The sequence below is a fragment of the Euleptes europaea genome, chromosome 3 (assembly GCF_029931775.1).
Source record: "Euleptes europaea isolate rEulEur1 chromosome 3, rEulEur1.hap1, whole genome shotgun sequence".
Taxonomy (NCBI): Eukaryota; Metazoa; Chordata; class Lepidosauria; order Squamata; family Sphaerodactylidae; genus Euleptes; species Euleptes europaea.
Window position 1 is genome coordinate 26,859,546 of NC_079314.1, and position 118,032 is coordinate 26,977,577.

Here is a 118,032-nt window from a genome sequence, read left to right on the forward strand (position 1 = left end):
ATATAACAATGAACCCACCAACGATTGGTATTGATTTTTATCATGGAATACCTTATCATCCACCTCTTTCACATACCCTGTTGTCATGGGAGTCTCAGTGCTTTTGGCCTCTGTCATTTTAAATTTTTCTAGGAGCTGTTCAATCTTTTTCTCCTGGCACAATTCAAAATATCCTTCTGGGTTCCTGGTAATTTCTACCCCCAGATAATTTTGAATGTCACCAAGATGCTTCATTTTAAACAGTTTTCCAGTTGCCTCCTTAAACCAGTTTAGTTGTTCTTTTGTATGACACAACAAACAAAGATCATCAACATATAAAAATACAACACAGTCAGAGCCCTTTACACATTTGGTAAACATACAAGGATCAGCAACACCTTGCTTAAACCCAAGATTTGCCAATGCTTCACTAATGCATTGGGACCATGCACGTGCACTCTGCTTTAATCCATACAGAGCTTTATGCAATTTTAATACTCCTTGTTTACCCTTGCATTCAAACCCAGGGATCTGCTCCATATATATTTCTTCACTTATTGTTGCATTCAGATATGCAGTGGTGAAATCAAAATGGTGCACTAACATGTTATCTCTGACAGCTTTACACAATGCAGCTCTTATAGTATCAGCCTTCACAGTGGGAGCAAATAATTCATCAAAGTCTTGCCCTTCAACTTGGGAATAACCCTTAGCCACAAGCCTGGCCTTACGGAGTATCTTCCCTTCTGGACACTGTTTGACTTTGTAAAGCCATCTGCACCCTATGGCTTTTCTTTGAGCTGGCAGTTTTTGTTACAGAGAATACCTTATTCTCTTTCAGGGAATCAAACTCAGTTTGCATGGCTTCTAGCCAGGCCTCCTTTTCCCTGCTTTCCAAAGCCATTACCTCCTGAAAGCTCTTTGGTTCTTTGACTTGTACATGATTTACATCAGTGGTCTCAAAACCATACCTCTCCGGGGGAATTCCTTTAGTGCTCCTGCTTGACACCCTAGGAATCTGTCTCCCCTCTTCAGCCCTTGGCGATGAAGCCCTTTGAGGAGACCCCTCCTGCTTCACCCCATCTGCATCCTGTGAGAGATCTGTCAATGGTAGCCCAATTTCTTTTGGCTCCTCCTGTCCATGAATTCTGGCCCAGTTATTACCCTCACAAAAATTCGCAGCTCTGCTGTAGCTGAGAGAATTATGCTCATCAGCAAACCTGTATGATTTCATGCCAGACTGATACCCAAGGAAGGTTAGTTTTTTAGCTCTCGCTCCTCCTTTCCTTCTCTTGGATATTGGCACATCAACCCAGGCTTTTGTACCAAACACTCTGAGGTAACCTAAGCTAGGATCCCTCTGGTACAAAACCCTATAAGGTATGTCTTGTATGGACCTGGTCCAGATCCTGTTGGAAACATAGGAGGCGGCCTTTATTGCTTCTGCCCAGTATGTCATTGGCAACCCTGCATCCTGCAACATGGAATACATTTTTGTTTGTAGCATTCCCCCATGACGTTCAGCAACACCATTTTCTGCTGGCACCGCCACGTTGGCAACTCTGTGCCTCACACCTTGCACCTGTAACCACTTCTTAAACTCATTTGACATGAATTCTCCCCCAAAATCTGTTTGGAGAGAATCCAAGGTACATTTAAGTTGTTTCTGCACTCTTTTGGCCCAATACTTAAATGTTTCAAACACCTGTGACTTCTTTTTCAAAGGATACACCCAGGAGAATCTGGTGCAATCATCCACCAGAATCAACGCGTAATGGTTACCTGAGTGACTCTCCCTGTAGGGGCCTATGACATCTGCATGCACTACCTTTAATGCAGTGTCTGAGAGTCTCTCACTATGCTTAGCCACTGGGTAAGCCTTAGATTTGGAACTTTTGCATACCTCATAATCCAGGTAGTTCCCACACTCTTTAACTTTTTCCTTCCCCAGTAAGGCTAGCGTTTTCTTTATGGTCTCATAATTTGCATGAGCCAACCTTCTATGTAGCAGATGTATGCAATTGTCATGGGGGCTCTTATTAGTTATCATCTTTGCCTCCACATGCCTATTTTCTACCACATACACATTATTACACATTTTCCCTGTAAGAAGCACTTTCCCACCTTTGGATATCTTACAAGCCTTGTCTGTAAATGTTACAGTATATCCAGCCCTGTCAAGGGCACTTACACTTAGCAAATTATTCTCTAGTTCAGGGACACATAGCACCTTTTTAAATGTATAGTTCAAAGCTGGGAACCACACACTCCCCTCACGTGTCACCTCAGAATTCCTTCCATCAGCGAGGCTTACGTGCGGCAAACTTGAGTCCCGTGTGTCTTTTAAAAGTTCCTGATGCCGGCAAATGGTCTGTGACGCACCAGAGTCTAAAATCCAGACACCGGCTGTGTCACTGTGCTCAGTCAGCACCAATGATGCCTTCTGACCGCTCACAAACTCACGTGACGACTGGTCCCTTCGGCTTTTCTTCCTTGCTTCTGGGCAGTCACGCTTTAAGTGATTTGTAGCCTTGCAGATGTAGCAACGTCTGACCCTCAGAGCCACGTGCTGCTGTAAATCACCCGGCTTTCTCTGCTCCGCATTCCTTTCTCCGCCGGCAAACCTCCGCGTCTCCTGGCTTGGCAGGTTTCCCTCCGGCTTGGCAGGCTTCTCAGGATTTCTTGCAAGCAATCTCTTTTCATGTTCCAAAATTCTTCCAATAACATACTGTAAAGTTAGTTTATCAATTTCAACCGACTCCAGAGCTGTAATTAGCATGTTATACTGCTCAGACAGAGAGCTCAGGAGTATATAAACTTTATCATCCTCCGGTAGAGTCTTCCCCCTCTGCTCCAGCATTTGGAAACATTCAGTCAGTTCATTTATATGGTTTCTCACAGGAACTGACGGCAAAAGAAAAGTTCTGTACAAACGTCTCGTTATGGCTATCAAAGAGCCAGCTGTTTTTTGGACGTAGACCTGTGATAATGAGTTCCAGGCTGCTTTCGCTTTCAAAGCTCCCGTCACATGGACAAGCTGGTCGTCAGCCACGCTCAGCACTATGCTTGCCAGTGCCTTCTCATCTTTCACCACGTCCTGCGGCGTCTCAGGATCCGGTGGGTTGGAGACATAAATCCACAGTGCCTCTCTTTTAAGGTAGTGTTGCATTCGTAACGCCCACACATTGTAGTTGGTAGAAGTGAGCTTCTCCACAAGCAAGGACATTGCAGCTTGAGCCATAATTTCTCCCGCTCCCTGCTGCTCCTGCTCCGTGTCGCTCTCCTCCTCCGCCTCAGACGCACTGCTGCTGACAGACCTGCTGGGCACCTCCTCTGCTCCGTCTGACTCAACCTCAGACATCCACTCGCCTTCTGCTCACTACAGCCCTTGTTCCACAGATAGTACCTCTGCTCAGAACCTCCAGGATGTAGCGCAGTTGAGCTGAACTGGGCCCATAACCCTGTTGGCGTATGTTAGAAAGCGTTGCAGCTCTACAGGCGAGTAAGCACAGAAGACTCAGCACGTAGTACAAAAGTGCTCTTTTATTCACAGTGACAGAATGCTCCGCTTGGTCATCAACTCTCCTCAACCCACAACCCAATACATATATAACACACCTATATACATATCTGGCATAGTCTCTCAGCCAATCACCTGTTGGCTGCCTTGTCTCCAGGACTATCTAGCTCAGTCCAGTACAAGCCAGTTTTTCTGCTCAGTCATTGAGCTGTCATGTGACACCACCAATCACCTGGCTGTCACATAGATCTTTTACATCTGCTTGCCATCTGCTTGCCATGTGCAGTCTCATATTCCAACAACATGTTCATGGAGGAGAGGGCTATCCATGTCTACTAGTCAAAATGGCTACTAGTCATGATGCAGACCTATTCTTTCCAGGATCAGAGGAGCATGCCTATTATCTTAGGTGCTGTGGAGCACAGGCAGGATGGTGCTGCTGCAGTTGTCTTGTTTGGGGGCTTCCTAGAGGCACCTGGTTGGCCACTGTGTGAACAGGCTGCTGGACTTGATGGAACTTGGTCTGATCCAGCAGGGCCTTTCTTATGTTCTTATGCCTAGCTCAGCATCCTTCTCCACTGGAGGCCGCTGTTTCTGAAGGGATGTTCCCTTGCAGATACCTTCCAGCCTCTTCTGAAGAACCTCTTGCTGCAATGAGGCAGAAGAAAGGCTGCTTTGGGGGAGAAGGAAGAGGCCATTGATAGGCGCTATGGTTCTCACAGGCACCATGTTGGGGATCGCTGGCTATATATCTGACTAGTCACTTTGAGGCAGATACCCAGAGCTTGTCTCTCCCACAGATATCCAATAATTTGATACAGCAAGGAAGTTCCTCTTGCTTTGTTCCCCCCCCACAAAAAAACAAGTTAATGTTAATGTTCAAGCATTCAAGAACATAAGAATTGCTGGGTTGCATCGACTCATGCTCTGCCTAATCCACCCTTCTGTAGGTATCAGAAGCCTCTTGGTGCTCATCAGCAGGAGATGACAGCACTGGCTTTCCCCACCAAGCTGGGATTCAGATATACTACCTCTGTAAATGGAGGTTCCACTCCAACTTGGTGACAACTCTCCTGATATACCTGGGGCATGGTATATCAGCTTGTGGTACCACTGCAGTCCAGACACCTTCCCCTTTTATAGGGAAATTACCGCAGCTCCCGCCCCCATGCTCTGTTGTCAGCCTGTGTGTCCCCCCCCCCCAAGTAGTTTTCCGTACTGTTTTGGCTCTTTCTTAATTAATAGATAATTGGTTTTTTTTTTCAAACTAGATGGGTGATGTCCTCTAAGAATGAAGCCGAAGATCATTGCAAAATAAGGCATGTCCGAGCCATTAAAAAAATGCAAATTAAACCAATGTGATAGGGAATAAATACAGGTCCATAGAACTTCCAGGTTTTGTATCCATGAAATACATGTCGGGCTGCCTTTGTTTGAAAATTGGTGGGTATGTGTGTGAAATAAAGGCCCGATATAATAGTTCTCCCCCTTTTGTGCATCTGTCTTTTCCCCTCCCTCCCACTTATTGCTCCTTTTAATGCCCATATTTAATAGAAATAAATTAGAATAAACAGTCAGCCCTCGACGTCTAAAGACAGGTGGCAGAGCAATATTAAAAGAAAGGAATAAAAATGCATTTAATGAGCATTGTTAATTAAACCTGGAAATCAAAGGGGCCTGAGTTGTGGGAATTCAGAGGAAAAAAATGAAAATGAAGGGGAACAATCGCTTGGGGCAGGAAGAATGGAATGAAATTAAATTTAATGTGGGATTGTGTTTGTTAATGTCTATCACACATCACAGTGCATTACAGTTTAAGCTAAAGTGTTTTATCCATTTGCACACAAACGGACCCCCCCTTCCCCTTGAAGAGGCAGAATCCACCATTTCAATGGTTAGCCGAAGACCACCTTCCACACTGCAGACCCTATACCAACAACAAGCAGCACCCACTGTATCTCGGCCCTAGCCCACAAATTTTTATGTGCCCCGTGGCAGAGTAGCAATTTATTCTGGTTTGCATGGGGAAACACCATCTTAAGGAGGGCTGGGGGAAACTTCGCTTCTCCCCCACCCTCTGTTTGCTACGTGTCCTTATTGGTGTCCCTATATTTCTGGCCAATTTCCTGGTCCGACCACTCAGTGGTTATAATAATAATTAATAATTCAGTGATGCCAGGTTGCAACCAACTTATAGCGATCCCTCATGGGTCAGGTTGCTAACCTCCAGGTGGCACCTGGCAATCTCCTGCTGTTACAATTGATCTCCAGACAACCAAGATCAGTTCCCCTGGAGAAAGTGGCTGCTTTGGATGGTCGACTCTGTGGCGTTATAGCCTGCTGAGGTCCCTCCCTTCCCCAAAGCCAACCCTCTCCGAGCTCCACCCCCCAAATCTCCAGGTATTTCCCAAGGTAGAGCTGGCAGCCCTACTCATGGGTTTTTTCAAGGCAACAGATGAGCGGAGATGGTTTGCCAGTGCCTTGCTGTGCATAGCAAACCCAGTGTTCCTTGGTCGTCTCCTGTCCAAAAACTGACCATGGACGACCCTACTTAGCTTCTGAGCTCAACAGCTATAGTGACAAACCAGTCAGTGTGCCTGTGTATCATGTGTGCCTCCCAAGGTCCCACACCCCTTGGCTTTTAAACAAAATTAAAGGGCGACAGGCAAACCAGGGTTGATAACATTGCAACACTTATTCCCAACGATGAAAAGAATCACCAAGCAAATTTTTTTAAAATATAGGGTTGGGTTTTGTTTTTTTAATTGAATCTCAAATATATCCTCAAATTGGACTGAGAATCCCTAGCCTCTCCTGACTGAAATCTGAAATACACATGGACACGTGAAACTGCCTTATACTGAATACCTGGTTCATCAAAGTCACTTATTGTATGCTCAGACAGGCAGCAGCTCTCCAATGTCTCAGGCTGAGATCTTTCCCATCACCTGGCCCTTTTCACTGGAGATGCCGGGGATTGAACCTGGGACCTTTTGCATGCCAAGCAGATGCTCTGCCACTGAGCCATGGCCCCTTCCCAAATAGCACCCTAGTTGTGAAGGTGGACTTATGAGTGAGGCTGCATTGGGGAGGCATTACCTGGCCCAGCATTTCTTGGTTTCTGTAAACTGCCTAACTCCTTTTTCATCCACCTCCCTTGTTTTGGCCTGGTAGGATGGATGTCCCAGGCTAGCCTGATCTCGTCAGATCTCAGAAGCTAAGCAGGGTCAGCCCTGGTTAGTATTTGGATGGGAGACCACCAAGGAAGTCCAGGGTTGCTGTGCAGAGGAAGGCACTGGCAAACCACCTCTGTTAGTCTCTTGCCATTAAAACCCCAAAAGGGGTCGCCATAAGTCGGCTGCGACTTGACGGCACTTTACACACACACACAGGAGGAAACTTACACCCCGGATGAATCCTTCAAGCAGTTTCTGAACTAGACATTCTGAAACTATCTGCCAGGGCCACCTCCAAGATGTTGGGAGCATCAGTGGGTCTTTTCAAATAGACTATGAAGGGTATGCAAACCAAAAGCATGCCCTAGACTCCCCTGATGGGACTTTTCTGACTTTATTGGGGCCCTCGGTATTCACTTACTCTTTGTGGGTCCACTCTCTGCTTCTAGTGTTCTCAGATGTGAGGAATGAAGAAGGGTTGTTGTTTTTTTAAATATGCCAGCTTTCTCTCCCACTTAAGGAAAAATCAAACCAGCTTACAATCACCCTCCCTTCCCCACCCCCACAACAGACACCCTGTAAGGTAGGTGGGGCTGAGAGAGCTCAAAGAGAGCTGTGACTAGCCCAAGGTCACCCAGCTGGCTTCCTGTGTAGGTGTGGGGAAACCAACCCAGTTCACCAGATTAGCCTCCTCCGCTCATGTGGAGGGGAGTGGGGAATCAAGCCCGGTTCTCCAGATCAGAGTCCACGGCTCCAAACCACCACTCTTAACCACTACACCATGCTGCCTGCATCCCACCCACCAGGGTGCTCTGCACCACTGGTCTTCAAGCCATGGCTCAGGATCCTCAAGTGCGTCTTTTTCTGATTGCCTTTTGGAAGGGCATGCTGCACAGAAAAGCAGGGTTGGCCTGCCTCCTGTGTCTCTTTGCATGCATAATGAGAACTGCAAGGAGAGGTCGCTCTGTGGCGCAGGAGATTCCTTCATGGATCTGACCTTCACTGCAACATCCCTCCTGATGCTCGGTGTCTATTTTCTGCCCCCTGCCCCACGCAGTCCGCTGCCCTCAGTCCTGGCCTTGACATAAGTGTGGTCTTAGGTCTGGCTCTCCCTCTCTGATGTCATGTGACTTCCTATCAAGTGCTTGTAACAGTAATGCTTCCTGTCAACATACTTGTAACAGTAGAAGAAACCAAGGAAACAGTAAATGATAACTCAGTTAGAAAGCACCAGAAAATCATGATATCTAACATTTCTGGTGGAAGTGTTTAAGAGCCTATTACAGTAATTTAATAAATAATATATTAATATTATTATTACATAATATGTCAGGTGAGATGTAGCACTGATATAATCTTGCTGTGATCCATCTGAAGAACATTTACGACCCCGGAAGAATAGAGCACATGCTAAGAACATAAGAAAGGCCCTGCTGGATCAGACCAAGGCCCATCAAGTCCAGCAGTCTGTACACACAATGGCCAACCAGGTGCCTCTAGGAAGCCCCCAAACAAGACGACTGCAGCAGCACCATCCTACCTGTGTTCCACAGCACCTGATATAATAGGCATGCTCCTCTGATCCTGGAAAGAATAGGTATGTGTCATGACTAGTATCCATTTTGACTAATAGCCATGGATAGCCCTCTCCTCCATGAGCATGTCCACTCTCCTCTTAAAGCCTTCCAAGTTGGCAGCCATCACTAGCTGTTGGAGGGGAATGGATTCCTCCAATCAGCCCTAGGGACCATAATCTGACCAGAGCGATATGTGCAGATAGTTAAATCAGATAGATAGATTAGATAAATAGATTGATTAGATAGATGGATAGGAAAGATAGATAGGATAGAGGGATAGGAAAGATAGATAGGATAGATGGATAGGAAAGATGGATAGGATAGATGGACAGAAAAGATGGATAGAAAAGATAGGATAGATGGATAGAAAAGATAGATAGGATAGATGGATAGAAAAGATAGCTAGACAGACAGATAAGGGTAAATAAGGGTAGATAAGGGTAGATAAGGGTAGATAAGGGTGGGTAGATAGATAGATAGATAGATAGATAGATAGATAGATAGATAGATAGATAGATAGATCAGACAGACAGACAGACAAGACGCCACCATAAAAATGATGGTCTCTAAGGTACACAAGACTTGTTCTGGATGCCACACCTACCCTTCCAGAAGAGACAGTACCTCTGGGCATATTAAAAGAGCACAGCTCCCTTCCCCGTCCCCACAACCAACCGGCACAGCTCTAGAGCTAGAGGGTGGTGCTAACCAATCGTTGGGTGTCGCTTCTAGAGCCCCCCCCCCCGCAAAAAAAAAAATTCAGCCCAACTTTCCTGGCCGCGGAGTTTCCTTAGAGAGCAGCGCCCCCCCCCCCACCAAATACCCCCAAGGTGCTCCAGCTTAATCGTGCCCTGCCAGCCCTTTCAACACTGGGTTTTGTTTCCAAGTTTCCAAGCAGCATCGGGGAAAGAGGGAGGGAGGGAGGGAGGATAGGTAGCGGAATCCGACTCGAAGGATCCCAAAGAGAGATCGACTCTCCCCTTCCTCTGCAGCCGGCGTGGGGAATCTCCACCAGACCTTGCCTGGATTTGGGTGAAGGGAAGGGGGGGCTGGCTGGGAGGACCCAAAAGCCCCGCAGCAGAAAGGAGGGCGGGCTTCGGCGGGACGGGACCGCGGGACGCCAGAGCAGCTGCGGCTCCCTCCGGGCTCCCCGCAGCAGCTCGGGGTCTCCTCGGAGTCGGTCCGGCGCGGCGGGCAGGAGGGCGAAGGGGAGCCGCGTCCGTGCTTCGGACCCCGGAGGGATGCATTGGAAGGCGGGCCGCCCCAAGGAGGAGCGGCGCGGGCTGCAGGTAAGGCAGCTTCCTCGCGAGTAAAGGGCTCCTGCCCCGAAAGCGGCGCCGGGGTTTTACTTCCGAATAAAGAGGAGGCGCTCCCGTCCCCCTCCAAGTCCCCCCCCCACTCGAGCTCCAGGGGACCTTGCTTCCCAGGCACGTGGGCTTACTCGCGAGTAAGGAGCGCCCCAGGCCTCGGCCCGATCCCAGGCGCGGGCGGGCGGCGGCGCGGAATCCCAGCCCTGTGCGGTTGCATCTTTGGGAGGAAGTCCCGGCGGAGGAGGAGGGGGGGCTTACTCCCGAGTAAACGTGCCTCGGATCGGGGCCGCGAGACCCTCCGGGGGCCTCTTTGAAAGGCCGCCCGATCCTTCCCACGCTGCGGCTTGGGGAAAACCGAGAGCCGTTGAGGTGGGGTTTACTCGCGAGTAAATCTTAATGTGGGATTTCCTTCCGACTCAGCATGTATTGCCGCTCTCCAAATGCACATTTCCCCCCTCCAAATTCTCAAAACTCTGCATGGGGGCTTATTGTTGAGTGTTGAGAATTTGGAGGGGGGAAATGTGCATCTAGAGAGCGGCAGAGCCAAAGCAAAACCTCCCGTGCATAAATGGCCAAAACGTTTAGGATCGGGCTGCAAGCGGGCATGGGATCGCAGTTTGCTGACCTGTTCACCCTGGAGAAAGTCTGCGAGTCTCCAGCGACCCAGCATAGAATTTCTGCCCCTAAAAGGTCGCCTCAGTCGCCCCGATCCTCATGGGAGTTTCTCGGAAATAAATGGCTCTTAAATCCAAGTAAGGCCAAATCGACTTCGGCTGGAGCCCTGGACCCCCGAGTTAGTGAATTATTATTATTATTAATGATATTATTAATGATCTCGATTAACAATAGTCAATAGCGGGATAACCGGTGTACTAGCCGAGAAGCTTTCTGGTCAGATCTCACCTCGGCCACGAACCTCCCTAGGTGTCTTCTTTCAGCGGCCTCCGCCTTCCGTCGACAAGGCCGGCCTACCCTACAGGGCTGTTTAAGAATGACCGAGATGGCGAATGCGAACGCTCAAAATGAGCTATGCGCATCTCCCGCCTCCCCTACAAGCAATCGCAATTCACGATCCAGCCCAAAGTGAAACCCTTTTTCCAGCGCCACGCAGTTCGACGGGAGGCCCTTTTCACCTTAGGCAGAGCGGGAGAGGGACACGGAGTAGGGGTCATTGGGGGTTTGGGGGGGAGGTAGTTGTGAATTTCCTGCATTGTTCAGGGGGTTGGACTAGATGACCTTGGTGGTCCCTTCCAACTCTATGATTCTATGATTCTAAGCTCCCCACCCCACCGCCATCAGCGAGCCTTAATTTGGGTCGGATCGTTTCCTTTACTCCAGAGGAATCCCATGAAAGTCAACAAGGGACAAATCAGGGCGAAGGCTGATCCTCTGAAGGTCTCTTTCCGCACATCATCTCCTTCCTACAAAAGCAACCCGCTTCGGATCTGTTTTCTGTTCTTGCAGCTGTCTCTCCACCGCCCGTGATTTTCCAAACCGGATTCGTTTTTCCGCCGCCTTTTTGCCCCTCGGTTTCTCCGCAGCTCTCCGGACTTTGGGCCAGGCTGTTTGACGGCCAACGGCTCAGACCCTAAGAACCCCCAAAGCCTTATTTTGGGAGGGGGGGTCCTCGCTGGCAGTATCTTTTCCTCCGATAAAGCATCGGTCCGAAAAGCGTATTATAATCTAGCTAATAAAATAGAATAAAATGGACAATCCCTTCCTAAGCCAAAATAGGCCACCAGCATGAGAAAATAATATATTCTAACGCTTTAAATATATCGTGGGAGGCGATGCCAGCCCGGAGACCAGCTGCTGATTGTTCAGGTTCAGGTTTACAACGACAGCGCCCATAAAATATAACAAACACAAGAATAATACACTTTTACTTCACGTCTTTTTAAAATGTTGTAAGCCGCTTTGAGGAGTTCTTCGTCGAAAAGCCGGATATAAGGGTAGCAAAATAATCATAATAGCAACAACAACGGTAACAGTAACGTGACTTGGCACGACCTAAATCCAGGTTTTTTACCCAGATGAAGTCCCACTAAGTTGACTGACTCCCAGAGCAGTTCTAAGCAGATCTACTCGGAACCCTACTCAGGAAGATTCAATGGGGCTTCCTCCCAGGAAAGTGTTCTTGGGACGGGGCTGGAAGCCTGTGCCAAAATTGCAGTGAAGGGGCTGCTGATCTTTCCCTTCCCTCTTCTCTTCTCTTCCCTTCCCTCTTCCCTTCCCCTTTCCCTTCCTTTCCCTCTTCTCTTCTCTGCTCTTCTCTGCTCTTCCCTTCCCTCTTCCCTTCCCTTCTCTCTCCACCCCCCTCTCTCTCTCGGATGGGCCTGTAGAGAAAGATGCCATTTATGCATGGGAGAGATGCCATTTATGCCTTGGATCTGCCGTTCTCTGGATGCACATTTCCCCCATTCAAATTCTCCAAACTCAACAATACGCCCTCATGCACAGTTTTGAGAATTTGGATGGGGGAAATGTGCATCCAGAGAGCGACAGAACCGAGGCGAAACCTCCCGTGCATAATTTCTCTCTGGGGGATTGACAGGCCCATCCGAGCCACTTTTAGGGAGGCGGAACTCCCTCGTCCTAGGAGCTAACGCGCTTGGGATCGCGACCTTGGTAACCTTTGGTCTGGATCGCAGAAGAAAAGGCCGGAGCCGGGCGCGGGCCAACCCGTTGACACGAAGCTCCCTTGTGGCCCGATGAGCCGCCTGGGCAGGGGCGAACACAGGACCAGAATGAACTCAGCCAAGGGGAGAGGAAGGCGCTTTGCCTGTTCTCACCAATACACCGTTATTTATAACAATCATGATGCAACCAGACGTGCAAAATACACCCTTGAGCCCAGCATTCAGCGATCTCCCCAACTCGGATGTGATGCATAAAAATATAAGAATCTGGAAGGATGGAGGGCAACCCTCTCCTGCTGCTAGTATCTGGCGGATCAGATTCTCTCTGTCCCCCACCCACCCACTCGCCAGGCACCTGCCCTTCCCTCCCCCCGCCCCATCAAAGGCCCCAGCTGCCAGCCCTGCCACGCGCCCCTCTTGCCCCGGGGCCCGGCCGTGATTGATGGAGACGCTGGAGGAGATTCAAAAGCCCCCTCCAGCCACCCACGGCCATGTTCAGGGGCGGCCGGGGAGAGAGCCAGGAAGAGGTTTCCTCCCTGCAAGACGGGAAGGGGGGAGCTGGGGGTGGGGGTAGGAAAGCGTGAGCGCCGCCCCAATCCGAAGTGAAGCCCGATCCTGCGCCCTGTGCCCAGACTGGTTGTGACCCGGTGGGCGGGGACCCCTACTGCCATAATAATAATAATAATAATAATAATAATAATAATAATAATAATAATAATGGCAGTAGGGGTCCCCGCCCACCGGGTCGCATCCAGATTTTAGGTGCCTTTTATAAAGGAGGAGGAAGAAAGGAAATCCCACTGATTTCAGTAGGGCTTACTTCCCAGAAAGGGTGTAAAGGACCGCATCCGTGGCGTCACGGAATTCAAAGGGAGGATTTCGTGTCTCCTTCAGACTGAGGCCCTAAGGCAGTGGGGGCCTTACGCCTAGGAAACGGTTCTTAGGATCGCGGCCTAACTCTCTCCCGGATGGGCTTCGTGAACTTTTAGCTGGATCGGGCCCGACGTTTTCCGAAGGTCAAGGCCGGAAGAGAAAGGCACGGGGTGGGGGCCAGAAGGGGAGAGAGCCCCCCCTTCGCCTGTCTTGCCTTTCCCAGGCTGGCCGGTCGCTCCAGCCGCCTCCCTTTCTGGCCCACGCAAGAGTTTTGAGAAGTCAGATGGGGGAAATGTGCATCTAGAGAGAGGCAAATCCCAGGCAGAACCTCCCGTGCGTAAATGGCCCATATCAGGGGCTCCTAAAACGCGAGAAATCTCCCCAGCTTGTCTTCCCCTGAGCTTTTATGTTCTGTTTCCGCTTCAGACGTTTTCCACGTAACTGTTTGCTTTGCAAATCCATTAAAAGGCCAAAACGCCCTTGGTAAACCCCCCCCCCCACTTTGAACTTTCCAAGAAACTATTGCAATTTGCTTGCCGTCGCTCGACTGTTAATGGAATGATACGTTTAGTCATGGAATGATCGTGGTGAACGCCTCGCTCCTTTTCTGCTTGTTCCAGTGGTGGTGGTGGTGGTGGGGATCGGGTTCCAGATTTTTCCCCCCAGGGGATTCCGGGTGTTTACCCCCACCCCAGATAGGGGGCTTTCCTGGCTCAGCCCCAAGGCACCGGAGCGCTCAGCCCAAAGCGATCCCAGCAGAGGCTAAGGCGTTGGGAGGCTTTTGAGTTGGAGAGAATCTGCGACGTATAATATTTAGACAGGAATGGAGAGAGAGAGGGAGACAGAGTCGTTCATGGGAGGTTTTGCCTTGGATTTGCCGCTCTCTAGATGCACGTTTTCCCCATCTGAATTCTCAAAACTCAAAAATAAGCCCCCCATGCAGAGTTCTAAGAATTTGGATGGGGGAAACGTGCATAGAGCAGCAAATCCAAGGCAAAACTTCCCATGCATAAGTGGCCTCTTAAGATCGAAACAAATCGCCAGTAAATTCAGGACAGACAAAATAACATTTTCTTCTTGCTACAATGGGGAAATCGCTTGGGGGATTCTCTGCGACAAGATGCCCCGGGGCGCTAGCCCCCGCCTTGAAAAGATACTTTCGACAAACTCGACGCGTCGTTAGGCTGCTGTTTGCCGTGAGAACTAAGTGGATCCTTCAGGGACAGGAGTAACAGGCTGGCAGCCAAACTCCCGGGGGAAGATGCTCAGAAACACGAGAAAGTAACCTCTTGGTCCAGCAAGCGACGAGGAGACCGAATGGATCCCCCCTTTTTCTGAGTTGCGGGGCTGGCAGCTGGAGATCTGGCGCTGAGGACGAGCTATGTGTCTCCAGATAGGTGGAGAGAGAACGGGGATCGTTTCCTAGGAAGGGACCACCCGATCGATCGATCGCTGGAGGAGTTTGCATGGGGTACATTGTGGGTGCCTGTATAGGTGAACACATGAACACATGAAGCTGCCTTATACTGAACCAGACCCTTCTTGGTCCATCAAAGTCAGTATTGTCTACTCAGACCGGCAGCGGCTCTCCAGGGACTCAGGCAGAGGTCTTTCACATCACCTACTTGCCTAGTCCCTTTAACTGGAGATGCTGGGGATTGAACCTGGGACCTTCTGCATGCCAAGCAGAGGCTCTACACACTGAGCAACATCAGTGATGACTGGGAGCCACAAATGGAACCCAGAAAAAAAAATTGAACAGGTCAGAGAGAGGGTTTGGCGAATGGTGCGCCTAATAGACAGGATCCTGAGCACATCCTTGGAGACATTCGCCAACTACACCTCCTCCTGCCTCTCTTTGGATACCTGCCTGGCTCTCAGCCGTTCAGACATTGATATACGCACACGTGTTTCTCCGTATTGACAAATCACCCTTTTATAGATGCGCAAAGAGATTCTGTGCAGGCTTGCTCAGTATCCACACCCGCCATCCTCAACGGGGCGTGTTCTCTAGCCACGCATTACAGGCTGTACATTAACTATCCGTCTGCCTGTCTCTGGGCACATTTCTTGCATCTGATGAAGTGAGCCCTGACTCGCCAAAGCATCTGCTGGGGGGGCGGTCATAGTTAAGTCGTAAAGGTGCCACTGAACTCTGGTGATACCTTTCTGTTCGTGTGAAAAAGGGCCGTTTATGCATGGGGAGGTTTTGCCTTGGATTTGCAGCTCTCTGGATGCACATTTTCCCCATCCGATTTCTCAGAACTCTGCACGGGGGCTTGTTTAGTTTTAAGAATTTCGATGGGGAAAATGTGCATCTAGAGCGGCAGATCCAAGGCAAAACCTCCCGTGCATAAACGGCATATATCAGCGGGGGGGATATTAAAGGCCTATGTCCGTAGTTAACACATTATAAACGGGGAGGCGCGTTCACGCGTTGCGTGCGCCCAACTGGCGCCTACGTATTTGCCAGCCTCAATTACTTTTCAGGGTCTCCGGTGGGATTAGGGTCACTCTGAGTGATGTGTAACCGTGACTCCCTCTCCCTTCTCGCGCGCTTGATCAGGCTCGGTTCCGGTTTTTAAAACCGAATCGACCGATTACTGCACCTGCGAAGCAAGGGGGGGCGCATCAGGGCTCCCCATCCCCCTATCCCCTCCTCTTCGAGGACCCTGCTCCAATTCTAGGCTCCGACACCAGGAGGCGACCTGCAGATGTGGCCCCACCGGATCTGGCTCTACCAGCCCCGCTGGCTTCGGGGGTTTGGGGTGGGGGGAGGCAATAAAGCGCCGGCTGGTGAAGACATGTTTTGTTCATCCGATCGTTCCACATTTCCACGGGGCAGCAGCTCTCCTGCACTTTGAAGGCCAGCCTTTTTCTTAGTGTAGCAGAAACTGTCATGAAATGAAGTCTTTGCTTGCTTTTCCCATTGTGAAAAGTAATTGCACATAACATCGGACTGGCTGCACATAACATTGGACCGGAGCCACTCGTCCCATCGATTTCAACGCAAGAGTTTTATACAGTGCTCCCATCCCAAACAGAATCACGCTGTGTTTAGGATCGCGGTGTTCCGCTCAGGACGCCAAAGACTGGATCGTGCTTGCTTAACTCCGCCCTAACAAGAGATTTTCCCAGATCTGCCGTTGGAGTGAATCGCTGTTCTTCCCCGCCCTTCTCTCCCCCAACTGGGTGGAAGTGTGTGAGTGTGTGTGGAATTACATTAACATTATTTTCCTAAAGGGAGAGGGGGAAACGAGCAAGCAGGTTCCCAGGATTGCAAGAATAAAGGAAGACAATAAAGCGAGGATTAAATTAAAAAATTGGGCCGTGGAATGTTTATCCTTTGAAGTAAGACCCCCTGAAATTGTCTTGTCCGCTGGTCTTTGGAATAAAAGCCGGCCTGTGCATCGCAGTAGCTTCCTCCTAACGACTGTTTAACTCACAAAAAAAGTAATGTCCCTTGAATTCAAGGAATCTTTCTTCCAAACCAATTGTGCCTAGGATGGAAAATAAGCCCTATGAAAACCAATGGCGCTTACTCCCAAACAAAAAGGGTGTACAATTTTTTCCAACACATAGGGAATATAATATATACAGGGAATATAATTTCAATTAAAAAACCCCGCCAAGAATGGAGGTGGGATCCGACCTGGCAGCTTATTTTCTTGTTTTTTTTGTGGGTGGGGGGGAGAGACAGGGTCTAGAAAGCCTTTTCTAAAGTGGCGAGTTTTCCAAAGGGAAACTGAAGACTTTTAGTCAATTTCACCAGCCGCACATTTGCTCTTGGTTGTCAGTTTCCCATGGTTCCTGAGTGGCGGACCTTCGCTTTTCCGTCGATGCCTGGCGGCGGGAGTGGGGAGGGGGGAGCTTTCATATTTGTTTATACGGAAGAAGGAAGGGAGGAGGGGGAATCAGCACCTCGGTCGGCGTAATAAAATTAAACCCGAGAGCGAGGCGAGAAGCTGCACCTTGGCTGCCCGCCCCTCCAACCACTCGGGGGGGTGGTGGTGCTGGGATGCTCATTCAGCCAAAACAGAGCAGATAAGTGGGGCTCCCATTCCCACCCCTTTTAAACCCTTCTCTCTCCGCCCCCCACCCCGTGAAGATTCAAAAGCTTATGACTTGCCCATTGCAAACTTCCACGTGGACTGAAAGAGTTTTTTTCTTTAAACGTTTGTCCAATTAAAGCCGGGTAAGAAATTAGATTGCCTCCCGCCCCGTACCAAGGGGAGGAAAAGGCGATTTATGAAAACACTTTTCAGCATCCGGATCTTTAGGCGGTTACCATAACCAAGGGAGAAGGAGATTCACGTGATAATCCTCAGCAAATTTACTCCGAAGTAAATCTCATTTAATTAAGCGAAACTTGCTCCCAGGAAAGCGCTACTAGGATTGCACAGGGGGTCTTGCACATTACACGTTTACCAACAAAGAGTCAGGAAGTTTTTCTACGTATAGTTTCAAAATATAATTTCTTTATTTTACTCCATTTATACCCCGCCTTTCTTCCCAACGGGGACCTAAAGCAGCCTACATCCATTTGATCCTTACAACAACCCTGTAAAGTAGGTTAGGCTAACAGTACGTGTGACTGGCCCCAGAGCAGCCAGCGAGCTTCCATGGCAGAGCAGGAATTCGAACCTGGGCCTCCCCCGATCCTAGCCCAACACTCCGGCTAACACACCATTGTAGTTCTTATACACACGAGATTGACACGCGCGTGCACACGATCAAACGCTAGAAACGAGCAGATTATTTTGAACCGTGGGTAACCAATTCCACTCCGGTTGTTGGACGGGCAGCCATTTATGCACGGGAGGATTTGCCTTGGATTTGCTGCTCTCTAGATGCACATTTTCCCCATCCAAATTCTTAAAACACAAAAATAAGCTACTAAGTAGAGTTTTGAGAATTCGGGTGGAAAAAATGTGCATCTAGAGAGCGGCAAATCCAAGGCAAAACCTTCCAGGCATAAATGGCACACATGGGTTAAACCCAGCGCCCATGAATGTATACAAACTGAGGCTATGGCCATTTATGCCATTTATGCCCGGGAGGTTTTGCACACTTTCCCCATCTGAATTCTCAAAACTCAACAATAAGGCTCCGTGCAGAGTTTTGAGAACTCGGATGGGGAAAATGTGCATCTAGAGAGCGGCAAATCCAAGGCAAAACCTCCCGGGCACAAATGGCCTATCACTCTACCTGGGCGAGGAAGCTACAGCTAGATCTAAAGAATGTTTCCTCGGGGGTAAATTCCAGGTAGTTCGAAAGGGATCAACTTCCAGGTAGCTCGAAAAGCAGCTTTGCGGCTCAACCTTACGAAAACGGACCTCCGACCCCAGCCCCCCCCCCTCTGCGCTCAGTGGCTTTTGCGCCTCAGCCAGCGCGCCCAGGATCGCAGCCGCCCAACCCAACCCCACGCCGGTTTTCTCTGAACGAAACCCCCCTCCTCTGTCAAATCGGCTCCCAGCCCAGGTCCTTCGCCGTGGCCTCCTTTCCAAATAGCGCTGGGGGGGGGGTGGTCAGGCCGCGAAGGACCGACGTCGCCACCTCCCCCGGCGAACCTCCTCCGCCCAGCAGAGTCAACCCACGCTCGGGTGAAAACCGGCCAGGCGGCTGTCTCTTTAAGGCGCGCGCCCGCTTCCCCGGGCGCGCTCCCGCCTCTATAACTGGCGTCCATGGAGTTGCATCGGGCTCAGAGGGAGCCAGGAGGAGCGGGAGCCAGGCGCAGTTTTTAAAGGGGAAGGCTTCGCATTTTCCGGCTGCCGCCCCCCCCCCTCCCGGAGATCTCTCCGTTAGGGACCGGGAGGAGACGTCCATGGAAGCCCAGATCGCCGGTAGATTTTAACGGATCCCTTTTCGGGGGGTGGGGGCTTCTTTCGTTGTTCATCTCATTATCCTCACCCCCCCACCCCCGGTTTCGGGGACTTTCTTCGAAGATTGTTTCTTCCTGCCGCCGCCGCCGCCCAGATGTTAGTTCACACGTATTCCGCCATGGTAAGTTGGATTTCTCGTGCTTGTGTGTCTGGGGACGGGGGGGGGGGCGAGATGCTTTCCCCTCCCTCTCGGGGGCTTCTTCTGGGCGCGAGTTAATTGAAGCAACCCGATCCCTCCAAACGAAGGGAGATTTCACCCTTTAATTTTGGCCAGATGTCAGGGCTCCGCCACGTCCCTGGCGGACGGTTTAATTTTTCCTTTGGAGGATTGAAACAAGCCGGGAAGGTGCGGGGGGGGGGGGGTTGGAAGCCAAGACTCGGCTGAGTCGATGGGGGGGGGGGGAGAGAGAGAGAAGAAAGAAGCGCACGAAGCGACGGCGGCGATTTCCGAGGTGGTTCCCCGGGCTGTTCGGGCCAGCTGCCGCGTGTTGTGTCTGCCGTCTGCGGGGAGGTCTCCTTGTTTGGGTTTCTTTGCCGAAGGAGACCAAACAAGGCGAGGGAGGGGAGGGAAGGGTCCCGGTTCAGTTTTGGGTGGGTGGGGGGTTCCGCATCCAGAAAACAAAGAAGAGTTCGACGCCCCACCGGCTTCCTCGGAGGCGGCGCGTTCGCCCTTTGCCCAAGCTGGGTCACGGCGCCTCCGTCGGCCTGGGGTGTTCTCCCCCACCCCACCCTACCCTACCCTAGCCCAAAGTCGTGTTGGGCCATTAATGCCTGGGAGGCTTGGCCTTGGAGTAGCTACTCTCTAGATGCACATTTCCCCCCTCCACATTCTCAAAACTCAACGGCCACTGATGCCCGGGAGGTTCGGCCTTGGATTTGCAGGGGCGACCCGGCGCTTGCACAGGGGACTACCTTGACCTTGACCTAGATGCCTATTTCCCCCCCACCCGAATTCTCCAAACTCTGCCTAGGGGCGTATTGTTGAGTTTCGAGGATTTGGACGGGGAAAGCGCGCATCTAGAGAGCGGCAGGTCCAAGGCAAAACCTCCCGGGCATCAGTGGCCAACAATGAACCCCCGGGCAGAGTCTGGAGAATTCGGGCGGGGAAAACGGGCATCTACAGAGCGGCCAAGGCCCCCCAAAAAAAAGTCCAAGGCAAAAAGCCCTCCCGTGCGTAATGGTTTCCCAGCGGGGCAAGGAGCGGCCGAGCGCAAGCGGCGCGGCCGGCGTCTCCTCTCCCGCCGGCCCCGTCGGGTTGTCCCGAAGACCGTGCGGCTGGAGGCGCGCCGAGCGCTTCTGGCGGCCGCCCTCCGGCAGCCGATGCGCGGAGCCGGCTTGGGGATCGGGGGTGGCGAGCGCAGCGCCCTGGGGGGACGGAGGCTGGAGGGCGTCCCCCGCGGCGGGGGACCGGGGGGGGGCGCGCCCTGCGCTGGCCCGGGGGGCTTCTCCGCCTGACCGTCCCCCTCCGCCCTTCTCCCTCCGCAGGACCGCTCGGAGGGACTGAACGGCGGCTCGGCGGGCGGCCGCCTCTCGCAGCTCTCCTCGCTGAACCAAGCGGCGGCTTACTCGTCGGCGCCGCCGCTGTGCCACACGCCCGCCTCGGACTTCCAGCCGCCTTACTTCCCGCCGCCCTACCCGCAGCCGCCGCTGCCCTACGCGCAGGGCCAGGAGGCCGCCTACCCGCACCTGGCCGACCCCTACGGCGCCATCAACCCCATCCACCAGCACCAGCAGCCCGCCTGGCACTCGCAGCGCGCCCGCCACGACGAAGCCGCCGCCGCCGCCGGCCTCCTCTCGCAGACCCACCGCGCCCTCGGCCTCGACCCGCGCCGCGACTACCCGGGCGTGCCGCGCTTGCTCCACGGCCTGGCCGACGGCGCGCACGCCTTGGCCGACGGGCCGCTGGGCCTCCACGCCCTGGGACACCCCAGCCTCGAGGACCTCCAGGTAAGGGCGCAGCTCTCCGCAAGGCTCTCCCCGGGCGCTTGGGGGGGGGGATCCGCGTTGGACCAGCGGCTGGGGAGCCGTCGGGGTCAAGGGGAGATGGGGCGGGGGGGGGGGACAGTTCTAGCCAGCTCCGCATGATGGTGGAGGCCTCTCCGGCCTGCTGAGACCCCGGAGAGCCGCTGCCGGTCTGAGTAGACAATACTGACTTTGATGGACCCAGGGTCTGGTTCATGTGTCTTCCTAGAGGGGGCCTCCGGGATCCGGAGCGGGAGGGCCGGCGCTTAGACGGGCAGGGCCCTGCGCGCAATGGCCGGCGCGCGCGCTGACTTGGAAGGAAGCCCCCTTGAACTCCTTTGGGACCCTTTTTCGAAGGCAGCAGGATCAGGCCCACTGGAGAGGAAAAGGCAGGCGAAGAAAAACTGGCGAACGAGGACAAGACCCACAACAAAGGCCGTTGGTGCCTGGGAGGGTTGGCCTTGGCTTTGCCGCTCCACAGAAGCACATTTCCTCCGTCCCAGCTCAGCTGATTGTTGCTGAGTTTGGAGAATGGGGATGGGGGAAAAGTGCATCTAGGGAGCAGCAAATCCAAGGCAAAAACCCCTGTGCAGAAACAGCCAAAGAGTGATCTCCGCCTTCTTTAGCATTAGGGCCACAATCCTAGGCGCGCTTCCCTAGGGAAGGGGATGTGGGGGGGGGGGAGAGAGAGAAAAGCCCTACTGAATTCGGCGTCGATAGCCGTCTGAGAAAAAGCTGCCCAGAGCAGTCCCATTGCCTCGACCGATGTCGGAAAGACAAACTGATTTTTTTCCCCTGATCTGCGTGTCGGAAAAGCCTCCAGGGGGACATTCCCTGGTTCCTTTCCCGGAGAGGTCGTTCGTTAGAGGCTCGGTCCTCCGCTGGAGCCAACTCGGCGCGGAATCGCCTTCCTCCTCGGATCTTTCCCCGGTCAATGGTTTTTGTCCCCGGGAGGAGAAAACAGACCTCCTCGGGACGCGCCAGACGCCGGACTTGGCTTTTCAAAGAGGAGCCTGATCTTTCTCAAAACCGGATTCTCTCTCTCTGGGCCGTTGATGCCCGGGAGGTTTTGCCTTGGATTTGCCACTTTGCAGATGTACATTTTCCCCATCCGAATTCTCAAAACTCTGCATGGGGGCTGATGGTTGAGTTTTGAGAATTCGGATGGGGAAAATGTACATCTACAAAGTGGCAAATAAGCCAAAACCTCCCGGGCGCAATGCCTTTCTTCTCTTTTTAATCCAGACGCGTTTTTACTTGCCTGGTTCCCCCGCTGATTATGCGCGATTTTTTTTTTTTTGACGCAATGGGGAAAAAAAGATTGGAAACGTTTGCATGATAAAAAGTTGCGCGAGGAGGGAGAGAGAAAACCAATTCGCAGTTCTGGCGGAGCCCCGGGTTCTTTTATCCGGGAGATTGGCCGAGGAAACCTCCAGTTTCTCCCATTTATGCATGGGAAGCTTTGCCTTGGATTTGCCCCTTTCTAGGTGCACATTTTACCCATCCGAATCCCCAGAACTCAAAAATAAGCGCCCATGCAGAGTTTTGAGAATTCGGATGGGGGAAATGTACATTTAGAGAGGGGCAAAGCCAAGGCAAAATCTCCCGTGCATAAGCGATCGGCCTCCCCTTTCTTAGTCCCCTTCTGTGAAACTTTCCAAGGGAGAGAAGGGGGAGACGGTTAGGAAAGGACCACGATCCAGTTTCTCACCAGGAGCAGAACCGGCACCAAACGGTGCGATCCTCAACCCCTGGACACGCGTATTGGGAGGTTCGCGGGGGTCCTTGGCAAAGGGAGTGGAATCCTTCCAGCCTCCCCCCCCCGCCCCAATCCGAATCGTGGTCAATCCGAATTAGAGCTCCGCAGATTTTTCTGGGGGTTGGTTTTTCCCCCCATTCCGGGCGCAGAGGAGGTGGGCTTCACCAAGCAAAGGACACGATCCGGCCAAAGTTGAGGAACTTGGAAACGACGTGGCTTTTCATGCGAAGCCCAGTTCAAGGAGTGCGCTTGAATCCTGCCCCAAAGTTGAATTAGATGGGATTTGAAAGCGCGCTTTTGCTGGGATCTCATCCGTTCCTTTTAGGGGAGGGTTGTATTCCCTTAGGGGGAAAGTCTGGTTGAACTCAATAGGGCTTGCCTTTGAGTAAATATGACTTTTGCTGGTCAATGACCGAAATAAATTGAAATTGAATTGCATAAACTGGTGCTGGTCCTATCTCTGCCTTGGTATTTATCTAGCATTATTTGGGTCGTGGTCTTTTTTCACATATAGCTTGTGAAAGTGAGTGTTTAAACAAACAAGCCTGAATAGTTTTCTCCCAACCGTTCTGTAATTTATCACTGATGTGTTGATTCTATTTTCACAAACATTTCAGCAGTTAGACTTGGAATTCTGCTTTTCCGAAGGCCAACTTTCCAAGGGCAGCTGCTCCTCCTTCGGAGCTCTTAAAAGCCATTTTGAACCGATTTTCTTTGCAATGGCACTACTTGCTGTGGTTTCTGAGGAGCTGGGAAAGTTGCCTGTTACAAAATCACAATGGGACAAACAGTATAAAAATGTATGTGTGTATAAAATCAAAGCTTGTTCTTTTAAAAAAGTAAAAAACCTAATTGCCAAGAATTATGCTGACTGGCTCCTTTTTAAAATTCAGTCAAGTTTTGAGTTCTGAAAATGCTTAGGGAATTGTGAGAAAACTAGAAAAATCAATTTCTGAAATTTCTGTTTTCTTCTAAATGCAGAAATTGGGCTCCATCCAAATTAAGTATTCTTATAGACGGAGCTGGTACATGTTTACTCGGAAGTAAGCCCTGCTTTGTTCGGAAACAAAAAATAGCATTGTGGCAGAATCTTGTTTTCCCAGACCACAACCTCCTTCACCAGTCTGGAAAAGTTTTTTGTGTGTGGGGAGGGGGTCACAAGTATTGGTCTTTAAGACTGCCACTTCATATTTTTCGCTGCAATAGACAAAAATGGCGGCTTTTTCTGCAACTTGATCAGTAGGGCTTACTCCCAAGTAAATGAGGACAAAATCAGGGCCAAATGTCCCAAGAAGTTTCAATGCCTATTTAAACTACTCCCTATTAAATAGTTGGGGCTTAAGACTATTTTGACTTTTAGTTACACCATGCAAAAGCTCTTTAAAATGACTTGCTATAAAGAGCAAACTGGGATTTTTCTTGCAATTTCCCATTCCCCATAAAATAGTATAATCTTGTTCAAATGCAAATTAAAAATGCTATGCAGCTGCTTAGTTGTTTTCCCTCCTCTACAAAAACTCAAACGAAAGTCTCTCCTTTTTTTTTTTTAAAAAAAGCAGAGAATCCACTTTTTATTCCGTTTCAGAAACAGGCAATGCTTTTTTAAAAAAAGATCTCCAGTGTCACTGGATGCAAGCCTCAAATTTTGGATGTGGGTCCATTTTAAAGGAGGAAAAGACCCCCCCTATCAACTTTTGTTTTTATTTTAATTATATCACAATAAACATATACTGGGCTATTTCTGAGGAGGTAAAGCACTTCCCAGACAGGAGTTAATCCTCGAATCAAACTTCTCTTTGCCTGTCCCCCCCCCCCTCTTCATTTTCTTAAGGCTGTGGATGAAACAGGCATGAATCTTTTGGACCAGTCCGTGATCAAGAAAGGTAAGAGAGCTGTTCTCACTTGGCTGTGGAGGGGAAGGGGTTGTTGCTGTTATATATATTTGATGTAACAGAGCCGAAGCTTCTGAGCCCATCCCCGTGACCTCCTTTTAATTTTTCCTGCTTCCTTCCTCGCTCCTAAGCTCATACGCTCCCGGTTTAATGTCCACATTTGGGCCTTGATTAAATCAAGGCTTTTACACAGGCTTTTTAAGGAAAGCCCGCCCCTCTCCTTTCCCTGTGAGAAGCAATTCCCCCGGGGAGCATTGCTTGCTAAGTCGGATACATCCCTCTGTGCCTTCTAAATGTTAAAAACTAACAATGTGAACGCTTGTGTATGTGTGTGTGTGGAGTGTAGGTAAGAAAAATACAAGGGACACAGTATGTACATGAGTAGAATCCCCCTTCTCCCCCCCCTCATATTTCCAGTTGGGCCAAAGAATCACCAGCTTTGGCCCTTTCTACGTTTCTGGCATGCTCCAGAGTGGATCAGAACCTGAGATTTACCCCTCTGCCGTGTGAGAGATAAAGGCTTTCTGGTGATGGTGTTGATGCTTTAAAAAAAAAAAAACAGGCTTGGGTTTGTGTGTTTTCTCCCTCAAGGCGTTTTTGGCTGTTGTTGGCTGTTTTCTCTTTAATGCACTCACCGCTTGTGCTCTCTCGATATGTCCCAGTTCCAGTATGGGGGAAGGGAGGTGGGTCGAACCAGTCAATCTTCCCCCAGTGACTCTGCACAAAACCATCTGAGCTTTCTCTGTGAATTTTTCTGTGCTCTGTATTGAAGATTAACATGCCCCCAAACAATTCTCTATTTTGCCTGTGCAAACGGTTCGTCTCTTCTGTGGAGCTAACCGCAAATGGACTGACTTATATTTTTTTGGGGGGAGGGATGAAAGCACAGCTTATTTACAAGACCTTTGGGCAGGGAGTGTATATTCTGTTCGCCACCCACACGCTGGTGAAATCTTTTCAAAGTCTTAGGTCTGACGGATGACAATTGTAAATGGCACAGGAGCTAGGATGCTTAGGGAAGTCCCATGCTAAACACTTAACATGGAGTCAAGGCCTACCAATCAGATGGGTTTCTTAAGAAACATAGATAGGGCCAGGTTTCAAAATTGTCTATGCATTAACACACACACACACACACACACAGTCCAGAACTCTGAATGTTTGTTTCCCTTAGGGGGAATTTCCCTATGAATTCCAGCTTTCACAGGCGTGTGTCTCAACAGGACTGACAGAATGTTTTTCACCTATCTTCTCCCTGCCCCCATCACATAGAAAAGATCAACCCAGTGCAGCATCAGATGTGATAGAGGCTGGAGCGTCAATATCCTAGCAAAGAAGCTATAATTGCATGGAAAAGCATGTTGTTTTCCAGACTGCTCAATTACTTGGAATGGCGGTGGGGTGTGCGTGTGTGTGTTTAAAGGCGAGAGAGATCGGTTAACATTCCCCTGCAATCTCTTCAAAACAAAACCTGAATTGGCTAGATAAAAATCTGCAACAACACAGAGAGATCTATTAAAACATCCATGAGAGAAACAGCACCAATCCCCTGGGGTTGGGGAGAAGATGGAATCAGGATTCTGTTTTATGCATCATGCTCTCATTCGTTAATAATATTTGTTGCAGTTGTATTTCAACAACTTATTTCGAATGGGAGAGCAGGCAGACGTGTTGCCTCCCTTTTAACAATGCTAGATCTTAGGGGGTTTTTTATTTATAGCCATCGAGGTGCTTTGGAATAAAATAAATAGTGTGACATAGAGATCGTAAATTAAAAACAAACGTGATGGTAAAGACACAAAAAGAAAAACTGAAACATGGACAGCACCAAACTGAAGCTTCCAGTTCCCAAAGCGTTCTCAGCCAGGATAAAACTTTGCCACATTTAAAAAGTGATTGTGTCTGGCCAGAAGGTGATGTCTAGAAGACTGTGCCACTGTTTGGTGCTATTCTGATCTCCCCAGGTGTTGTTAAGAGTCTATTTATGCTTTTAAAAAAAGTGTAGACAGGCACCTAGCAGATTTCCTGAAGGAGGCAGTTCCACAGTCTGTGTGGCACTGCAGGTAAGACCCTGACCCTGGTAGCCACCTGCCCCCCTTCCCAAGACAGGGCACTCAGATGCGGACTTCAGATGGGGAGCTCAGCAAGCAGACTGGCTCTTGTGGGTGGAGTCAAGCATCATGGTATGACAAATATTGGCATCAATAGGCAGAGCACTTTGCAGAGTACAAGAAATCAGGTCCCTGCCCCTAGATGCTTACAATCTATTTTTGCTATAAATGATAGCATTGGGCAGGGAATTATATTTACAGATGCTTAGGGCACTTTCGCACTTGCCGAATAATGCACTTTCAATCTGCTTTCAATGCACTCTGCAGATGGATTTTACTGTGTAAAACGGCAACATCTACTTGAAAACGATTGTTAAAGGGCATTGAAAGTGGATTGAAAGTGCATTATTCAGAATGTGTGAAAGCGCCCGTGGTCCTAGTTTTGGAGTTTTCCTTTTTAAATCAAATTAGAACCAGAGTTAATCCAGTTGGATCCAACCAATTCTGTTGGTGAGAAAAAAAGGAGGGGTCCCCATTGATGGCCCCCAAAAGGTCTTCTAAGGATTATGTGACCTGTGTGGACAACAATCATGTGGGACAGGAGAAGTGGCCAGAAGTGACTAATAAAGCTGGCTGGATCCAACCTGTCTGCTTCCTACATTGTCCAAGTCACAGGGGAGGGTGAACACATACAGAATCAGACCCTTGGTCCATCCAGGCCAGCATTGTCCTCTCAGATTGGCAGAAGCTCTCCAGAGTCTCAGGTGGAAGTCTTTCACACCCCGCCCTACCTTTCAACTGGAGATGCCGGGGTTTGAACCTGGGACCTTCTGCATGCAAAGCAGATGCTCTGCCACTGAGCCACAGCCCCTCGCCTTAGAGGGTGGCATTGGAATGCATGTGTGACCCCTATAGAATCATAGAGTTGGAAGGGACCATCAGGGTGGTCACATGAAGCTGCCTTCTACTGAATCAGAACCGTGGTCCATCAAAGTCAATATTGTCTACTCAGACAGGGAGTGGCTCTCCAGGGTCTCAGGCAAGGGGTCTTTCACATCACCACCTTGCCTAGGCCCTTTAACTGGAGATGCCAGGGATTGAACCTGGGACCTTCTGCATGCCAAGCAGAGGCTCTATCACTGAGCCACGGCCTCTCCCTGTCCCTTCATGAGTGATGTCTGTACTCAGGTGAGGATAGATCTTGAGCATCTAGTGTAATTTGTGTGCATATCTGAAAGTAGCTGATGTTGTACAGGAGAGGAACGTACATCTATTTTAGCCAATATTAGTGTTGAATTTGAATTACATATGTGAGAGAACTCACCCCCACATGATAAGTCTTCACTTCTAATAATGGCACAAACTATAATTACTTAAAATGGTAGATTACTCAATCCAGGTTAATTGTCTTGACCACTGGTTCCGAAACTTTTCAGGCCAATGCCCCATCAGTTCCACAAACTCAACTCCAGTGCCCCCTACCCTGTCCTATAAAAAGCATTATTCAAAATAGGGGTTTTTCATGACTCACTAAAGAAGATAATAACAATAAAACTTCAAAACAGTAGCAATTAATTGCCCATCTGTTCAAAATCAAATTAAAACTTTTTAGGTGAAATTTATTCAACAAAACTGATGAACTTGATCCAGCAGTACCAGCTCTCCAAAGTCTGGGAACAAATTCTGATAGTTTCCTTCAAATTTGCCAGCATGGTGCCGTAGCTTGATCTATTGTTAATTAGTGAACAACACATTTGAAGGGCCCTCCCTCTAGTGCCCCCCTGCTGCCCTCTTGACCCCTAAGGTAATTCCACCGCCCCCTAGGGGGTGGTACCGCCCACTTTGGGAACCACTGGACTAGACCCTATTTTAATAGCTGAGAGTTCTGTGTTTGGTTTCTAACATGCCCTGATAAGGGGGAGATCGGAAAAAAATGTTAAAGACATTTATTTCTGTTCCTTCCAATGGGCGGTAGCTTTTGTTAATGTATACATTATCCTGTGTTTGTATTCAGGTTTTGGTGATATGTGAACATATTTATTCGTCAGTCAGTTGAAAGTTAGACGGTTAATTGGCTTTAAAAAGTATTCAGTTGGTGGACAATATTAGCAGTTAGTGCTACGCATGGAAGCATCTCAAAATCAATGTGCTTTGAATGGGGCATATGGGAGGGTCCCAGTCATGTAAATAAAATAAAAATGCTCAGATACAGTTCTAGATATTAAAAGATCTACCCTCCCCAACATTATCTAGTTGTTACACCCTTAGGAGCAGACTTTCAGCCTAAACCAGAGGTGGAAAAGCCACCACTCATCCCCAAATATGTTCTTTTTATTTGACTTCATTTATGCCCCACCGTTCTCCCCAATGGAGATGCAAAGCAGATTACATTGTTCTCCTCTCCTTCCTTGTATCCTTACAACAACCCTGTATGGTAGGTTAGGCTAAAAGTAGATGACTGGCCAAGGGTCACCCAGTAAGCTTCTATGGCAGAGCTGGGATTTGAATCTGGGTCTCCCAGGGGCTGGTTCAGCACTCTAGCCATTGTGCTGGAACCCCTGTTTCTGCTACACCAGTTGCTGCTACTCCTGAGTAAACGCTTGGCCTCTCCTCAGAGGGGTTTGGTCCGGTAAGATACAGCTCTACGAAACTTGCGTGTTCCGACCAAAATCTATTTAATTTGGAATGGTGGAAAGAGCATCCCTGGTTAAGCACAAAAACCATTTTAGGGGAGGAGGGACAGCAGAAGAGTGTCTGACTGGGTATGGACTTTCTCAGGAATGTATTACTGCCCAAAGGACTGGAGCCCAAACCCCAGGATGAGATGAGTTAATTTTTTTTTTCTCCAGGCAAAGTTTAACTTGGCTTTTGAAAGCCAGGTTGAAAGCCAACTTCCCTCCATCTTGTGTGTGTAAGAGAAAAAGAAATTTTGTTATTTTCTTAGAGGGGCGATTGATCCCATGATAAGAACAACCACAAGGCAAGTTTTCCTTGTGTGGGAACTGGTGGAAGAAAGGCCTTTGTGTAGGACCAGGGCTCGGCCCTCTTTCTCTCAGCTGAGTCTACTTCACTGGGTTGTGGCAGGAGAAAATGAAGGAGGGAAGTACCAACTGTGCCGTCCTGAGTTTTTGGACCAAGGGCAGGGTAAAAATAAACTTTAAAAAATGTGAGGGAGTAAAAAAAAACACTCTGCACATGCTCAAAGGTATACTGTTCTTTATTAAATTTCTCCTTGTGTAGCTGTTTACAGTGCAGTCCTATGCAGTGTTCATTCTGTGGGCTTAGACAAAGTTTCTGTTTTTAGGATTGTGCTGTTAGGCCCTTGGTTGACCTGGTTTCAAATCCCCTACTTTGCTATAATAATAATAGTGTGTCATCAAGTTGGCATGGACTCACACCGATCCCAGGACCATCAGGTTTTCAAGGCAAGAGATGAGCAGAGGTGGTTTTGCCATTGCCCGCCTCACCCTAGCAATCCTGGACTTCCTAGGTGGTTTCCCATCCAAGTGCTAACCAGGAAAGAGACAAAAGAGCAACAAACTTAATAAGGCGTGTGTCCATATCTGTATCTGTGGAGAACCAGTGTGGTGTAGTGGTTAAGAGCAGTGGACTCTAATCTGGAGAACCGAATATGTTTCCCCACTTCTCCACATGAAGCCAGCTGGGTGACCTTGGGCTAGTCACAGCTCTCTTAGAGCTCTCTCAGTCCGACCTACCTCACAGGGTGTCTGTGGTGGGGAGGGGAAGGGAAGGTGATTGTAAGCCAGTTTGATTCTTCCTTAAGAGGGAGAGGAAGTCGGCATATCAAAACCAACTCTTCTGCACACTCTTTCCCCTCCCCCAGCTTAAACAAGGTTCTGGGGAAAGACCCAAACAAACGTATGTGCCCACAGATCAGGGAAGTGATTCCATTGGCAGCCCCAGGTGTGTGCTGAGCTTCTCTGGCACCAGGAGAGATGGGTTTACAAAATACTCAAAGGTGACATTATACTTTTCAGCGCCTGGAAGGGGGTAGGAACCCCATTTTTTTAAAAGCTAGCATCTCCGCATCTGATCCAGAAACACCCAACAATTTTTTAAAGTTAATTTTTTTTTGCGGGGTGGGGGGAGGAACCCTGCTTTTTAAAAAGCAAGTGTTTGCACATCTGATCCAGGAATACCAAACAAACTTAAAAAGTGAAATTTTGGGGGGGAGGAGCCCTGCATTTTAAAAAGCTAGTGTCTCCACATCAGATCCAGGAACACAAAAAAAGAAGAAGTTAATTTTGGGGAGAGGAACCCTGTCTTGTAAAAAGCTAGCGTCTCCACATCTGATCCAGGAATAGTAAAAAAAAAAATTAAAAAGTTAAATGTTTGGTTAAAAATGACCAAAACAATAAATCTCTTGCTGCCGCAGCTTCTGGAACATCATGTTAAAAAGCCCTTCCTTACCATAAAGATAATTCACAGTGGGTAGCCGTGTTAGTCTGTCTGCAGTAGTAGAAAAGGGCAAGAGTCCAGTAGCACCTTAAAGACTAACAAAAATATTTTCTGGTAGGGTATGAGCTTTTGTGAGCCACAGCTCACTTCTTCAGATACCATCTGAAGAAGTAAGCTGTGGCTCACGAAAGCTCATACCCTACCAGAAAATATTTTTGTTAGTCTTTAAGGTGCTACTGGACTCTTCAGATACCATCTGAAGAAGGGAGCTGTGGCTCACGAAAGCTCATACCCTACCAGAAAATATTTTTGTTAGTCTTTAAGGTGCTACTGGACTCTTGCCCTTTTCTACTTCCTTACCATAGCGATAGATAGACTCGTTTCAAGCCGATCTTTTCTTCTTGAAAGTCGGCCCCCACCCCGCCCAGGCAAGATCTTCGCATTTAACAGCAACAAGCAAAATGTCTGGATGCTTCGGGCAGATCTCGTGTTTAAAAAATTAGAGACGAGGCTCCGGGAGAGTTCGCAAAAGCAGCAAGGGGTCGCTCGGGACCAAGTGGCAAGGAAAGGGCCCTCAGCCGTTTGAACTGTTTGAAAGTCGCAAAAAGAAAAGGGGAAGGGTTTTTTTTGGGGGGGGGCGGGGAGAGTACAGTCTTGAAGGACACGTCGGTGTGCGGCAGAAAACCCTGGCTGGGTGGGCAGATGCCCCTCGCCTTCAATCGTGCCTTCCTCCGCACTAAAATATCGGGCAAGGAGGAAAGTGGGATTTGTGTGTGCGTGGCTTAACATGTTGGGAAATATCGGATCGCCGTCAAACGAGCTCCCCGAACGGTTCAAGAAAGCGTTTCCGTCCCTAGAAAGAGGTTTTTTTTTTTTTTTAAAGTGGTGGTGGGGGGGAATGGTGAAATATTTCCCCCGATCCATTCTGAAATTGACCCCTCCTTCGGTTGGCGCCTCGACAGGTTGATCTTAGCAGGGCTTACTCCTAAAGAACACATGAAGCTGCCTTCTACTGAATCAGACCCTTGGTCCATCAGAGTCAGTATTGTCTACTCAGACCGGCAGCGGCTCTCCAGGGTCTCAGGCAGGGGTCTTTCACATCACCTGCTTGCCTAGTCCCTTTCACTGGAGATGCCGGGGATTGAACCTGGGACCTTCTGCATGACGAGCAAATGCTCTACCGCTGAGCCACAGCCCCTCCCCAAAAAGCACAGGCAGTACATGAACACATGAAGCTGCCTTCTACTGAATCAGACCCTTGGTCCATCAGCATCAGTATTGTCTACTCAGACCTGTAGCGGCTCTCCAGGGTCTCAGGCAGAGGTCTTTCACATCACCTACTTGCCTAGTCTCTTTAACTGGAGATGCCAGGGATTGAACCTGGGACCTTCTGTGTGCCAAGCAGATGCTCTACCACTGAGCCACAGCACCTCCCCTAAGTGCGCTTAGGATCGCAATGTCAGTCTCTTGTCTGGCTGGGGACTGAAGCCTGTGGCCATTGATACCCGGGAGGGTTGGCCTCGGCTTTGCCGCTCTCTGGATGCTCATTTCCCCCATCCCAATTCTCCAAACTCTGCCTGGGGGCTGATTGTTGCAGAGTTTGGAGAATTGGGATGGGGGAAATGAGCATCCAGAGAGCGGCAAAGCCGAGGCCAACCCTCCCGGGCATCAATCCCCACTGGGTTTGTGAGTAGTAGAAAAGGGCAAGAGTCCAGTAGCACCTTCAAGACTAACAAAAATATTTTCTGGTAGGGTATGAGCTTTCGTGAGCCACAGCTCACTTCTTCAGCTCACTTTGTGAGGTTCTGTTGCAGATTTCAGAGTAGCAGTTCTCTTACAAAGGAATTTCAAAGGGAGATTGGAAAGAGAAACTGCTGAATTACAGTTGATATTCAAACTAAAGTCAATGCATTTACCTGGGCTGAATAAAGACCTTGCATTCATGGCTCATGACCAATGCTGATTTCTCCACACCCATCTCTCCCCTGGACATCTCAGACTCTTCTGCATACCACCCCTAATCCCATCACGCCTGCTATTCACATTTACACACTGTTAACATTTACACACTAATGCTTGTCTGAATCCACTCTCCTCTACTTAAAGACAGATGGATTCACATTCTAGCTGTATCTGAAGAAGTGAGCTGTGGCTCACGAAAGCTCATACCCTGTCAGAAAATATGTTTGTTAGTCTGTAAGGTGCTACTGGACTCTTGCCCTATTTCTACTACTTTGTGAGGTTATGAACCAGAGAAAATGGCAGGATTGACGGCGGGAAGGGATTGGAGCGCAAGGGTGCAATCGACCCGAGCAAAGCGGCCGCGGAATGAACTTTGCGCCAGAACGGTCGCGAAGGGCGGAGGAGCGCATCGCTGTTGCGCCTCACCTGTACAGGGAAATCCTCGGAGAGCAAGCAGAAAATCCGACCGGGGGCTGAATACGGGCCGGGGGGGGGGTTTCCTTCTCCACCCCTCTTTTTGGACGGGGCGGGGGGGGGCTGTTGCTGATCAGGATCCAACAACCGTGCGCAGTTGTCTCAGATTTGTGGACTGAGCATGCTTGTGTGTGTGTGTGTGTGTGTGTAAGTGCCGTCAAGTCGCTTCCGACTCATGGCGACCCTATGAATGAAAGTCCTCCAAAACGTCCTGTCTTTGACAGCCTTGCTCAGATCTTGCAAATTGAAGGCTGTGGCTTCCTTTATTGAGTCAACCCATCTCTTGTTGGGTCTTCCTGAGCATGCTTACTCCCCAAAAAGCTCCCCTGGACTCAAGAGGGTTTGTTCCAGAAGGCGCCTGGGATCAGTCTTTCTCCCCGACAAATTATAACAAACCGATTATTATTTTATTTTTTAAAAAATTTTCTCTCTGCCCCATCAAGGCTCAGGCCCCGATCCAGAGACACGTGCGTCGAGTTTTAAGCCCCACTGAAATGAATCCATTTGGGGAACGTGGCGCCGCGGAGCGAGCGGCTGTGTTTGACTCGGGAGTAAGTTCCGTTGAGTTCAGCGCCGGCTCCCCTTGACCGACCAGGCAAGCGCAGCCTGAGGCTTGCTTGGAAGTCAATCCCACTGCAATGAAGAGGGCTGGTTTTCCAATACGCTGGTCGGGAGGGGGCTGCGATCCTGTTGCGCCGGGCTGACCTCCACCGAGCTCAGCAGGACCGGATTGTGAGTAAGCAGCACTGCATAATTTGGAATTTTCTGGAATCAGGATTTCCATCTTTATCTCAGAACTCACCCATCGCCATCAAAGGGACCGCCACAAATAATACGAATTTACTTAGCACAAGTGACTACTGTTCATGTGTTTTTCCAGTACTTTTTTAAAAGGAACTCAACCGCCACAATTAAATACCAATCTACTTAGCAGAGGTAACTACTGTGTCTTTCCAGTATTTTTTTGAAAGGACAACTCTTCCCTGTTCCATTTATGCATGGGAGGTTTTGCCTTGGGTTTGCTGCTCTCTAGATGCAAATTTCCCCCATCCAAATTCTCAAAACTCTGCATGGGGGCTTATTACTGAGGTTTGAGAATTTGGATGGGGAAAATGTGCGTCTAGAGAGCGCACATCCAAGGCAAAACCTCCCAGGCATCAATGGCATCAACTAACCAAAAATGAACCTCTTGCAGTGCAAACCTGGAAGTGTATACTCTGAAGTCAATCCCACTGAATTCAGTAGCACTTACTCCCAAGTAAGTGTGTTTAGTATTGCAGCTGGAGTGTTGGGGGGGGATCGCAGTTTCCCTCTTCCATTCTCCCCTCCCTTCCACCCAGGCTACTTTTAAACAACATAAATAATGTTTCAAACAGATAGATGTCTTTCCCCTTTAAAAGGAAAGGGGGGAGAAATGCAAGAAATAAAGAAACACCCGGTCCCAACTGGTTGCAATATAAAATATTTCCACTTTCCCCCTGGGTGAGGGGGGGGGGAGGTAGAAAAATTGGATGTGTGGGAATGTGTTGGCGGAAAAACGCTTCCAGACAGGCCGAGCTTTCATTTTCTTCTTGGCCTTTTTTATTAGTATTGTAGTTAATCCTTTAACTGGAAAAAAAAATCCCATTGCAGGTGAAATATTAATTGCCCAACTGGGCTGCATGGATAAAAGCGAAGCACCCACACGTGGTTAACCACAAGAGGTTCACATTGAGTAGCTTTTTGCTCAGCTGTTGGCTGGCGGATTCTTGGAAAGGAATGCCCTGGCCGTGTCTCTGTAGGGCGGGGGCCTATATTTGCAATATCACACGCAGTATTTTTTTTAATAGAGGCATATGCAATATTTATCTATTTATGTCATGCTTCAAAAATAACTTGCATGTGGGCCGTAAAGCTGGTCCTGTCAGCTTGCACATTATGAAACTTGGCCAGGGAAGGGGAGCTTTATTGATAATGTATCTATCATTAGCACACAAAAAAAGAGAGGCCCCCACCTCTGGGAACTTGCAATGGCCTCACATAAATTATTTGCAGGCAATTTGCCATAGGAACATACACGGTATTTTTTTTGATCCCCTAGACTTTACAATGTGAATTCTGTATACACAATAAAGGTGAATGGTACTTCCTTCCATATGCTGTCCTATGGGAATCAAATTCACAAGTGCCTGAGGGGCTCTTCTTAAAATCAGAGATGTCTGAGGGGGATGAATTGCCTAAATAGGTTCCACATAAAGCCCACCTCCCCACGCCAGCACAACTTTAGTTATGCCAGCTTCAGTGGGCTAGTATGGTGTAGTGGTTAGAGTGTCAGACTTGGATGTGGGAGAAGAAGAGTTGGTGTTCATATGCCGACTTTCTCTACCACTGAGGGAAGAATCAAACCAGCTTACAATCACCTTCCCTTCCCCTCCCCACAGCAGACACCCTGTGAGGTAGGTGGGACTGAAAGAGCTCTTAATAGAACTGTGACTTGCCCAAGGTCACCCAGCTGGCTTCCTGTGTAGGAGTGGGGAAACAAATCCAGTTCACCAGATTAGCCTCCACCATACTGTGGAGGAGTGGGGAATCAAACCCGGTTCTCCAGATCAGAGCCCACCACTCCAAACCACTGCTCTTAACCATTCAAATCCTTGCTCTGCCATGGAAGCTTGCTGGGTGACCTCGGGTCAGTCACGCTCTCTCAGACTCATCTCGAGTACTTATCTCTCTTTCTATATATATATCTTTTCTTTTCTTTTTAATTTTATTCCCCTGCCCCTTTTTTCTTCTGTATCCCATTTTCTATTAAAAACCAATAAAAAGATTTATTAAAAAAAAAAGACTCATCTCGCTCGCAGGGTCGTTGTGAGGATAAAATGGAAGAAAGGAGATGTCTTGGGTCCCCATTGGGGAGAAAGGGGAGGTATGAATGAAGTAAACAAAAGGGACTTCAGAACGCATAACTGCGCACTGGAGAGTTCAGTCCTGAGCACATCCAGGAAAGTAAGAGACAAAAGAGCAACAAACTTAATAAGGCATGTGTCCATATCTGTATCTGTGGAGAACCAGTGTGGTGTAGTGGTTAAGAGCAGTGGCTCTAATCTGGAGAACCAGGTATGTTTCCCCACTTCTCCACATTAAGCCGGCTGGATGAACATGGGCTAGTTACAGTTCTCTCAGAACTCTCTCAGCCCCACCTACCTCACAAGGTGCCTGTTGTGGGGAGGGGAAGGGAAGGCGATTGTAAGCCACTCTGAGACTCCTTAAAGGTAGAGAAAAGTGTGATATAAAAACCAACTTTTCTTCTTCTGTGTAATCTTCTTTAGGAGGAAAGGCTTAAATCCTAGGGATGTAAAATGGAAGAGTAAGGTTCGACACGGTCAGAAGTGGTTTTAGAGATGGCAAAGGTGTGAAGTGATTGTCTCTGAATATGCAAACACACCTATCTGTTGGAATGGGTGAGCAGTAGGTTTAAGTCAAGCAAAATAAATGTCACATCAATAAAGCATGCAATGAATCTGGGGGACTCCTTGCCACTGGATGGTGTGATACTTGTTAGCTCAAGCTGCTCTTTCAAAGGATTGGTGGCTGCTCAGAAGGTAGGTTTGATTTTTATCAAGAGCAATTTACCAAAAATTTTAATTGCGCCATTTGTGTATCCACCAAACACTAGGATATTAATGTTTTACCTCTGATTGTGGCTCTGTTAAAAACCCCTGAAAAAGCCTTAATTATTACAAATGTAGTGATTCCATTCGCAAAGCAACCCCCTCCCAAAAAAGTTCACCTTTGTTGGACTTGTCTGTACTTATGTAGTAAAATCACCCAACAAATATAACATTCATATTAGTCTTTCGTCTTTAAGCAGCTAGCATTTCCAAATTGTCAAAAAGCTGAAAAGTTTTCCTTCCTGATGCTGGAATATAGACAAATCTAAAAATAATTTCAAAGCTCTTGGATCGCATTCAAGCTACATGGACAGATTCTCTCCGGGCAGGCGGGTATAATTTGCCATTTCCCGGGCAGAATTGCTGAATTTGTCTGGCTGAATTTTAACTGTGCCAGAAGTTCCCTTCCTAACAGAATTAGTTATGGCTAACATACAATTGTCTCCGGGACTATAGCCATGGATAGCAGAGGAGCTGTGTTGTATGGACCTCTGTCTCTTTCAGGAATCTTCCAAGTCCTTTCCCAGAATTAAAAAAGAAATCCAGCTTTTTTTTTTAAGCAAGGAGTTGATGTGTCCTTGTCAAGAGACAGCTATGATATTAGCGAATTCATCTTTCCATTTTCAACTGTTTTTGTCAGAAGCATGCACAGTCAATAAAGATGGATCCTGACTTCAGCACTTTGAAGGGGAAAAGACAAGAACATAAAGGAAAGGGAATGGAGGAAAAGGACAGAGGTCTATTGGAAAGGGTCAGAACAACATTAGGGTTTCTATTCAAGTGGTGTTAGGCTGACTACCCTGGCTGACATTCTCACTTGGATGTTTTGATTATCAGACTTTGAGAATTAACCAAGCTGGAGCTACTGATGGGTTCTGCACTGGTTATCTGCCCTTAATTCAATGCTATTGGGAAGCTTCTCTCTGCCCCCCCCCCGCTTCCCCACAGCATCATGGGACTTTTGCGCACCTCCAGGGGTTCCCTCGGCGTTTCTCTGATCTTTCTCCAACCTGCTTCACTCTGAAGTTTTAGGAAAGATCACAGTAAAGCCTGGATGGGTGGAAAAATTCGGATTTCTTCCTGGTGACGTGGCCATCATTTCCCCTGATCCTGTCCCTGGGGACTTTTTAATTTTATTTTTACATGTGAACTAGAATATTGTTATACTGGTATATCATTGTAACAATAGGTGTAACAGGCTCTCTGAATTATCGGCTTTATTATTTTTAAAAAAATAATTGTATTTTTATGTATTAGGGTACAGAAAAAAGAAGGCGGGGAAAAAAGAAAAGGGGAAAAATCCAGTGAAAAAATATGGCTGTGTCCAAGCTTCAAAGTAATTACACATAGATGCACCCATCATAAACTTCAAACTTGCATTATTTGTTTCTAATGTTAGTTATTGATTTATCATTCTTCTAAATTACAGACTAAGAAACAAAAAAGTTGGAAGCACTTAATTAATAATTAGTAATCAAACAATAGCTATTACGATTTAATAAGTACATATTTCTATATTAAATTAAACTAAAACTATGAACATCAAATGCAAAAAACTAGTTCGACATTCTACTTCCTTACATACTAAAAAACAAAGGAACTTGAAGCACATGAATATTTATCATATAATGGCTGCCATTTCAACTTGAAGTCTTCTATTGAATTTTCAGCTTTATTTTTTTAAAAGTATTTTTCTAGCCCTCTTTGTTGTAGAGATATAAGGAAAAGGGAATACCTGTACAACCAAAGCGGCTAGAGACTTACTTTTTAAAAAAATGAACGCTGGGAAATCCAAGAACCTGCTACACCTGTTATTACAATGACATAGCAATATAATGATATTCTAGTGCTGATTTTTAAAAATTGCAAGAGCCCTGGTAGCCCAGGGGAGGGGATTTGGCCAGTGCTTGGGAGACTGGAGCCCCATGGCGCAGAGTGGTAAGCTGCAGTACTGCAGTCCAAGCTCTGCTCACGACCTGAGTTCGATCCCAACGGAAGTCGGTTTCAGGTAGCCGGCTCCAGGTTGACTTAGCCTTCCTTCTGAGGTTGGTGAAATGAGTACCCAGCTTGCTGGGGGTAAAGGGAAGATTTACCAGCCCCTGGGGAAGGCCCTGGCAAACCACCCAGTAACCAAAGTCTGCCTAGTAAATATTGGGATGTGACGTCACCCCCTGGGTCAGGAATGACCTGGTGCTTGCACAGGGGACCTTTACCTTTTACCTTGGGAGATTTGGGCAAGGAAACAACAGGCAACTTGTGAGGTAGGTGGGGCTGAGAGAGTTCTAAGAGAACTGTGACTAGCCCAAGGTCACCCAGCAGGCTTCATGTGGAGGAGTGGGGAATCTAACCCGGTTCTCCAGATTACAGCCTGCTGCTCTTAACCACGACACCACACTGTCTCTTGAATGTTTGCAGTGCCTCCCAGTTTAGGATGCTCAGTGTTTTCATTGAATTTGTAGCAGTTTTCATGACTTTGATTCAAAGAGTAAAAGTAACTGTAATTCCTTAATGGTTCTGTCTCTTGTGGGGGGTTTATAGCAGAAAGGGGGAGGTATAATCTTTGGCCCCTTTCTTACCAGTACTGTATCAGCTTGCTTTCACCCATGCTTTTATACATGGTTTGAATGCATGCTGTATCCTGGTTCTTCAAAACGAGGCCCCTAAATCTGGCCTTTCCTGTACAGTTGCTAAAACACGGGAGCACCCTAAACAAGCAATGGATCGTGTTGTTGTCGTCTTTCGAGTTGTGTTTAATACTGTCTTGATGTTTTATGCATGTGTTAAAAGATTTAAGCCACCCTGTTTTCAAATAGAAGGGCAGGATTATAATCCTAAAACAGATACATAAATACATGATTTTGTCTGGTATAATCAGGAGGCTATTATAAATGCTCATACTGTGACCACACTCTGCATTGGTGATTTGGAATTGCCCTTTTTTTGGATGGCCATAATCCCCAGGTGAACTGATCTCTATCGGCTGGAGATCAGTCATAACAGCAGAACTCCAGCTAGTACCTGGTTGGCAACCCTAGGTGAGGGGTACTTTCTATGCAAATCTGTATCTTGAATAAGAACAGTGCAAAAACTCCATTTCCTCCAACCATTTTTAATTGTGTGTGTGTGTGTGCGGGGGGGGGGGGAGTTTACCTCCTTTTTGGTGACTTTTAGGCACTTTGTACAAAAAATAGTTTGCTTATTCATTTCAGTTGCCTTCACTTGCCCTCACTGATGTCAACACATAGCCTTCTGCTATTGGCTACTTAGCACTTTCTTCAATTATCACAGGAGAGCCAGCGTGGTGTAGTGGTTAAGAGCAGTGGTTTGGAGCAGTGGGCTCTGATCTGGAGAACTGGGTTTGATTCCCTACTCCTCCACATGAGTGGCGGACGCTAATCTGGTGAACTGGATTTGTTTCCCCACTCCTACACACAAAGCCAGCTGGGTGGCCTTGGGCAAGTCACACTATCTCAGCCCCACCTACCTCACAGGGTGTCTGTTGTGGGGAGGGGAAGGTGATTGTAAGCTGGTTTGATTCTCCCTTAAGTGGCAAAGAAAGTCGGCATATAAAAACTAACTCTTCTTCTTCTTATCCTTATTCCAGTCCCACAACACGGGGTGGTATTATTATTATCCTCTGCTGCCGATGGGAAGACTGTGGGTGAGAGAGTGACTTGCTTTAGGCTACTAAACTGCTTTTTGTAGGACAGATCAGATCTGACCTGGCAATCTTGCACGTCACAGCTTTTCTCTTAGCTACTGTGCATCAGCGTTGCTTAAGAGCAATGGCTATTTGCATTAGATACCCCTAGGCAGCTTGGGGAGTCAATTTTGGGTGGAAAAGTGAGCTGAAGGGCCTAGGCCTGATTAGAGCTGCCTGATGGTTTTGTAAAAAGCAGTTGGGGAGAGCAAGGTTTGGGTCAAGCAATGGAAGTCTGGCGGCAGGGGGGGGGAGGATATTACTCTTCACCCAGCATAATTGTCCTGAGGCAGTCTGGCCTTTTGGAGCAGCTGTTTGCCCCCTGGGGGAAAACTCTGTAGGTATCTGAATGTAATGTGTATATTCCCCCATCCCTATGGGGCAAATAGCAGTTCAGAGGACAGGTGATTGAGATCAGGGAAATGGTGCAGTGTTTTAAATGCTCTCCTTCCCTGGTGATATAGCTCCAATCCAAATCAAGTTGCCAGGCCTGGACTAGCAACCAACAGGCATGGGGGGGAGTACATGGGGGAGTGGCTGTCTGCCAACAGAATGACATGATTTCCATGGAAATACAGAAGTGACATCATGCCTTTCTAGGAACTGACAAACTCTTTGGTAAAACTATGGAGTTTTCAGCGATTCCGAGATAGGACTGACATCACTTCCATGGAAAACCTAAACATAGATTTTCTGGGACATGTCCAGATTCTTAAGGAAGCTGAATTCTGAGTCCAGTTCAGGGCTGGATTAAGACATGCTGCTGCCCTAAACTATGTCAAATTAAAGAGACACCATAACAACATTACCTCCCTAATAGTAATTTAGTGCTGTTTAGTGTGTTTTTCCCCTTAAGTGTAAGGATGTGTCACTGACAACCAAGATTCATGCTATCGTATTCCCTATTGCTATGTATGGGTGTGAAAGCTGGACAATGAAGAAAGCTGATAGGAAGAAAGTAGATTCCTTTGAAATGTGGTGTTGGAGGAGAGTGTTACGGATACTGTGGACTGCCAAAAAACAACAAATTAGTGGGTTCTAGATCAAATCAAGCCTGAACTTACCCTAGAAGCTAAAATGACTAAACTGAGGCTGTCGTACTTTGGTCACATTATGAGAAGGCTAGAGTCACTGGAAAAGACAGTCATGCTAGGAAAAGTTGAAGGCAGCAGGAAAAGAGGAAGACCCAACAAGAGATGGATTGACTCTATAAAGGAAGCCACGGCCCTCAATTTGCAAGATCTGAGCAAGGCTGTCAAGGAGGACTTTTGATTCATAGGGTCGGAAGGACCCTATAGGGTCGGAAGGATGTTTTGGAGGACTTTTGATTCATAGAGTCGGAAGCAACTTGATGGCACTTAACACACACACACAGTGTTTTTTTAAGTTAGCGGTCCCTCACAATTTGACTCCCTATGCTGTAGTTTACCTAGCTTGTGCATAAATCCACCTGTGAACCAGTGTCACATTCTGTGCGTTTTCTGCACTCTTGAAGAATTACGGCGTAGACATGGGCCTGTCTGCGAGGACTTTCCTCAAGCCATCAAAGAAGGCATTTCTACATTTCCCTAGGCAGCCAAGTTCTGCTGCTGAACCTCTTTCCCCCAGTGCTTAGCCCAACCACATAATTCTGTCATTCCCATCCCCGCCTTTGCATCCTGCGATCCCCAGTGGATGCTGTAAAGGATAGTTCCCCTTCTTCTCTCTGACAATCTTTTAAATATTTCAAAACTCTCAACATGCCCCCCCGCCCCTTAATCTCCCCCCCCTTCTTCTCTAGGCTAAACAGTCTGAGTTCCTTTTGCTTTTCCTCCTAGGACTTGCTTTCCAGACCTCTTAATCATCCTCACGCTTCTCTTTTGAGCTGTCACCAATTTGTCAAGGCAGTTCTTGAGTCACGCCAACCCCCAAACCTAATGCACAACCTCAGACACAGCCTTGCCAAAACCTCGGAAGGGAATATTGTCACGTCCAAAGTTTGCTTACGGTGGGTCCATTCACGCAAACCAAAAATGCATTGCTCTTTTAATAAGCATAACCAACAGAAAAAAGCAAGTCTAGAACCCTTTTTTTTCCTGTCAAGTCACAGCTGCCTTACTGCAGCCTTGTAGGGTTTTCAAGGCAAGAGACATTGGGAGGTGATTTGCCATTGCCTGCCTCCACGTCACGACCCTGTGAGGTCTCCCATCCAAATACTACCCAGGGTCAGGGATGAGAGTGTGAAACTGGCCCAAGGTCACCCAGCAAGCTTCCATGGAACAAGTGGGGCTTTGAACCTGGGTTTCCCAGGTCCTAGTCCAACACCTTCACCACTATACCACGCTGGCTTTCCTAGAACACTTAGAAGGGTTCAAAGGGTAGGATCCTGCAGCTCTGTTCTCTAAATGGTTTCACTGTTCAAAACTGGGTCTCTACTTTGTTGTTAGCACTTTAAAGGTGGAATAATGTGGGTGTTGGCATCTCTCAGCAGGTTGCTACCCATTTCAGTTTGAAAAAGTGATTGCTGCCTCTGCCTCTGATAAGCAAGGTTGTCAGTTTTTTTCAGTGCTTCCAAAAACTTGCCAAAACTGTTTGAGTAAGGCAACAGTGAGGCAAAGGAAATAAATATGTACGTTGTACACCACGATATGATTCTCTCTATTGCCTTCACCTCCTTGAGAAAAGCTGTCATCTTCTTGCAGCCTACAATTCTTGGAAGAGCATCAGGGTACATCATTCCCGTTTTATTGTACATAATTATAGATGTGCCCTTTGGATAAAGGCTCTAGGCTACCCAAATGTAATTCTCCTAGTTGCTTTCCAGAACAGGAGAATGTAACACTAGGGGAAAGTTCCAGCTGTTAATGGACATGTCAGAAGGAGTGGAGGCTTTTCCAAAGAACAGAGCTGTTTTTTGAAGCACGAAAGTTCCTGCTACCGCAAATTTGGGCTAGACAACATGTTATTTTTGCCACAAATATAACATTTAAAAGCACACCCATTATGAATATCTCATATCGTTAGTGTAACTCACTGCATGGGAGAGTTGCAGGCATCATACAAAGAAGTTTCTTGGTGCTTCTGGAATATGCCCTTCTGCAGATCATGTGGGAAAACTCACTTTATAACAGGCTAGATTCACCAGTGTTTTTCAAGTTTCTATGACAGCGGTGATTGTCAGAAAGCCCTTTCCACAGCAACAAGAGGAGGGGCCGTGGCTCAGTGGTAGAGCATCTGCTTGGCATGCATGAGGTCCCAGGTTCAATCCCTGGCATCTCCAGTTAAAGGGACTAGGCTAGAAGGTGACGTGAAAGTCCTCTGCCTGAGACCCGGGAGAGCCGCTGCCGGTTTGAGTAAACAATACTGACTTTGATAGGCCAAGGGTCTCATTCAGTATAAGGCAGCTTCATGTGTTCATGTTTGCTGAGTAATCCCCATGCTCTTGTGATGGGCCTTGCAGAGGATTCTGGGAAGCTTTCTAGGTGTGCACTCGAGAACTAGCCACATGTAACTCTGATGAAGGATTATTCTTCCACAGTTGCAAGTTATCTTGAAATTGGAGCTCCATAGGGTGCTTAATATAGCACTGTATCCCTCAGTTAAGAAGTTTGCAAACCATGCAAAGCAACACATTTGCAGCCATGCAAACCATGCAAAGCAACACAATTGCAGCCATGCAAACCATGCAAAGTAACATGTTTGAACCATGCAAACCATGCAAAGCAACACGTTTGCAACCATGCAAAGCAACACCTGACACCTGGGAGTTTGCAAACCATGGAAAGGGACAGAGGCAGCTAGCTATGCATAAGAAGCAGAAGGGGGTGGAATTTCCCCTTTTGCATTGGAGTCAGGACCAGACAAATGCATTCTTTAAATCACAATTTGAAAACCAGTTTTGAGCAAGCATCAAAATAGACCTAACCGATCTTATGAATGAGGGAAAACCTGAGGACACACAACTGAAGGCCCCCCCCCCTTAAACCAGGGAGAGAGAGACTCAGGGGGCACCCCCCCCCGCAGAACAGGCAAAAAAACCCTTTGGCTTCCCCCCTACCCACAGAAACTGCTCCCTCCCCACACACACACAGACTCTGCTTCCCCCCCCACACACACACACAGGAGAAAAATTGTAGAGAAAAGCCCCAAAATGGGTCTTACTGTGGATGTCTTCTGTTCCATCTTCTTCGCACCTGCCCCGCCCTTGCTCCCCGCAGCTCAGCTGTTTGTCGGGGCTGGGAGCTTTGGGCGTGGGCGGCAAGCTCTGCTAATTGCAAACCCCCATTGTCAGAGATGCACATTAAGGGTGGGGAAGAAGACCCAGCTTGGCCACTGATTGGCCGCAGGAGAATGCTGCTTACTAACTGACGGTTATGCTGCTGCGCCGAACCCCGAATTTGCCGAATTTATTCACCAAACACCCCGAACTCGCTGAATTCGGCTCCCCATTTTCCCGCCTTTTTTGAGTTCGGTTCCATCCGAACTAAAAACCGCCGAATCAGGGGAAATTCGGCTGTTTTTCGGTTTGGGACGAACCAAATCGACAGCCCTAGCCTGCCTTTCACTTTGTAGCCAAAGCTACTGCTCATTATTTTAATTTGATGTCCTATTGTCATTTTGGAACAGTGCAATAACAATTATAAGAATAAGTGGCTTTGCTTACATGGTGGAAAGGAGTATTTGACACTAGCCACACAAACAAGAACTGACCATCGACAGTTAATTCATGACTGCTGTGGATGGCCTTGGGAGAGAAGAGGAAGAAATTCATTAAGCTGGAAGCAGAATGAAAGGAAGAAAATGTAAAGGGGCAGCAGCCCTGAGAAAACCTTAATAACACTAGACTGTTTGCAACCTGGAATAGCAACTGAGTTTTAGGTTTAAGCAAATCAAGTCTGAAAGAAGACTAGGGATAATGTGGAAAGCAAAGCCGGCGTCACCATAACATACAGTGGGGCAGCTACTAGGGGCCCTGGAGTTCCAGTGGGGCCCAGTGACATTGACCTCTACCCATGTACCTTTACTTGCCACCTGTCTGTACCCATGCTCCCTACTGTTAAGGTCATTGAGGGAGGGCATATGGGTGGTGCGCGGTGGTGGCGGCACTCCAGGGGTAATGGCAGCAGCAATTAAAGCTGCCTACGCTGGCCAGTGCTGTCAGGGAAGGGGAGTTCAGGTGCTGCAGACAACTGAACATGGGTGGTGGGAAGGCTTGCAAGTGGGGAAAGGATGCACAGGCATGAGGGTGACCAACGGGGTGGGCAGATGGGGGCCCCGGGTGCTGTCTGCCAAGGGCCCTCCAAAACCTGGAACCAGCCCTGGCAGCAAGCACTGGAATAAAACAGGCTCCCAGCAGTGTCATCTGTAGGGTTGCCAACCTCCAGGTGCTAGCTGGAGATCTCCTGTTATTACAACTGATCTCCAGCCGATAGAGATCAGTTCCCCTGGAGGAAATGGACACTTTGGCAACTGGACTCGATGGCGTTGGAGTCCCTCTCCTCCCCAAACCCCACCCTCCTCAGGGTCCGCCTCAAAAACCTCTCGGCGGTGGCAAAGAGGGACCTGGCAACCCTAGTCATCTGATCGAATCCGGGCAGTTGGAGCCTCAGTGACCAGTTTGGAAAGGCCCTCAGTTTCAGAATTGCACTGACCAGGAAGTCCCACGTGAGCTGAGAGAATGGGGGTTGCCACACTTTGTATTCCCAGCAATGTATTAAGAGTTCGAAAATGTTGTTAAAAACCGCTTTAAAAGGGTTTTTGGATACCATGGCTTATAAATGGTTGGAAAATGTCTTTACAGCTAAATGGGCCAAACAATGTGCAAACAGTATTTTTTATAACGTTTTCAAACTCTTAATACATCGGTGGGAATACCCAGAAAGTGCGAACAGTATTTTTTATAACATTTTCAAACTCTTAATACATCGCTGGGAATACAAGTGCGGTAACCCCCAATGACACCTAAGACATTCTCAACACTTCTCTTAGCTCGTACCAGATCTTTAACCAGCTTTCCTTGCTACGTGAGGCACCAAAGAAAGGGAGAACCAGCAGAAGCTGCTCGATCCTTCTTCCTATGCCTGAACATCTGCCTGTTTTTTAATGTCTGTAATAGTTTAATGTCGGAAATGTACATGGCTGAATAAGAATAGTTATTTCTGAGTTCACAAGCTTTTGCCTGCTTAAGTTACCCTTTACCCCCCCCCCCATGAAGAATCTTGCAATCATAGGCTTAGACCCATCAGGAGCAGTTATAGGGACAGAGGGATTTCTGCTTGTGTAGTGCAGCTTTCTCACCTTCCCCCAGGAATGGCATGGGGGGGGGGCATTTAGAGCTGCAGGAATAGGAGGGGAGGGGAGAATGTCATGCTCCACAGGTAGAGATGCTTCCATCCGCAAAAACGCTCCAATGGATCCAAAGTGTTGGGCCTAAATATGCACCCCTTCAAGTCACTTATAGGGTTGCCAGGTCCCTCTTCATTACCAGCAGGAGGTTTTTGGGGCGGAGCCTGAGGAGGGAGGGGTTTGGGGAGGGGAGGGACTTCCGTGCCATAGAGTCCAATTGCCAAAGTGGCCATTTTCTCCAGGTGAACTGATCTCTAGCGGCTGGAGATCAGTTGTAATAGCAGGAGATCTCCAGCTATTACCTGGAGGTTTTTTCCCACATTACCTGGAGGTTGGCAACCCTAGTCACTTAAGTATAAGGTGACTTGAAGAGTGCACCCTATGTAATGGGTGGGCAAGTTAGATTGCAAAAGTGTAGTACCGACCACCACGTTGTTGTTTTTTAAAACCCAGAATATGTCCTGTTCTAACCACAAGCCTTTATTTATTAAGTGGACCCTGTTCTGTCACAAACAGCCAAAAAGGCTGTTCTTTTTTTAGATTCTTAGATGGGGCAAACCAGTGCTCCGGTTAGTTCAATCCGTGCTATTCCTCCGCAGGGGAAAAGAACAAGAAGAGAGCAATAGGGAGGGTTTGCCCTCGCTGGTCCTTTTCATTGAGGCTTCCCTCCCCAGGATAATCATGCAAGGCGTTCCAAAGTTCCCTGGAAGATAATTTGAAAATCTACTGTACTAGATAATCGAGAGGATGGCGTGGGAGGATGAGAGCATGACAACATACAGATGTGCTTAATTTGCATAATCTAGACAGGTCACAAGATCCGGCCTTTCTTTGTGCAGAAGACGTGGAGCAGGATTTTGATGTCTTTGGTTGTTGTTTTTGTTTTTGTAAAGTACAAAGCACACACAAGCCTTGCACACAGCGCGTGAACCGTGTCATGAGGATATTAAGGCCAAGCTAGACGTGACAGCATCCTTGTGTCCAACAAGGGGACACGGCTGCCATTTTCAAGCATGATGCGGGGAGTTTAAAAATGCTGCAAAGCCAAGGCCAGATCCTGATCAGGCCTGTAGCACATCAGGATGAGGAGCTCTTCTCTCCCCCCCCCCGCCACGACTGTTTCAGCACTTGAAAATGCATGGGGGGGACGACACAAAAGCATCTTGTCCCACCAGTAGGATTGCCAACTTCCAGGTGGTGGCAGGGGAGTTCCTGCTATTACAACTGATCTCCAGCCAATAGAGATTAGTTCACCTGGAGAAACTGGCCGCTTTGGCAATCAGACTCTATGGCGTTGAAGACCCTCCCCTCTCCAAACCCCGCCCTCCTTAGGCTCCATCCCAAAAACCTCCTGGTGGTGGCAAAGAGGGACCTGTCAACCCTACACACCACACTGTGGATCCGATCAGAGTTGGGCCTCGCGGCATTTTTAAATTACTAACATTAGGTTGTAAAATGGTGGCGGCGTACCTGTGTTGGTCATGGCAACATCTATCTTGGCCTTTACTGCAGTCTATATCTTGGGTGCTTGCTTCACATACTTTTAGCTAGGGTTGCCAACAGGCCTCAAGGGGGTAAAGTGTCCCATCCCTTTAATCAAAATTTACTGGGATATAATTTACCATGTGATGTTATTTACCCCCTATGCCATGAAAAGCTTTAACCACCCCATTTCCACACATTAAGCCTCTGTTGGGACAGGACATTTTCTTCCAGGCCTGTTGGCAACCTCATTAGTAAGCAGAATCATGAACACCCGGGTTCTCTGTCATATATAAACAGGCATGTCCTCCCACCCATAGGGTTTCCAAGTCTAAGAGCTGCGCTGCTCGGTCAGACCAAGGGACCCATCAACCGTTTCCAATAATGGGCCAGCTTCTGGGAACCTCACAGGCAGTGGCTCAAAGCTGCAGCCTCTCCCCGCTGTTTGTCTCTAGCGTCTGGTAGTCAGAAGTCCGCTGCCTGTATATGGAGGTTCCATTTCTAGCATGGCTGAAAGCTGCTGAGAGTCCTGCCTACCTCTGTGAATATACCAGTGTGGTGTAGTGGTTAAGAGCGGTAGTTTGGGGCGGTGGACTCTGATCTGGAGAGCCGGGTTTGATTCCCCACTCCTCCACATGGTCAGTGGAGGCTAATCTGGTGAACCAGGTTGGTTTCCCCACTCCTCCACATGAAGCCAGCTGGGTGACCTTGGGCTAGTCACAACTCTCTCACCCTCACCTACCTCACAAGATGTCTGTTGTGGGGAGGGGAAGGTGACTGTAAACCAGTTTGATTCTGCTTTAAGTGTTAGAGAAAGTCGGCATATAAAAAACCAACTCTTCTAAAATATCCTGGTGGACTAACAATAGGATCCCCTCGGGCCACTTAAGCCAACACACCCAGTGCCAATTCTAGATATGTACAGTGCCGTCCTAAACAGAGTTATGCTCTTCTTAGTTCACTGAAGTCAATGGGTCTAGATGGGTTATAATTCTATTTTAGATTATACTGTTATATACCTGAAGGGGAAAAGTTTAAAAAGAGAGAAAAGAAACACACCTTCTCTGGTTCACTATCAGTGCCATCCTAAGCAGAGTTACACCCTTCTAGTCAGAAGGATGTAAGTCTTTTTAGGACTGCCCTATATAATTATATTAAAGGCTGCACAATGATCAGAAGCACAGGTACAACTATATGGCTCTTACGATCATTTTACACAACCTTTTCTCGTTGCTCAAAGAAGCCGGCGATGTTGCAATCTTCTCTTGTGAGGAAATGGGTTTTTTCTTGCAGATAAAAATGTCATTACGTTAAAAAAACACAAAACCAACAACTTCAACAAACGAGCCGAGCGCTAACAACTGTAATGATTTTCTTTTTAATTAGAACATAACAGGCTTTTCATTAAATACCACTGAATAAGGAATGGGTTACCAGCTGGGTACACAGTGTGTGTTTTGTGCATTCATTATATGTAACCATTTGCTTTTTTGTGCGGGTGCCAAGAGAGCAAAAGATAATATGTAAGAAATGAGCTTCGGCAAAAGAAAAAAAAGAAGTACAAGCCTGGAAAATTTGGATGTAATTAACAATGTTGGGTCCGCCTCCCCCCCGCAGCTCAGATTCTTGGCAAAATTTATGAATCTGTAAAAAAAACACCACCACCACTCCTTTCTGGATGGGAGTTATGATCTGTTATCACACGTCTTTGAGGTTTTAGTTTTGTTGGAACATTCTTTAAGAAGCACAACCCTGCCAATTTGATTTGTCTGCCATTATAGCGCCTCGAGACACTCTTTTCAGCCTAATTTCTTGCCTTTTTGAGATTTAAGATAAGCAATTTCAAGGTGGAATTTTTGAGAAATGCTCACATCGTTCTTCTGCGAGATCACTGGTAGTGATTTTAAAGGATTAGACAGATCTGGAGCTGGAAAAGTTTACTGATTGTTCTTGGTAGCTAAATGGAACCTCCATGGCAGGAGACAGTCTACCTCTGGGCGCCAGAAGTGGAGGACATGGAAGAAGGAATGGTCTTTTCACCTTCACGGCCTTCTTTTTTCATTTCCAGAGGCATCCGCCCATTGTTAAGACACTGAGTCTGATGGAAGCTTGCCTAGAGCCACTTGCCTGAAGGATATAAAAACTCCATCTGGCATCAAATATGTCAGCTGGGGTTGCCAACCTCCAGGTACTAGCTGGAGATCTCCTGCTATTACAACTGATCTCCAGCCGATAAAGATCAGTTCACCTGGAGAAAATGGCCACTTCGACAATTGGGCTCTGTGGCATTGAAGTCCCTCCCCAAACCCCGACTTCCTCAGGCTCCGCCCCCAAAACCTCCCGCTGGGGGCGAAGAGGGACCTGGCAACCCTTCTTGTACATCCCAAGAATTACAACTGATCTCTAGAGTGCAGATAGGGTTGCCAATCTCCAGGTAATAGCTGGAGATCTCCTGCTATTAAAACTGATCTCCCCCCGACAGAGATCAGTTGATCTGGAGAAAATAGCTGCTTTGGCAATTGGACTCTGTGGCATTGAAGTCCCTCCCCTCCCAAAAACCCACCCTCCTCAGGCTCCACCCCAAAAATCTCCCTCCAGTGGCGAAGAGGAACCAGCCAACCCTAAGTACAGAGTTCTTCTGGAGAAAAAATGGCTGCTTTGGAGAGTGGACTTTATCGCATTATACCCTGCTGGGGTCCCTCCCTGCCCCAAACCCTGTTCTTCCCTGGCTCAGCGGCTCCACCCCCTAGATCTTCAGGGATTTCCTGGAGCCGGCACCTCTAGTGCAAGCACTTGTGCAAAGAAAAAAACATTTGCCGGCAGGCTTACCACCAAACAGGGAGGCCCTCTGCCGGCCTTCAGAACAGCTGAGCTGTTTCTTGCGTTTTACTTCCAGGGCTCCGGTAAATTAAAAAAAAATGGAGCCGGCCTTTAATTGGCAACGAGCAGAATTAATTCCCTCGCAGCCATATTTATTTTGGTGTCGGGTTGCATCATTTTCTTCTCTGTCTGTCTCCACCCACTACTCGAGTTGCAGTTTGGAAAAGCAGCAGCTGAAGGCTTCCCTGAGGAAACGGGAGCCGTTCATAGAGGAAAGAAGTCATCGGCAGATCAGTGATGATTGTGGGTATAGTAAGAGCCTCTGGAGGTTGTTGAATGCTGGCATGGTGGGTCAGCAATAGAATCCTAAACTGGGGAGGAAAAACTGTTATTGGCCGATTATGCATGCTCATTGGTTCTTGTAGGTTATCCGGGCTGTGTGACCGTGGTCTTGGTATTTTCTTCTAGGAAAGAAAATACCAAGACCACGGTCACACAGCCCGGATAATCTACAAGAACCAATGAACTCTGACCGTGAAAGCCTTCGACAATATTATGCATGCTCACTTTACCCTTCTCTATTCCCCGTTTCAGCCAGGATCAAAGCCACCTGGGCTGGGGAAAACTGTATGCATTGACTTGAATGATCAGGGAATAAACTGTGTGCAAATCGGGGGCACGAATACAGGACAGCAGTCTCCCAAGTTCAAATCAAGACCCGCCCCTTTAATCGCTGGTCTGTGATTGGCTCACCTCGAGAGAGAACATTTCCTTCCCCCCAGACCCAACTGCCGCATAAAAAAGCATTTTAAGAACAAAAAATGGAGCCATTTGAAAGAAGGGGGGGCGTGAAATCCAAGCCTTGTTTTAAAAAAGCCTTTCTCCCAGAAAGAGCTCCCAGGAAGCAATTGAATCCCTGCTTCTTTACACACTTCTTCTTGATTGGCTGTGAGAGAAGCCAATCTTTGCTGCTTCCCCTGTATGGGCATCAGCAAACAGAACAGAAGAGGGGTTTGGAAAGGAGGGGGGAGGAAGCTCAACTTGAGTTAAGTGTATGCTTGCGCTCTGAATCTGGTATGAGCTAGGAAAGACCATTTGACTCGGGCGAGAAGAGGAATGGGAAAAGCCAAGTTCGTTTAAGGTTGAAACGGGGTTGAGCCAAAAAGGAACGAGGTAACATGCTCTTGTAGGTTATCCGGGCTGTGTGACCGTGGTCTTGGTATTTTCTTTCCTGACGTTTCGCCAGCAGCTGTGGCAGGCATCTTCAAAGGAGGATCACTGAAGGACAGTGTCTCTCAGTGTCAAGTGTATAGGAAGTGACAATGATTAGCACATTACCTTTGTTACTTTTTGCAGGACAATGATTCAGCTCAAACCCAACCCCTTTCTGACTATATATTACTCTTCCTACACACTTGACACTGAGAGACACTGTCCTTCAGTGTTGCTCCTCTGAAGATGCCGGGCACAGCTGCTGGCAAAACATCAGGAAAGAAAATACCAAGACCACGGTCACACAGCCCGGATAACCTACAAGAACCAATGAACTCTAATCATGAAAGCCTTCGACAATATTTTGAGGTAACGTGCATTTTCAAAAACTTGATCCTGGCTGAAACAGGGAATGAAGGAGTCTAAACCGACCATGCATAACCGACCATTGTTGTCTTTATGGCTGTTTTACAACAGCTTTGCAGCTAGGGTTGCTAACTAGGGTTGCCAGCCTCCAGGTGGTGGCTTAGGGTAGCTAGGTCCCTCTTCGCCCCCCGGCAGGAGGTTTTTGGGATGGAGCCTGAGGAGGGCGGGGTTTGGGGAGGGGAGGGACTTCAATGCCATCGAGTCCAATTGCCAAAGCGGCCATTTCCCCCAGGGGAACTGATCTCTAGAGATCAGTTTTAACAGCAGAAGATCTCCAGCTAGTACCTGAAGGTTAGCAACCCTATGGAGATCGCCTGCTGCTACAATTGATTTCCAGGTGACAGAGATCAGTTCACCTTGAGAAAATGGCTACTCTGGAAAGTGGACTCTATGTAGGGCTGCCTGCATACCTATCTCCAGGTACTAGCTGGTGATCTCCTGCTATTACAACTGATCTCCAGCCGATAGAGATCAGTTCACCTGGAGAAAAATGGCCGCTTTGGCAATTGGACTCTATGGCATTGAAGCCCCTCCCCTCCCCCCAAACCCCATCCTCCTCAGGCTCCTCCCCCAAAAACTTCCCACCGGTGGCGAAGAGGGACCTGGCAACCCTACTTTCACCCAAGAACCTGGAAGTGATGTCCCCACCACATTGTGCAATGCTCTAGGAATTTCCCTCAGTCCCTATGGTGACATCACTTCCAGGTACTTGCACAATGCTGTTCCCCTCTCCCTCCCAGACTGCGCGTAAATACAAGTAAAGTAAAATCTTTGTTAATGACTGAGGTATCTTGGGTCGCGGGCTACTGTTTCCACGACTCCATCGATCCTTAGGAGTGACTGAAACAAAATGTACCACTGGCTCAGTTTAAGGTGCCAAAAGCAAACTTGACTAGACAAGATGAAGCGGCCTTCCTTCAGCAGCAGATAATGGGGTACCATTCACAAGTCACCATAATTTTAATGACATTTTTATTACAAAGGTGCTGTGCGGTTTTGCTGCTTCAAGTGCTCTGGGGCCTTGTGGGATTTCTCCCACAAGTCTATATACAGTTACCTTGGGTGCCCATCCCCCTGCGGAGTATGATTTTTTTGACAGAGTTGAGCATGGTTTTGGGTCTCCGAACCTCTGCTCTTGAAAATTCCAAGTTTTCAGTCCCCAAATATTTCTAACCTGCCCTCCCAGTGTGGTGCAGTGGTTAAGAGCGGTGGTTTGGAGCGGTGGAGTCTGATCTGGAGGAGTGGATTCCCCACTCCTCCGCATGAGCAGCAGACACTAATCTGGTGAACCGGGTTGGTTTCTCCCACTCCTACACATGAAGCCAGCTGGGTGACCTTGGGCTCGTCACAATCTCTCAGCCCACCTACCTCACAGGGTGTCTGTTGAGGGGAAGGGGAGGGGATTGTAAATCGGTTTGAGTCTCCCTTGAGTGGTAGAGAAAGTCGGCATATAAAAACCAACTCTTCTTCTTCTTCTCCCATCATGATTTCTAGGGAGGTTTTACAACCAGAAAAGAATAACCATCTGATACTGCATTTTGAAAAATAAAGTTAAAAATAATAGAAAACTATTGTTTTTTATTTTAGTTTTTATTTAAAAAACAAACAAATACAAGTCCGTCAAAACAAAGAAGAGCAATAGTAAGATGAACATTAATTTTGTACCAGTATTGGGCTCATTTCTCAACAGACTGACTTTGGTATTCCAGGGATATCTAGCGCCTCCACACATTGACGACTATTTCACTCTTTATGCTATAGCAATAATTTGCCACTGGTGTTTGCTGCATGGACCAGCTGATCCAATGGCAAACAACTGCTATGTGCAACCCTTGTGCAATAGTCAACAACGTGTGGATGGAAACAGAAAATGCCCCGACATGGCTGAGGTTCTGTTCTTAGGGGAGAAAGATGCACTCTGAGATACTTCAGACCCAGAAAGACTAAGATGCTTTGGACTCATGTAGACTGCTCTTGCTGCTTGCCACTCTGTAGTGAGACAGCTCAGGAAAAGAACAGTGCTCGTTGCAGTCCAATAAATGCTATCAAGCCACAGACAGACACGTGTCAAATTCTTTCCTCTCCTGCCAGCTATGTTCGATGGTTGTATCCATGTGCCGTGCCATGTTAGAAAGCAGGCACAAGGCCAATGAGGTATTACACTCATGCCATTCTGCCCGGCTTTATGCTCTCATTAAGCCTCAACCTTATAGGAATTTTTGGACGTCTTCAGAATCAGATCTATTAATACGGCAAGACCATTAAAATATTTGTATCAATTACAAAGTAGGATTAAAAGATATAGTATCTAAAAGTATGGGACAACGTCTTGAAAACACAATTAATTTTTAACATGATACAACAGAAGGTTCTGTTAACAACCACTGTAGGCTTGGAGGCCCCTTTTGTTACCCCTCTGATATGCCATGTACAAGCTTCCCTGACACATTACTTTTTCTGCTGGTAGTGAGACAATAAAAAAACTATGTTAGAAAAATCCCTTCCAGATTAGAAGTCAAAGAGACGTGAACTGAAAAGGGTTGTATGAGATGGAATTTCTTAGTACATTTTTCCTTGACAGGGCACTCAGAAGTGTGGGAAGGGAGCATACTAAAATTCAAATGAACTAATTTTTAGTACCTTATTTGCTTTTTACTTCTAAATAATGAATCTGGCAAGTAAAATCCAGGAATCTCAGAAGCAGTTGTTTCCTGGATAGAAATCTGGAGAGATAAGCCACTACAGATGATCCCCCTCACCCACTTGGTTTGACAAATTTGCATAAACATACCTGCAAAGGTTCATGACCGAATAGCGAATTTTCGGTTGATTAACTGTTCGCCTTTGAACTGAGGAATCAATTCGTGAACAAATTCGTGAGCAAATAAATTCGTGGGCAAATAAATTAGCATATCATTGCAATTCTTAACATGCTGTGTGTTCTCTGGGCTACATAAAGCTTTCCCTGATAGCCCAAAAAGCTCTCCACTACTGTTCTGAGTTGAGAGAATGGCGTGGGGTGGGAGGCTGATGACCCTGTTCCATGCACACTGCCTCATCTGAATCAAGCACCATGTGGGCGGGAAATGTGGAGAAACCGCAAGTCACCAATGACTGTGACCCAGTGGGGACCCCAAACCATACCTGTACACTTTGCCAATCTGTCTTCCCTGATGAAAATTGTCCCAATTAAAGCCAAAACTGATGTATGACTCTCTCAGTTAAACCTCTCCAGTTCAGATTTTTACCTGTTCTTGAGATTCTTTGAAATGGTTCTTTGATTTACAGAGCAATGCATAAAATGCCAGGCAGCAGCCAATGCTTATTCTTCTTGATTCTTTTTTCTAAAAATCACAACAGACCCATGAGGTAGTTTCTTCTTCTTCTTGTTCCCATTTTGCAGATGGAAAACTGATGTTCAGAGATAGTATCTTAAAGCCACCAACAGCTAAGATGAGATCTGAATTCTGGTCCCTTGTACAAAGCCATCCGCTAGGCAACATCGGTTCTGTCTCAGGTTAGTTAGTATGCCTGTTGAGCCCTAATTCTGGAATGTGTAGGAATCTCAGCCTTTGATTGGTTTTACGGCATGTGTAGGAATCTTGGCATTTAATTGTGTGTGTGTAAAGTGCTGTCAAGTCGCAGCTGACTTGTGGCAATCCCATAGGGTTTCATGGTAAGAGATGAGTAGTGTTGGTTTGCCTCTGTGTAGGAACCATGGACTTCCATGGTGGTCTCCCATCCAAGTACTAACCAGGACAGCCCTGCTTGGCTTCCAAAATCTGATGAGATCAGGTTAGCCTAGTATTTAATCAGTCTTATGGAAATACCCACCTTCATATCATCTTTCGAGACCTTCCTTGAAACTCTTCATCTTCAATGAAAGTTCTTCAGCAAAGAGGGGATTGATATATAAACTGGCTGAAAGCTTGCTTGCTTGTCTGCCGTTGCTGGTCTTGCCTTGTGTTGCATATCATAGCATTGGGTGCTCAGAGTTTGTGCAATGTGTAGGGTTTCCAGGTCCCTCTTTGCCACTGGTGGGAGGTTTTTGAGGCAGAGTCTGAGGATATGCAAGGCACCTCAAAGCAAGGAAGCAGAAAGCCAGAAACTTGAGTTGGGAAAGATTTCATCTCACTCATTTCTTTCTCCACCACAATAATTCAAACTACATATTATCCTAGTTTTCATTGCATTCCCAGCAAAAGGTTTGAATTTTGCAAGCAATGCTTGACCCTGCTGGCATGAAAATGGATCTTCAATAGGGTTGCCAGGTCCCACTTCGCTACCAGCAGGAGGTTTTTGGGACAGAGCCTGAGGAGGGCAGGGTTTGGGGAGGGGAGGGACTTCAGTGCCATAGAGTCCAATTGCCAAAGCGGCCATTTTCTCCAGGTGATCTCTATCGGCTAGAGATCAGTTGAAATAGCAGGAGATTTCCAGCTAGTACCTGAAGGTTGGCAACCCTAGCAAGGTGGCAGCTGGGCCCTCTAAGGACATGCCCCAGAATCCTCTGCAACATGCACAAGGGCGCTTCAGCTGACTGTATAAATGTGGAAAAATGTTCTGCAGAGTAGTCATTTTGAAAATCACTGTTCTAAGCCAGTGAAGACTCAACAGTCTAACTAAAATGTGGGAAACATACAAACCAATTTCAAGTTGCTCATGACAAACAGCCCAAATCTTTCCTATATCGCCACATCTATCTTTTCCCAGTGCTGGCAACTGTCTGATAAAATTGCTGCTATTTGTCCTTTATCAAGAAAGTCTAATTGAAGGGTTTTTTTTCCAAAGAGGGGATAAATACCTGTCAGGGATGGCTGCTGGGGAGATGAGGCTGAAAGATAATCTCAGGGGAGCGTTCAAGCAGGGCTTCAAAAGTATGTGAAAAAAAAGAGAGAGATTGCTGTCATTTAGAAACAATTTTGTGATTTATTTATTTTTTATTTGGAATCACAGACTCTAGACTGTTGGGTTGCGACTCTGTGGCAGCCCCAGTAATGGAAGTATTGGAAAGGTGGGAGAGGCATTCAATTTAGGTAAAAGCAAAGAAAAGGTGGAAGGGAATATCTGCCAATGACCTCTGCGCAAGCTTGTAAACAAGAAGATCTGCCTGGATGAAAGTCCCCCAGGGTACATTATTCCTCGTCTCTTTAGCAGAACGCTGTAATTATAGATCTTGTTGGAGTGGATCCATATTCCCATTGCACAAATTGATACTTACATTGAGGCAGTGAGTATTTAACACAATCTGTTTAGCAAAGGAGTAATTGGACTGCGAGGCAGCCGGTGGTAGGCTGGGGAGAAAGGGGTGTGTGTGAACGGCTTGCTCAGAAACCCTGGAAAAGAAAAGGTGATTCCAGTCTTGGGCTGCATACGAAGGTCTGTTGTAGTTCACTAAAGGTAAAGGTCCCCTGTGCAAGCACCGGGTCATTCCTGACCCATGGGGTGATGTCACATCCCAACGTTTCCAAGGCAGACTTTGTTTGTGGGGTGGTTTGCCAGTGCCTTCCCCAGTCATTTTCCCTTTACCCCCAGCAAGCTGGGTACTCATTTTACCGTCCTCGGAAGGATGGAAGGCTGAGTCAACCTTGAGCCGGCTACCTAAAACCAACTTCCATTGGGATCGAACTCAGGTCGTGAGCAGAACTTTTGACTGCAGTACTGCAGCTTAACACTCTGTGCCATGGGGCTCCTAGACCCCACTCAGTAGTTCACTGCTGCCCGTTTAATAGCAACAAAACCCTTTTTCTCAGTCCTGTTACTTGATTATGGAACATTTTCTATGGCAGTGCCTATTTGCAAGCTAGTACAGAAATGAATTTTCACTTCGATCTGTCACTTGGCAACTTTTAAAGCCCAGAATTTCACAGTTTTCCAGTGAATTTCTAGGAGCCCTTGAAACCCAAACCGACTTGCCACATAAATATTGGCTTGTAGATTAGGGCTGCCAACCTCCAGGTACTAGCTGGAGATCTCCTGCTATTACAACTGATCTCCAGCTGATAGAGATCTGTTCACCTGGAGAAAATGGCCGCGTTGGCAATGGAACTCTATGGCCTTGAAGTCCCTCCCCTCCCCAAACCCTGCCCTCCTCAGGCTCTGTCCCAAAAACCTCCTGCTGGTAGCGAAGTGGGACCTGGCAACCCTATTGAAGATCCATTTTCATGCCAGCAGGGTCAAGCATTACTTGCCAAATTCAAACCTATTGCTGGGAAGGCAATGAAAATTAGGATAATGTGTAGTTTGAATTATTGTGGTGGGGAAAAAATGAGTGAGATGAAATCTTTCCCAACTCAAGTTTCTGGCTTTCTGCTTCCTTGCTTTGAGGTGCCTTGCATATCAAAGTGAGCGCTTGGGCCTGCACCACCCTGTAAGCTGAACTCTGCCCCACAGCCATGTATGGTAGGTTATCTGGGGCCTAGATAACCTTCTGTTTTAGCTGCCTGCCCGGGCCTGCACAAAGCAGGTGTGTTGTCAAGCTACTTTAAGGTTGGCGATGCTTGAAATAACAATAAAAAAGCGGGTACCGCTGGGCCTGGGGACGTAGCCATATGGGTTGGGGGAGGACTACAGGCATGAGCATGTGGAACCCAGTCCGTTCATTTAAGGCGGTGATCCCCAACATGTAGGGTTGCCTCTTTGGGAGGTTTTTGGGGCGGAGCCTGAGGAGGGTGGGGTTTGGGGAGGGGAGGTACTTCAATGTCATAGAGTCCAATTGCTAAAGCAGCCATTTTCTCCAGGTAAACTGATCTCTACCGGCTAGAGATCAGTTGTTATAGCAGGAGATCTCCAGCCACTACCTGGAGGTTGGCAACCCTACAACATGGTACCTGTGGTATTGGCCAGTGTGTTTCCTGGCACCCACTTGCTTCTTCTCCATAGCAAACTGACAGTCCCAGCTTTCCTTTGCTTCAGTGGAGCAGAAGGTGCTTCAGAAATGGCCAAGAGGCACAATCTTTTTGGGTCTGATTAGACGATACGGTAAACGTGAGTTGAGTGGGGGGAAACCCCAACCCAATTTGTATTTAATGTGTGTGTGACCCAGCACTCAACTTCAAAATTGAGGGGTGGGCAAATTGCATGGCCACAGGAGGGGCTTCATCATTCCCTCCCTGAGTGCTTTCACTAACAGAAAAGGGCTGTGCAGGATGGGCTCTTTGTTTTACTGCCGGTTCTACATGTCTCCTGGAAGATTTTCCACCCCGCACTATTTTGAAAGTAAGTGCTGAATCATTGTCCTTTGCTGGTGGCCGGGGGGACCAGGCAACCCTAAACTTGGGTTGGGGTTTCCTGCAACTAGGGTTGCCAGGTCCCCCTTCGCCACCGGCGAGAGATTTTGGGGCGGAGCCTGAGGAGAGCAGGGTTTAGACAGGGGAGGGACTTCATTGCCATAGAGTCCAATGGCCAAAGCAGCCATTTTCTCCAGGTGAGCTGATCTCTATTGGCTGGACATCAGTTGTAATAGCAGATCAGCTACCACCTGGCGGTTGACCACCCTACCTCCAACCCAACTTGCATTTAAAGTATCATCTACTCAATTGCCTGCCAATTAACAGGGCTGCCCGCCGCCCCTCAGCTGGCCAGCGGGAGAAACAGGCCAGGTAAAGGAGGGTGACAGTCCCCACACACGTGCATGGCGTGGCATGGCGCAATAATGTCCCTTCCGAGGTAAACCCAGAAGCAATGAGGATGCTCTAGCATGTCCCTCAAAAAAAACCTCTATGGAAATTTAGGAGGAATATGCTAGAGTGTCCCTGCCACTTCTAGGTTGACAGGGATGCTCTAGCACATTTCTCCAAAAACTCTATGGTTGCCATTGAGCTTTTGAGGGATTTGCTAGCGCATCCCCGTTGCTTCCGGGTTTACCCTGGAAGGGACATTATTGCATGCACACGCTGCACACTCCCAAATCACTGCCCCCCACCGAAGCTCCTGCTGATGGCAAGGGGGGACCTGGCAACCCTATCTATAGGGAGAGTACTCATTTATGAGCCTGTGAAACCCAACAGCCATTACAAAAATTCTTCTGCCTATCTAGGGATCTAGTTTTTTACCATAGAGTTTTGGCCAATTCCTAGAGAGGTGTGCTGTCACTTCGAAGATTTCCTGGAAGGGATATCATGCTATTGGCCAATAGCCACCCCCATGCTCCCTCTCCCCAGTCTCCGGTGGGTTCCCAGGCTGGGCCTGGCAACCCTATCTTCTGCATTTAGTTGAATTGATTGTGAAGAGATGCTAAAGATTTCATCCTGAGTTGCCCTGCCTTCATTTCAAATTGAGCATTTTGCAGCTAACTCTTGCACAGGGGACCTTTACCTTTTTAACTAACTCTCCCTCCCCTGTCATGCATGCTTCTTGAGCTCAGTATTAAATTACCTGATAAGCAAAACAAAAGAAACTTTAAAGTGGGGTTTCTCCCTTAGGCTAAGCCCAATAGGTAAAATATGTAAAATAGCTAATTATGGTGGGTGCAGGTGTGTGTGTGTGTGAACACAAGATAAACGTCTTTGGGTGCCGTGACAGTGGGCTCGCCCTCGGCTCTTGCCACACCTTGGAGGCATCCGTTATCGCCAAGTTCCACATACTTCGTTATGACTTGTTTAATTAGAGGTGTGCGGGTTGTGTGAGTGTGTGAATGAATCTCTTTTAGCTGCAGGTATGATTTTTTAAAATTAAATCAGACATTTTGGCACAGGTTCTTCTGGGTAGCTCACCTTTGCAAAATTATAACCATAAGAATAAAAAACAGGTCACTGCGGTGTAGGGTTGCCAACCTCCAGGTACCAGCTGGAGCTCTCCTGCTATTACAACTGATTTCCAGCCGATAGAGATCTGTTCACCTGGAGAAAATGGCCGCTTTGGCAATTGGACCCTATAGCATTGATGTCCCTCCCCTTCCCAGACCTCCTCAGGCTTCGCCCCAGAAACCTCCTGCCAGTGGTAAAGAGGGACCTGGCAACCCTACTCCGGTGTCTTTTGCAAGATGGTGCCCTCTGATGGGGTTGTGCTTTCAAGGAATTAGCACAGCTTTTGTTGAGGGGCAAGCTCCCCCACTACACCTCAGTGAGGAGAGCCAGCATGGTGTAGTGGCTAAGAACACTGGTCTGGAGCGGTGGTCTGATCTGGAGAACTGGGTTTGATTCCCGACTCCTCCACATGAGCAGTGGGGGCTAATCTGGTGAACCGGGTTGGTTTCCCCACTCCTACATACGAAGCCAGCTGGGTGACCTTGGGCTAGTCACAGCTTTCTTAGAGCTCTCTCAGCCTCACCTGCCTCACAGGGTGTCTGTTGTGGGGAAGGGAAGGGAAGGGAAGGGAAGGTGAGCCGGTTTGAGGGGAAGGGAAGCCGGTGTGATTCTCCCTTGGGTGGTAGATAAAGTCGGTATATAATAACCAACTCTTTTTCTTCTTAAAAATTGAAAGCTGGGAACACAAAGAACCTGGCACCTATTTTGGTACAATGGTTGGCCTGGTTGGCCACTGTGTGAACACACTGCTGGACTCGATGGGTCTTGGTCTGATCCAGCATGGCTTTTCCTATGTTCTTATGGTCTATCGATATAATGTTATAAAACCACTGAGGGAGAGGAAATGGCTATTGCAGAGGAAATGACTGCTGTGTGGGTGGGACCAGGAAAATCTGAATTTTTCCACCCACACCACCACATCCTTCTCCTCCTCCTCCTCCTCCTCCTCCTCCTTCCCTTCCCTGTATTTTGTCAACTCTTGTCTGTGTGTTTGTGTGACTTTGGACCAAATTCTGTGGCTGGTCAATGAAGTCCCATTTTGTTACCATCTCACTGCAGCAACAGTAGGGTTCTCAGGTCCCTCTTCACCACTGGTGGGAGGTTTTTGGGGCGGAGCCAAAGAGTGCGGGGTTTGGGGAGGGGAGGGACTTCAATGCCATAGAGTCCAATGGCCAAAGCGGCCATTTTCTCCAGGTGAACTGATCTCTATTGGCTGGAAATCAGTTGTAATAGCAGGAGATCTCCAGCTGGGACCTGGAGGTTGGCAACCCTAAGCAACAGGCCTGTGGCCACAAGAGTGTATATATGTGTGTGCGCTCATGCAAAAAGGACTATTCCAGCCTGTTCTTGAACTTTCTTTTCTATCTCTCCCCCATCCGCCCTCTATAGTTAAAGAATCACTTGGCTTGGGTTCAAGACAAAGCGTGGCACAGTGGTTAGAGAGTGCTGGACTATGGAGGGAAACCTGACTTGAATTCCCTTTTAACCTTGAATGTTACTGGGACACTGTTTTCTCTCGGCCTAGCCTACCTCACAGGGTTGTGGTGAGGAAAACATGTGGGAGGGGAGAGAACCTAGCCCGTTGCCCAGAGCTCCATGGAGGAAAGATGAGATAAAAATTAGACAGGCCTCAAGGAAACTATTTGAAGAAGGGGGAAAGTCTCTTCCACAGGTTGGAACAAAAATATCAGAAGGCAGGAATGGGGAAAGGAGACACAGAGGACCTAATCCAGACCTTCCTCTGGTTTCTGTCCTAATATCTCTACACACATTTGCCAATACTCCTGTGTTTTTGTTTAGCAAAGTGCATTATAATCTTTATTGCCCTCAAAACAGTCTTGTAAGTACTGACCATTGTTGCTGTTTTTCAGATAACCTTTGCCCAAGGCCACAAAGAGAAGCCTAGTTTCAGTGTGACATGTTGGGCATGCATTAACAAAAAACCCTATACATGCACAGCCCCACACACCTGGTGTCATGTCTAAACTGGCTGGGGCATCCCTCTAGAATTCTGAGGTAGACTGCCTCTGAATCTGAGGCTCCTTTGGGGTTTCATGGCTAATCCATGAGTCGGTCTAGTCTGGTCTACGGCCATCTAAACCAGTGATCATTACTAGATTTTTTTTTTGCTGCAGATTTCACAAATTAATTGGGTATTGGGATGAATAAATTCTTTCCCTGGAGTGTCCTCAGCCAGTTACCAGCCAGTTTTGTGTAGTGATATGACCCCAGGTTTTAGCATGATGAGAGAGGGAGAAAATTTTCTCTTTTGAGAGAAGGTACTGTTTTGAATTCAACAAGTGCCGAAGGGCTCTGTTTTCCATGGAAGCTCGCTGGAGGGCTTCAGCCAGTCACACACTCTCAGCTTCGCTATCTCACAGGGTTGTTGTGAGGAGAATGTTGTAAGCCACTAGTGAGAAGGAAAGTGGGGTATAAATGCACTAAATAACAAGCTAGACACAGGCAGAAGGCTTTTGCTAGTGTGACTTCTCATCTTGGGAGAAACTAGCTGAAGTTAGGTTTGCCAGCTCTGGGTTGGGAAATACCAGGAGATTTTTGGGGCGGAGCCTGAGGAGGGCGGGGTTTGGGGAGGGGAGGGACTTCAATGCCATAGAGTCCTATTGCCAAGATGGCCATTTTCTGCAGGTAAACTGATCTCTATCAGCTGGAGATCAGTTGTAATAGCGGGAGATATCCAGCTACTACCTGGAGGTTGGCAACCCTAGCTGAAATGCATAATGGTATACGGCTGCAAAGGCCTGTGCTGTGAACTGGGTGGAAAGTCTATGGAGGCTGGATTTGGCCCTGGGCTTCCACTTGCCCATCTAGGATAACTGAATCAGGGAGACTTAGGGTCGAGTGTCTGCTCAGGCACATGAAATTGTGTTTATAGTTGTGCTTTTTCAGCTTTACCTACCGTGCTGGATTGTTGTGAGGGTAAAATTCCCCTACGTACACCTTAATGGAAAGTGTGGGATACAAACCTGCTTACTCTGAACAGCGTTTAACAAATGTGCACCAAATGCATGGGGGTGGAGGGGTGTGTGAGATTCCCCCTTGCTGGCCCTGCCTGATGTCAGGGCTTGTGAACAAAGTGGAATAGCACATGCAAAGACTTCCATGTTTGGCAGCGACATGAGCTGCGTGAACTAAAACCTCTTCTGCTTGCAGTAGGGCTATCCGTAGGGTTGCCAACCACCAGGTAATAGCTGGAGATCTCCTGCTATTACAACTAGGGCTGCCAACCTCCAGGTACTAGTACAAAAATAGACACTTCTGTGTATATAATAGTTAAACCAAAATTCACACAGAAAACAAGTATTCCAAGCAATTTCAATATAATTCCAATATTACTATCATAATGCAAAAGTCATATCAAAGCACAGGTTATAAATTAAAAAGTCACATGTATTGTTCACAAGTAGGTGCATACAAACAGGTAAGTGTATAGTCCTGGTTATGTGTGTGTGTGTGTAAAATGCCGTCAAGTCGCAGCCGACTTATGGCGACCCCTTTTTGGGGTTTTCATGGCAAGAGATTAATAGAGGTGGGTTGCCAGTGCCTTCCTCTGCACAGCAACCCTGGACTTCCTTGGTGGTCCCCCATCCAAATACTAACCAGGGCTGACCCTGCTTAGCTTCTGAGATCTGTTGAGATCAGGCTAGTCTGGGCCATCCAGGTCAGGGCTAGTCCTGGTTATACTTTATAACCGGGACTATACACTTACCTGTTTGTATGCACCTACTTGTGAACAATACATGTGACTTTGTAATTTATGACCTGTGCTTTGATATGACTTTTGCATTATGATGGTAATATTGGAATTATATTGAAATTGCTTGGAATATTTGTTTTCTGTGTGAATTTTGGTTTAAATTCCAGGTACTTGCTGGGGATCTCCTGCTATTACAACTGATTGCCAGCCAACAGAGATCAGTTCACCTGGAGAAAATGGCCGCTTTGGCAATTGGTCTCTATGGCATTGCAGTCTCTCCCCTCCCCAAATCCCGCCCTCCTCAGGCTCCACCCAAAAAAAACCTCCCGCCGGTTGCGAAGAGGGACCTGGCAACCCTAGCTGTCCAGCATCTCTGAATCTTGTCAGAGATCTAGTGGATAGTGGCTCTCGCTAGAGCGCGTTGTGCACTGAAATGTGCTAAAACATGGCCTCTTCCTGTTGTTGCTTCTTTTTAAACCTTTGGCCCGGCAACCTTAAGCTCAAGGAGGTGATGCCAGCTATCTGCACTGTCATGGTAGCTACACGAAAGGTGACCTCTTCCTGGCCCCCAGCAATGCTCTCAGGAATGAGGTTCGTCCAGAAACAGACTCTTGTCTTGGGAAACTCCCTTCAGCTACCGGTAGCTGCTAGAAGGGCAGCCTTTGACTTTTTGGTTTGCTTCGGTGTCACAGTCTGTACCTGCCAACCCTCCTGCTGTTTATCTCGCTCCTTACCATTTTTAATTTTGCGAGTCGCTTTGTGCCAAGTCTCCCAACAACTCCCATGGCTTCTGCGTGACAGACGCAGATCTAGGGAGAGGAGAGCCTGGCTCGCCCACAGCCAGACAGGGAGGCCCTGCGCCACCGCTGGGGCTGGTTCCCAGGTCTCGATCCCAGCCCACCTGGCCCGCACGGTTGCTGGAACGCGAGCCAGAGAGACCGGGAAGGCCTGGGTTCCAATTCCCGCACTGCCTTGAGCCTCGCTAGGTGACCTTGGGCCAGTTGAGCTTTTGGCAAAGAAGCTCCTATTAGGAGAAGACACTCAGCTTACGCTCCAAACTGCCAGGTTCTGCACTGTTGCTATTAAAATATGCAGAACTTTATTAGAGAACGATTGTTGGAACATTTTACAATTTTATCAATTTTAAGGTGATAATTTTAACCAGGGGTTGTTTTTATTGACCGTACGCCTTTATTTGTACGGGCAGTCTGTGATTCTGTGGTGCAAAACTATTGAGTCTGGAAATTTTTATGTGTTGGCATGTGATTGGTCAGTTGACCGTATTAATAAATTTGAATTTGACCTTGGGCTGGTCAAAATCTCTCAGCCTAACCTACCTCACATACAGGGTTGCCATCCTCCAGGTACTAGCTGGAGATCTCCTGCTATTACAACTGATATCCAGCCGGTAGAGATCAGTTCAGCTGGAGAAAATGGCCGCTTTGGCAATTGGACTCTATGGCATTGAAGTCCTTCCCCTCCCCAGACACCGCCCTACTCATGCTTTGCCTCAAAAACCTCCCACCCGTGGTAAAGAGGGACTTGACAACCCTACTCACATAGTTGTTGCGAAGAGGATAAAAGGAAGAAAGGAGAACCATGTATGCCACCCTGAGCTCTATGGGCAGGATAAAAATATACTTGAGTGGGTGTAATTTACCCCCAATATTTCACTGTCTCTCAGCCTAATTGCCCTGACCTGGATGGCCCAGGCTAGCCTGATCTTGTCAGATCTCAGAAGCTAAGCAGGGTCAGCCCTGGTTAGTATTTGGATGGGGGACCCCCAAGGAAGTCCAGGGTTGCTGTGCAGAGGAAGGCACTGGCAAATCACCTCTGTGTGTCTCTTGCCATGAAAACCCCAAAAGGGGTCACCACACACACAGCCTAATTACCTCATTGGGTTTTCATGAGGATGAAATGGGAGGATCAGAGCCATGTACATCACCCTCAGCTTCTTAGAGAAACACAGGATAAAAATATGTTAGCTCTTGCCTCTGGACATGAAGGATCCATTTAACTATCGTGTCAACTAATTCACAGTGGGTAGCCGTGTTAGTCTGCCTGCAGTAGTAGAAAAGGGCAAGAGTCCAGTAGCACCTTAAAGACTAACAAAAATATTTTCTGGTAGGGTATGAGCTCATACCCTGCCAGAAAATATGTTTGTTAGTCTTTAAGGTGCTACTGGACTCTTGCCCTTTTCTACTAATGTCAACTAATTGTTGATGAGCCATTCTCCACCAGTTTGTCTAATCTGTTTTTTTAAAAGCTATCTAAACCAATGGCAGGACAGCCTAAATTAGGCACCCATTGTACCAAGAAGCACTTTCTACTGCCAATTCGCTCTCCTGGTTGGCCCCAAATTTAGGGTTGCCAGCTCCGGGTTGGGAAATACCTGGAGATTTTGAGCGTGGAGCCTGAGGAGGGCGGGGTTTGGGGAGGGGAGGGACTTCAATGCCATAGAGTCCACTTGCCAAAGTGGCCATTTTCTCCAGGTGAGCTGATCTCTATCGACTGGAGATCAGTTGTTATAGCAGGAGATCTCCAGCCACTACATGGAGGTTGGCAACCCTACCCAAATTCTATTATGAGAGAGAAAAATAGTTTTCATAAGAACACAAGAGGATACTTGCTGGATCAGACCAGTGGTCCATTGAGTCCAGCAACCTGTTTTACACAGCAGCCCCTGCCCTGGAAGGCCAACAAACAGGGCACAAAGGCCAAGGCCTTTCCGTGATGCTGTCCTCTAGCACTAATATAGGAAGGTTGATTGCCTCCGGACGTGGAGGTTCCTTTTAGTCACCATGGTTAGTAGCCATCGATGGACCTTGTCTCCTCCATGAATCTTAAAGGTAAAGGTCCCCTGTGCAAGCACCGGGTCATTCCTGACCCATGGGGTGACGTCACATCCCGACGTTTCCAAGGCAGACTTTGTTTTACAGGGTGGTTTGCCAGGGACTTCCCCAGTCATCTTCCCTTTACCCCCAGCAAGCTGGGTACTCATTTCACCGACCTTGGAAGGATGGAAGGCTGAGTCAACCATGAGCCGGCTACCTGAAACCAACTTCTGTTGGGATCGAACTCAGGTCGTGAGCAGAGCTTTTGACTGCAGTACAGAGCTTTTGACTGCAGTACTCTGCGCCACGGGGCTCCTCCATGAATCTTAATCCTCTGTAAAAAACATCAGTGCCCTTAGCTGTCACTGCCCCCATTGGCAGAGAATTCCATAATTTAATGATTCATTCAGTAAAGAGGTATTTCCTTTTGTTCTGACCTGATTGTCCATCAACCTCACTCAACTCATTTCACCCATCTCTTTACACCATCCATAACTTAGTAAATCTATATCCCCCCATTCTTTGTTCTAAGCTAAAACACCCCAAAGGTATTAACCTTCTTTTGTATGGAAGGTGTTCCACCCATTTGATGATATTATAACAATATTTTAAATTAATATCCATTTATAATAAATGATGACCAAACAATTTAAGGTAATACAATAACTTAAGAGCTCAGGCATTTCAAGTAACTCATTATAATATTTTACATTCATCTGAAATGTGTTTAACCTTAATCCTTCCAGCACCAAATCATAGTCAACAAATTTTTGATCAGCCTCGATGAGGATAAGCATCTTTCGTTTAGATTAAAACCAGGGTTTAATAATTACATCCAAAGGAAATGAGTCAGGGCATGCACCCAGATGCCCAATCTGTTTCTGCATGAACAAGAAAGCGGCAAAGATTACTGGATCGTCTCTAACGCCCAAGTCTTTTCAGGGAAGGCTGTGCAGAACTGATTCAGATTATATGTTGTGGTTAATGTGCAGGGTTGCCAGGTCCCTCTTTGCCACTGGCGGGAGGTTTTTGGGGCGGAGCCTGAGGAGGACGGGGTTTGATGAGGGAAGGGACTTCAATGCCATAGAGTCCAACTGTCAAAGTGGCCATTTTCTCCAGGTGAACAGGTCTCTATTGGCTGGAGATAAGTTGTCATAGCAGGAGATCTCCAGCTAGTATCTGGAGGTTGGTAACCCTATTAATGGGGGTTTATTGGGAAGTGGAGAATTCATACAAATACTATTGCTTGTCCGTATTCATCAGACATTGTGGATTTTATTTACTGATTTCAATATTTACACACTTCTTGTCTTCCCAGCGGGGGCCCAAAGCAGCTTACATCATTCTCCTTTCCTCCATTTTATCCTCACAACAACCACCTTGTGGGGTAGGTTAGGCTGAGAGAGAGAGAGAATGACTGGCCCCAGGTCACCCAGTGAGCTTCCAGGGTAGAGTGGGGATTTGAACCCAGGTCTCTCACATTCAAGTCTGACACTGCAACCACTATGCAATGCTGGCTGTCAAGTTCACTGCTGTACAGGAAAATGGGATCACCCCAAGCCAGGTATGCCGCCCTGAACTCCTTGGAGGCAGGGGGGTATATAATTGTGAAGTGTGCATAAAAGAGGTGATTGGAGAATGTGGAGAAGCTCCGGCCGCTGTGTACATTAACTGGGCATTTGCTTCCAGCTGTACAGTGAGTGTTTCCCATGTGGACGGGAAGGGCAAAAAATGTGCCCCTCCCTATTCACAAAGTAGGCAAAGGCTCTTTGACTGCAACCTTTCCAAAAGTGTACCAAACCAGGTTGGGGGAAGATCTGAGCAAAGGAGGGGCAAAACACAAAGTGGACAATTAGGGGATGACATCTTACAGGTGTTCCGGGAACCCCCCCCCCCCAATTTAGATTCAAAACCGGAGCAAAACCTGTATATGGAAGCAGCCATAGTGGAGGGTATGAGCAAAAAAGCCTGCTCAGGACGTTTTGCCTCTTACTACACCACTCCAAATGGTGTTATGAGTATTGTGCATGACTCATCTGCATAATCAAGGGCATTTCATATGTTGCCTGGTCAATACGCATATTCTCCACTTCATCATGCATCAGTCAATATGAGGCATCCTCCAACAACACTTGGGAGATCATACACATTGACCGGGTGATACGCAAAATCGTCTGTTTCTACAGTTCTTCTTTTTCTTTCTTTTTTGCACATAATCAACCATGTTTGGCGAATGTGCACCATGGGCAGCATTGATGTGCCCATTCTCCACTAACCTCACACCAACTGCAGCATCAGATCTGAGGGCTGATTTCTAAGTCAGAGCTCACAGGTTTGAGAGGCTGGGCGGGGGAGCCTTCACCCCATCTATGAACTCAGCGTCATGGTCATACGTTACTTGCTCATTCTCTTCTGTTCCTTACATGTGTTGTTCCTGCTCCTTTCAGGATGGTAGTGATCAGAACCTTAGCCCCCCTACCCCAATTTGCATCTTGAACAGAAATGCTTGGGGGCGGGGGTAAGTTCTTCTGTTCACTGCCACAGTCCCAACCACAGTAGGAATAGAATATGCAAGTAATGTGTGATTGTGATGGTGTTTACGAAGCTCGCCATTTGCCCAACTGTGGCGAGCAGACCTCTGCCCTAAGCCCCAATTTTTTGCCTTTAAGAAATTGAGGAGCGGGAATAAAAATATCCAGAGTGACTCTCCATAGTGACCCTCTAGGAATTTCCTCATGTCTCTGTGGTTTTTACTATAGATATTAGGGGGATTCCTAGAGTGTCACCCAGACATTCAGTCACATCTTCCCCAAACTCCACCTTCCCCAGGCACCGCCTTCAAAATCTCCCTGCATTTGTCAAGGCAGTGCTGGCAACCCTGGAGTTCACAGATTGGGTCTTGTGGAAAGGGACTCTGGCCCATGGTTTAAGCAACAGCTAGAACTACCGTTCTACCAGACTGCTTAGTCCAAAGTAATCTCATCAAAAAACAACTGCAGCACATCCCTGGAAGAGTAAGGTTAAGCACTGCAACCTAGATAGTTTTGCAACTTTGTACTGTGACATAGGTGGGGTGGAAACTAGTACCTTTAGCCTGCAGCCATTTCAACTGAGAAATTTCAAAATGGCAGATGGGAAAGGCGTATTTGCATTGTGTGGTTAGCAGCTGTAATACCATTGTATCTGGCGTCCTGTGGATTGGCAGCTAATTCTGCACCAGGAAAAGAAGCATTATTATGACAATTATTTGCCAAGGATAAATCTTCGCTGAAGGGTCTCCCGGCACTGGAAAGTCAAAATACGTTTGAACAAACTGACAGCAACGAGGCTGGGGGCTTAGGCCGGATGCATCGCCTTCCCCAAAAGACTTTGTTCCACGCCTTTCAGTTTTATGTACATCCAAAGCTGAGCAAATCCAGGCCTTCCTTCCTTCCTTCCTTCCTTCCTTCCTTCCTTCCTTCCTTCCTTCCTTCCTTCCTTCCTTTCTTTCTTTCTTTCTTTCTTTCTTTCTTTCTTTCTTTCTTTCTTTCTTTCTTTCTTTCTTTCTTTCTTTCTTTCTTTCTTTCTTATTTTATTCTTTTTTATTTATTTAGAAAATTGATTATACTCTTCAAAAACACACACAAAACCACTGCCCCTCCACACGCCCTGCCAAGATATTAATGGAGTCCCTCACCCCCAGTGCTGAATAAATCAACAGGATTCTCAAGGGGAGAAAGTAGATCCCATAGCTAGCCATTTTGTGGTGGTGAGGGTAGGTTGGGTGGGCAAGCCACAAGGACACCTGGGGAGGCAAAGTGAATCTGCAGCAACAAAAAGACAAGTAGTTGGATAAGTTTCAACTAAAGCATTTGAAATGTATTAAAACAATTTACATTTTTTGCTGCAATTAAAGCTGAAGAGCTCATCAATCACCCTGTAATTTTTGAGCTGATTGGATAAAATTCTTGGAGGCCGGAGAAGGTTTTTATGTCTTGTCACGCAAAAAGGGAGAACATGCATGCGTCTTCTTTATAGCTTCATAAGATAAAAAAGGTTAAATCAAGATGATGGCCCTGATGCGAGAGGCCATATGCAGATATGTTCTGGGACTGGAATGACGACCCCCAGAGTGGAATGACGCCCCTAGGAATAGCATCCGGGTTCTGGGACTGGAATGATGATCCCCCCAGATTGGAATGATGTCCCTGGGAATGGCAAAAGGGTTCTGAGATTGGAATGACGGCTCCCAGAGTGGAATGATGCCCCTGTGATTCAAATCAGTGTATGGTATTTCATTCCACTCTCAGGTTTGTGATTAGGGTTGCCAACCTCCAGGTGGTGGCTGGAGATCTCCTGTTACTACAACTGATCTCCAGCCAATACAGATCAGTTCCCCTGGAGAAAATGGCCAATTTGGCAAATGGCCACTCTGTGGCATTGAAGTCCCTCCCCTCCCCAAACCCTGCCCTTTTCAGGCTCTGTCCCAAAAACCTCCAGGTATTTCTCAACCCAGAGCTGGCAACCCTTCTTTTGATCAAAAGATGATGCAGAAAGGTTCTATTTTAATGATTGTAGGAGAATTTGGAGAGGTGGGATCACTGGGGTTAGGATTGGGTAGAAGATTTCAGTGTTTTCCTTTGTACCCGGTTTCATGTGCTGGAGAGTTTATCAATCATCTCTTGGGTACATATCTGGATTTATTTCTATTTGTTTTTCTTCACCAAACAAGGTGTAACCTATTGGAAAATTAATAAATAATAACTGAAAAGCTGGAGGGGAAAAGCAATATTTAAGTCCTTTTTCATTCGATTTGACCTAAGAGAGGAGGGGAGTCTGTGTGGTGGTTTTTACTCTTCATGAGTCCCAAGGCATCAGTTAAAGCTTTAAGGCTTATACTGTACATTAATCAACAGGGAGCTGCAAAATTATTACGGATGAAAAGAAAAAAGAACTGGAGTGGCGTTTTATGTAGTAAAAATCAGACAGATTAACTTGCAAATCTTACAATGTTCTGTGCAGAAAAGAAAAAAAAACCCACACCAAAAACGGTAGCATCATGGGTCTGTTTCCTTCTTGAATACAAGTCCTTGGAGGAAGGTGAGAGAGAAATAAGTAAATAAATAAATAGCCATTCTGACCTCGGGGAGAATTCCTTCTCAGGGCCCCAAATAGGATGATCAGTTAGCACCTGAGCATGAAAGCAAACCTGTTTGTCCAGCCTCCTGAAGGGGAAATTTTCCCAGCTCTTTTGCACAAATCTCTTCCATCTGATAACCCAGTTGTGACTGTTGGCTTCAAAGAAGGACAAGAGAACCCAGTTCTTGTGGTGTGTGTGTGTGTGTAACCTACATGGGTCTAGGGAGAGAAATCAGCTGATTTCCCCCCTAATTTTCAAATATATTTGAGCATCTATACTCTGCATATCCCTTCCAAAGAGGCCTCAGGTACTAAACAAGAGTTGATTCAGCGCACAAGTATTCACCGATTTAAAAAAGACAGCAAAATGCATCTGAAATACAACGGAACAGCACTGAACACCTAAAGCCGTCATCCTCTGCACGCTTCCATGGGAGTAACCCCATTGAACAAAGTGGGAATTACTTCTGAACATAGGATTGCAGGAAAACACAAACCTGGGCCAGGGGGGAGACCAGCATCAGAGGAACTGATTCACCTGTGAATTACAGCTTAAAACAAAACAGTGGAGCTGGGCATGTCCTGGCCATAGCCGGTGACAGTGTGGTGTGGCTGGGTCCCTGCCATCCTATGCAGGCCTCCAGGTAAAGGACACGCCACAACTGTTCCAAAAGTGTGGGGGGCCTAGGGTTGCCAACCTCCAGGTGGTGGCTGGAGATCTGCTATTACAACTGAGCTCCAGCTGATAGAGATCAGTTCGCCTGGAGAAAAATGGCCACTTTGACAATTGGTCTCTATGGCATTGAAGTCCCTCCCCTCTCTAACCTCCCCATCCTCAGGCTCCACCCCAAAATGTCCAGGTATTTCCCAACCCGGAGCTGCCAACCCTAGTGGGGTCTGGAGGTATCTCACCATTATTACAACTGATCTCTAGATAACAGAGATCAGGTCCCCTGGAGAAAATGGCTGTTCTGGAGGGTGGACTCTATGGTATTATACCCCACTGAAGTCCTGCCCTTTCCCAATCCCTGCCCTTTGCGGGGCCCACTCTCAAATCTTCAGGAATTCCCCATCTCAGAGTTGGCACCGCTAGCGGTTGTAACTCCCATATCTGTGTCTATGTTCCTGATCTATCGGCTGAGTGCGTTTTTTTCCCTGCCCTTCCTTCTTCCGAAGTGACTAGGGTGGCATACCTGATTCTCCTTTCCCCGTTTTATCCTCACAACAATCCTGTAAAATAGGTTATGCTGGGACAATGTGATTGGCGCACGGGTGAGGTGTGTTTTCCCAGTGGCAGAGGTGGGGCATGCGTGCTCATGGCTCTAGGCATATCCGAATGGCTGGGGGGTGGGGGGAGCAGCACAAATGGGTGGGGGGAGTGCATGCTCATGCTACCCTGCATGCTCATGTACTCCTTGCATGCTCATGCTACCCTGCTTCCAAAAGCCTGCAGAATGTCTGCAGCCCCTTGGAACTGTGGGAGCTGGGAGGCTATGATAGGGGCTGTGGCTCATTGGTAGAGCCTCTGCTTGGCATGCAGAAGGCCACAGGTTCAGTCCCTGGCATCTCCAGTTAAAAGGATCAGGCAGTAGGTGATGTGAAAAACCACTCTCTGCCGGAGACCCTGGAGAGCTGCTGCCAGTCTGAGTAGACAATGCTGAACATGATGGGCTGATGGTCGGATTCAGTAGAAGGCAGCTTCATGTTTTCATGTGTTCACAACCAATGCCTGTTGCCTCCTCCTCTATGGCATCCTGGCTGACTGGGCACCAGTCTCGTCACTTGGGCTGTTAACCAGCCCCAAAGGCTATCCAGTGAGCTTCAAGGCTGAATGGGGATTTGAACCCATGGCCTCCCTGCTCCTAATCCAACACTCCACCTCCCAAGCCACACAAGCTCTCTGGCCTTAGCGTGGGGGGGTCCTTTCAGTGTACAAGCCCTCCTGAGGTACATAAAAACTCCATCTGGCGTCAAATATGTCAGCTAGGGTTGCCAACCTCCAGGTACTAGCTGGAGATCTCCTGCTATTACAACTGATCTCCAGCCGATAGAGATCTGTTCACCTGGAGAAAATGGCCGCTTTGGCAATTGGACTCTATAGTATTGAAGTCCCTCCCCTCCCCAAACTCTGCCCTCCTCAGGCTCCACCCCAAAATTTCCAGGTATTTCCCAACCCAGAGCCGGCAACCCTAATGTCAGCATACATTTACACTGAGGAATCCAATTTTGAAAATAATCTGGGGGTTTCTATTTGGGTACCAACCTCGGCATCCTTGCGTTTTTGAACCCAGATGTAATTTAGGGTCAAATTTGTATTTGCCGGGGGTGGGGGAGGATCTGGACCAGGGTTAGGGTTGCCAGCCATCAGCTGGTGGTTGGAGATCTCCCGATATTACAACTGATCTCCAGGCAACAGAGATCAGTTCACCTGGAGAAGATGGCCACATTGGATGGTGGACTCTTTAGCATTACACCCTGCTGACGGGCCTCCCCTCCCCAAACCGAGAATACCAGGCCCCACTTGTTGGCATCTCTTGTGTGTGTGTGTGTGGGGGACACCTACAAATATCTGTATGGTGCCTGTAAGTTTCCCTTAAGGGGGGTGAGGTTGGGAAGTATGGTTTCCAGGTCCCGCTTCACCACCGGTGGGACGTTTTGAGGGCAGAGCCTGAGGAGGGTGGGGTTTGGGGAGGGACTTCAATGCCATAGAGTCCAATTGCCAAATCAGCTATTTTCTTCAGGCAAACTCATCTCTATTGGCTGGAGATCAGTTGTAATAGCAGGAGATCTCCAGCTACTATCTGGAGGTTGGCAACCCTATGGGGAAAGCACTGTGGGAGAAAGGATTAAGCTCTCCATTCTTTCTGCCTGATCTACCACCCCACCTTCTTGCTGCTATTTCCACTTACAAGGAACACAAGTAATCTGTTTGTTAATCCCCACACAGAGGTGATTTCTATCGAGGGGTTTTATAGTTTACAATCTAGATGGTGCCAGTAAATATTACATTTTCCCCTCCATTAGTCATTCCCCTGGGCGACACGGGGAATCTAGGAGAGTCTTAACCTTTCTGGAAGATTCCAAGCCCTCCTTTGCATTTCAAAAAGGGGTCCCGTGTGGCAAGTCTGAGGGATCTCTTTGGCACAAAGGTATTGCTCAAGTCGTACACCCGAGATAAGTGAATACCTGAACCATCCCCTCTGGGGAGGAAAAAAAAAAAAGCTAATGACAGAGGACCGTTTGGAAATAATAGCTGAGGGCTCTGACCTCCTCTGCGGGCACAGCCATAAATACCTCCTTGCCGGATGACTAGCGAGATGGGACGAGGTGAACTCTAAGACACCTTTGAATGGAAAGGAGATACTGGAGGAGGAGGAGGAGGAGGGGGGTGCCCTGTGTGTGGGGAGGAAGGCCCCCAGCCTTTTTAAACAGCACCTTTGAAATGGTCAGGGCCCTGCTTCCTTCCTTTCCTCTTTCCCTGGATGGTGGGAAGTTCAAACCATAATTTGACAGAGAGGGCTCACTATTAGGGTTGACAGGTCCCTCTTCGCCACCGGCGGGAGGTCTTTGGGGTGGAGCCCGAGGAGGGCAAGGTTTGGGAAGGGGAGGGACTTCAATGCCATAGAGTCCAATTGCCAAAGTGGCCGTTTTCTCCAGGTGAACTGATCTCTATCGGCTGGAGATCCTTTGTAATAGAGGGAGATCTCCAGCTAGTACCAGGAGGTTGGCAACCGTACTTACTATGGAGGAGAGAGTTGGAGACAGGTGTTACTTATACTTGCCGCTTCACACAACACATAATTAACTTATGGAGCTCCCTGCCTAGGGTTGCCAACCTCCAGGTACTAGCTGGAGATCTCCTGTTAATACAGCTGATCTCCAGTCAATAGAGATCAGTTCCCCTGGAGAAAATGGCCAGTTTGGCAATTGGACTCTATGGCACTGAAGTCCCTCCCCTCTCCAAACCCCGCCCTCCTCAGGTTCCGCCCCAAAAACCTCCCACCGGTGGCAAAGAGGGACCTGGCAACCCTATCCTTGCCGCAAGGTATAGCGATGGTTATGTATGTATGTGCTGTCAAGTTGCAACTTAGTTATGGTAACCCCAGCAAGGGGAGTTCAAGGCTTGTGAGAAGCAGCAGTGGCTTGCCATTGCCTTCCTCTACAGAGCCTTCTTTTGTTATGGCTTTAGGGAAGAAAAGGATCAATGCTAGAGGCAGTAGAAGTCACAAGAACTGTGTTTATTGGAACACATCAGCCAGCCAACAGAACAGGCCTCAACCACGTTTCAGTAACTCTAACTCTTCCTCCAGTTACAGTCACAAGATCTGAGCCTGTCCTTCTTAGATGGCCTCTGGGAGTTAACCTTAAAGCAAAGGAAACTTGGGGGTCTCCCATCCACATACCAACCCTGCTTAGCTTCTGACATCTGAAGAGATCCCCTTCCCTCCCATTGCTAGCTTAGACAGTTTTAACAGGGAGAATTCATGGAGGACAGGAAGGGCTTCCAGCTCTGGGTTTGGGAAATACCTGGAGATTTTAGGGGTGGAGCCCAGGGAGGGCGGGGTTTGGGGAATGAGGGATCTCATCAGGATATAATGCAATACAGCCCACCCTCCAAAGCAGCCATTTTCTCCAGGGGAATTGATCTTGGTTGTCTGGAGATCAGTGGTAATAGCAGCAGATCTCCAGGTGCCACCTGCAGGATGGCAACCCTAAGGACAGGTCCCTCCATGCGTAATTGCCCAAATGGAACCTCCCTGTATGGAGGAATACCAGTTGTTGAGGGACAACATAATAGTCAGGAGGACATTGGATTGCCCTTGGGCTGTCAGTTCCCCCTTCGTGTGGACAGTGATCCACGCGTGCGGTGCAATGACGTCACTTCTGGCTTTACCCTGGAAGCGCTGGCATTGCGCTGGTATGGTCTAGCATTGTCCTCCAAAAACTCTATGGAAACCACAGAGGTTTTTGGGAGGGGGGAGTACTAGAGTGTCCCCGTTGCAATGCCAGCGCTTCCACGGTAAACCCAGAACGTATGTCATTGCGCCCGCATGTGGATCGTTCCCCCTTTCAGCTGGACTCCTTCCATCCACCGACCAGCTGAGGGGCAGCTAGCAGCTCAGTTAATTGGTGAGCGATTGCCCACCATAACCAGGCAAATGGGAACCCTAGGTTGCCCACTGTGGGAAACAGTACATGGGACCGGATGATATCTCATTGGTCTGATCCCATAGTGGTCTTCTGATGTCCCTATGTTAAAATTAACTCCCTTTGAAAGAGAGGAAGTTAGAGAAGAGAAGCCTTACAGCTGCCATTTGTAAGCTTGCCAACCTCCAGGTGGTGGCTGGAGACCTCCCACTATTACAAGAGATCAGTTCACCTGGAGAAAATGGCCAGTTGGAAGGTGGACTGTATGGCATTATGCCCCATTGGACTCCCTCCCGTCCCCAAACCCTGCCCATCTCAGGCTCTGCCCCAAAAATCTCCAGGTATTTCGCAACACAGAGTTGGCGACCCTAGCCATTCGTCAGTTCTAGATTGTCTGCCATGGCTTCCCCTCTATGCTTACCCTTTACAAACATGTAACTGAAGCCATTTGGAGTGGTGAGGTAGAGATATGGCGAAGGCGGGATCTAACGATCTGCCTCCTGCTGTTTCCCTGTCCCAAATCTCTTTCTCCCATTTTGTAAAACTGCATTGGGGCTTTCTGACATGTCTTTGCTTTGCTTGCAATATATAAGTCAGCTGCTTAGGCTGCCTTTTAAAAACAAAAACAAAACTGCGCGCTTGCCAGCTGGAAGCGAGGAACAATTCTTAAAGTCGGATTCCACGGATCCATTCCACTTGTGAGCCGCTTTCCTCTAGCATAGGAACGCTCTTTCTGCCTATGTGCTTCCAGTAGCAGAACACACTACTGGTCTTCAGTTGGTCGAACAGAATCTTCCTGGCAGTGCCACCGTGCCTATAGAAGCCCCAGGAGTATGGTTGCCAGGTCTCTCTTTGCCACCAGTGGGAGGTTTTTGGGGCGGAGTCTGAGGAGGGTGGGGTTTGGGGAGGGGAGGGACTTCAATGCCATAAAGTCCAATTGCCAAAACGGCCATTTTCTCCAGGGGAACTGATCTCTATCGGCTGGAGATCAGTTGTAATAGCAGGAGATCTCCAGCCGCCACCTGGAGGTTAGCGACACAACAGTGTAGTTGTGTGTAAAGTGCCTTCAAGTCGCAGCCGACTCACGGCAACCCCTTTTTGGGGTTTTCATGGCAAGAGACTAACAGAGGTGGTTTGCCAGTGCCTTCCTCTGCACAGCAACCTGGGCCTTCCTTGGTGGTCTCCCATCCAAATACTAGCCAGGGCCGACCCTGCTTAGCTTCTGAGATCTGACGAGATCAAGCTAGCCTGTGCCATCCAGGTCAGGGCACAGTGTAGTTACAAAATGCAAAAAGATTCTGTTGGAAAAGTTACACATAGTAAGCAACAACAATGCAAAAACAATGGGTCTAACAAGATCCTATATCTATAATAGTAAAGTCCAGTAGTCACTGATGTATGTATTTTCAAGATAGTTCTGCAGAAGAAATATTGTTTTCCAAAGATGACACGGGGATACGGCCGTTTCAAATTTCTTCAATACAATTCTTCATCAGTCCCCAAACATCAAGAAAACTTGATTCATATCATTTTTGACTGCAGTTAAAGATACAAGAATAGTCACCACGTTCCACTTAGGATACATTCAGTGGCTGCTAGACTGCACCTGAAAACTATACTATTTCAGAGCGCCTTCTCTGTGGATTTTTTTAGCTGCGCTTTTCCTGATGCTGAAAAGGCATTGTGCTTTTAAATAATTTCCGTCAAACTGTTGGCGGCTTTCCCCTGTTATGTTTGGTTGTGTGTATGTGTGTGCAGTTGTTAGAATTTTATTGTAAACCGTAGTGATGGGAAATTCGCTAGGAGTCACCTTCTGCCTTAGAAGCCTTTGACTAATAAACATTTAAAAAATAAAACAAAAAGTGGGTTATAAGCAGGTTAAAGTTGAAGGTGAGTTTGGGAAGCATAAAGGAATTCGAGAGAGCGAGGCAATAGTTTTTACTTGACTTGGGGATAGGGTTGCCAACCTCCAGGTGGTTACTGGAAAATTTCAGGCACTTATGGCAAAAAACAAACACATTAGTGCAATTAAGCAAACTGTATATTATGCACAAGCACAAACAGTAACATATACCAAAGCACAAAAATAAATGTACTTATCACAATATCTCCTGTTGTCATAACTCACAAAAAATGAACTACATTGAGTCCTTAATATGTTGTATCCCCGATCCGTGGGACTGCAATGGTCCTTAAAGCTGAGTGATGAGAGCCAAAAGACACAGGGTCCTTGAAGCTAGATGGTGAAAAAATGTAGTTCATTTTTTGTGAGTTATGACAACAGGAGATATTGTGATAAGTACATTTGTTTTTGTGCTTTGGTATATGGTACTGTTTGTGCTTGTGCATAATATACAGTTTGCTTAATTGCACTAATGTGTTTTTTGCCATAAGTGCCTGAAATTTTCCAGTAGCTACAATTTGGGCACTCGTTGTTTTTTTGATTGCCAAACCTCCAGGTGGTGGCAGGAGATCTCCTGCTATTACAATTACAAGTACAAGTAGTACAAGTACAAATACCTTTATTGGCATAATGCTATTACAGTTGATCTCCAGCCGGTAGAGACCAGTTCACCTGGAGAAAATGGCCGCTGGCCATTGGACTCTATGGCATTGAAGTCCCTCCCCTCTCCAAACCCCACCCTCCTTAAGCTCCACCCCCCAAAACCTCCCTACTTGGGGACATGGTGGAGTTTGAAGTGGACGCTGGTACAAAAACAGCACCTGGTTTTGCAGCTAGAAAGTGGAGGGCGTCCCCATACCCGCCATCTCAGTGAGGACTGCTAGCAAATTCCCTGGCCTCAGCATCACTCTTTCCCTATATTCCCCGGATTGGTGGGGGGGACGACAGGTTTCATCCTCCTTGGGTCGACCTGTTGCCTATCCCTTGCGTAAACCTGTTCAGCAACCTGAATTGCTTTACAGGAAATGTTTGAGTCATGACGTACATCGTATGTATGTTAAGTTAGCCAGGTAAGACACGATTAGAATATTATGGTTTAATAATTGCAGTATTAAAGGGGATGGGGGGAAGGAACGAGCGCTAGGAAAATGCAAGCCAGGGCAGGCTGGGCCAGCCTCCGGGCAGAATCAGCTGTAGGCTTCCAAGGCTCATAAACTCAGAACGTCCAAGACCTCTTTTCTCAGGCTTTCAAACAGAGGTAGCAGAACAACTCCTGATTTGCCCCCCCCCCACCAAGCCCCTCGGGGCCTGGCTTCAGCTTCTGCTTGCAAGCCGTCATCAGTCACACCCGGGAAGTCAGGACAGGACAACACATGAGACCCTCTCCCCTTCCCTTTGTGACACATCACTGAGTTTTTGTGTCCTGGATTTGAATTTTACCTTTGCCTTGGGCACATTGAAGGGCTTTTGCTCAGGGTCTCCACTCAGGGTCTCCAAATAGACTGGAGACTTTGGGGGCGGAGCCTGAAGAGGGCGGGGTTTGGGGAATGAGGGACTTCAATGCCATAGAGTCCAATTGCCAAAGCGGCCATTTTCTCCAGGTGAACTGATCTCTATCGGCTGGAGATCATTTGCAATAGCAGAAGATCTCCAGCTATCACCTTCTCCTGAATGCAATAGAGGCCTACCAACCTACCTAGCAGGGGTGACATGTGTGTTATGCTAATCTGTGGGGAACAGTAAAGTCTATATAATGCCAGGGTCTCTATAAATGCCAGGGTCAAATCCCCACACCCTGCTAAATTCTCCCTTTCCTCTCCCACCTGCATGGCTGTTATATGTGGAACCTTCACTCATTAGGTCACCGCCCTACCTATGTGGAAAGCATGTGCTTGCAGGAACACTGTGTGTGTGCCTAGTGACACATGCAGAGCAAGGATTGGATCGGGCCCTGGGTATAATTATAACACCTGTAAGGCCTGGTCTATGCAGGCAATAGAGTGAGGGCTGGTAGATATGTCCAAGGTGGTAGAATGGCCTTTGTGAGTTCACATTTTTAAATACTTTCATGTGTTAAAAAGAACTTCCTGCAGGTGGAAAACTAGCACCTCAGGATGCACTGGAACCCCCCCTTCTGCTAGTATATATATTTTTAATTGTTGGGGCAAGAGAAATTTCATGGGGGGAAATTCAAGAAATAGCATGTTCCAAAATAGTACACTTCAGTCTATTTGGATAAGGTTGCCAACTCCAGGTTGGGAAATACCTGGAGGTTTTGGGGATGGAGCCTGAGGAGGGTGGGAGTTGGGGAGGGAAGGGACTTCAATGGAGTATAATGCCATAGAGTTCACCTTCCAAAGCGGCCATATTCTCCAGGTGAACTGATCTCTAACAGCTGGAGATCAGTTGTAATAGTGGGAGATCTCCAGTCACCACCTGGAGGTTGGCAACCCTACTATTCAGCCACCCCCTTCGGCTGTATGTGCAGACAGGGCCTCGCTGTGAATCCGATTCGAATTCCAGTTGGGAGATCCACTAGAGAGCTATTGCACCATAACACCCACGGGCATCCTCTAGTGCCTTGAAGGCCAACATATTTCCAGGCGCGGTGAGCCTTGGGCAGGTTACAGATTAGATGACTCCCTTTGATTTGCACAGGAGGGAAAATACAGCATCAGGCCCGTGAACGCACCAGCAACTTACCTCGCTATTTATACGTGTCGAGTACAAAAGGATCCAAAGCGAAATAATATTTCTGTTCCCATCGCGCCGCATTTCTCCGTTTTTTAAATAAAATCCGCAAGATTTCTGTCCCCACTGCGCTGCCTTTCTCCGCTGTACTGAGGTCGAAGGAAGGGGAAGGCTGTTTAACAAATGGCGGCAAAAAAGGGGAAAAAAAACCCGAGAATTGTACTGCGTGGCGGGAGTTCGAGTGGAAAGCAAAAGTGACTTGCTGCCATCCCACCCTCTCGCATCTAAGCACTGCAAAGCCAAAAAGGGGAGGGGAATGAGTGTGGGGGGTTAGGAAGGATGGGCGCGGGGTGGTGGACTTTCAGCGGGGTTGCATGTTCGCACTTCAAAGCTCCGCGTGAGGAACACATTTCATTTTAATACTTCGCCGTATGAGCGGTTCCTCTTACCGTAGAGAAACTGTGCACTGCAGCCGTGTCTGGCATCCTTCGGGTGAGATGAAGTGCGAACATGCAAGGAAAGCCCGCGGATGTCGGCGCCGCAAATGGCAAGTGCGGACATGACCCAGGACTACTGTTTTAATTGGGATTTATGCTGGAAATCTAGGAGAGTGAAACTAATACCCTGCAATTTGATAGATGCTCTTTATGAAGAATGCCCCTCCCCCATCCCCCACCCTCGCAGGGCTCTAGTGAGGCTGAGCTGAGTGGACAGGTTTGTCCCTTGTGATTCCAGCCCAGTTTGTCACCAGCGACTGTATCCTAGAAAGTGTCCCCCCTCAAAGAAAGCAATCGCCAACCAGGGCTTTAGGGTGTCATGTTTTGTGGCCTTCCCCATTTAGTAGAGGGTGTGTGAACAGTTCATCCAGATTCCCCCAAATCAACATCCCTTTCCTCAGTTCCTGACAAAAGAAAAACCCAGCGATATTGAGCACAGCAGTTTTAGCATTCCCAGATCTCGGGGTCTGATCCAAGGTTTTAGCCTCCTTTTCACAAGCTCCACAGAAAAAGAGTCAAAGGCCAACAGGCCAGACTCCTGGGGGTCTCAATGCTTGGCTTGAGAGTTTTTGCTGTTCCTTCCACCCAGGAGATGCCTGCACAGCCATGCTGCTGAAGCCCTGTTCCCCCCCACCCCGCCCCGCTGCCCATACTCGTCCCTTGTGGCACTTGGTTCTCATCTGACTAAGGGAATGGGAATCATAAACCACATGAAATACACACGAAGCTGCCTTATACTGAATCAGACTGTCGATCCATCAGACTGGCAGCAGCTCTCCATCGTCTCAGGTAGAGTCTTTCACTTCACCCTACTAAATTGGATTGAACCTGATTGAACCTGAAACTTTCTATATGCTAAGCGGATGCTCTACCGCTGAGCCACAGTCCCTGGCCTCTACCCCACTCATTAAAAAACATCCCCTCTAGTTTGGCTCTCTGATCACAGACAGGTGCCACCTTCTTCCCCCTTCCCAACCTGGTAGCACCAGGTAATGTCTCTATCCCATCAGGCGCCACCCTCCATGTGTCAGGCACCTCCCCTTTGTTCCTAGGCTCCACCCCCTATATCTTAAATTCTCACCTTCCAAAGATGGGGTAATCCTGAAAGATTCTCAGATTCTCTTTGGCTAGTTTGAAAAAGGCATGAGAAAATGTGGGTGATGTGAGTAAATAACCATGTTTGCTAACCTCCAGGTGAGGCCTTGAGATCTCCTGGAATTTCAACTGATCTACAGACTGCTCAGTTGCCCTGGAGAAAATGGGTGCTTTGAAGAGAGGAATCTACGGCATTTTACCCCGCTGACCTCCCTCCCTGACCTCCCCAACCTCTTTCCTCTCCAGGCTCTGTCTCCCCCACATCTCCAGGAATTACCCAACCCAGGGTTGGCAACTCGATTAACACTAAATAAACATCTGGACCCAGTGAGGACAAACACATTAAGGTTGTAACCGAGAAATAGCTAATGAAAAATGCTGCAAGCTTCCCCAAGTATTCTAAACGTCATTATCCCGAAACCACATTGCTCTTTCTGAATTGGCAGAACAATTAAATTACTATTCTGATGCTAGCAGAAAAAATCCACTGTGAAATCTTGAAAGTTTCCTGGTTTTTCCCATGGTGGTGGAAGGGCAGATTTGCAGTCATGCTGATAAAAATCAGGAGGATTCTATTTTTTCCTCCTCCGTAAGTCCCTCTGTCTCCTCCTCTCCCTCCACTTCTCGGACTATCTCCATTGTTGTAGAGGACCTTTCAGGGTTTGCAGACGTGTTGAGGTTAACCATGAAATCAAAGCGTGTGTGTTTTTTAAAGGCTCAATAGAACTTTGACTGTATTTTGAGATGAGCTTTCTAGTCAAAATAGTTTTGTGTGCATTATTTAAACTGAGAATATTACCTGCTGGATTTTTTTACATTACTTTTAAATTGCATAAGAGCACTGGGAAACATTTTTTTAAAAAAAATAAAAATGCTTCCCCCACCCCCCACCCCCACTGTAGCAGGAGTGCTTTTTTGAATTGGATGAGTACTAGTGCACTCCTAGATGGGAAGAATGTTCTAAAAATGCATAAAATTTGCATTAAGAGGGAGAAGAATTTTGTAAATGGTTTATATTATTCCGAAACAGCAAAGTAACTATGCTCCTTGGAAAGCTTAAAAAAAATTAATTCAAACATGCAGGGAAGAAAGCATCAAGAGGCGAGGATGCTGGTTCTTAAATCCATGCTGGCTGTGATCTAAATAAGTACGGACTAATTTAGAACACTGACGTGCGCTTCTTTCTGAGCATTTACAGATGCTGCTTGCAATTGGCGAGCCGTTTGCGATTCAAGATGAGCCAGGTTTGACCATCGTTCCCTGAAAACGGTGGCCATTTATGCATGGGAGGTTTCGCCTTGGATTTGTTGCTCTCTAGATGCAAAATTTTCCATCTAATGCTCAAAACTCAAAAATAAACCCCCATGCAGGGTTTTGAGAATTCGGATGGGAGAGTGGAGGATCCAAGGCAAAACCTCCCATGCATAAATGGCCTGTGTCACTGGAATGTAGATTCTCGGTTTATTCCTCTGGCCCTACTTGTCCCGTCATGAGAATCGGCAGAAGGGTATGGCTGAATATGATTTCCTACCCTTGATTAATGAGCTGACCACCAAATGTGTAAATGGATTCCATTGAAAAACATGGTGTTGGTGGCAATTTGATTTTTTAAAATCTTTTTATTGTTATTCTCTCAATAAATAACGCATAAAGCACAATGGTTTGTTAGACCTTTCCAATTTCTTCACCCAGTACGAAGATTACATTAAATCACAATATTAGTAAAGCACAAGTCAACAACCTCTGGAAATTCAAGCAATAATAACATTGTATAATTATATTTCAAAATAGCCACAATTAACAGAATCAGCACCTGTATCTTCTATAAAAATCAAAATCAAACTACAAGATCAAGCCTATCAGGGCGGCTTTGGAAGCTTGTCATGAAGCTTTTACACTATTGAAATAAATTTTACTACTCTTTCTCTAGTCCTTCTTTCATTCCCTGGAAGAAGATTTAAAAGGTGGTAGTTGGCAGAACAATCACAAGATTTCGGTATTATATCCCCAGATGCCTGTTCATACATGTGGGTCATCACGGGAATGTTGCCGCGAGCAACGCGCATGTGTGAACCAACCTAGAACTGTGCCACCTTCCTCCTCCTCCTCCTCCTCTTCCTCTTCTGCTTCTTCTTCTCCTTCTTCTCCTTTGTCAATGCAAACTGCAAACTGAAGAAACACCAGGGTCTGAAAGGATTCTCTTTTCTTTACTTTCCCCTGGATGACGTAGAAACGTGATGCGGAAAAGCAAACTGACGGTTGCAAACCCCTCTCACAGGTCTGGATCATGGGCTTGGCTAAGGCTGGCAGAAACAGGGAGACAGGACTGATCAGGGACCTGAAACTGGAATCTCGGGGCTGCAGTCAAGCCAAGCCTGGGACCTGGGAACGCAGACCAGGGAGGGAGTCCTCCTTCAGGAACAGAAGGAAGCAGGGGCTTGGAATATCACACACTCACCAACTCCATGAGTGAGTGGCAGTCAGAAGCTTCTGGATTGCCTGGGTCTGTGCTGAGAGTCATCTCTGACGGGCAAGTGTTCCCAATGGGGCCCAGGGAATTTTTTCTTCTGTCCTGCTACCTGAGAAAGGTCTTAGCAGGACAAACCAGAAGATTGAACATGGGGCCCTCCGTGCTCAAAGTTAGCTAGGGTTGCCAGGTCCCTCTTCGTCACCGGTGGGAGGTTTTTGGGGTGGAGCCTGAGGAGGAGGGGAGGGGCTTCAATGCCACAGAGTCCAATGGTCAAAGCAGCCATTTTCTCCAGGGGAACTGATCTCTATCAGCTGGAGATCAGTTGTAATAGCAGGAGATCTCCAGCTACTACCTGGAGGTTTCAAAATTATGCACTTGTAAGAAGCTCAATAAAGCACATCTGAGTTAATATGCAAACAGTTGTATTCAGAGGAAAAGCCTCACTTCAGAATATCCAAAGGATGTAATACAGAGCAAGGATAAGTTAATACACAACAAGAATACAAAAAGGTGGGTATATACAAGAATGAATCAGGTGTACAAGGGTAGACAATCCAGAATGGTAAAGTCCAATAGAAGCACGGGACAAATTTCAAACGCAATGGGCTTCCGGTAAAGTCACCATTTCAGAGCTTTTGTCAAAGTACCACGTGCTTGTATCACCAAAGTTGGGAAGAGACGTCTATTCTGCCATTCTGTCTAAGAGGCTTGATTAGAGTCGCTTGGTGATACAAGCACGTGGTACTTCTTGAAGCTTGATTCCTCATTTTCCTACTTTGTACTTGTAGCCCGTTTTTTGAATACTAACTACCTGTAGGTTGGCAACCCTGAAGTAAGGTCATGCTCATCCTTCCTATTGCACATGTTCAAGAGCATTGAGAAAGCTCCTCCCATACATCATCACCGTACTCTGTGCCACAACCTTGTAAGGCGGGCCACTGATGTTATTCCCCATGTTGCAGGTGGGAGGATGAGGCTTTGAGAAAGGGAGAGAGAAAGAGAGAGCGGAGCACACCACCTGCGGGAGGCTGCCTTGGGAGTTTGTGGCTGAGACAAGAAGCAGAACCTCCTTAGCTTGAGTCCAGCGACTACACTGCCCCAGGTTTTTTGGCATAGCTAACCCCCCCCCCCCGCCGTTCCACACATTTATTACATAGATCCACTAAGAAATTGAACCTAACAGTTGCGTTGGACCTTTGCATTTGGGGGGGGGGGGGCTTGTGGCCAGTGATGCTGAACTTGTCTTACCCACTGTACCCTGCTGAGAGAACTCTCCGTGCCTCAGCAGATTTCCATTCATCTCTTTAACCCCCGAAAGCGGTCTCCTTTTTATATAACATGTGCTGGCTTTTTATAGTGCTGCTAACAAGTTTGGAGCGCCCTAGGTTCACAATGTCCTGATTGTCAAGGGCCCTCTTAATGGGTTCCCTCTGCTCAGTCCTTTTCTGATTGCCTGGTGTAGCTTTGCTCTTCCAATTTGGGCCGGCGAATTTCCTTTATATATATATTAAAAAAGCGCTGATTTGTTGATCCAGCCATTAAGAGGCAGCCGAAACACGCTTTCTTATGAAGCAAGTGCTACTCAGCAAACCACAAAGAATGCTGAGGCTTAACTGATCTGGAGTGTTATGCTGGAGTTCATCAGGGCACCTTCAAAAACCTGCACTGAAAGGGATGGATGTGTGTTCCTAAACAGACCTTGGTGTAAAGGGTTCACACTGACAATGACTATTAAACTGTGTCTAAAAAGGCATTATTTTTAACCACCACCACCCTAGAAAGGGGAAGAAGGAAATGAAGTGCAGAGAAAAGAGCTAGACGGTTATTCATGTCAGTGCTATCTTACAAATGCACGTAGCTAGCCCTCTTAGTCATAGAATCATGGGGTTGGAAGGGGCCATACAGGCCATCTAGTCCAACCCCATGCTTAATGCAGGATCAGCCTAGAGCATCCCTGACAAGTGCTTGTCCAGCCTCTGCTTAAAGACTGCCAGTGAGGGGCAGCTCACCACCTCCCTAGGTAGCTGATTCCACTGTCAAACAACTCTTACTGTAAAAATTTTTTGCCTAATAGCCAGCCGGTACCTATCCTCCTGCAATTTAAACCCATTATCTTCAGCTGCCAACAGGAACAGCTCCCTGCCCTCCTATAAGTGACAGCCCTTCAAATACTTAAAGAGAGCAATAATGCCCCCCCTCTACCTCCTCTTCTCTCGACTGGACATTCCCAGCTCCCTCAGCCTTTCCTCATAGGGCTTGGTCTCCAGGCCTCTGATCATCCTCATTGCTCTCCTCTGCACCCGCTCGATTCTGTCCACATCCTGAGAAGACAAAACTCACTGGAAAAGGCAATAACACTAGGAAAAGTCAAAGGCAGTAGGAAAAGAGGAAGACCCAACACGAGATGGACTGACAATAAAGGAAGCCACTGCTTTCAGTTTGCAAGACCTGAGCAAGACTTTTAATGATAGAACGTTTTGGAGGTCACTAACTCATAGGGTCACCATAAGTCAGAAGCGACTTAATGGTCCTCTTGGTGGTGATTAAAGGCAAATTTTATTCTTGGGGTCCAATAAACACTAGATACATTCTGGCACCAGCTTCTTCCCTTTCGCTCCTTGAAGTAAACAGATAAAAAAGAGAGTTTTCTCTAGCCAGATGCTCTGCCTTACCATTGGCAGTCTTAGAAGGCAGGTATAAAAAATCCATTTCTTGGAGATAAAGTGTTCTTGTATCATGGGGGAAGTAGAGACTCGAGAACATGTGTTTTTTCATTGTCCTTTTCACAATGGAATGTGAATGAAGATTATTTACCCTTTATTAAAGAAAACCCAAGGTTGTTCTGAAAAAACTCGACTAGAAAAACTCCTCTCTGATGAAAATCTGCAAGTCACGTTGCTAAGTTCTGTGCTTTTGTATATAAAGTTATAATGATAAAAATGCTAAATGAATTTAAATTTTAAAATCCATATTCGTATTTTTACTATATTTTATTTTTATTTTTGCTTTTACAGATTTATTTATTGACTCGATTGTTATTGGAATTATACAAGTGGCTAAACGGTTTTACTATCATGAATTAGTCCTTTGGTGTTGTCCTATCGAAAATTGCTTTTGTCTTCACTTGAATGTTTTATTTACATGAATATGTATTTTCTGTTCAATGACCGTAATAATAATAATAAAAGTAAAGGTAAAGTAAAGTATTCTTGGGGTCAGTTCAAACAGACATGTTTCCTATAGAGTCAGCAGTCCCCTGTAGGCGATAGCATGAAACTGACTCGTAATTTCTTAGATCAGCACCATACATGTACGTATTTTAGTGCATCTGTGTGTATGCCTGGGGCAGTATGTGGGAAACCTATTGTGTGTCTGCACACAGTGAAATACATGTGCATGCAGTAATCCTCAGTGACAACCTCCCTGCTTGTTTCCTACTCAGACCTATAGGGTTTTGCAAAATGTGCAAAGCAGACCTGAGGATTTTGCTGCTGGAAAACTAAAGAGAATCTGAAATTGATTTAATTCTATCAGCCAGTAGGTTATCGGAACATCTGAACAGTTATTCTAGTCTAATGTGACTGGAACAAAACTAGTTTATAGAGTAAATACAGTGCCTGAAAACCTTTAACTCCCTCTGTTCACGAATATATGTTTTAAAACAGAGTGTGAAGGAGGGGGGGTTCTTTTGGTTGGCGTGGCGGTGTAGAATGGAAGGGCTCAGCCCAGTCTATACTGGAGTCCTGTACTGATGCCATTTCTATTTTGACATGCCTAGAAGAAAAATTCACAGATCTCCTTGGCCTGAAGTTATGCCATTGAGCTCTTTGATAATACAATAGGACTGTGATGTAAACACTTTAGAAATTACTTTATGATTCTGCCACATCTGTAAGAGCCTTTGGCACCTTATAGCCAGTGGTGATCAAGCCATGGGTCACGAAGCCCCACCTAGTGGGTCGCAAACCCTTGTACAGCTGTTGTTTTTCTGCTGCTTCATGGAAGGATCTGCTGCTAGCGCGCATGCGAAGAGAACCAGGGCTCCATGCCTTCTGCCTGTGTGCATGCATGCAGAGACAAGCAGCAGAACAGCAGGGCAAGGTCACTTAGGAAAATGGTGGAGAGGCTCTCGCTTGAGCACACACAGGTTCAGAGATTCCGACTCCTACGTCCTGTCACGTGACTGTGATGTCATGTGACTTCCTGCCACATTCTTGCAGCGGAGCAAGTCCTAGGCGGTCGCCTGCGGTTAAAATGAAAGATTGAAGACCGCTGCCTTAGGGTCTAGCAAATTAATTGCGGCGTGAGCACCTCTTGGTTCTGTTTCATGTGTTTCGTTTTCTGCTTCCAGTGCCCATTCCCTCAAAAGCCAACGGCACCACCATCTCCGCCCTGATGGTGAACAAGGACACCCTGATCGGAGGGGTGACCAATCCCAATGAGGTCTTCTGCTCCGTGCCGGGCCGCCTCTCCCTCCTCAGCTCCACCTCAAAGTACAAAGTGACTGTTGGTGAGGTCCAGAGGCGGCTGTCGCCCCCCGAGTGTCTCAATGCCTCCCTTCTGGGCGGAGTCCTCCGGAGGTGAGTTTGGGCTTTCCCCACTCCAGTTTGGACTTTTCCTTGGTGGTGATGGTAGAATGGGATATAGTACAGAGTTCCCTAATCTTGGTAAGCCTATGGATGCTTTTGGACTTTTGAGAATGGGGAGTGAGCAGGGCACCACCACAAAATGGCTGTCATGTAGGGTTGCCAACTTCCAGGTACTTGCTGGAGATCTCCTGCTATTACAACTGATCTCCAGCCGATAGAGATCAGTTCACCTGGAAAAAATGGCCGCTTTGGCAACTGGACTCTATGGTATTGAAGTCCCTCCCCTCCCCAACCCCCCCAACCCCCACCTCAGGCTCCACCCCAAAAATCTCCCATTCGTGGCGAAGGGGGACCTGGCAACCCTACTGTCATGGGGTTAGGGTTGCCAATCTTCAGGTGGCACCTGGAGATCTCGCACTATTACAACTGATCTCCAGATGACCAAGATCAGTTCCCCTGGAGAAAATGGCTGCTTAGGAGGGTGGATTCTATGGCATTATACCCTGCTGAGGTCCCTCCCTTCCCAAACCCCGCCCTCCCCAGGCTCCACCCCCAAAAGCTCCAGGTATTTCCCAACCTAGAGCTGGCAACCCTACATGAGGCCAGTCACAAGATGGCTGGGATGAGGTGGTGGAAGAATGATGTAAGCGAATTTGGGACCCCATTGAGAAAGGTGGGCTGTAAATGACATAAGTAAATAAAAAATGAAGATGGGGTATAAATGAAGGAGATATGAAGAAGATAATAGGCCCCAGGTTAAGGTCATCAGGTTGCTGTTTCAAAGAGGCAGCTGGGGCTTGGGAATGTTCCAACATATCTCCATCCCATCCCAAGTTTGCAGCCCACTGTCTTCTGGAATAGTCCTCTCATATGATAGGTGAGCCATGTTCTTGACATATTTGAGGCATGGTAGGAGAATAGAAGAAGAAGAAGGGTTTATGTGAGTGTTGAGGTTTATTTGAGGTCTTATTATCATGAGGAAGAAAATGGGTTTATGTGAGGCCTGAGTATCATGAGGAAAATATTGTTTTGATAGTGTTATATTTCATCTACTAACCCCCCCAATAATAAAAAGGAGTGCCCCAGAGCTGGTTGGTGCCCCCCAAAATCGCCACATCATCTTCAAATGTTCTTACGAATCTGTTCGCTGAACAACAAACCAACACAGCTGGATCGTTCCCTTCTTCTTTTTACACCTACTGAAGTGGCTCCATCTCCTTCCCTCTTTCAGGGCAAAATCGAAGAACGGAGGGAGATGTCTAAGGGAAAGATTGGAGAAGATCGGGTTAAACCTACCCGCTGGGAGACGTAAAGCAGCGAATGTTACCTTGTTAACGTCTCTGGTGGAAGGTACGTCTTATTTTGATCCTTTGGAGGGAGGGTAGAATATTTAGAACCCTAAAGATCTTCCCTGTCTGACTGGAAACAAACGGCGTTCCGTCTCCTCTCGTGTAAAGGCACAAACAGCTCGAGGAAGATCACAGTGGCCTGTAAATTGCACATGCAGCCTCGATGCAGGTTAGGGCCATGCAGGAAGGGGAGGGGATATTTTAACCCTTCAGCCTCTGCTGTCTTTCACTAATTGAAACCAATGACCCTGTATTTTTCTTATAATTTTAAAAGGAAGCTGGGGGAAGACCTTTCTTCCTGCTAAAATGCTGCTAACAGCTCAGGGAGACCCATTTTGTCTATCTGTAAAAGGTAAATATGGCAGTCCTTATCCATATTTACCTTTTACAGATAGACAAAGAACTCTGATTTTTGTCAAATTTGTTTTGGCCCTCAGTGTCACATGTCTATGGAGCTGACAGAGCCCCCCCTTTTTTAATTGAGGGCTTCTGAAAAAGGGTCCAGTAGTAGGTGATGTGAAAGGCCTCTGAGATCTTGGAGAGTTGCTTCAAGTCAGAGTAGACAGGTTGACCCTTGACAGACCAATGAGTCCGACTTGGTATAAGACAGGAAGGGGCAATGCCTTAGAGGCAGAGCATCTGATTAGCATGCAGAATATTCCCTGTTTGGTTCTAGGCATCTCCAGTTAAAATACGGTTGCCAACCTCCAGGTACTAGCTGGAGATCTGCTGTTGTTACAACTGACCTCCAGCCAACAGAGATCAGTTCCCCTGGAGAAAATGGCCGCTTTGACAATTGGACTCTATGGCATTGAAGTCACTCCCCTCCCCAAACCCCACCTTTCTCAGGCTCCGCCCCAAAAACCTCTCACCGGTGGTGAAGAAGGACCTAGCAATCCTAAGTTTAAAGGACCAAGAAGTATGGGGAAGAGCCATAGCTCAGTGGTAAAGCATCTCCTTGGCATGCTGAAGGTCCCAGGTTCAATCCCCAGCATCTCCAGTTAAAGGGACTAGGCAAGTAGGTGATGTGAAAGATCTCTGCCTGAGACCTTGGAGAACCGCTGCTGGTCTGAGTAGACAATACTGACTTTGATGGACCAAGGGTCTGATTCAGTATAAGGCAGTTTCATGTGTTCATGTGTAGGGGATGTTAAAACCTCAGCTTGAGACTGAGCTAAGAATCACCTTGATAGATCAATGGTCTGCGTCAGTATAAGTCAGCTTCTTATGGGGAGGGGCTGGGGCTCAGTGGCAGAGAGTCTTCTTTGCCGGGAGAGGGTCCGTATCCCAGTCCCCAACATTTCAAGTCAAAAGGGTCAGGTAATAGTAGGGGGATGTCAAAGACCTCTTCCTGAGACCATGGAGAGCTGCTGCCAGTCTGAGTAGACAATACTGAGCCTGTTAGACCAATGCTCTGATTTAGGGTAAGGCAGCAAGGTAGGGGCCACAGCTCAATGGTAGAGCACCTGCTTTGTATGCTGAAGAACCTTGATCCAAATCCCCTGCATCTACATTTCAAAGGATCAGGTAGGAAGTGATGTAAAAGACCTTTGCTAAAGTCCCTGGAGAGCTACTGCCAGTCAAAGTAGACAAGATTGAATCTGTAGAAGCAGCTTCATGTGTATTACCTTGGATAACTCTTGGGGATGATGGAGAGGGCCTGACTATGCTATTAGACTGCAAGCTTGGGCCTGAAAGCCTTAAGTAAGCTGTGTCCCTCCCAGAGTGAAGAAGAAGAAAAGTTGGTTTTTATATGACGACTTTCTCTACCACTTAAGGGAGAATCAAACTGGCTTACAATATAGGAGTGGAGGAACCAACCTGGTTCACCAGATTAGCGTCCGCTGCTCATGTGGAGGAGTGGGGAATCAAACCCAGTTCTCCAGACCGGAGTCCACCGCTCCAAACCACCGCTCTTAACCACTACACCACGCTGGCTCTCCAGTGAGTGGGACTCTCTTGGCTACACTGCCCAATTTTCACATTCCTTAGAAGAGCAGGGGGCAGCAGTGACGAGGGACCAGAGCAAAGCTCAAAGCCCTTCAGAGTTTACTGCCCCTGTAAATAGGGGGTCCCTTTATTGTGAGGGGGGGAAGGCAAAATGTACACCACTCAAGGTGGATATTCTACTTTCCACTGCAGTTGAGTGCATTTGCGCTCACTTTGATTTAGCTTCATGAACCTGACAGGTCGCCAGTGAGATATGGCCACATGGCAAAGTCCGTAGGCGAAGGAGAGTGAGGGCATTGCTTTCTGCCCTCACTTGGGAATTTTTGCTGCCCTCACTTGGGAGTTTTTGCTGGTCTGATGCATTGCTTCCTGCCCTCACTTGGGAGTTTTTGCTGATGAAAATAGAGGGGAAATCATATCTGGCAACACTGGAAAGCAAGAACATTACACAGAAACAATGAATACTGTGTGCAGCATTCTCTGTGGGATACTGCATACAATTCTGGTTGCTGCATCTCAAAATGGACATTGCTGAGCCGGGAGAGGAACAGAAGAGGGCAACTAAGATGGTTAAGGGGTCGGAGCCCCTTTCCTATGAGGAAAGACTGAAGAGGCTGGAACGTTTCAGTTCAGGAAAGAGACAACTAAGGGCGGGGACATGATAGGGGTTTATAAAATTATGCATGGGGTAGAGACAATTGATCGAGAGAATTTTCATCCACAATACTAGAATTCCCTGGCACCCAGTGAAGTCGATGGGCAGACAAAAGGAAGCAGGGAAGCCAGACAAAAGGAAGCACTTCTTCACACAAGGAATCATGGATTTTGCACGGGCCATGCGTGGAGATGGTTTTAAAAGGGGATGAGTCAGTTTCGTGGAGGAGAGGTCCATGAGTAGCTACTAGTCATGATGACTGACGAGAACCTCCATGTCCAGAGGCAACAAACCTCTAAATACTAGTGCCAGGAGGCAACATTTGGGGAAGACCTTGGCTTTTATGCCATTTGTTGGCTGCTGTGTGAAACAGGATGCTGGGTTAGATGGGACCTGCTGGTCTGACGCAGCAGGGCTCTTTGTGTGTAACTAGATGAGAAGGCTGTGTGTATGTCTCCACTCTGGAGAGCCAGCGCAATGTAGTGGTTAAGAGTGGTGGTTTGGAACGGTGGAGTCTGCTCTGGGTTTGATTCCCTCTCCTCCACATGAGCGGCAGAGGCTAACCTGGTGAACCGGGTTGGTTTCCCCACTCCTACAGATGAAGCCTGCTGGGCGACCTTGGGCTAGTCACAGTTCTCTCAGCCCCACCTACCTCGCAGGGTGTGGGTTGTGGGGAGGGGAAGGGAAGGTGATTGAAAGCCGGTTTGATTCTTCCTTAAGAGGTAGAGAAAGTTGGCATATAAAAACCAACTCCTCCTCCTCCTCTTACAATCATAGAGTTGGAAGGGACCACCAGAGTCATCTAGTCCAACCCCCTGCACAATACAGGAAAATCACAACTACCTCCCCCACACACCCCAGTGACTCCTACTCCATGCCCAGAAGATGGCCAAGAAGCCCTCCCTCTGATGATCTGCCTAAGGTCACTGAATCAGCATTGCTGATTCTAAGGTCATAGAATCAGTATTATGTGTTTGTAAAAATGTCCACCTACAAGACCTCTATGCTAATTCTGTCACCTGGCCGGCAAAAGATCCTTGAAGCCAAGCACACATTATTAACTGGGTGGGGTGGGGTGCAGATTAATCATTGGACACCCAGATCAGCCCAGAGAGGGTTTCCCCCCATCGCTAGCGTCTGCCTTAATGCGAACGAAGGAGGTTTCCAGTTGGTGTCCTTGGTGTGAGAAGCCATCCCTTACAGAAGGGAGCACTCAAATGCATGAGGTTGGAAATCTATTGTGGTGGGAAAGCAGCTGCCTGAGAGGGAGAGAGGAACGCCGCCCGTCTCCTTTGTTGCCAGCAAATGAAACGAGCAGTTCTGCGAGGCAGCGGTTGTTCCCGAAGGCAGTTGGGCCAGGCCTCTGTGAATGGCTGATTTCCATGAGAAGAAAAGGAAAGAAGAGAAAAACGCTCTCGCGCACACTTTTGACTTTATCCAGACAGCTGGGAGCTGTCACTCGCTACTGTTGTGTGTGTCGAAGTAAATTATAAGGGAACAGAGCCAACCTCCCAGGTTCCTTAGATTGAATCATGCCCTTCTTGTCCATGTACCTGTTTCATGTTAGTGAATCACAATGACAAGACTGCTCCTGAGGAACTGCAGAGTGCATTCCACTCAACAGCTATACCTCTTGGATTCTGCAGGCCAGGCTGGCTTGAGTTCTGACACCCCTCTTTTAAAAGATGAGCCTGTGGCTCAGTTGATTCTGTGCTCCTTTCCCCCTCTATGCAGCCAGCGTGGTGTAGTGGTTAAGAGTGGTGGTTTGGAGTAGGGGACTCTGATCTGGAGAATCGGGTTTGATTCCCCACTCCTCCACATGAACGGCAGACAGTAATCTGGGGAACTGGGTCGGTTTCCCCACTCCATCACATGAAGCCAGCTGGGTGACCTTGGGCTAGTCAAGACCTTGGGCTTGTGGGGAGGGGCTGTGGCTCAGAGGTAAAGCATCTGCTTGGCACGCAGAAGGTCCCAGGTTCAATCCCTGGCATCTCCAGTAAAAGGGATCAGGCAGGTAGGTGATGTGAAAGACCTCTGCCTGAGACCCTGGAGAGCCTCTGCCTGTCTGAGTAGACAATACTGACTTCGATGGACCAAGGGTCTGATTCAGTAGAAAGCAGCTTCATGTGTTCATGTGTTCACTGCTCTCTCAGCCCCACCTACCTCACAGGGTGTCTGTTGTGGGGAGGGGAAGGGAAGGTGATTGTAAGCCGGTTTGATTCTCCCTTAAGTGGTAGAGAAAGTAGGCATATAAAAACCAACTCTTCTCCTTCACTGAGCCTTGTACAGGATACCATATTTGTAAACTTGAGGGATGAGTTGCACATGGGTCTGTTGAAATTCGGCATGAAATTCGGAGTTCGCAAATAAATTCAGCCATTTAAAGCCATTAAAAACACATTCACCCTTTCCGCGGCTCCGGGGGGGGGTATGTTTGGAGGTAGAGGTTGCAAACTTTCAGTGTAGCTTGGAGAAACTAGAGCTGTTGAAAAAAAAATCGGTTGAATTCGGATTCGGCAAAATTCGGCCCGTTTTTATTCGGGCCGTGCCGAAGTCCGAACTCCCCCACTTCGGATCCCTGAAATTCAGGGGGGATCCAGAATTCGGGGGGAAATTCGGGCCCCCCGTGCACCTTCAGGGGGATTCCCTGAAGGCGCGCGGGGGGCCCTTTAAACAGATCTGCGCCTCCCAGCTGGGAGGCGCAGATCTATTTAAAGGGCCCCCCAATAAGCCCCTCTGCGCTGTCTGTGCAGGCAGCGCTGAGGGGTTTAAAGACCCCCTGCCCGCCTTGCCGGGACTCCCGGGAAGGCTGGCGGGGTCTGTCAAACCCCTCTGTGCGCTCTGCGCAGAGAGCGCAGAGGGGTCTAAAGACCCCCCCAGCTTTGCCGGGACTCCCGGGAAGGCTGGCGGGGGGCTGTAAAACCCCTCTGCACAGAGAGCGCAGAGGGGTCTAAAGACCCCCCCCCCAGCTTTGCCGGGACTCCCGGGAAGGCTGGCGGGGGGCTGTCAAGCCCCTCTGCGCCCTCTGCACAGAGAGCGCAGAGGGGTCTAAAGATCCCTCCCAGCTTTGCCGGGACTCCCGGGAAGGCTGGCGGGGGGCTGTCAAACTCCTCTGCGCTCTCTGCGCTAGGGGCCCTTTAAACAGATCTGCGCCTCCCAGCTGGGAGGCGCAGACCTGTGTAAAGGGCCCCCTCCCCGCGCCTTCAAGGAAGCTCCGTGAAGGCGTGGCCCCCCCGAATCTGCCGAATTTATTCACCGAATCCCCCAAAGTTGGCAAATTCGGCTCCCCCGTTTCTCGCCTTTTTTGAGTTTGGTTCGTCCGAACCGAAAAACAGCCGAATCGGGGGAAATTCGGCTGTTTTTCAGTTCGGCCTGAACCGAATCAACAGCCCTAGGAGGGACCCTTCTTGCAAGAACCCCCAAGTTTTGTGAAGATTGGGTCAAGACACTCTCTCTCCCCGGGCTGCGCAGCGGCCGGGCTCACGCACTCAACCACGACTGATTGGCCAGAAGAAGACCCAGCTTGGCCACCGATTGGCCGCGGGAGAATGCTGCTTCGGGGGCGCCGAACTTTTATCCGGCATCTGCCCGAATTTGCTGAGTTCGGCTAGTCATTTTCCCGCCTTTTTTTTACTTTGGTTCTATCCAAAGTAGAAACCGCTGAATTTGGGAAAATTCGGCTGTTCTTCATGTCGGATGGAACCGAATTGACAGCCGTAAGGCCTACAGTGGTGGGCAGCTGTGGGTACCATGTTTTGCTGGCCTCCCTATTCCTCCCCTCCCCGCATTTATGCTATTTTTGTGAACTGGGGGTAACCTACTGGCTATTCCAGGCACTATGAGTTGAATTAAGCACTATCTGCAGTTTTAAGCCTTATTTACTGTTTAATTGTATAAATTATTATTAATTTTATTGTGAATGTTTTGATGTATTTTAAATGATGTTACCCACCCTGAGCCTGGCCTTGGCCGGGGAGGGTGGTAGGTTGCCAACTGCCAGGTAGTAGCAGGAGATCTCCTGCTAATTCAACTGATCTCCAGCTGATAGAGATCAGATCACCTGGTGTGAGCTCTAGTCCCATGATAATCCCATAAACAGACATCCACAGACAGCAGTCCAAAGAGAGTTGATTTATTGGAAAATCCACAGGTTTAAAGAAGCTAAGAGTCAAATGGACACTAATGAAAACTACAAGCACAGTACAGGGCATATATGGAAGAGCATAGGGCAAATCGGGGTAGATCTGGATGCCATGGCAACCCCCCTCCCAGGAGCTGTCAGGGAGGTAGGATTCTACCGGCATTCCCACAGAGTTCAGCCTAAACACGTTGTTTGCAGGGCTAGAGCCGGCCTTGGCCAGCATCTGGAGAAACCACAACATTCCTTTCTCAGGCCATGCCTGACACCTGGAAAAAAATGGCCGCTTTGGCAATTGAACTCTATGGCATTGAAGTCCCTCCCCTCCCCAAACCCCACCCTCTTCAGGCTCCGCCCCCAAAATATCCCGCCGGTTGAGAAGAGGGACCTGGCAACCCTAGAGGGTGGGCTATAAATTGCAAAATAAATAAATAAAATAATGTGCCAACTGAAAATACCTCACAGCTTGTTGCTCTGTAATGGTATACGTTTATAAATGCGAAAAATGGGAGGAGGGGATACAAACATGGACATTTGAAGCAGCCTTCTACTGAGTCAAAGCGTTGGTCCATCAAGGTCACCATTGTCTACTCAGACTGGCAGCAGCTATCTTCAGAGGTCTTTCACATTGCCTCTTACCTGATCCTTTTAAACTGGAGATGCTGGGGATTGAACCTGGGACCTTTTGTATGGTCACCAGATGCTTTGCCACTGAGCCATATCCCCTTCCTAGCTGACTTCGTCAGAGCCAGATCATTAGTCTATCAAGGTCAGTTTTGTCTACTCTGACTGGCAGCAGCTCGCCAGGGTCTTCACAGAGGTCTGCTATACCACTTACTACCAAACCCTTTTAACGTTGGAGATTGGACCTGGGACCTTCTGCTTGCCGAGCAGATGCTCTACCACTGAGCCATGACCAATAAACTTGATCATTGCTAGCTAATATGAGAGGAGCTGCTAGATTCAAGTCCAATAGCACCTTAGAGACGAACGAGATTTTCGGGGTATGCATCAAAGCTCCCTTTGCTAGATAGGAATAGAGATCCCTGAGTCCTGAAAGTGGGACGGGTGTCGCAAAGAAAGGAATCAGGATGCAGCGATAATGGGATTTAAGGACACTAAGATCTCTGTTCCTGCTTGTATCTGATGAAGGAAGCTTTGACTCTTGAAAGTTTATACCCCCAAAAATATAATGGTCTCTAAGGTCCTATTGGACTTGAATCTAACTGTTCTATTGCAGACCAACGTGGCAATCTCTGAAACTACGATACGAGAGGGATATGCAGAAGGAAGGAATTAGTGTGGCGTTCCTTTGAAGCAGGTTCTGAAAATATGAGTACATTTAAGCGGATGGGGGGTCCGCTTCATAAAGTTTGTGTCACTACCCTAGATGTTTTCTGAGTTGTTGAGGTACCTGCTAGTGTTACCTAACCAAGAAGAAGGTGCCCATTGTGTCTCTGCATGAGTCAGTGCTTTGGACTGGCCTCCTTCCAGTCAGCCTCTGCTAGGAGCAGATATGCCTGCTGCATCCTTAAAGCATAAGTCATACCCAGGTAACGATGCAAAAGAACAACATGCCCTCAGAGCTTCCTGTTGCGTCTCCGCAGGAATCACTGGTGTGTGTGTGTGTGTGTTTTAACTTGCCACTTTCTAGCCAGCAGTCATTCCCAGAACAATGAGTGATGTGAAAACACTGGGGTTGGGCTCCACGGAGAGAAATTCTCACACTTTCTCCCAATGATCATTCAAACTGTGCAGAATGCAATAGTTGAGAAGGGAGGGATGGAAGATGCTGTTGCTTTGGTGGAGGACTTGTGAAAATCACTCTAGGGTTCTATTTTTTTAAATTATTTTTTATATATTGGGGTACAGAAAGAAAAAAGCAGGGAAAGAAGAAGGGGGAACAATCTAGTATAAATAAATAAATAAATAATGTTTGTGTCCAGGCTTCAGTGCAGTAATAGATACATACATCCATCATAAACTTTAAACTTACACTATTAGAATCTAGCATTTATGGTTTATGGTTCTTCTGGGTTACAAACTGAAAAGCAAAGAGATTGGGAGCACTTAATTAGTAATTAATAATCAACTGGTGGCTATTACGATGCTATAAACACGTACCCTTTTTATATCAGTAATCTAAAACTATAAACTTAAAGTATCGAAATGCTAATTTAAGATTCTACCTCTATACCCATAGGAAAGCAGAAGAACTTAAAACACATGAATATTTATCATACAGTGGTTGCCATTTCAACTTGAAATCGTCTATTGGATTCTTTTTCATCAGGTGTACTCTAGGTTTCTATTTTGAAGGGAGCTCATAGAAGCCCAGGCTGACCTGTGCCCCTTTTTTGAGCACAGGGCAGGAGGGCGTTTTCAATCCCTTTTTTCCGAAGCCCCCCCGGAGAGGATGAAGAGGGAGATCTGTCCCTGTCTGTATTGTCTCTGCTCAGAGTTCGCAGACCTCCTCGGGGCAAGAGCTCTCAGGCTGGGCATCCATCATTCCCGGGGAAGGCCCTCTCATCGGTGAAATTGATCCATCTTCAGGCATCCCTGCGGAAGTAATCAGAGCTGATGGCCATTGATCACGGCCGGCCCCTGAAACCCTGCTTAGACAGAGAGCTAATTCATCTCCCCCCCTCCCCCCGCTGCTAGCTGGATGAGGCCATCCATCCACAGTGCATTAACCTAGCTGCCAATGTCGCTTCTTGCCCTCCTTCTGTGCTTCAATACTTCTGTAAAGAGTCTGGTATTAGAATCATAGGCCGTTTATGCTCGGTAATTAGCAGCTCGTTCCAGGCTGAAGTGCCCCGCATATATTTTTTTGAGTTCTTCATGCTGAACCGTCATTCCAGAAGTCACTGCAAAGCTTGCGCATACCTGCTTCGCATTTCTTAAGAGCCCCTTTAACTCGTCCTTTTTCATTTGCTCTGTCCCCGCCTTGAAGCATCCACTCAAGGAAACAACGATTGCTAATGGCTATGCAAACGAAGGTGAAGGCGAGTGTGTGTGTGTGGGGGGGTGGAATTTGTTTGATTTTCTCCTCTTGCATCAGGACCGTGAGTAGGCATTTTAAAGGGTCGAGTTTAAAAAAGGAGCTTTGAGTGAGCATCAAAATCGACCCTGTATAAATGGCCATAGAGTCATAGATAGGGTTACCAACTGCCAGGTAGTAGCAGGAGATCTCCTGCTAATTCAACTGATCTCCAGCTGATAGAGATCAGATCACCTGGAAAAAAATGGCTGCTTGAACTCATCGGCATTGAACTCTATGGCATTGAAGTCCCTCCCCTCCCCAAACCCCGCCCTCTTCAGGCTCCACCCTCAAAATCTCCCACCGGTTGACAAGAGGGACCTGGCAATCCTAGTCATAGAGCTGGAAGGGGCCATACAGGCCATCTAGTCCAACCCCCTGCTCAATGCAGTGCTTGTCCAGCCTCTGCTTAAAGACTGCCGGTGAGGGGGAGCTCACCACTTCCCCAGGTAGCTGATTCCACTGTTGAACAACTCGTACTATAAAAAAAAAAATCTGTATTATCCAGGCTGTACCTTTCCGCCTGCAATTTAAACCCATCATTGCAAGTCCTATCGTCTGCTGCCAACATGAACTGCTCCCTGTCCTCCTCTAAGTGACAGCCCTTCAGATACTTAAAGAGAGCAATCATGTCCCCCCTCAACCTCCTCTTCTCCAGACTAATCATGCCCAAGTCCCTCAGCCTTTCCTCGTAGGGCTTGGTCTCCAGGCCCCTGATCATCCTCGTCACTCTCCTCCGCACCCGCTCCATTCTGTCCCCATCTTTTTTGAAGTGAGGCCTCCAGAACTGCACACAATACTCCAGGTGCAGCCTGACCAATGAGGAATATCAGGCTCCTGGGAAATATCAGGCTGTTAATACATGTGTGTGTGTTTTTAAAAAGAAACGTATTCCTAGCTCTCATGATTGTAGAGGTCAGCGTTTGGAAACCTCTAGTGAAAGGAGCGTATCAGCCCAGTCCTGTGCTCCACTCCGCCAAAGCAAGAACGCTTGATATGTGGCGTAAGAATCTCAGGTGGCAGCCATGTGGAGGTTTTTTTCTGCCTTGGCTTTTAAGCGGCAGTGGGAAGATTTGCAAAATGCTGCCCTCCAATTTCCAGGCTTTCCCCATCCTTGGTCTATTCCTTCTCGAACAGGGTTGGTACAAACATTTCAGAATTAACAAGCCATCTGGATGGGAAGGTCCACGTTTCCAAGGGTTCCATCCATGTCAGTATCATTTTCCTTGCCTCAGCCCCTCACTGCCAGGGCTGTGCCACTGGAGAGCTTTTTTCTGGCTTAAAAAAATGGTAACTGTAATGATCTATTGACACCATCGATGAGTTCCTCTGAATCCCCAGCTTTCATTTTTTTAAAAAAAAGGAAGAACCTAGCCCCTTTCATTGCGAAGATATACCATTCCCCTGGGATCTCCACGGTGAACGTTTTCCTGTCATTTACAAAACAGAACCCAAAACGGAAGAGTAGATCATGACCATAGATTGTTACCATATTAAGTAATTTTTTGCTTTAATAAATGGTGATTTAACTTCTTTTTTTCAGTATCTCCCCAAAACACCTATATTTGGGGGTTTGGTAATATGCATATTTATTTAATTTGTTAACAGTTGAAAGGCAGTAATTGTTAATCAGCCAACAGCTCTCCTTCTTTATGTCATCTGAAGAGCAGGGACCGCACTCGCATCAATTATGAACACATGAAGCTGCTTTATACTGAATCAGACCCTTGGTCCATCAAAGTCGGTATTGTCTACTCAGACCGGCAGCGGCTTTCCTGGGTCTCAGGCAGAGGTCTTTCACATCACCTACTTGCTTAGTCCCTTTAACTGGAGATGCCGGGGATTGAACCTGGGACCTTCTGCATGCCAAGCAGAGGCTCTCCCACTGAGCCACAGCCCATCCCCTCCTCAGACTATCTAGGATCGTAGCAGTCCAGGGATTCCTTTCCTCAGGAGGTTTCTTGTGTCCATTTTCACAGGAGAAGCTGTGCACCTCGCCCGAGATTTCGGATATGTGTGTGAAACAGAGTTCCCAGCCAAGGCCGCAGCAGAGTACCTTTGCCGTCAGCACTCAGATCCTGGTGAACTCCACGCCCGGAAGAACATGCTACTAGCAACCAAGTAAGCCCAGGAGTCCATAATGCAGCTGTTCTCCTTTTGCTCCACAAATGGGAGTCCCTGTCAAAGGACAGTGCAAATGAAGTGTCGCGCAATCAGGCGCTATTTCAGAAGTCACATTTAATGTTCCTGTGTGTGAAAATTACTGATGAATGTTAAAGTAATTGCACCAAGGATTGTCATCCAAAGTTGTACATCTGAGAGACTCCACAACTGGGGACATTGGGGGAAATAAACCCAAAAAAAAGAGCGGGGGGGGGGGAAGAAACCCAACCTTAAAAAAACCCCGAAAGCTGGGTACCCAAGGTTGGGTGGAGAAGGTAAAATAATATAATAGAGAAATATTTTTTTATTTTAAGGCGCTTATAGCAGGGTTAAAAACATTAAAAATGCTAAAACAAGGCACAATGGCTACTCAGAAGGTTGATAGACTTAAACCACACACCATACCTGCAAGTTCTACTCTGGGCTGTATTAGTCTCTCATACAAGTTGTGCATGCTAGTATCAACCTTGCCCGTGAACGCACTAGCAGCTTACCTCGCAATTTACATGCGACCAGTACACAAGTATCCAAAACGACATTAAATTTCTGTTCCCACCGCGCCGCCATTCTCCACTGCATTTGATAAGCCCAAAGACCGGCACGCTCCCACGCATGCCCAGTCGGCGCATGCCCAGTCCAGCGTTAGTAAGGGAGGCGGGGGGAGTGCGGGGGTTGGCTGGCAGCAGGAAGTGGATTGAACACACATCGCATGTTCCCACTTTAAGGCACCGGGTATGGAAGACGTTTTATTTTATTAATTCGCCGTATATGCGGATGCGCTTAACGCGGAGAAATTGTGCTCTGGAGACGTCCTCGGAATCCTTCAGGTGAGATGAAGTGGGAGCATGCAAGGAAAGCCCGCAGAAATTGGAGCTGCAATCGAGCAGTGCGGACATGGCCCAGTAAAACAGTCGTATTCCACCTAGAGGGCTTTCTAATTTGAAATTTATTATACACCCTACACACATGCCTGGGCTTGTATGTGGTGATACATTTGTATATTACTTGTGTGTTCATTATATGGTTTTTATTTGACCACTGACGAAGACCTGTTGGCCAAAACATGTATGGTGCATGGTTTAAGTCTATCAACCTTACGAGTCGCCATTGTGCCTTGTTTTTATAATTTTTAATGTTTTTAACCCTGATATGTGCCTTAAAATAAAAAAAAATTCTCATTTTACCTTCTCCACCCAACCTTGGGTACCCAGACAATGGGGGGAAAGGCAACACAGGAGATTTTGCTTGATGATTTCCCTCAACATTTGTTTCCAATCTAATATAAAAATAGGGCAGTTACCTATGCTTGGTTCCCGTACTGCCGTTCTCCCTTTCTTCTCTGGTGAAAATTCAGGTGGGGGGGGGCTGGGAGAGCTCCTCTTCGTTGAAGGCTTTGTTTCCTCCTGATGCTATGCTGTAATTTGGAGATATCTTGCAGCTTTCCAGTAGGACTTCTGAGTAAACCTTCACAGTGGCCTGGACATGCCTGCAGGCTATGGTCCCAAGAACTGCCCCAACCCACTGATTGGAGAAAGAAATGGCCCTGAGACCGGAGCAATTGGATATCCCTGGCAAAGCGAAATACATTGCTTTAAAAAAAAATGTTTGTTCCATCTGTAACTCCCAGTGATTTACTGGAAAAAAATGGGCTGCTAGTTTGCTTCTTAGTCCAATTTAAAGTTCTAGTGGATATCTATAAAACCCTAACGGACCTGGAACCGCAGTGTAGAAAGGACCAGCTTCGCCCATACAAACCGGCCTGGCAGCAAAGATCAACTGCAGAGGTGTGCAGATGTGTGTGCTTCTCTTGCTGAGGAGAGGTGGGTGACAGGACCTTTGCCGTGGTGGCACCTCACACGTGGCATTCTTTACCCACATCAGTTTGCCTGCCACTTACTGAGTTCTAGGGACTAGACAAAAACATTGCTTTCCCTCAAGGAATTCTGGGGCCCTTCCTGTCAATGCAAGTCTGGGGGTGCTCCTTAGTGTGATTTTTGTTTGTATGTTTCACGAAGGATCCGGGAGACCCAGGTTCGAATCCCCACTTTGCCACGAAAACTTGCTGAGTGACCTTGGACCAGTTACTGTCTCAACCAAACCCACCTTATGGGAATGTAGTTGTGAAGATAAAATGGAGGAAGAGGTGAAGAGTGTTGTAAATTGCTTTAAAAGAAATACTGCTTTCAAACAGATTTTATCATCCTCTACCTCCCTGCAGATTTTCTTTGTGAAAGGGTCTTTAAAAAATGGTTTTAAGAACTTTTAACAGCTAGGCAAGAGTCACTAGAAAGGCAAGAGTCCCTGGAAAAGACAGTCGTGCTAGGAAAAGTTGAGGGCAGCAGGAAAAGAGGAAGACCCAACAAGAGATGGATTGGCTCAATAAAGGAAGCCACGGCCCTCAGTTTGCAAGACCTGAGCAAGGCTGTCAAAGATAGGACATTTTGGAGGACTTTGATTCATAGGGTCGCCATGGGTTGGAAGTGACTTGATAGCCCTTCACACACACACACACAACAGCTAGGAGTAACTACGGATCTCTTATGGCTTGGCTGTTTATTGCAAGTTTATATTGTTCTAACACATCATTGACTTAAAATAATTATAAACCCAGCTGGGACTTGAGGCAAATGACAATGAATAACCAGTCCATAATGCTACTGAACATGCAGGTTAAAATGCATAAATATACAGTATTTTTTGTTTTCTTTCTGAATGTCACCTCTCTCCTCCCCACTCTCCTAGGCAAATCTGCAAAGAATTTGCTGATTTGATGGCTCAGGATCGCTCCCCGCTTGGAAACAGCCGCCCGTCGCTCATCTTGGATCCTGGAGTTCAGAGTTGCTTGACCCACTTCAGCTTAATAACTCACGGTTTTGGGGGGCCGGCCATCTGCGCGGCTCTGACGGCGTTCCAGAACTACTTGGTAGAGTCGCTCAAAGGGCTGGATAAAATGTTCATGAACAGCACAGGGAACGGCCACTCGGTCGGCGACTCCAAAAACTCAGAAAAGGAAGTGAAACATCGGAAATAACCTCCAGAATTTCTTAGCCAGCCCCTGTAAGAGAGTCCTTCCATTCCCCAGCTCATAAATTGGAGGCCTGGCCTTATCAATGTGTGGAGGGAAAGAAGCCAGTTACGAACCGCCCTCCTGCCACGTTCCCTCAAACTGTGACAAAAGGCCTCTCGGAAATCAAGTCAATGGAAAGTGAAGACGAAGGAGAAACATCTAAGGGTACTTCACTGCGATGGAAGCCGACCCAGACACATTGATGAGTTTCTGTTGATGCTTTTGATTTGCAGTAGTGGATATTGGAAGCCCGCTCACATGTGCAATTACTTCTTTTTTTTCGTATTTTTTTTCTTTTCGAAACCCACAATCATAAAACGGTTGAGGTGTTTCTGAAGGCCTGGCCAAACAACGCCAAAAACAGACAGGTGTCGGTGGAATCAAGAGCTATGGAGACTCAATGGATTTTGCGGTGTCTCATGGGACAGTTCTGGAGGAGCCGTAGAGAGAGAGGGATACTCACTGAAGCCCACTTTAATTGTGTTTTCTAGCTAAGGAAAGAGTAACCTTACCAGCAATGCTTCTCTTGGGCGGCTGTGGGACTTTGTTTACAGATTTCTAACCAATTGGCAGTCACTGTGGATTTTCTCTAGGCTTCATCTGGGGGACCATTACCTACGTTTGGTAGTGTTTTCCTGCAACGAGAATCAAACCCCTGCCAAGCCTCCACTATAACCCAGTTTTATTTGGCTGGCCAGGACCCCAAGAGAAGTGAGATTTCACCGCTCACCACCTCTCCTCCCAGGCTTTCAAAACATTACCAATGATATTAAGTGACGAATAAATAATAATAAATTAATAAACGATTAAAGCACAAGGAGCAGAACTTGAAGGAGGCCAAACCCGGACTGTTTTGAAATCTGTATATATTTATTTATGTGTAATTAAATCAAAAAAAAGTTTTAAAATGTCCAGTGCGCGTTATTTATATTCAATTAAATTGGAAGTTCTTACTTTTTTTTTTTTTAATAAGCCCGTCTTTGAAATTTTTTGCAATGACGTTTTGAATAGCATGGACATTAGCCTGTGATGCTAAGAACTAGAGACATTTAGCCCGGTTTGGGGTTTGTTTTTTCCTCTTTTGTACGTGCTGTTGTTTCACTTTAAAAGCTGCAATAGATGTACAGTGCCACCACCTCACAAATGTCAGTCATTATCTTAATAAAACCTCTTTTTATTTGCAAACAATCCCCCCCCTCCATCCCTGTGTCTGTTATATTGACGGTGGAATACTCCCAATTTTGTGAGGTCCAACACAGAACAAAAAAGTACAATATACCAGAAAATTTTGGAGGCAGAGAAAACAAAAGTTTTTGGAGGTTTTATTTGTGTAGTGTTTACTTGAACAGGAATTGTGACGTCGGCCTACATAACTGGCCCTCAACAAAGTGGGCTGTTCTTCCTTCATTGCTAGGGTTGCCAGCCTCCAGGTACTAGCTGGAGAACTCCTGCTATTACGACTGACCTCCAGCCGCTTTGGCAATTGGACTCTATGGCATTGAAGTCCCTCCCCAAACCCCACCCTCCTCAGTCTCCGCCCCCAAAACCTCCTGCTGGTAGGGAAGAGGGACGTGGCAACCCTATTCATTGCCAAGGCAAAGAGGCAATCCCAGATTTTCTCCACATCATTGGAAGAGCAGGTGCTGCCAAACAGCCCAGGAGGACTCACCTTTGTTTCTGTAGGGAGCACCCATTCAGAGACTGCTGCCTCCAGCATAGGAGGATACTTTGCCTGGATCCCCCCCTCCCCAAATTCTGTGATTGACCCCAGCAGTGCTGGTGCCTCATTTGGGGGTACCCCGTGCTAGGGTTGCCAACCTCCGGGTACTAGCTGCAGATCTCCCGCTATTACAACTGATCTCCAGTTGACAGAGCAGTTAACCTGGAGAAATGGCCCCTTTGGCAATTGGACTCTATGGCATTGAAGTCCCTCCCCTCCCCAAACCCCCCTTTCCTCAGGCTCCGCCCCAAAACCTCCTGCAAGTGGCAAAGAGGGAATGGGCAACCATACCCAATCCTCTCTGGCACCTATTTGTGGTTGGCAAGTATTCCCCCCATCCCCGTAGCCATTTTGAGGTTGGACCAGCTACCTGTTCTCAAAATTCCACCCCCCAGGTTCTACAAGGGATTCTTGGCCAACAGCTGTTGGATATTAGGCCACTATCCATGGGGAGTCCTTGACTGGATCACTTCATGCATTCTTGTATCTTTAAAACACAGCTGGGGGGGCATTGGGTTTAGATGAGGGATTGCTGCTAAAGCAGGGAGCTTAATACCTTTCTCCAACCCCATGCCATCTCCCAGACAGAAATCGCCCCCTCCTACTGCTATATGATCCTGTGGGGAATTAAAAACTTCTAGGCATCCTTAGGATACCTGTCCTTTTTTCCTACCAGGGCTAGTAGCACCTTGGGGAAGGAATTTCTATCGGGGAAATGCTGACAGAGGATAAAACCCTTGCCTTGTTCCAATCAAAAGTGGATGACCCTGTAGCAACTTAACCCAATTGCAGACCCCCCCCCCCATAGTGAAATCTGGACCTCAGAAATCTCTGAAACCATGTCCCTGATGTCTACCTGTAAGTAATAAATCCCCCCATTCCCCATTTTGCTGGTGCAAGAGCAAACTAGAAAACAAAGAGATGCTAAGGCATTTGATTGTGTCTGGAGAATGGGTGATTTCACACTTGGAAGAGAGATCAAAATGAGAGACTTCACAAGGAATAGGGTTGCCAACACCAATTTGGGGCACTACTGGAGAATGGGCCCTGACCTGGATGGGCAGGCTAGCCTGATCTCATCAGATCTCAGAAGCTAAGCGGGGTCAGCCCTGGTTAGTACTTGGATGGGAGACCACCAAGGAAGTCCAGGGTTGCTGTGCAGAGGAAGGCACTGGCAAACACCTCTGTTAGTCTCTTGCCATGAAAACCCCCCCAAAAGGGGTTGCCATAAGTTGGCTGCGACTTAACGGCACTTTACACACACACACACTGGAGAATGGGGGGGGGGGGTTGATGCCTAGTAAGGAAAGGGAGATCAGCAGGGATGTGATGCCACTCTAGGATTTCCATTTCTCCTAGACTGTGCTGTACCATAGAGTCAGCCCTCCCAAGATGCCCTTTATCCGGAGTCTGGAGATTAGTTGTCATTCCAGGAGAACTCTGGGCCCCATCTTGAGATTGGCAGTCCTATTTAGGAACAGCGGCCAGGAGGAGGCCCTCTCAAGGTAGATTGGATCAATCTGAGATAGGGTTACCAGGTCCCTCTTCACCACCGGCAGGAGGTTTTTGGGGCGGAGCCTGAGGAGGGTGGGGTTTGGAGAGGGGAGGGACCTCAATGCCATAGAGACCAATTGCCGAAGTGGCCATTTTCTCCAGGTGAACTGACCTCTATTGGCTGGAGATCAGTTGTAATAGCAGGAGATCTCCAGCTAGTACCTGGAGGATGGCAACCCTAATCTGAGGCCCTAGTTGCACACCTGATAATTCTGATCTCACAATGGCAAATGAAATGTAAATATTACCATTTGGCAGGCAACTTGCTCATGTGCCTCTGACTTGCCCAGACTTCATCAGTTGGCTACAAAAAACCCCTCTCGTTCATAGAGAAACAAATAGGAACATTAATACCTATTTCTGCCCTTTTGTTTCGAGTGAAATATATAATGGAACATTCATTCCTACTTTTGACACATCAATTTGTGGAAATAATGCGGGGAAAGCCAGTTTTGTCCAATACGTTTTTTATTTGTTCCTTGTCAACCACCTCAGGCATGGTCCCCAGAGGGAAAAAAGGATTCCCCTGGCATGGCATGCTGCCATCTTCTGCCCAGAGCAGACCATCTTAAAGTTGGCATGTAGCTGTTCCCCAGAAGAAGGAACTATAGAATGCCAGGAGGAAGACAATGGCCCAGATCCTGCCCTTCCGCTCAGCAAAATTTGGGGCTTTCGTAGGACCTAAGGACTCTTCCACCAGCTTCTGCGCTCCTACTCTGGAAGAGCCACTTCAGCTAAAGGAAGGCTCCAAATTTTGCTGAGCAGAGCCCAAGATCTTTGAAGCGGTGATTATGAGAGGGTCTGTCTGCTTGTCTATCTCTTTCCTAGGTGGGCTTCCCCAGTTCTATCCCCTCCCCTGAACAACCCTCATGGCATGGAGAAGGGGGAGTGGAGAAACGGACTATTAACTCCCATTTAATAAGAATGCAATGTTTACTAGAGAAAGATGCTGAAAAGTCATAGACAGAGGGGTGACACTTTGAGATCAGGGGACCCTTTCTGCCCAGTTGTCAGCCTGTCCTGCTTCTTCCATCCCATAAATTGCATATTCTTTGTAAGACATACCTGTGGGAAACTATCCCCCATCTCCAGCTCCAAAGTTAGAAGAAGAAGAGTTGGTTTTTATATGCCGACACTCTCTACCACTTAAGGAAGAATCAATCCGGCTGACAATCACCTTCCCTTCCCCTCCCCACAACAGACACCCTGTGAGGTAGGTGGGGCTGAGAGAATGTGACGAGCCCAAGGTCACCTAGCTGGCTTCATGTGTGGGTGCTGGGAAACCAACCCGGTTCACCAGATTAGCCTCCGCTGCTCATGTGAAGGAGTGGGGAATCAAACCGGGTTATCCAGAGTCCACCGCTCCAAACCACCGCTCTTAACCACTACACCAGGCTGGCTCTCCTCATTTGGGGCAGGGTGGTGAAGAAGCACAGCCTAATCTCCCCCAACTCCCACTGTCCTGTTCCTTGGTTACATTCAGGATGGCACACACTCAAAATAACCTTTTGATGTACTGGGCACCTGTGGCCCAGAGGGCAGGAAAGCCCACTTAACTGGATATGTCAGTAGGGGAGACCTGTGTTCCAAACCCACCCCCACTTGGCTACCAAGTTCCCTACCCTCTCTCTCTCTCCCTACCTTACCTCTTAGGATTGTCGGAAGGACATAGGCATGCTGCCTCGGAGTCCTTGGAGGAAAGGAGACGTTAAGAATGCACTAAAATAATATATGGCAGCTTGTTTCCACCCTGACTTGATTTTTGGACTGGTTCAGAATTAGGGTTGCCAGGTCTTCGCCACCAGCAGGAGATTATGTGTGCGGAGCCTGAGGAGGGCAGGGTTTGGGGAAGGGAGGGACTTCAATGCCATAGAGTCCAATTGCCAAAGGGGCCATTTTCTCCAGGTGGACTGATCTCTATCGGCTGGAGATCAGTTGTATGATTAGGAGATCTCCAGTTAGTACCTGGAGGTTGGCAACCCTAGGCAGGGAGCTCCATAAGTTAATTATGTGTTGTGTGAAGCAGCAAGTATAAGTAACACCTGAGTCTCCAACTCTCTCCTCCATAGTAAGTAGGGTAGCCAACCTCCATGTACTAGCTGGAGATCTCTTCCTATTACAACTGATCTCCAGCCGATAGAGAAGGAGAGGGGCTTCAATGCCATAGAGCCCAATGCCATAGAGCCCAATTGCCAAAGTGGCCGTTTTTCTCCAGGTGATTTGATCTCTATCGGCTGGAGATCAGATGAATTAGCAGATCTCCTGCTACTACTTGGCAGTTGGCAACCCTATGCACCGGCCTGACAGCAACCCACCATCCACTGAGGCATCTAAACCATACTGTGGCTTAAGCTGGACACTCCAAGGCTGCGGAAAAGCTGGTTCTAACATGTGGGGGGGGGAAGGGGGGAGGGCAACCATTTTGATGCAACTCTGCAGCTGCCTCCCTGTGCCAGAATCACCAGGGGGAGGGCGTTGCTGCCCTCCTTCCCTCTCTTCTAACCTCAGCTGCTTCTCTCCTGCCAGAGCCAGCAAATAGCTATTTAGCAATTAGCTTGGCTTATTTACCTGCTTCTCCCCTGGTGCAATGAATGGCACCTCTCTGGAAAACACACTGTCTGCCTTCCTGTGCCTGATTGAGGGACTACAGCGTGCGGGGGAAGCGTGGCATCCCAACCTTCCTTTTACAGAGCAAGGCAGACCAAACTTTTCACTGGGGGGGGGGCACCTAGGGTTGCCAGCCTCCAGGTACTAGTTTTTTTAAAAGCCACCTGCTCTTTTACTAGCAACCTGACATGAAAAAAATGAACCGATGTGGTACCGGATTGGGTGTGGTAGCAACAGTGGGGGAGTCCCAGATCCCTCACTCAACCATGAATGTTCATTGCGTAGGTTTGCCAGGTCCCTCTTTGCTACCAGGGGGAAGTTTGTGGGGTGGAGCCTGAGGAGGCGTGGTTTGGGGAGGGGAGGGACTTCGATGCCACAGAGTCCAATTGCCAAAGTGGCCATTTTCTCCAGGCGAACTGATCTCTATCGGCTGGAGATCAGTTGTAATAGTGGATGATCTCCAGCTACTACCTGGAGGTTGGCAACCCAATCATTGAGTGACCTTGGGCTGATCACTCTCAGCCTAACTTGCCTCACAGGGTTGTTGTGAGGATAAAATAGCAAAAGGGAAAACCATGCACACAGGCCTGAGCTCCCTGGATAGAGAAAAAAGATGGGAAAATAGTAACTTCTAGGCATGGAAAACTCAACAAAATAGGAGCATTCAGTATGTGTGAACTTTCAACTTCCAGCAGCTTCTCCCACCCCTTTTTTGAAACTGGATCAGCCCCTGGCAGTGGAAAGCACCATCCAGTCACACATATGGTTTTCAAGGCAAGAAATGAACAGAGGTGGTTTGCCATTGCCTGCCTCTGTGTAGCAACCCTGGACTTCCTTGGTTGGGGTGGTGGTGGTTTCCCATCCCTGTTTAGCTTCCTGTGCTGATGAACACCAGCTAGCCTGGGCCATCTAGGTCAGGGCAGGATCAGCCACTACCCTCCTCTTTTCAAACTACCTCAGCCACCTTAAGCTGGAACTTACTTTGCATTAAAAAAAAATTACAAGGAACGTTGATGTATTCTGCTGTAGTTCCAAGATCAATCAACCATGGAACCACTCCTCTTCAGTTCATGGGAGGTTTGAGGTGGGAAAATGGACAGCACGATTTCCAACTGCAATGAAAGAATGAGGGACTGTGGCTCAGTGGCAGAACATCTGCTTTGCGTGCAGAAGGTCCAGGTTCCATCCCTGGCATCTCCAGTTAAGGGGACTAGGCAAGTAGGTGATGTGAAAGACCTCTGCCTGAGACCCTGGAGAGCCGCTGCCAGTCTGAGTAGACAATGCTGACTTGGGGAGGGGCTGTGGCTCAGTGGTAGAGCATCTGCTTGGCATGCAGAAGGTCCCAGGTTCAATCCCCGGCATCTCCAGTTAAAGGGACTAGGCAAGTAGGTGATGTGAAGGACCTCTGCCTGAGACCCTGGAGAGCCACTGCCGGTCTGAGTAGACAGTACTGACTTTAATGGACCAAGGCTCCGATTCAGTATAAGGCTTCATGTGTTCATGTGTGGCGTCCAATTTATTTATTTATTTATTATATACAATTATATCCCACTCTCCCTGGCCGAAGCCAGGCTCAAGAAGCCCTGCAAGTTAATAATAAAAAAAAGTCTAATTCAGGCAGGAGCAAGTTCTAAACTCACTTTCTACTTGCATACAGTGTGTGAACACATATCCAGGTCCACACAATCGTACAAAAATGCAGTTCTCCACCCTCTGACTTGGTACAGTCTATTCTACCACTGTATGTCTAGAGCACCCCGTTCCACCACAATGCCAGTCCCCGTTTCGGAACACTGCCACTGGAGTAAGCCAGCCCGCTGTTAGCCATTAAAACAAATGTAGCCATCTTGAAAATGAAAAGTGACATTTTAAGCCATTTGGTTTGGCGCTAATGCACCATTAGGTAGTTATCCAATAAGGGTATTCATGTAGCTTAATTCAAGCCAGCTGGCAGAGGAAACTCTCAAATGCCAATGCAGGAGAGGGGTTTTTTTTGCATTTAAAACTTACTTTTAAATGAAAAGACCCATTCTGGAATTACAAGCATTTGCTACTTCCTGAGAAGCTAATTCTGTTAACAAAGACCGGGACAAGGCAGGCCTTTAGTTCACGCTGCGGCAAAAGCTTTCTTGGCATGTGAAATCCTCAAGTCATGTCTCACCATCTTCAGAAAGTAACCTTTTCTTGTTTACCACTGGCTGGGTAGATAGAAACCGAGAACCACCACGTCTAATGAATAGCTGGATCCCTTCCACAAATGACAAGAGTTCCCCCCTCCTTCTGCAGGGGGATATGCCGCTGCTAATGGATCTGCAGGATGTAGCCCAAAAACTGTTTACTTGTTTTAGTGATATTTATTAAACCGATTGCTTTGTAGAATTGGGCTCAAACCCTGAGGTTGGATCCACTGATGCTCTTCCGCTCACAGACAAAGTACTTCCATTCAGGGGAGGTGACCATGGAACAGGACGGCTTGCTACATAGACAGAAGGGCACCTTTGGAGTCACGCTGATGGCTTGGATCCAACCTACTGTCAAAATATTTCCTAACATGGTTTTAGGGATAACTCAGCACCTTTTGTATCCTGATGCATTCAGACAGGCTGGTCCAGGTTGTAAATGTAAAGCAATAAACATGCCGTACTCAACCCTAATGCATCTTAACACAACATATGCAAATGCACTTCCTTTGCATAAATCTGAATGCTTGTTTCATCCCAGATATTTTTAAACATTACCCACTACTGTTGACTCATAACGTAACAACGCACAGACTCTTCAAGTGTTACAGAGGCAGAACTGGAGAAATCTGGGGACGAAAATTTGGCTCCGGCTAAGTTCTCGTAACCCAAACATGGCTTAGTTTAAAGTTCAAATTCTGTTCTTCTAGCCCCTACCTAGGGTTGCCGAGCCCTCTTCACACCTGGCAGGAGCTTTTTGGGGCGGAGCCTGAGGAGGGAGGAGTTTGAGGAGGGGAGGGACTTCAATGTCATAGAGTCCAATCGCCAAAGGCAGCCATTTTCTCCAGGTGAGCTGATCCCCATCGGCTGGAGATTAGTTGTAATAGCAGATCTCCTGCTACTACCTGGAGGTTGGCAACCCTACCCCCACCGCTCCCAATGATGGGTTGAATCTTCAGGATATATTGTGGGAAGGCAGTGAGCTCCATGCATCATGGGAAGCCTTGCTGCACTGGGGGGGGGAGTGTCATTTGCAGGATGATCCCATGGGACACAACCCAATAGATGCTCCCAGACTTGGAGGTTTCATTATAAAACAAGCCAAAAAGGTATCATAGTAATTCATTTGACAAATTACTGAAGTAGAGACCATGTGTGACTGCATTGTTAAAAGGAATCTTTTGAGCGAGACCAACTGCTGTTCTTTAAACTGAAAGAGGAAGAAGCCCTGCCACCACCCACAGCCCCCCATGGAGTCCCAGGGGAAGGTTACAAACAGATGTCTCCAGTCCTACTCAACCTCAACTCTTGAATCCAAGAACACACAGAAAGACTCAACAGCTCCTAGAGGAGAGTGGCTAACAGACTGAGCAGTGAACTGTTGAGTCCTGAGTTCAAATCTACTTTTGGCAATCCCTCCCTGCTGCTTCACTACCCCCATCAGCAATATGGGGATGGTGCTGTTTTGCAATTCCATAAGGACTGTAACCAAATGATGTATGTGAAGCATGCCAACAACCCTCTATGTGAATGCTAAGTAGCATAACATCTGAAACATTCAAGGAGATCTGAACGCACTGGAAAAGCGGGCGGATATGAACAAGATGCTATTCAACAAAGATAAGTGCTGAGTTCTACATCTGGGTAACAAAAATGAGGAAAACACATGCTGGATGGGGGATACATTTCTGTGTAGTAGTATGTGTGAACAAGATC

General features: G+C 47.6%; 1 protein-coding gene across 2 annotated transcripts; it reads left to right on the plus strand.

Annotated features, from left to right (window-relative positions):
- Nucleotides 1–19,044: 19,044 nt before the first annotated feature.
- Nucleotides 19,045–108,317, plus strand: TFAP2E (transcription factor AP-2 epsilon). 2 transcript variants are annotated; one of them, XM_056846254.1, is made up of 8 exons: nucleotides 19,045–19,077; nucleotides 20,442–20,903; nucleotides 24,509–24,560; nucleotides 56,493–56,606; nucleotides 91,656–91,884; nucleotides 93,125–93,243; nucleotides 105,005–105,146; nucleotides 107,931–108,317. In XM_056846254.1, the coding sequence occupies exons 1-8, from the start codon at nucleotides 19,051–19,053 to the stop codon at nucleotides 108,217–108,219; spliced, it is 1,434 nt and encodes a 477-aa protein (XP_056702232.1). In that variant the 5' UTR covers nucleotides 19,045–19,050; the 3' UTR covers nucleotides 108,220–108,317. The 2 variants fall into 2 exon arrangements, with proteins under 2 accessions (XP_056702232.1, XP_056702233.1); XM_056846255.1 differs by lacking the exon at nucleotides 56,493–56,606.
- The last annotated feature ends 9,715 nt before the right edge of the window (nucleotides 108,318–118,032 follow it).

Bases quoted from the DNA above. Each gene is read 5' to 3' on its own strand.
- TFAP2E (XM_056846254.1), top strand. From the start codon at position 19,051: ATGTTAGTTCACACGTATTCCGCCATG. The intron at 91,885-93,124 runs GTGAGTTTGGGC...TCCCTCTTTCAG, and splicing joins CTGGGCGGAGTCCTCCGGAG to GGCAAAATCGAAGAACGGAG. The intron at 105,147-107,930 runs GTAAGCCCAGGA...CCACTCTCCTAG, and splicing joins AACATGCTACTAGCAACCAA to GCAAATCTGCAAAGAATTTG.